General features: G+C 44.1%; 1 protein-coding gene across 1 annotated transcript; it reads left to right on the plus strand.

Moving 5' to 3' along the window:
* Window positions 1-57,144: 57,144 nt before the first annotated feature.
* Window positions 57,145-118,355, plus strand: LOC126106202 (cytochrome P450 4C1-like). Its single transcript, XM_049912436.1, has 3 exons — window positions 57,145-57,372; window positions 93,308-93,508; window positions 117,918-118,355. Exons 1-3 carry the CDS (start codon window positions 57,145-57,147, stop codon window positions 118,353-118,355), a joined length of 867 nt encoding a protein of 288 aa, XP_049768393.1.
* The last annotated feature ends 20,314 nt before the right edge of the window (window positions 118,356-138,669 follow it).

Consider the following 138,669-nt stretch of genomic DNA (forward strand, 5'->3'; position numbering starts at 1 on the left):
GCCACGGCCTTAACGGCCAACGCGCCGGCATTTCGATGCACAATAGGTTTAGCGCATCCGCAAAGGCCAAACTTCCCGTCAGGAGAGAACATAAAGGAAAAGGTGTGCCCAGAATAATCCAAGACCAACCTGGTTTTATTAATGAAATAACACCCATAAATTAGATCAACCGGCAATTTCTTAACCAAGGCTAAAGACATAGACCAGGAAAAATCGCCAACCGATATACTCCCCGGGACCCAACCATGCAGAGGCAACACTTGGCCATTGGCCACCCGACATCTCTGCAACGCCGAAGGGACAGACCGAAGTTTCATAGGATGCCCAAATTCCAAAAACCACTCGAAGCTCAATAATGGAAAGAAGCTACCAGAATCCAAAAGAGCACAGATCGGCTCGCCACCTACCCGATAACAAACGTAGGGCAAGAGCAGTGATGAGGGAGCGACTACACGAGTATGCCAAGGTCTGAATGCTCGATCCCGAGTTCGCGGCCCAGCCCGGCGTCCTCTATTGGCTCTGGGTGCACGAGGCTGAATACAAGAGAGCACCAAATGAGCCGTACTGCCGCACCTGAAAAAACACCGGGGTTCCCTTCTGATAGCTTCAGCGGATGTAGATACTCCGGAATCAGCGCCGACGACCTACGTTAACCTCGTGACGTACATTGTTCTCAATGCGGATGCTACTACGACCACGTCACGGAGCTCTTCCCAGGTTGAAGGCTGCTTACGGTAGACGAAATGCGACTTATCCGCCGCGCGCATTCCCCTACGAACGAGAGAGACCAACTCTTGTTCAGGTAAATCAATTAACAAGGCCAAAGAGGCTGTCTGAACTCTATCGACATACTGATACAACTGCTCCTCACCCCGCTGTATTTCCCAAATGTAACGACACTCAAGCTGTTTACGAACTCAGGTGGTCAACCTTTGCCTAATTACGGGCTCCCTTAATGTCTGCAAGGAAAACCCTTCCGCCATGGCTCGCGAGAGGAGGATCTGCAATTCACCTCTAACTAACAGGTATAACAACGACTAAATTACGTGGTGCGGAATGCAAAAGGCAGCCGCATGTTGTTGTAAGCGAACCAATAACCATAATAATTTTTCCACCTGATCAAGTCGCTCCACAACCAATTCAGTAATATCTCGGAATAAATAGGCCAGAGGATTAGGCAACTTGGTAAATACGGCATCTAACTTGACAGAGGATGTAACAGTACCACCCCGAGGTTGGCCCTCACCCTCTCCTCCCATCACACTCCGAACATGTAAGCTTAAACTGTAATACGCTCACCAAAGTTCCCAAGTTACCGGTTAATTTCCTGTGATGATCTTCCGAAGCTAACGTGCCTAAATCCGCTATCTGATTAGTTAAATGCATTAACTGTGCCCGCACCCTGTCCAGCTGACTGTCACCAGGTTGGGTTCCCACCAAAACACAAAGAGTGTGGTCAAGGCCTCTAGCAGCCTCAAACACAAGTTCAGTTGCCGCTCCTGTCTCACCCACCACCGCCGACGTGACGTCAACCGGATGAAGAACGGCAGTGCGCAAACGGGCTACTAATTCCCTCAATCGGCTGGCGCGTTATTGCCAACTCGTAAACAAGGTGGTCCTTTCAGAGCAGGCCAATCCCCGGACACTTGTCAGACTGCCATTACAATAAGCACCTGAAACAAGTAACAGCCAAACAGCCAAAGCAGTATGGTGCTACAGAACACAAAAGCAAAACAGGAGTGAAACTGACAGCACTGGAACGGCAAGCACAAGCGTAACCACGCTCTGCTACCAGTGATATCCCCTACTATACCCACGGGACATGGTTGATAGTTTAATTTGCGGAAAGGGGCCAAAATGATTGCCTGTCACTTGCACTCGAACGTACTAATTTATTCATTTGACATACATTACGACAGGAAAGAAAACATTAAAAACAGAGAAAGCCAAAACATTAATTTTCGAACTTCCGGTTAAATGAGCCATTCAATCTCGTGCCTAAAGGGCAAAATAACATTAATTTAAAATCGGCTGAAGGCCAGTCACTTAAGACTCAAAAACAAGAATTTGAATTTGAAAAGGCAGAAGGCTTCATCTTAAAACATTTCTCTAAATTAGGCTGAAGGTCGAAACAATCTCACGCCTTAAGGGCAAAACAACGTTAATTTAAAATCGGCTGAAGGCCAATAGCTTAAACTCGAAAACAGGAATTAGAATTTAAAACACATATCTCAATTAGGCTAAAGGCCCAAACAATCTCACGCCTTAAGGGCAAAACTAATTTAAAGTCGGCTAGAAGCCATACATAAACAAACAACAAGGACAAATAAGAAAAGGCAGCTCATCAAACGGCGCTCAGAAGTTTCCGAGGGTCGTTCTGGAATTCAAACACTAACGCTTGCTTAGGTGAGACGGGCAGTCGGCCAAATAATTCTTAATCCGACGGCAACCCCACTGACAGTCAACGGACCAAGCCACAGGATAACTTCCGGTCCACCTGACCAACACACAACAGGAGGTATCGGCACCCACAACGAATTACGCATTCAGCTGTCAAACTAGACGCCGTGCTGGACAGCCACAACACGATGAGGAAAATACACTGCCTGAATTTACGTCAACAGCCAGGGCAGGTTACCGGAACGTTAACGACTACAAGGCTGAAGATTCCGCTGGTGCACTTGAATTGAAAAACAATCAAGTTAAGTTATACTGCACAGGAGGGCAGCTAGAATTTCGCCATCTTCAAAACGCACGTTGTTGCTCGCGGGAATGTACCAGCAGCCGACAACGAAATTCAAACGTAACAATGTGAACATTTGGGGCTGGCTGGTAGATTAAGTGAAGACTCAACATTCGTGTCCGGGATCGGTGAGCCACGGACCTCATAGCAATGGGTACAGGCCCTCACACCGACTGAGCGTGGACGCCGAAAGCGGCCTCTGTTCAAATGGTTCAAATGAGCACTATAGGATATAACTTCTGAGGTCAGCAGCCAAAAAATTGTTCAAATGGCTCTGAGCACTATGGAACTTCTGAGGTCATCGCTCATAAAATGGTTCAAATGGCTCTGAGCACTGTAGGACTTAACTTCTGAGGTCACCAGTCAAAAAATGGTTCAAATGGCTCTGAGCACTATGGAACTTCTGAGGTCATCAGTCAAAAAATGGTTCAAATGGCTCTGAGTACTATCGGATTTAACTTCTGAGGTCATCAATCAAAAAATGGTTCAAATGGCTCTGAGCACTATGGGACTTAACTTCTGAGGTTATCAGTCAAAAAATGGTTCAAATGGCTCTGAGCACTATGGGACTTAACTTCTGAGGTCATCAGTCCCCTAGACTTTGAACTATTTAAACCTAACTAACCTAAGGACATCACACACTTCCATGACCGAGGCAGGATTCGAACCTGCGATTGTAGCAGCAGCGCGGTTCCGGACTGAAGCGCCTAGAACCGCTCGGCCACACCGGCCGGTACTGGCACTTGCCAGACACGCGCCACGGAGACTTCCTCGCTGCTCCATGCCAACCAACCAACTGCCCGGACATGGCACAGCTGCCGGCCGTTGTGGCCGTGAGGTTCTAGGCGCTTCAGTCCGGTATCGCGCTGCTGCTACGGTCGCAGGTTCGAATCCAGCCTCGGGCATGGATGTGTGTGCTGTCCTTAGGTTACTTAGGTTTAAGTAGTTCTAAGTTCTAGGGGACTGATGACCTCAGATGTTAAGTCCTTTAGTGTTCAGAGCCATTTGAACCATTTGAACGACACAGCCAGAAACTATAAGCGCGAGGGCAAAGATAGTATGAGGGTGCGAGTATCGATAAACGCTGCTGCTGCCGCTCACGGAGAGAGGATAACAGCATAATCTCGATAACTGTGGGAGACTAATCACAGAACAGCAAGCAAGGTTTAATGCAAAGCATTACACGAGTCAGCCACGGCTCACGTACTTGCAACAAAGCAGGCAATCCGGGAAGCCCCACATACAAGCAGTTACTTGAAAAACTGTTAGCTAACACCGACGTCAATTATCAAAATTGCTTACTGAGGTCAGGACGTGTCAAGAGCATCTTCAGTCCACATATCTTGACTACGCATACGAATATATGCCGGAAAGACAAGTCTCCTGCTACCTATGCTAGAGAGCCTGTATAGGGAGAGAGTGGCCAACCGGACGATAGGGCGGCCATTTTTCTGCCAAACTGCGGGCGGGACTTTTGAATGGCCAGTAGTGGAGTACACACTCACCGAATCAAAAGCACAAGACAATATGGCGAAATCATTCGTTAAATGCCTTTGTTTATGAGAATAATGTGTTATAATAATTTTCACACAGCCAATTTATAGGTCTGTTTTCAAATTTAACTATGTATATTGCAAGTTGTTTTATACGTAGTAAAAAGCAAAAACGACTTACTTCGCATAGGTAAGAGTACTTGGTTGGTTTCCACGAGGCTCCTGTTCGATTTATGTCAGCCCTGTTGACTGCGACTGCCCACTGCTTTCGTCTTTCTTCATTGCGTGGAAATGCTAACATGCCGGCCGCGGTGGTCTAGCGGTCCTGGCGCTGCAGTCCGGAACCGCAGGACTGCTACGGTCGCAGGTTCGAATCCTGCCTCGGGCATGGGTGTGTGTGATGTCCTTAGGTTAGTTAGGTTTAAGTAGTTCTAAGTTCTAGGGGACTTATGACCTAAGATGTTGAGTCCCATAGTGCTCAGAGCCATTTGAACAAAATGCTAACATGCGAAATCCACCTTCGCCTCTATTGGAACAACCAAATGCAGCACAACCTGGCATCGTTTACGAACGTCTGCAGAACGAATTACAGATGTCAAAAACAATGCTGTACAATTACTAACGTGTTTACTTCAAACATGTAGGTCTACCGACTTCATCACAAAACGCTTGCCGGCCGTTGTGTCCGAGCGGTTCTAGCAGCTTCAGTCCGGAACCGCGCTGCTGTTGCGGTCGCAGGTTCGAATCCTGCCTCGGGCTTGGATGTGTGTGTTGTTCTTAGGTTAGTTTAAGTAGCTCTAAGTGTAGGGGACTGATGACCTCAGATGTTAAGTCCCATAGTGGTTAGAGCCATTTGAACCATTTTTGAACAAAACGCTTCATTATTTTAACTCGTATTTAAAATCGAAAACGCTAATTACGTACTAAAAACAATACACAAGTAAATCGAACATGCATGCACAATGCATAAAAAGTCTCTCAATAATTCGAATACCTTTTAATCGTTTCCAAAAGTCCTCTGAACTTCAATTAAACTCAAAAGAACGGCGAACATAGGAAGCGCAAGAGACGTTTGGCGCCATTTTTCTGCCAAAGCTAATCAACCAATCACGGGCTACTTCACCTACGGCCACTCTCTCCCTATACAGGCTCTCTAACCTAGGCGAGCTGATGGCGCCGCGCAGTGACATGGCTGTAACAAATGGCCTTCCTCCAGGGGACGTTCTGTGATACTGAAACCCTCCCATCATTGGTTGCCAGCAACGCGGTTCAGCGACATAACAGACAACGGAACACATCGACCTGTTGTGCATGCAAGGTGTCATGGACTGTGAGGTAGCAATGCACCTAGAACGTAAATAAACCAATGCGCTACCAAGCAGGTATCTTTATTGTTAAGAATAGAGAAATAGGAAATAGAATTAGTCAGTAATGATTGTGGAAATCGTAGCCATCACAAACAAGAACAACACGAAATTAATGACGACATGTGCACCAACAACTACACAGCTCACGATACTTGTACAGACACCCAAGGATACACACAGAACACAGACATGGGAGAACGCACCGTGGCAGAACACAAGCATGACACAGTGAAACACAACAGCGAGCGCAACACCAAAAAGTGCTAAACCACACAAACCAGTGACGTTCATTTCAGGGTGGTTTAGAAACACAAATAACACAGCACACAATATCAAAACGCGTGATGGTAAACAGCATGGAAGAGAATAAAAGTGAAAACTTGAAGATTCCAAAAGAACACAGATAGACAGACAACCCAACACAACTTCAGCCAGAAAGCTCGAACGTAGACAAGAGTACGACACAAAACACGCCTTTCGAGACTAGAAAACAGAGACACCTTCCAAACAGCATTGCGACTTGTGACTATAATTGGCAACTCAAAAGGTGCCTCATTCTGCTATTCGATGACATAGCAGACGAAAAGGCTTTTCCTGAAATCAGCCAATATACGAACTGACATTAAAGAACTGACTGCGCTACTATACAAAACCTGCTCTAGAAGGGGCGACAATCTCATTCTAGAAAATGTATACAAAGACATAGCGAGGGGCCACGGACGAGTATACTTCGAGGGATCTAAAGGTCTTGTATATATCCGACATCCATGAAAGTCTTACAACTGAATGCAAACAGTCAGACACTAGTTAGTATGGAGCTACTTAAACTAATGAATGAAATACACTCAGACGTATTCTGCTTCTAGGAACGTTGCTCCAGGAAACTGCAAACTAGTAGCGGAATAGGCAAAACTAATACAGATGATTGATGCCTTCCCCCTGCATGGAGTTGAGGGGTCAGTGGATTATAAAGCATATATTTCGACTAACTCACTACAAAAAGCATAAAGGGCTGCTATTCCGATCGCTGACAGGACGGAAGTTAAACATTTCATGAAGACTAACAAGGTTGCGTAAAGAAGCAAGAAACATAAGGAAATGGTATGAAAGAGCAACAACGGGAAGGGACGGAGATGTCAGACTCATACAGGTCAGGGAAGCAAAACAAAGCTACAAAAAAGAGTTACAAAAAGCACGAGAAGAGCACTGGAACATTCACGTGCAGAAACAGCTCCAAGCCATTTGGGAGGAACCGTTCAAAATACAAAGGGAACGTCTGAAGACGCCACTAGTCTTAGCAAAGCTGGGAGGAATTGACGGCAACACAACATAGGGGTGGTGAAGTTCTGCGGAATTCCTGCTAAACAAACTCCTCCCCGATGACTAGCTACAGTCGGGAGAAAAGATTCATACTTGACAGCGAACCTTACTGAACTCTTGCTATGAAAATGGTACCGTCATTATTCCCTTTACATGTGAGGAGGTCGCGATTGCGATTGCCAAACTAAAGAAGAAAAAAGCCCTTGAGCCAGATGGTATCCATTGGGAGAAAATGAAAATGGTCGTTCCATAGATAGTTCAATACATGACGGATCTGCTCCAGGAAGAGCTACGGCTGGGACAGGTACCTGCGATGTGGAAAACAACAAGTGCTGTCATAAATAAAAAATCACAGGATAAGGATCACTCACTTCCAAAAAAACTTATATGCTTAGTCAATATCTTGGCCAAGTTCCAGGAACGACTTCTGTGCGATCGCAATCGCACAAGGACCTCCTTGGCCTTAGTCCGCGCCAATTCGGTTCCAGGGTCGGAAAATCTATAGGTGACGCACTAAATACGATACTAACTGATGTGTTGGCAGATGTGCCAACACCTTGTAGTTAGAGGAGGCCGAAATGCACGCTATAATCTAACGCAGACGGGCATGAGGTCTGGAACAGGATACGTAATGAATGCTATAAAGAAAAGTAGGTAACTGCTGGAATACTTAACTTTAATCCATCATTTGTATACAGCATTCTTAATGATACAAGTGAGACTCTCTCTAGAAATGGTTAATGGCGCCTTGCTAGGTCCTAGCCATGGACTTAGCTGAAGGCTATTCTAACTGTCTCTCGGCAAATGAGAGAAAGGCTTCGTCAGTGTAGTCGCTAGCAAAGTCGTCGTACAACTGGGGTGAGTCCTAGTACGTCTCTCTAGACCCGCCGTGTGGTGGCGCTCGGTCTGCAATTACTGACAGAGGCGACACGCGGGTCCGGCATGTACTAATGGACCGCGGCCGATTTAAAGCTACCACCTAGCAAGTGTGGTGTCTGGCGGTGACACCACACTAACTGCTGTTCATAACATACACTCCTGGAAATGGAAAAAAGAACACATTGACACCGGTGTGTCAGACCCACCATATTTGCTCCGGACACTGCGAGAGGGCTGTACAAGCAATGATCACACGCACGGCACAGCGGACACACCAGGAACCGCGGTGTCGGCCGTCGAATGGCGCTAGCTGCGCAGCATTTGTGCACCGCCGCCGTCAGTGTCAGCCAGTTTGCCGTGGCATACGGAGCTCCATCGCAGTCTTTAACACTGGTAGCATGCCGCGACAGCGTGGACGTGAACCGTATGTGCAGTTGACGGACTTTGAGCGAGGGCGTATAGTGGGCATGCGGGAGGCCGGGTGGACGTACCGCCGAATTGCTCAACACGTGGGGCGTGAGGTCTCCACAGTACATCGATGTTGTCGCCAGTGGTCGGCGGAAGGTGCACGTGCCCGTCGACCTGGGACCGGACCGCAGCGACGCACGGATGCACGCCAAGACCGTAGGATCCTACGCAGTGCTGTAGGGGACCGCACCGCCACTTCCCAGCAAATTAGGGACACTGTTGCTCCTGGGGTATCGGCAACCATTCGCAACCGTCTCCATGAAGCTGGACTACGATCGCGCACACCGTTAGGCCGTCTTCCGCTCACGCCCCAACATCGTGCAGCCCGCCTCCAGTGGTGTCGCGACAGGCGTGAATGGAGGGACGAATGGAGACGTGTCGTCTTCAGCGATGAGAGTCGCTTCTGCCTTGGTGCCAATGATGGTCGTATGCGTGTTTGGCGCCGTGCAGGTGAGCGCCACAATCAGGACTGCATACGACCGAGGCACACAGGGCCAGCACCCGGCATCATGGTGTGGGGAGCGATCTCCTGCACTGGCCGTACACCACTGGTGATCGTCGAGGGGACACTGAATAGTGCACGGTACATCCAAACCGTCATCGAACCCATCGTTCTACCATTCCTAGACCGACAAGGGAACTTGCTGTTCCAACAGAACAATGCACGTCCGCATGTATCCCGTGCCACCCAACGTGCTCTAGAAGGTGTAAGTCAACTACCCTGGCCAGCAAGATCTCCGGATCTGTCCCCCATTGAGCATGTTTGGGACTGGATGAAGCGTCGTCTCATGCGGTCTGCACGTCCAGCACGAACGCTGGTCCAACTGAGGCGCCAGGTGGAAATGGCATGGCAAGCCGTTCCACAGGACTACATCCAGCATCTCTACGATCGTCTCCATGGGAGAATAGCAGCCTGCATTGCTGCGAAAGGTGGATATACACTGTACTAGTGCCGACATTGTGCATGCTCTGTTGCCTGTGTCTATGTGCCTGTGGTTCTGTCAGTGTGATCATGTGATGTATCTGACCCCAGGAATGTGTCAATAAAGTTTCCCCTTCCTGGGACAATTAATTCACGGTGTTCTTATTTCAATTTCCAGGAGTGTAGAAAACAAATACGCAGAAGTCAGAAAGTTATTAAATGAGTCACCAAAGATCTCTCGCAAGTATCAATCTGTGGCCCCGTCTTTTGGGATATCACCTTTGAACCCCTCCTACATCAACTGGATGGGGCTAAACGTGGGAACTGGGTGACAGGTTACGCAGATGAACTGCTAGTGGTGGTATCCGAGGACTCAAGAGGGCAACTCGAACACTGGTCAACACAACAACGCACAAGCATCAGACAGTGATACAAACGTAATGAACTTGAGACAGCTCTCCACTAAGCAGTTCATCACAAAGGAACACTAAAAAGTAATTCAACCCTAAAACTACACGGCATTAGCATACGACGACAACGGATAACACGATACCTTGGTGTGCAACTCGACGAACAACTGTCCTTTGACGAACACATCAAAACAACGACTGTAGAGCTGCCAAGATCACGCACAAACTGGCCAGACTCAACATAACAAATTTCAGGTACCATTACACTGAGCTCTTTGAGTCTGTGGTCTGTTTTGCAGCCAGTGTGTGGGCTCACCGAGTACGTGATGCATAAGAACATGGTGCGCCGAGGGCATAGAAGTGCCCGGTGAGGCGGTCAGGAGCTCTCAACACCACATCAGCGGAATCACTCTGCGTGGTGGTTGGAACCTTCCCTATCGACATAACCATTAGGTTTCGGGTTACAATGTACTGGCTGAGGAGGGCGGGGGGGGGGGGGGGGCGGCATAGGGTAATCAATATTCATCGCCGAGACGCGCCGGTTCGTTAAATGTCAGGTGCATACCTGGCAATGGGATGGGAGGTAAGCGATAAGGGTCGTAGGGTATATCATTTCTTCCCAGATCAGGGAACGTCTGAGACAGCCATATCAATCCCATCCAGGGAATGGTTCACATTCTGACCTGTGCACTTGTGGTGTGTGTACTGTAGGACCTTCAGAAACACACACCATCATATTATTATTGGACTTGTCGCTCTAACGAAGTAGGCGAGTGTCAGCAATATGTCTCGTGGTCTTATCGTGGCGTGTTTAACTTACGATGGAAATGCCACTTGCACGCTTAGAATAGCAGATTGACGGTGACCAACTTTAAACGGGACTTGATTAATTTTCACACACATTTATTACAATAATAACAAGCATAAACATTACTTAACTTGGTTCTGGATGCTATTGACAATTGACAATCTGAAGTTCCTTTGGTATTGGTACGTTAATTTTATTCTCACATATATCTCTGATACTTGACAAAAGTGTCTATACATTTATCTTCATGGCTATGTACAGGAATATGGTAATCTTACTAGGCGCAGTCTGAAACTTGACTATAGACTGGTACGGACAAATGTAGAACTCGTACAGACTGGTACAGACTAATGCAGGCTGGTACAGGCTGGTGCAGACAAATGTAGACTGGCTAATCGGAGGTCTGTACACTCGTTATAATACCTCGCGCATTCATGTATCATTGCGCGAGTGTGATCTGTGTGGAGAAAAGGTTCTACGTTAGCAGCAATTTCATTGGCTGCGTTACATATTAATACGCGGATCGGCGGAAGCAGAATTTTGTCCGTCTCTATGGCAGCGCCATCTCGTAGTGCGGAGATGGACGAGCGCTGCGTCTGCGCTGTTATGCTTAGCGGGGCGCGCTGTAGTGGGAAAGTTGTGTACGCGCTGACTACGCAGAACTATGCACACAACAGCACTTACACTGCGTAGGTCGCAGCCACCGTACTACTTCTACATGTGGGGAACACGGATCCCCACAACTCATACTTCTTCACTGTCACCGATACAGAGCGGCACATCAGACACCAACGCAGTACGACAGTAACATGATACCGGCAACAAGAGACAAAGACACTCACTCAAACAGCAAACACTTTCAACAACGCGCGCTAGAATAATTAAAACTATATTAGAATAAACAGTGTAATGGAATCAATCCTACAAACGTGTTCTAGCTCAAGTATAAACATCAGACACATCCATCCCGTGGCCATTATACCACTGTTGGGATGTAACACGTGTAACTGAACACTTACTATACAAGCAACACAATAGGTAAAATTCAAGACACGTAATATAGAAACTGAAAGTTAATTAACAAGGAATAACGTACTTTACACTCACAGGCCACTGCGCTTTCCACAATATACATAATAGTTATTGTTTTTGTATATAGTGTTTAGAAATATTAATCCGTAAATTAAGCTGTGGCGAACCGTGACTGCAAGGCTCGAAGTAGTTCTGAGGCTTCACACCAGGCTGGCTCAGATAGGGTAACGTCTCTCTCTCTCTCTCCGTTTTTCTATCCAAGTCTTTGCTATCGTCTATCATCATATTTTCTTAAAATCTGAACATTTTTGTGTTCTATTCAGTTTCTAATGTATTTTTAATTTGTTGTTACTTCCATTCTAACTGTCGAAAACAATAATTGCTGTTTGTAATGGGGAATACGTTTTGTAATCTACACGAACAGCTGCAAAATGAACAACCTAGTGTAAAAGGTAAGGCAACAGGTCTTTAACTACCGTTAACGTCCAGACGCATTGTTGTGTGTTCCCTGGTCGATGGGTCGAACGAGGGGGCCAAGTTGCATAGCCTGCTCGTTCACTGGATCTCAAACTGTGCGATTTCTGGTTATGCGTCCATCTCAAAAGTATCCTGTATGCAGAGCCCATTCAAGATGTGAAGACATTATAGCAGCGTATTCATGGTGCCGTTGACACTGTGTGGATGGAGCCTGGACGATGTGAACGTGTGAGGCAGAACATGCTGCAGCAAGTACATGTGTGCATTGAGGCATATGAACACCATTTTCAACACATACTGTAACTGTGGCTGCATGGACCAGCACATATTAGACTGCAGTCGCTGTCACAATGTGTGACTGAATAAATGGTGTCTAGCATGGAAACCATGCATTTCCAGACATAAGCTTATGAGAAAGTCCACTGGACCTGACGGGATACCAATTCGATTCTACACAGAGTACGCGAAAGAACTTGCCCCCCTTCTAACAGCCGTGTACCGCAAGTCTCTAGAGGAACAGAAGGTTCCAAATGATTGGAAAAGAGCACAAGTAGTCCCAGTCTTCAAGAAGGGTCGTCGAGCAGATGCGCAAAACTATAGACCTATCTCTCTGACGTCGATCTGTTGTAGAATTTTAGAACATGTCTTTTGCTCGAGTATCATGTCGTTTTTGGAAACTCAGAATCTACTATGTAGGAATCAACATGGATTCCGGAAACAGCGATCGTGTGAAACCCAACTCGCTTTATTTGTTCATGAGACCCAGAAAATATTAGATACAGGCTCCCAGGTAGATGCCATTTTCCTTGACTTCCGGAAGGCGTTCGATACAGTTCCGCACTGTCACCTGATAAACAAAGTAAGAGCCTACGGAATATCAGACCAGCTGTGTGGCTGGATTGAAGAGTTTTTAGCAAACAGAACACAGCATGTTGTTCTCAATGGAGAGACATCTACAGACGTTAAAGTAACCTCTGGCGTGCCACAGGGGAGTGTTATGGGACCATTGCTTTTCACAATATATATAAATGACCTAGTAGATAGTGTCGGAAGTTCCATGCGGCTTTTCGCGGATGATGCTGTAGTATACAGAGAAGTTGCAGCATTAGAAAATTGTAGCGAAATGCAGGAAGATCTGCAGCGGATAGGCACTTGGTGCAGGGAGTGGCAACTGACCCTTAACATAGACAAATGTAATGTATTGCGAATACATAGAAAGAAGGATCCTTTATTGTATGATTATATGATAGCGGAACAAACACTGGTAGCAGTTACTTCTGTAAAATATCTGGGAGTATGCGTGCGGAACGATTTGAAGTGGAATGATCATATAAAATTAATTGTTGGTAAGGCGGGTACCAAGTTGAGATTCATTGGGAGAGTCCTTAGAAAATGTAGTCCATCAACAAAGGAGGTGGCTTACAAAACACTCGTTCGACCTATACTTGAGTATTGCTCATCAGTGTGGGATCCGTACCAGATCGGGTTGACGGAGGAGATAGAGAAGATCCAAAGAAGAGCGGCGCGTTTCGTCATAGGGTTATTTGGTAACCGTGATAGCGTTACGGAGATGTTTAACAAACTCAAGTGGCAGACTCTGCAAGAGAGGCGCTCTGCATCGCGGTGTAGCTTGCTCGCCAGGTTTCGAGAGGGTGCGTTTCTGGATGAGGTATCGAATATATTGCTTCCCCCTACTTATACCTCCCGAGGAGATCACGAATGTAAAATTAGAGAGATTAGAGCGCGCACGGAGGCTTTCAGACAGTCGCTCTTCCCGCGAACCATACGCGACTGGAACAGGAAAGGGAGATAATGACAGTGGCACGTAAAGTGCCCTCCGCCACACACCGTTGGGTGGCTTGCGGAGTATAAATGTAGATGTAGATGTAGATGTAGACCTTTTTTGTTCTGTATCCTCTCATCGATCAATCCCTAGAGTGTGCACATGGTGGAATAAATCACCCAATACAGAGCGGTCCCAAATTGGTCTTACGTGTTTTCGTGTTATCGATATGTATTGTCAGGGACGGTAAAACACGAAGAACAAACCAGTACTCCAGTGGAGACAGAGCAGCGCTGTATGGAGTTAGCAGCCAGCGTGGGCTAACGTGGTGCTGTCACTGTGGGAATACGGCTGGTTCAGATGGCTCTGAGCACTATGGGGCTTAACATCTGAGGTCATCAGTCAGAAAATGGTTCAAATGGCTCTGAGCACTATGGGACTTAACTTCTGAGGTCATCAGTCAGAAAATGGTTCAAATGGCTCTGAGCACTATGGGACTTCTGAGGTCATCAGTCAGAAAATGGTTCAAATGGCTCTGAGCACTATGGGACTTAACTTCTGAGGTCATCAGTCAGAAAATGGTTCAAATGGCTCTGAGCACTATGGGACTTGACTTCTGAGGTCATCAGTCAGAAAATGGTTCAAATGGCTCTGAGCACTATGGGACTTAACTTCTGAGGTCATCAGTCAGAAAATGGTTCAAATGGCTCTGAGCACTATGGGACTTAACTTCTGAGGTCATCAGCCAGAAAATGGTTCAAATGGCTCTGAGCACTATGGGACTTAACTTCTGAGGTCATCAATCAGAAAATGGTTCAAATGGCTCTGAGCACTATGGGACTTGACTTCTGAGGTCATCAGTCAGAAAATGGTTCAAATGGCTCTGAGCACTATGGGACTTAACTTCTGAGGTCATCAGTCAGAAAATGGTTCAAATGGCTCTGAGCACTATGGGACTTGACTTCTGAGGTCATCAGTCCCCTAGAACTTAGAACTACTTAAACCTAACTAACCTAAGGACATCACACACATCAATGCCCGAGGCCAGATTCGAACCTGCGACTGTAGTGGTCACGCGGCTCCAGACTGAAGCGGCTAGAAAAGGCTCGGCCATGCCGGCCAGCGTGGGAATACGGGTTTGTTCTTCGTGTCCTACCGTCCCTGTTAATACATAACGACACACGAATATCGCGTTAGACTAATTTAGAACCGCTCTATCGGAAGGGCACGTAGAATACCGCTCTTAAGAGCATTTTGCTTATCACAGGAAACAAACCGAAGTTCTCTGTTAACAATGGGAGTGGCGTGAAAGAGGTGATGATCAGTATTTGTTTGGGCTGACTCCATATGCACACGGCAAATACGAAATTGCAAATAACTGCCGAAACACCAGAGAAAATGCTCCTGACGATTCTTAGCAGAGACAGCCTGTGCATACGGGATTGGATCACCTGAAACTTGCACCGAAAATACACTCCTGGAAATTGAAATAAGAACACCGTGAATTCATTGTCCCAGGAAGGGGAAACTTTATTGACACATTCCTGGGGTCAGATACATCACATGATCACACTGACAGAACCACAGGCACATAGACACAGGCAACAGAGCATGCACAATGTCGGCACTAGTACAGTGTATATCCACCTTTCGCAGCAATGCAGGCTGCTATTCTCCCATGGAGACGATCGTAGAGATGCTGGATGTAGTCCTGTGGAACGGCTTGCCATGCCATTTCCACCTGGCGCCTCAGTTGGACCAGCGTTCGTGCTGGACGTGCAGACCGCGTGAGACGACGCTTCATCCAGTCCCAAACATGCTCAATGGGGGACAGATCCGGAGATCTTGCTGGCCAGGGTAGTTGACTTACACCTTCTAGAGCACGTTGGGTGGCACGGGATACATGCGGACGTGCATTGTCCTGTTGGAACAGCAAGTTCCCTTGCCGGTCTAGGAATGGTAGAACGATGGGTTCGATGACGGTTTGGATGTACCGTGCACTATTCAGTGTCCCCTCGACGATCACCAGTGGTGTACGGCCAGTGTAGGAGATTGCTCCCCACACCATGATGCCGGGTGTTGGCCCTGTGTGCCTCGGTCGTATGCAGTCCTGATTGTGGCGCTCACCTGCACGGCGCCAAACACGCATACGACCATCATTGGCACCAAGGCAGAAGCAACTCTCATCGCTGAAGACGACGCGTCTCCATTCGTCCCTCCATTCACGCCTGTCGCGACACAACTGGAGGCGGGCTGCACGATGTTGGGGCGTTAGCGGAAGACGGCCTAACGGTGTGCGGGACCGTAGCCCAGCTTCATGGAGACGGTTGCGAATGGTCCTCGCCGATACCCCAGGAGCAACAGTGTCCCTAATTTGCTGGGAAGTGGCGGTGCGGTCCCCTACAGCACTGCGTAGGATCCTACGGTCTTGGCGTGCATCCGTGCGTCGCTGCGGTCCGGTCCCAGGTCGACGGGCACGTGCACCTTCCGCCGACCACTGACGACAACATCGATGTACTGTGGAGACCTCACGCCCCACGTGTTGAGCAATTCGGCGGTACGTCCACCCGGCCCCACTATACGCCCTCGCTCAAAGTCCGTCAACTGCACATACGGTTCACGTCCACGCTGTCGCGGCATGCTACCAGTGTTAAAGACTGCGATGGAGCTCCGTATGCCACGGCAAACTGGCTGACACTGACGGCGGCGGTGCACAAATGCTGCGCAGCTAGCGCCATTCGACGGCCAACACCGCGGTTCCTGGTGTGTCCGCTGTGCCGTGCGTGTGATCATTGCTTGTACAGCCCTCTCGCAGTGTCCGGAGCAAGTATGGTGGGTCTGACACACCGGTGTCAATGTGTTCTTTTTTCCATTTCCAGGAGTGTATTTCGGATGGTGAAAGTGAAATCCTTGTGTGGTTTTCACAGAATGGATTGGTCGTCAGGGGCTCTCATTGTTAACCACTGAAAATATTGTAATAATACTTGTAAAGAATATTTTGGTGCAAACATTCGCTTTTTTAAATGGAACCATGACTGTTGACATTAACAAAAGAAAAGTAATGTAAATTAGAATGTCAATGATGTTTGTTGCAGCATTCTAGTGCGAGTCGTTTACGAGTATCGTATTTTGAAAAGTTCTGCCTCTTGGGTAGTACTTGTATAGCACACACTACAGAACAACACAAGTGCATACAGTAGTTACATTGATTCTGAACAGTAATGGGACAATTGCCCATCTCAGTTTGTGGTCAAAGTGACCACTGGCAGCAGTAATACACACTTACAGTATGGGATGACTGGTGTACATGTGCCAGCATTTCAGCAGAGATGTCTGAGAAGACTGCAATAATAAGCTGTTCTTGTAACAGCGTCTTTCAGCTTTTAGCACAGAAAAAGTCTATGGGCGTCAAATTCAGGGAATGGGCTGGCCAAGGTACAGGTCATCGACCTCCAGTCAACGATTTAGAAACAATTCATGGATACATGCTGTAGTGCTTCGCTCACCATGGGATGGACAGCCATCATATTGGTACCACTGGTTCTTCCAAATCTGTAGAGAAATGTCTTTTGGCGTTCGTGGAAGATGGTCTGTCAGGAGGCTGTGATGCTTGTGCACGTTCGGTGTTCTGTCTATGAAAAATGCAGCTACGAGTTGATGATTGACTATCCCACACCACATGTTTACACTCCGTGGACACTGACGTTCTACCAGGTGAAGCCAATGGGGATTGTCAATAGACCAACAGTGCATGCTTCGGCGGTTTACCTGGCCCTGTTTGGTAAATGTGGCTTCATCACCAAATAAGATACACCTGGACTACCCTGTTTTGATGCCCATGTACTGAAGTTAATACGATTCTCACAATCGCCTCCACGCAGCTCATGATGGAGATAGATGTGGTGCAGATGGGACCTACGTAGATGGAGAATGTGCAGGACACTTTCTTGACACTAATGTGCAGACTGACTGCAACAGCAGCAAGAACATTAATTTCCCCCCTCTTCTGTCGTTACTGGTTTCCTCCTGTCACGTTGTCTAGGTGTTATACTACCTCCTCCACGTAACTGGTTTAAGAGGTTGATAAATAACTGCCGAAATGGTTGACGTATATTGGGATATCTTGCCACATACACCCTACAACAACAAACTGCGTTCTTCCTACACTCTCCATAGATGATGAACATGTCGGTTTTTCTTCCATTGGTAGATCCCAGCGTCCACTCACGACCTACTGCCTGGACTGTTATACACTAACTGACCAGCGAGTAACAGTGTACTCGAAGGACACACAAGCACAATTTAAGCAAACATGACATCGTTATGAGTCCAATCAGAGGCATACCGACAATCTCTCTTTCCACGAACAATACGAGACTGGAATAGAAGGGAGAACCGATAGACGTACTCAAGGTACCCTCCGCCACACACCGTCATGTGGCTTGCGGAGTATGGATGCAGATGTAGATGTAGATCGTACCTAGCAACAACGCAGATTGATTGGCGCAAACAAGTGAAAACTTCACAGAATACAGTACACGCAGAGATGATAAATGTGATGGGATAGAGATATATCCAACATACCAATGACGGTAGTGTCGTGTACTCAAGGTATATTGGCGGAGCTGTCATTTGTACTCTGGTGATTTATGTGAAAAGCTCTCCGACGTGATTACGGCGGCAAGATGAGAACTAAGAGACTTTGAACGTGGAATGGTAGTTGGAGCTAGATGCATGGAACATTCCATTTCGGAAATCGTTAGGGAATTCAATATTCAGCAGTATCAAGAGTGTGATGAGGTTGCCAGATTTCAGTAATTACCTCTCGCCCTAGACAACGCAGTGCCCGATCAGCGGCGTTTGCGTAAAGTTGTCAGTGCTAACAGACACGCAAGACTGCGTGGAATAACCGCAGGAATCAATGTGGAACGTGTGGTGTCACCGCCAGACACCACACTAGCTAGGTGGTAGCCTTTAAATCGGCCGCGGTCCGCTAGTATACGACGGACCCGCGTGTCGCCACTGTCAGTGATGGCAGACCGAGCGCCGCCACACGGCAGGTCTAGAGAGACGTCCTAGCACTCGCCCCAGTTGTACGGACGACTTTGCTAGCGAAGCTACACTGACAAATACTCTCTCGTTTGCCGAGACGATAGTTAGCATAGCCTTCAGCTACATTTGCTACGACCTAGCAAGGCGCCATTTATCCTTTGGCTCAAATGGCTCTGAGCACTATAGGACTTAACATCTATGGTCATCAGTCCCCTAGAACTTAGAACTACTTAAACCTAACTAACCTAAGGACAGCACACAACACCCAGCCATCACGAGGCAGAGAAAATCATTTATCCTTTGCTATGTATCTAATGAAGCATGAACCATCAGACCGATGTACACCAATTATGGATTAAAGTTAAGTATTACATCAACTACGTACTTTATTTAGTAGACTCATCTCCTTTAACTGTTACAGACCTCACGCCATCCTGCGTGAGCTTATAGCGTGCATTTCGGCCTCCTCTAGCAACACGGTGTTGGCTCTTCTGCCAACACAATAGAACGTACGACGAACGGAACGTTAGGACAGTGCGGCGGTATTTTACGTTAAGCTCCTCTCCCAGTCTCGTGAGCATATTGATTGATCCTAGACGACTGGAAAAGCGTGACCTACTCAGATGAGTCCCGATTTCTGTTAGCAAGAGCTGATGGTAGGGTACGAGAGTGGCCGAGACCCCACGAACCATGGGCCCAAATTGTCAACAAAGCACTGTGCAAGTTGATGAAGGTTCCATTGTAGTGTGGGCTATGTTTACATGAAATGGACTGGGTTCTCTTGTCTAACTAAAGCGATTACTGACTAGAAATATCTATGTTCTGCTACTTGGAGACCATGTGCAGCCATTCGTGAACGTCACGTTTCCAAACAGCGGTGGAATTTGTATGGACGACAATGCGCCATACCACTGGGTCACAATAGTTCGAGACTGGCCTGAAGAACATTATGGACCGTTGAACTGAATGGTTTGAGAACCCGCACCACCCAGCATGAATCCCATTGATCATTTATGGGACACAATCGAGAGGTCAATTCGTTCATGAAATCCTGCACTGGTAACTCTTGCGCGATTATGGACAGCTACAGTGTTTTATAAGCTGTCTCCTTTAGAGATGAACCACATCTTCCCAAAATTCTACCCATGAACCGAAGACGACTATCCGCCTTCCCCACAACTGCCATTACATGCTTGTCCCACTTCATGTCGCTCTGCAATGTTACGCCCAAATATTTAATCGACGTGACTGTGTCAAACGCTACACTACTAATGGAGTAATCAAACATTACGGGATTCTTTTTCCTATTCATCTGCATTAATTTACATTTATCTATATTTAGAGCTAGCTGCCATTCTTTACACCAATCACAAATCCTGAAGAAGTCATCTCGTATCCTCCTACAGTCACTCAACGACGACACCTTCCCGTACACCACAGCATCATCAGCAAACAGCTGCAAAAGTGCAAACAGGTTCGACTTCAAAAATAGATTAAAAATAGTATGATTTGGCAAATGAAACTTTTTCAGCCTCGCCAATATCTACATGATGGGAACTATAAAATGCATGCAACGAAACGCACTTATAGGAACACACGAGTTTCGATAAGATTCGCGAGTACCCCCTATGACGAATTTCAAAACTTTGAAATTTTTTTCCCGAAAACCCAACTTCCTGTACATCAAACGAAGCGGAATTTCATCCTCTGTCGATTCTTGCAACCCGCAGCTCTCTGCGACAGTTTGGACTCTTTCTATGCCCGTCTGAAGACGCAAAAGTGCATAAATAGCTTCTACTTCAAAAATAGATTGAAAAAAGTAGGATTTGGCATATGGAACTTTTTTCACCCTGGTCAATATCTACATGATGGGAACTATAAAATGCATGCAACGAAACGCACTTCTAGGAACACCCGAGTTTCGATTAAACTTAAATTTCAAAATTTTGAGAAAAAAATTTGTTTCCGAAAACCAAACTTCCTATACATCAAACGAATATTCTGCAAAGAATATTTCTGCAAAGAACTTCGAACGATTCTTTGAGTCACTGCCACGTCGAGTTGCTGCACCACGTTAGCGATATAGAATATTAAGAGGATCCCAACGCCTTTTGTCACCTCATTGTGTAATCTCACCGGGCAAAATGTTTGTTACTGCTAGAGATATCAATATAGCCATAATTTAATTCCATTTAATCCCGCATCTTAACTTGATGACCGCCTGGATTCGGTTAGGAGGAGACTGCACAAGTTGGTGCAGGCACGTCACATCCAGGTCAAGCCACCCCATGAGGATTTCATCGCGTAATTCCTCCAAATTGCGGAGATGCTGATGTCGGCGTTTCAGCCGCTGTTCCAGCATCAGCAACAGATTCTCTATGGATTTCTTCTTTGTCGATTTTGCGGACTACTTGAGATGTAGTAGGGTTGGGGAGTGACCAGGAAACGAGCCGCATGTTCTTGCAAACCAGTGGACTTTGATATGTCGTTTTAATGTGCCTGTGTGTGCAATGGACTCTTGCAAGGCGACCGACTCCAAATGTTCGTTGCATGCGCTTCCAGTCCCAATGTTCTCTCACCAGTAGGTTGGGATGAACCCTGATTCACTGCCTGCAGCAATACCTGTCGGGTCTGGAAGACCTTTTGATTCACAAGCCGCGAAACGCATCTCCGACACACTCCGCCTTTGTGTTTCGTGGCCACGTGTGTTACGCCACTGTTTGCAAACACGTTCAACAGTCCGCCGCGAAATACCAACAAATCCAGCAACTTCACAGGCCGTACGGCAGTGGGCACCGTCAAACACGACTGCCCCTTTACTCCACTGTGCCACATCTTTACATTCACACATGTTTACGTACAATATCCGATTGATACATAAATGTCTTGCTTACCACTGCTTCCTTGTGGCCACATAGAAGCAGTATGCTCGCGGTTGACAGCTGCACCATATGTAAAGGATCGGCTATTCATCTGTGCGTTCTGACTGGGCTGAATATACAAGGTGGTCCATTGATAGTGACTGGGCCAAATATCTCACGAAATAATCGCCAAACGAAAAAACTACAAAGAACGAAACTTGTCTAGCTTGAAGGGGGAAACCAGACGGCGCTATGGTTGGCCCGCTAGATGGCGCTGCCATAGGTCAAACGGATATCAACTGCGTTTTTTAAAATAGGAACCCCCATTTTTATTACATATTCGTGTAGTACGTAAAGAAACATGAATCTTTTAGTTGGACCAGTTTTTTCGCTTTGTGATAGATGGCGCTGTAATAGTCACAAACATATGGCTCACAATTTTAGACGAACAGTTGGTAACAGGTATGTTTTTTTAAATTAAAATACAGAACGTAGGTACGTTTGAACATTTTATTTCGGTTGTTCCAATGTGATACATGTATCTTTGTGAACTTATCATTTCTGAGAACGCATGCTGTTACAGCGTGATTATCTGTAAATACCACATAAATGTAATAAATGTCAAAATGATGTTCGTCAACCACAATGCATTTGGCGATACGTGTAACGATATTCCTCTCACCAGCGAGAAGTTCGCCTTCCGTAATGTTCGCACATGCATAGACATGCGCTGACGCATGTTGTCAGGCGTTGTCGGTGGATCACGATAGAAAGTATCCTTCGACTCCCCACAGAGAGAAATCCGGGGACGTCAGATCCGGTGAACGTGCGAGCCATGGTGCTTCGACGACCAATCCACCTGTCATGCAATATGCTATTCAATACCGCTTCTACCGCACGCGAGCTATGTGCCGGACATCCATCATGTTAGATGTACATCGCTATTCTGTCATGCACTGAAACATCTTGTATTAACATCGGTAGAACATTACGTAGGAAATCAGCATACATTGCACTATTTAGATTGCCATCGATAAAATGGGGGCCAGTTATCCTTCCTCCCATAATGCCGCACCATACATTAACCCGCCAAGGTCACTGATGTTCCACTTGTCGCAGCCATCGTGGATTTTCCGTTGCTCAATAGTGCATATTATGCCAGTTTACGTTATCGCTGCTGGCGAATGACGCTTCGTCGCTAAATAGAACGCGTGCAAAAAATTTGTCATCGTCCCAAAGTTTCTCTTGTGCCCAGTGGCAGGACTGTACACGACGTTCGAAGTCGTCGCCATGGAATTCCTGGTGCATAGAAATATGGTACAGGTGCAGTCGATGTTGATGTAGCATTATCAACACCGCCGTTTTTGAGATTCCCGATTCTCGCGCAATTTGTCTGCTACTGATGTGCGGATTAGCCGCGACAGCAGCTAAAACACCTACTTGGGCATCATCATTTGTAGCAGGTCGCATTTGACGTTTCACATGTGGCTGAACACTTTATGTTTCCTTAAATAACGTAACTATCCGACAAACGGTCCGGAGACTTGGATGATGTCGTCCACGATCTATGACAAAGCGAAAAAAGTGGTCCAACTAAAACATTCATATTTCTTTAAGTACTACACGAATATTTAATAAAAAATGGTGGTTCTTATTTTAAAAAACGCAGCCGATATCCGTTTGACCTACGGCAGCGCCATCTAGCGGGCCAACCATATCGCCATTTGGTTTCCCCCTTCAAGCTAGACGAGTTTCAAACTTTGTAGTTTTTTCGTTTGATGCTTATTTCGTGAGATATTTGCCCCGGTCACTATCTATGGACCACCCTGTATACATATATATTTATGTGGCAGTAGGAGGATGAGTTGGTATGATTGATGGCACCTTGCTCCAAATGTAGATAAATCTTAGTTAATGCACACGAATAGGAAAAACAATCCGGTAATGAACAATGTGCGCTGCTTGACATGGTCATGCCTACTAAATATCGAGGTGCAAGTGTGCCAAGCAACATGAAGTGCATTGATCTAGTAAGGTCGGTTGTAGGGAGGGCGAACCCGTTGCTTCAGTTTGATGGGAGGATTCTTGGAAAATGTAGTTGGTCCAATAAAAAGACCGTAAAGAGAATATTGGGGCGACCCACTCTTGAGAACTGCTGGAGCATTTGAGATCCTCGCCATGTCGGAAAGAAGGAGCTCACTGAAACCTTACAAAAAAAAAAAAAAAGAAAAAAAAGTTAAATGGCTCTGAGCACTATGGGACTTAACATCTATGGTCATCAGTCCCCTAAAACTTAGAACTACTTAACCTAACCAACCTAAGGATATCACACAACACCCAGTCATCACGAGGCAGAGAAAATCCCTGACCCCGCCGGGAATCGAACCCGGGAACCCGGGCGCGGGAAGCGAGAACGCTACCTCACGACCACGAGCTGCGCACTGAAACCTTTCAGAGGTGTGCTATTCAATTTGTCACCGTTATTGCGGAATTGCTCAACGAACTCAAATGGGAATCCCTGTAGAGAGTAAGACGTTCTTTTAACGAAAGACTACTGAGAACTTAAGAGAAGCAGCATTTTTAACACACTGCAGAACGAGCCTATTGCCACCAAACTACACTACTGGCCATTAAAATTGCTACACCACGAAGATGACGTGCTACAGATGTGAAATTTAACAGACAGGAAGAAGGTGCTGTGATGTGCAAATGATTAGCTTTTCAGAGCATTCACACAAGGTTGGTGCCGGTGGCGACACCTACAACGCGCTGACATGAGGAAAGTTTCCAACCGATTTCTCATACACAAACAGCAGTCGATCGGCGTTGACTGGTGAAACGTTGTTGTGATGCCTCGTGTAAGGAGGAGAAATGTGTACCGTCACATTTCCGACTTTGATAAAGGTCGGATTGTAGCCTATCGCGATTGCGGTTTATCGTATTAGCAGAATATGGAATCGTTGGATTCAGGAGGGTAATACGGAACGCCATGCTGGATCCCAACGGCCTCGTATCACTAGCAGTCGAGATGACAGGCATCTTATCCGCATGGCTGTAACGGATCCCTGAGTCAACAGATGGGGATGTTTGCAAGACAACAACCACCTGCACGAACAATTCGACGAAGTTTGCAGCAGCATGGACTGTCAGCTCGGAGACCATGGCTGCGGTTACCCTTGACGCTGCATCACAGACAGGAGCGCCTGCGATGGTGTTCTAAACGACGAACCTGGGTGCACGAATGGCAAAACGTCATTTTTTCGGATGAATCCAGGTTCTGTTTACAGCATCATGATAGTCGCATCCGTGTTTGGCGACATCGCGGTGAACGCACATTGGAAGCGTGTATTCGTCATCGCCATACTGGCGTATCACCCGGCTTGATGTATTGGGTGCCATTGGTTACACGTCTCGGTCACCTCTTGTTCACCTTGACGGCACTTTGAACAGTGGACGTTACATTTGAGATGTGTTACGACCCGTGGCTCTACCCATTTTTCGATCCCTGCGTAACCCTACATTTCAGCAGGATAATGCACGACCGCATGTTGCAGGTCCTGTACGGGTGTTTCTGGATACAGAAAATGTTCGACTGCTGCCCTGGCCAGCACATTCTCCAGATCTCTCACCAATTGTAAACGTCTCGTCAATGGTGGCCGAGCAACCGGCTCTTCACAATACGCCAGTCACTACTCTTGATGAACTGTGGTATCGTGTTGAAGCTGCATGGGCACCTGTACCTGTACATGCCATCCAAGCTCCGTTTGACTCAATGCCCAGGCGTATCAAGGCCGTTATTTCGGCCAGAGGTGGTTGTTCTGGGTACTGATTTCTCAGGATCTATGCACCCAAATTGCGTGAAAATGTGATCATATGACAGTTCTAGTATAATATATTTGTCCAATGAATACCTGTTTATCATCTACATGTCTTCTTGGTGTAGCAATTTTAGTGGCCAGTAGTGTGCAACCATGAAGATAATGGCTCAAACAGAGGCATATAAATAAATCAGCTTTTTCCTCGCTCAGTTTGCGAGTAGACCAGGAAAGGGAATTACTAGCAGTGGACAAAGTAACCTGCACCGTACTCTGTTTGGTGGTCTGCAGAGTATAGAGTGCTGATGTAGCTTATAGACCTACCAAAATAACTTTCCACCCATTTCCATTCAGTCGATGGTGATTCTCAGTATGTAGATGGATCAATCCAAACATATCCAGTATGCAGTCATGTTAGGGGAGGTAATATAAAGTGTAAAAAAAATGCCATACTCAGCATCGACATCCGATTCCCCTTCCCATTTCAAGACAAAAGTGTGTCTAGCAAAGCCTAGTTCCGGCAATAGGTTTAATAGAAATGCGATTCTCTTTCAAAGTTTTACTGCGTGCAGCGTGGCCAAGCGGCGCTACAGTGTGAACCCTGCAGTGTGCAAGAGTTGCCCCACTAGCTCAGTAAGACGAAGCAACGCCGACGAGAACATATATGGAGACTCGCATATGTCCGAGACGCGTTTGCGCCAAACTCCTTTTTTAAGTCAAAGAATCAAATTGTATCCGATTGTGTGTATTTCTTTCTGTTACTGTTGTCTTTATTTAAATATTATTACGTAACATGAAGTTCTTACAGACTTTAACGACCACTTCCCTTCGTCTTTGACACACATAAGGTTCACAGAAAATAGTAGTGAACACATTAATATCGTCTGTATGCAATGACGCACAAAAAAATGCAATAGGCAGGATATATCATATTCCACAACATTGTCGCAAAGAAATGCCGAGTAGCACCTTGGTGTAGTGGGTATGATACTAAACTGTTGTATGACGGGTTGTGAGTTCAAAACCCACCTGGACTGTACAATTTGAAATTCTATATTCTGTTGGAGTACATTTTAGAAGTATCCACAAATGGAAAGAATAATTGTACTGGAATGTTCTGTAGCTGTATATATTTTGTATGTTTTCTGGCCGGAGGGAGTTCGCTCCGCGCTCTTGTATGTGCAAGTTCTGAATAAACCTTCGTTAAGTGGAGTTAGTATTCGTCATTCATCTAATTACACCATCTTCTACGTGACAATATGATACGCACAATAATTCCATTGTGTACATTTGATGTCCAAGTACCTTCACAGAGATGATACGTACTCGTACAAGCAATTTTCACTTCAGAGAAGATGTTCAAAGCAACCACTTCGTCACTCTCTGGATCATACTTTCCAGGAACCTTAGCAACACAACTGAATCCACCATTGCCAAAGCGTCATACACGCGATCTATTAGGTCAGGTAAATCTGCACGTGAAGTACTGTAAGCTTGTGACTTTCTGTCTGCACAAATAGAAATCTAGTGCATTAAGGTTCGGAGGATGTGGAAGCCAGAACATTGGAACTCCACGACAAGCCATCCCTGGAGACGCTTCATTTAAATGGTGACGCACATTCGTTCCAAAACGTAGCAGTGCACCATCATGATGAAACCATAGCTGTCGCCGAACGCCAAGCGGTACTTTTTCTACTGCATCAAGCAAAATATTGCAAGGAAATGTATGAAATAGTGGTGCATTCAACTTGTCCAGCAATAGGTAAGGACCCAAAAACACTCCTGCCACGATTCGAGCCCACACCTTTACCCCTTAATGAAAAGCCATGCTTACGGGCAACGTGGGTTGTGTTCTGACCAATAATGGCTGTTGTGGATGTTGAAAATACCTTGACGAGTGTAACTTGATTCGTCAGTCCTAAGTTATTTATAAAATGTTCATTATCTTCCACTTGGTGCAAAAACCATTCACAAAACTGTACTCGTCGAATTTGATCTTCTACCTGCTGGTGTTAAGTTAACGTGTAACGTGTAATGATATGTATACAGTTCCGCATCGTGCTACAACCAGTCTTTGAGATATGTGGAACTGCCCTGCAATATCACAAGCAGCTCGAATGCTGGAACGCTTTCACCATCCGCCGAGAAGCATCTGTGACACGTTTGCGCAGGACTGCAGCGGTGGAGCACATAAGGCGGTAAGGCGGTGCTTGATACCTTGCTAACAGTCTTTCGACTCACTCTGATGAGGGCCGGACGATACTCGGCCGAAATAGTAGTTGAAGAAGAAGTATTTCCAGATATGCATGCCAGAAATTTTGTGAAAATTTCTTTTGCGTTTTGGTCAATGTGTTCAGAGGATCAATTGTGCTGTGTCGCAAGATACGATGTATGAAGTAAGTCATAGTTAAGCTAATGAACAACTAGAGGTGTTGGTCCATTTTCTGACGTCCTAACCGAAAAATTATGGTCACGAATAAGATTAACAACAAAATTTGGATGACTGATGATATTCATGCGTGACGACTGCAGAACGGGCAGCCAGCCCCCAAGATGAAAGCCTTGTTCTAACTCGTGGATAACATTATAAAACTGCCTACCTCCCAATACAGCTCACCACTGTTTTAGTCCCAGAAGGCAGGGGGCAGGTTATTGTCTGGTACTGAACTACAGAGTACACAATGATAAGCCAATTTTAGAGTCACTTTTGCTACCAGAGCTACACAACTCTTTCACTTGATTTGTTGGGGCACGCTAGTTCGGATACAAACCAGGCGTATCGTCAAGTCTTCCTCACCAAAGACTGCAGACCATGTAAGTGCATTTTGCGCCCATTGGAATCTCTACGGATTTAATAGAGCTCCTTGCGCGCTATTCACAGGGGCAACCGTGTTGTCGCGACTTTCAGACATGGTACTGTTGTGTACATAGTTACGTGTAGTCAGTACGTGCACAACTTTCCCACAAGAGCGCGCCCCGCTAGGCTCAACAGCGCAGGCGCAGCGCTCGTCCGTCTCCGCACTACGAGATGGCGCTGCCATAGAGATGGACCAAATTGTGCTTCCATCGATCCGCGTATTAATATGTAACACAGGCAATGAGATTGCTGCTAACATAGAACCTTTTCTCCTCGCGGATCACACTCGCGCAGTGATACCTGAATGCGCGAGGTATTATAATGAGTGTACAGACCTCCCATTAGTCAGTCTGCATTTGTCTGCACCAGTCTGTACCAGTCTGCATTAGTATACCAGTCTGCACGAGTTCAACATTTGTCTGTACCAGTCTATAGTCAACTTTCAGTCTGCGCCTAATAAGATTACCATATTCCTGTACATAGCCATGAAGATAAATGTATAGACACTTTGTCAAGTATCAGAGATATGTGACAATAAGATTAACGTACCAAGACCAAAGGAACTTCAGATTGTCAATTGTAAATAGCATCCACACTCAAGTTACGTAAGGTTTATGCTTGTTACTATTTTAATAAATGTGTGTGAAAATTAATCAAGTTCTGTTTAAAGTTGGGCACCGTCAATCTGCTACTCTAACTGTGCAAGTGGCGTTTCTATTATCTGACCTAACGGCAGAAGATAAACACGCCACGATAAGACCACAAGACATATTGCTGACACTCGCCTACTTCGTTAGAGCGACAAGTCAAATTATCTGATAGCGTGTGTTCTGAAGGTCTTACAGTACGCTCACCACAGGTACTTTGTGAAGTAAAGTTCAAAAACACATACCACAAATTGGACGATATACTTGTGTACAGATCGATGTTTCAGGAGAACAAAAAAAATTGTTCAAATGGCTCTGAGCACTATGAGACTTAACATCTGAGGTCATCGGTCCCCTAGAACTTAGAACTACTTAAACCTAACTAACCTAAGGACATCACACACATCCATGCCCGGAGCAGGATTCGAACCTGCGACTGTAGCAGTCGCGCGGTTCCGGCCTGAAGCGCCTAGAACCGCTCGGCCACATTGGTCGGCTCAGGAGAACATCTGACATCTGAAACAGGCTCTGATCCACCACCAGGAGGCCGATTTGACTGCTAAGCCATCCGAGATCAGTCTTGCCAGCAAGCAGATTTCCTTTTTGTGGCATTTAATGTTGTCGCCTTATGGCATTAGTGCTAAAAAAAAAGCAAGTTTCATCAATTTCCCTCTTCAAGGAATAAAAAAGCAGTCATCCGTTTCGTCGACACGGCAAAATTCTTTAGGAAATTCGTGTCTAATTTTGTCCAATGGAAATTCAAAGGAGTGAGAAATTTTCCAATGGGGAGAGAGTCGGCAGTCCAGTTCGCCTCTGACGTCCTCAGCAGTCCACCAGCCTTTGACATTCGGAATTTCGAGTGCTCCTTGGATGCAAACTGACGCTTCGAATTGTGGAGTTGATGCTTTTCTTTTGCAATAACAAACTGGGAATTGTCGGCTGTGGCTTACTCCTCGAATGCCCTTTTCTCAGCTGAGCTGACGTAGTCTACGAACAGGAGGCCCTGGCGATGACGGTCCCCCTTGAAATTTTCAAGTTCTACACTCCTGGAAATTGAAATAAGAACACCGTGAATTCATTGTCCCAGGAAGGGGAAACTTTATTGACACATTCCTGGGGTCAGATACATCACATGATCACACTGACAGAACCACAGGCACATAGACACAGGCAACAGAGCATGCACAATGTCGGCACTAGTACAGTGTATATCCACCTTTCGCAGCAATGCAGGCTGCTATTCTCCCATGGAGACGATCGTAGAGATGCTAGATGTAGTCCTGTGGAACGGCTTGCCATGCCATTTCCACGTGGCGCCTCAGCTGGACCAGCGTTCGTGCTGGACGTGCAGACCGCGTGAGACGACGCTTCATCCAGTCCCAAACATGCTCAATGGGGGACAGATCCGGAGATCTTGCTGGCCAGGGTAGTTGACTTACACCTTCTAGAGCACGTTGGGTGGCACGGGATACATGCGGACGTGCATTGTCCTGTTGGAACAGCAAGTTCCCTTGCCGGTCTAGGAATGGTAGAACAATGAGTTCGATGACGGTTTCGATGTACCGTGCACTATTCAGTGTCCCCTCGACGATCACCAGTGGTGTACGGCCAGTGTAGGAGATCGCTCCCCCACCACGATGCCGGTTGTTGGCCCTGTGTGCCTCGGTCATATGCAGTCCTGATTGTGGCGCTCACCTGTACGGCGCCAAACACGCATACGACCATCATTGGCACCAAGGCAGAAGCGACTCTCATCGCTGAAGACGACACGTCTCCATTCGTCCCTCCATTCACGCCTGTCGCGACACCACTGGAGGCGGGCTGCACGATGTTGGGGCGTGAGCGGAAGACGGCCTAACGGTGTGCGGGACCGTAGCTCAGCTTCATGGGGACGGTTGCGAATGGTCCTCGCCGATACCCCAGGAGCAACAGTGTCCCTAATTTGCTGGGAAGTGGCGGTGCGGTCCCCTACGGCACTGCGTAGGATCCTACGGTCTTGGCGTGCATCCGTGCGTCGCTGTGGTCCGGTCCCAGGTCGACGGGCACGTGCACCTTCTGCCGACCACTGGCGACAACATCGATGTACTGTGGAGACCTCACGCCCCACGTGTTGAGCAATTCGGCGGTACGTCCACCCGGCCTCCCGCATGCCCACTATACGCCCTCGCTCAAAGTCCGTCAACTGCACATACGGTTCACGTCCACGCTGTCGCAGCATGCTACCAGTGTTAAAGACTGCGATGGAGCTCCGTATGCCACGGCAAACTGGCTGACACTGACGGCGACGGTGCACAAATGCTGCGCAGCTAGCGCCATTCGACGGCCAACACCGCGGTTCCTGGTGTGTCCGCTGTGCCGTGCGTGTGATCATTGCTTGTACAGCCCTCTCGCAGTGTCCGGAGCAAGTATGGTGGGTCTGACACGCCGGTGTCAATGTGTTCTTTTTTCCATTTCCAGGAGTGTATTTAGAACACCGCCAACTTACCCTTGAGACCGACAATCAAACCTTAAGTTCGGTTCTCATCCGTCACAGAAAAATGGGGACTGTTGCGCACTGGTGTGAACGCATTTACGCGTTTCGTTTCTCTGTGGAGCACATTAAGTGTTCAGACAAACAGATAGCTGATGCCTTTATTTGCATGTTTGAAGCGGGCGATAAGGAATTCCTAGGACATTATGGGATTGAAGATACTGAGATGTTGCGGTGTTCCGCCTGCACGTCTGGCAACCATCTGCCACAACAACGTCGCGGGTTGCCTATATGCAACGCAACCGCTCAGCACCAGAAAACAGTTTCGCAGCAGTTCCACTAGGTGGCCCTAGCAGCGTCACAAGAAGTCGCTGACTGCATAAGTGGGAACCTGTTTGGGTCAGTGACCCACGTGACCTAAAACGTCCTGCCGCGAGACATACCGCTCGCTGTACAGCGTCAGTTCGACCCAGAGCTACCACAGACATCCACTCCACTGCGACGCTGCTGGCCTCTGCCCACCAGCTGCCTCTTGCACAGACACCACCTCTGTGCTTGGATGTTATAACGTAGTTCACGAACTTAGGTAGAACACAGAATGTATTCTGTTTTCCCGATGATCCGTATCACTGTGCACGGCCTCAAAGTAAACTCCTGTTGAACATGATTTTCGAGTGCAGAAGTAGAACTTTCTAAATATTAATTTGTGGAAAACTCGACCAAGTTAGAGACTTTGAGTTATTGAAAAAGCCTTCAGCCTGTCAGTAATTTCTGAGTGTTAATTGTGTTTTGTTCATCAGAGCTGACGAGAACACTATTTTTTTCCAATAAACTACACTCATGTTCAAAAAGAACAGAACATCTTGAAAGACTAGAGACACGACGTTCATATTCACGGGACATGTACATTAGTATGTTCTGCACAAATGACTAGCATTTGAACCACGTCGACGTAAGGGTTCAGGGTCAACACCAGTATCGTGGTGCAACGCCACCTACCCGGAAAATATGCCTGAGGCTCTAGTCGTCGCTATAAACCGGAGGTAATGAATCAATGTGGCTTGAGCAGACGTTCAGGAGGCCTCCCAGATGTATGCGCGAACCGTACCGTCAAATCAGTGAGTTTGAAAGACGCATTATTGGCTTGAGAGGATGCGCTGCATCCATCCGGGAAACTGCTGCTTGTGTGTGACTAAGTTTCTGGCAGTGCAACGGGTGTGTGCAGAAGGGTTCACGTAAGGCCGTATTACACGACGAGATGGGTCAGGTCACACAACCCGTGGTATGTGCTGAAGCATTTCACAACAATACCATACTACCCCCAGTCCTCATTTGCAGAGAGGGTCAATCGTAACCTCAAACGTGCGTTGAAAATATTCCATGCCCACGCTCAGAAAAAATGGGATACATCCATACCCTGGTTGAACCTAGCATTTAACTCTGCTATCATGAATCCATCAGGGCAACGCCCCCATCTTTGAGTTTTAGGACACAGAATCCTCCCTTCACCAGTTGTTGTCCGTTAATAAGCTTCTTCCCGACATAATTATCCCTGAAATTGCCCAACAAACCGGTGAGGAGCTTGGAGTAATACTGATCTAAACGCACCAGAGACAGGTGTAGCGTCATAATAAGTGTCAGTGTGCATTTAAGTTAAATGTCGGTGATCAAGTCTTCATTCATAACCTCAGTGTAAGAGGGCAGAGTAATGTTGCCAATTCGCGCAAGATTTCGCTTCATGTTATGGGACCTTATGAGGTTATTAGTCAGCCTGTTGGTCAGAAATCTCATTACAGGCAAGACATCGAGGGTGCAAATCATCCAGGCGATAGGCAACGCTTAGTCATACTCGTTTCCAGGTCGAAAGGAGATTTACTAGCTGTATGTGGGGGAAGATGAGCAGTGCAGCCTCATGTCGGTCTCGTTTTTAGGCACGTGGCATGCGCGAAGAAACTGGGGTGAGTGGGGGTCCGAAGTCCCGGTGGGCTGTAGTGCTAGGACGGCCTGACCAGAGACCACGAAGTGAGGAGCGACATGAAGTGCAGACATGGTGAGCAGGTGTCAGCTGCTGTGACGTAGCTGCCTGGCGACGCGAAACAACTTGCCCCCCTTCTAACAGCCGTGTACCGCAAGTCTCTAGAGGAACAGAAGGTTCCAAATGATTGGAAAAGAGCGCAGGTAGTCCCAGTCTTCAAGAAGGGTCGTCGAGCAGATGCGCAAAACTATAGACCTATCTCTCTGACGTCGATCTGTTGTAGAATTATAGAACATGTCTTTTGCTCGAGTATCATGTCGTTTTTGGAAACTCAGAATCTACTATGTAGGAATCAACATGGATTCCGGAAACAGCGATCGTGTGAAACCCAACTCGCTTTATTTGTTCATGAAACCCAGAAAATATTAGATACAGGCTCCCAGGTAGATGCCATTTTCCTTGACTTCCGGAAGGCGTTCGATACAGTTCCGCACTGTCGCCTGATAAACAAAGTAAGAGCCTACGGAATATCAGACCAGCTGTGTGGCTGGATTGAAGAGTTTTTAGCAAACAGAACACAGCATGTTGTTCTCAATGGAGAGACATCTACAGACGTTAAAGTAACCTCTGGCGTGCCACAGGGGAGTGTTATGGGACCATTGCTTTTCACAATATATATAAATGACCTAGTTGATAGTGTCGGAAGTTCCATGCGGCTTTTCGCGGATGATGCTGTAGTATACAGAGAAGTTGCAGCATTAGCAAATTGTAGCGAAATGCAGGAAGATCTGCAGCGGATAGGCACTTGGTGCAGGGAGTGGCAACTGACCCTTAACATAGACAAATGTAATGTATTGCGAATACATAGAAAGAAGGATCCTTTATTGTATGATTATATGATAGCGGAACAAACACTGGTAGCAGTTACTTCTGTAAAATATCTGGGAGTATGCGTGCGGAACGATTTGAAGTGGAATGATCATATAAAATTAATTGTTGGTAAGGCGGGTACCAGGTTGAGATTCATTGGGAGAGTCCTTAGAAAATGTAGTCCATCAACAAAGGAGGTGGCTTACAAAACACTCGTTCGACCTATACTTGAGTATTGCTCATCAGTGTGGGATCCGTACCAGATCGGGTTGACGGAGGAGATAGAGAAGATCCAAAGAAGAGCGGCGCGTTTCGTCACAGGGTTATTTGGTAACCGTGATAGCGTTACGGAGATGTTTAACAAACTCAAGTGGCAGACTCTGCAAGAGAGGCGCTCTGCATCGCGGTGTAGCTTGCTCGCCAGGTTTCGAGAGGGTGCGTTTCTGGATGAGGTATCGAATATATTGCTTCCCCCTACTTATACCTCCCGAGGAGATCACGAATGTAAAATTAGAGAGATTAGAGCGCGCACAGAGGCTTTCAGACAGTCGTTCTTCCCGCGAACCATACGCGACTGGAACAGGAAAGGGAGATAATGACAGTGGCACGTAAAGTGCCCTCCGCCACACACCGTTGGGTGGCTTGCGGAGTATAAATGTAGATGTAGATGTAGATGACTGTCTGACGAGTGTTACACGCGTACCAGCTGTATCCATACCATTCACAGCGAGTGCAGGCATTATCAAGAGATGCTTGTCCTTCGTGGGTGCTCTTATGAGAATGGTTTATTCAACAAAGCATCAACCCTAATTTTAGGCAGTGATCTTGTTCGCAGACGCATCGTTTTAACGAGATAAGATTGAAAATTTTCACAGTCGGCATGTATGTGCGGACGTCAATCTTCATGCAACTGTTTAAGCAGGTCATCAACAAAGATTTTCTGTAGTTTCCAGTATGAGATTTTCACTTTGCAGCGGAGTGTGCTCTGATATGAAACTTCCTGGCAGATTAAAACGGCGTGCACCGACCGAGACTCGAACTCGGGACCTTTGCCCTTCGCGGGCAAGTGCTCTACCATCTGAGCTACCGAAGCACGACTCACGCCCGGTCCTCACAGCTTTACTTCTGGCAGTATCTCGTCTCCTACCTTACAAACTTTACAGAAGCTCTCCTGCGAACCTTGCAGAACTAGCACTCTTGAAAGAAAGGATACTGTGGAGATATGACTTAGCCACAGCACTTGCCCGCGAAAGGCAAAGGTCCCGAGTTCTAGTCTCGGTCGGTGCACGCAGTTTTAATCTGCCAGGAAGTTTCATTTTCTATAGTGTTTGAGCCGGCATAGTTAGTGACGTTTTGGTACAGCCTCGCTTTCTTTCACTGAGGCTCAACGACAGTGTTGTAGAGAATGTTCTACGAGCCTTCAGCTGTGCGAGAAAACATGTACTTCATGCACGATGGAGCACCTCCACATTTTAGTGTTTGTGTCCGTCGACTTCTAAATAACAGATTCGGTGACAGATTGATAGCTAGAGACGCACCAGTTGCCTGGCCTCCACGTTCTCCGGACCTAAACTCACTGGACTTTTATTTATGGGGGCACTCGAAGTCTCTTGACTATGGAACCCTTTCACAAGATGTTCACTCTCCGAGCCTGTATTATGGAAGGCCGCAAAAACCATACGGAATGCTGTAGGGGTACATCAGAGCATCGGACATTCACCACGACGGCAGTATGATGCATATATCAGTGCCCACAGAGGTTATGTTGAACATCTCTTGTGTATGTGCTAAAGTGGTCGGTTCGAGTATGTTTCCCATGATTAATGAGTAGGAGAAAATGAGTTGTTACATAAAACAAAGCCCATGTTCATGTAACATAATTTCTTAGTTTTCGTATGAGGAATGTGTCCTGTGATTTGTGCAGTACATTTTTTTACACACTGTATATAAAAGCATCTGACAGATACAATCTGTTGGGTACAGACTGCTTTCCGATGCCGTTGTACTGTACAGGAAAGCGTCGTCCTTTATGGAACTGTAGGAGGATAAACCTTAGTTAGTGCAGACGAAAAGATAAAACAATCCAGTGATATTCTAATACAGTATTATTGTGCGTTGATTGAAAGGGTGACGTTTACTACATATCTAGCCGTACCTTTGCAAAGCGATATGATGTGCAACAGTCTCGTAAGATCGGTTGTAGGGAAGGTGAATGCTAGGCTTCGGTTTGTTGGGATAATTCTGAGGAAATATATTTCATACTTTAAAGCGACAGTGTACGGAATACTTGCGCGACCCATTCTTGACAGCTGATCCAGTGTTTGAGATATGCACGATGTCGGGCTGAAGGAACACATTGAAACAACTCAGAGCTGTGCTCTTGTACTGGTCCGTGACTGGCAGTACCCAATATCGATTGACAATGACAAGGGATTGTACTGTACCAACGTCTCTATGCCGTTACTGCAGAGTATCCTGTTGCGCAAAGTACTTAGGCCACCGGTCGACCACCACACCTTTAATTAGGTACAGTTTCTTATTTTTAACTAGAGGTTAAGACGGCAGAACGCTATCTAATTGCAGAAGATTCCAGTTGGAGAGGAGCCTCTGATGACGACAAGAATCTAGCCCGCGCCGCAATCACACTGGCAATGAACTAATCGGACACGAAACCAGCCTTAGTACAATTAATATTGCAGCCATCTCAACCACTGACCATGCAAACAGCCTGTCTGCCAAATAATGGGAACAACACCCTGCCTAGACACGACGCCGAAATCGTACCAAGCCACGACAGAACTGCGAATAATCACTTAACAATATTCACACGCCAGTGATTACTGAAGTTAAGTAGTAGTGAATAAATCGGCCTATTTAATGAACCACTCTCGTTGTCTACGATACTGATCTCGTCAGAGCAACAAATTACTTTAATTTCAGTACCTGATTATCTTGTGTGATGATAAATGCGACATCCAACTAGTAGTTGTTATCTTTTGCAACGAGCTTTTCACAACGCAGTACGTACTCTCTGACATAAACTCGGAACTATTTCAGTACTTGTATTAAAATACCAGTCTACCGTCTTGAAATGATTCTTCTGTTTATGGACACTTCCATCTCTACTGTTAGGAATTAAAACATTTTTAATTCTCCCTTAAATATTTTCCCAACTCGACGCAGCGATAATATGTAAGTGATGAGACTTCGCATGCGTCACAGAATAACGAATCTTTGTTGGTAGCAAAATCTTTGGCCTTTCCGTAAATAATTCATTTGCTTCAGTTAAACTTATTCATCATTTATAAAACTTTTTCCCTTAATTGAAATCTTTTCTTTAATATTGAGAAGATCTACTTCCAGTAGCTTATTTATAATTTCATTCGTTCAAGAACCTTTTACCAAACACATTTAAAAACACCACATTATACGTGATATCGACTCCACTGTATCAATATCTCTAAATTACACTCTTTTATAATTCCGAAAATGATATAGATATATTCACACTAGATACCAATTGAATAGACTGGGAAGTTTCTTTTAACCCCAATAAAATTGGATTTATTTTCCTTCTAGGTATCTCAATACACGTTGGTTATCACCAGTGAACGAGTGCCAGCAAATATATTATCAGTCCCCACAATACGAAAACAAGTAATAAAAAAAATCAAACAAAAATCCTAAATGTCACCGCCAATTTTCAACTAACCTTAAGTTACAATTTAAAAGCAAATCTTGACCTCTTCAGGCGTTGACCACACGCGACCCGCTAAGTTCCCTAACATTTAAATCGGCCACTCGTCGCCTTGATGAATCAACTTTTGGTTTAGCTACGTGTAGCTCGTTAAATGGTTCCTTCAATTTACTATCGCTTGTCTGCTCAGTGATACGTGCACACCATCACCGTATAGTGAAACAGTTCGTCGTTCTATGAGCCAATTCGCTGTCTCTTGCAAGCTAGTGGTCTTGAAAATACAACTACCAACACGTGTTCGAGGCTTTCCCTTCTCGATACACACACGCACAATACCCAAACCATCTCAATAGAAACGACAAGCAACCCAATTACCTCTGGGCGCGTCGCGACCACTCAACATACAATGCAGACGGGATATCGGTCACACCGATCCCACAAAACTCAGCACCTAACAAAGCAATCTCTCAATTAGATCAGGCTCACGTGGGACTCACCCCAGCAAATGTTACGAACGAAACTGTTCCCAAAACTATAATCAACAAATTTCCGTGCACTCTCCCCAGACTTAGGTGTCAACTGAGTAGCCTCACTATACCACGCAGTGAAACGCTGTAAGATCAGACCTGGCATACACCACTACCAACACTTGGTCGGTGAGAGGTCTATCCGGGAACTAACTAACCCTTTTCGTTGTACAATGAGAACCACTTAAAACGAACAAACACGCAACGCCAATCCAACTTTTAACATTTAATGTAATAATCATCGATGCTGTCGATTCTTCGCAATAGCGGTCGGCTGCTGCGTGTCGGTCAGGCGGCATCTCTGGATGCAGCGAGGGCGATATGGAATATCGCTGCAGTCGCGCATGCTCGCATGTGATAGCCGCTCTCACATAATCTAGAACACACTTTGATTTTGGTTTTACCACATCATACACGTATATTATGGTGACCACCGGGTGTTGTCATTGATTTATAACGCAGGACGCTCAGCTCCAGTAAGGGCGAACGTACCCCGTGCGTTTTGACACAGCACACTGTTGCATTTGTCACCAGTACGTTGGCCCAAAATACTACTATTACAGCATTGCTCAACGAACTCAGATGGGAAATCGCGGAGACAAGAAGACGTTCTTTTAACGAAAGATTATTGAAAACGTTTAGAGAACCAGCATTTGCAACAGACTGCAGAACGAGCCTACTAACACCGAAATACATCTCGCTCAAGGACCGTAAAGAGAAGATGCGGTCTCATACAGAGGCATATAAGTAAATCCCCTTTTTCCTCACTCTGTTTGGGAGTGGGCCAGGAGAGGGAATTGCTATCAGTGGTACCTTCTGCCATTGCCTGCTTGTTGGCTTGTAGAGTATAGAGATGTAGGCGTAGTTTGTAGGTGTGCCGGGTCGATCAATGGTGACTGTCAGTGCTCATATGGACCAACCCAAATAACTGTAGAGTTTCGGATTGGAGTTTGTTAACCATATTCTGGAACTAGAGATTTGTTGGAGTCCTCTTCCGTTGTTGATCTCCACTTCTTAGATTCATGGTGATAAAACGCACTATCTCAGTATGGCAGTAGCTTCCTCTGTTGTATATTTAATTGGTCGTTGCGTCAAAATCACTCCAGACAGATACGCCTAATTAGGTAACTGTTATGACTCATACCAGAGACTGAATACCAATCGTGTTCTTAGACGTTAGGGGATCTCTACGACTAAACATTGCTTTTTGATTAGTGCGAGTTGACTTCCGCAAGGCGTTCGATACAGTTCCCCACAGTCGTTTAATGAACAAAGTAAGATCATATGGACTATCAGACCAATTGTGTGATTGGATTGAAGAGTTCCTAGATAACAGAACGCAGCATTCTCAATGGAGAGAAGGCTTCCGAAGTAAGAGTGATTTCAGGTGTGCCGCAGGGGAGTGTCGTAGGACCGTTGCTATTCAAAATATACATAAATGACCTTGTGGATGACATCGGAAGTTCACTGAGGCTTTTTGCGGATGATGCTGTGCTATATCGAGAGGTTTTAACAATGGAAAATTGTACTGAAATTCAGGAGGATATGCAGCGAATTGACGCATGGTGCAGGGAATGGCAATTGAATCTCAGTGTAGACAAGTGTAATGTGCTACGAATACATAGAAAGATAGATCCCTTATCATTTAGCTACAAAATAGCAGGTCAGCAACTGGAAGCAGTTAATTCCATAAATTGTCTGGGAGTACGCATTAGGAGTGATTTAAAATGGAATGATCATATAACGTTGATCGTCGGTAAAGCAGATGCCAGACTGAGATTCATTGGAAGAATCCTAAGGAAATGGAATCCGAAAACAAAGGAAGTAAGTTACAGTACGCTTGTTCGCCCACTGCTTGAATACTGCTCAGCAGTGTGGGATCCGTACCAGATAGGGTTGATAGAAGAGATAGAGAAGACCCAAAGGAGAGCAGCGCCCTTCGTTACAGGATCATTTAGTAATCGACAAAGCGTTACGGAGATGATAGATAAAATCCAGTGGAAGACTCTGCAGGAGAGACGCTCAGTAGCTTGGTACGGGCTTTTGTTGAAGTTTCGAGAACATACCTGCACCGAAGAGTCAAACAGTATATTGCTCCCTCCTACGTATATCTTGCGAAGAGACCATAAAGGATAAAATCAAAGAGACTAGAGCCCACACAGAGGCATACCGACAATCCTTCTTTCCACGAACAATACGAGACTGGAATAGAAGGGAGAACCGATAGAGGTACACAAGGTACCCTCCGCCACACACTGTCAGGTGGTGGTGGTGGTTAGTGTTTAACGTCCCGTCGACAACGAGGTCATTAGAGACGGAGCGCAAGCTCGGGGTAGGGAAGGATTGGGAAGGAAATCGGCCGTGCCCTTTCAAAGGAACCATCCTGGCATTTGCCTGAAACGATTTAGGGAAATCACGGAAAACCTAAATCTGGATGGCCGGAGACGGGATTGAACCGTCGTCCTCCCGAATGCGAGTCCAGTGTGCTAACCACTGCGCCACCTCGCTCGGTCTGTCAGGTGGCTTGCGGAGTATGGATGTAGATGTAAATGTAGTTGCCTGGTTTCGCACCAATTGCCAACATTCTTCGTTGTACACTGCTGTGCAGAACACAAGTGTCATTGCCCAGTAACATAGATCGATGATCTTGGTATGTACACAGAGCGAGGGGCAATGTTATTCGAAGCCAACAATTATACTGAAGTTCCCTCTACTAAAAAGAGTGGGCCACGGCCCATAACAGTGTGCGTGATCGGCAGTACGAGGTGCTCTCATGCTGGCCTAGAGGTTGGTAAGGAGCTCTTGTGGTAGAGCGTCCAGTTCCCGCACCAGCCTGCCTGAAGTGATGGATGGTCGTCGGTGCATCTCGACGCAACCTACACGAGGTCGAAGGGATTTAATACACGGGAAAGAGCACGCCATTATATTCGGTGTACATCTTCTCGCTCCCAGAGATCATTCGTCTACACCTTTCGGTGTAGTCGTGTATTCTCATCCACAAAAATTACATCAGGACGGAATGCACTCCTCAAAAGACACTCATGTGGATGAAGTACAGTGTCATAACAGCGTTGACCGTGAGCGTACTGCCTTCAAAGATTTGCGATGGAGCCAAGAGCATAGGGACAGGACCAACGAGGAGTAATGAGCGCGTATTCTTCCCAGATGGGATCAGACTCTGTCAGATTGATGCTTCCGGACGTAGCCTCATGCGGCCAGAGGTGAGAACACGTAATGCACTCAGTAACATTGTTGAACATCATTGTTTTGGTGTCGAGGTGTTGTGGTGTTTGGAGCTACAATGTTACACGGGAGTACTGACCTCAGCATCTTCGAACACGCCATACCCACCGATCAACGTTACTGCCCAAATGCGTCCTTTCAAGGGTGCACTCGCTCCCGACTTCGTTTTCATGAATGACGTCGAACAGCTAAAGTGCGTCTTTTCAGAGGTGCAATCGGCCGTGACGACACTTTTGTGGATAACCGTGCACGATCGCATCTACATGTACATCTGCATCTACATGGATACTGTGCAAATCACATTTAAGTACCTGGCAGAGGGTTCATCGAATCACCTTCGCCACGCGGGATTAACCGAGGCGCTGCAGTCATGGACCGTGCGACTGTTGCCGGCGGAGGTTCGAGTCCTCCCTCGGGCATGGGTGTGTGTGTACGTCCTTAGGATAATTTAGGTTAAGCAGTGTGTAAGCTTAGGGACTGATGACCTTAGCAGTTAAGTCGCATAAGATTTCACACACATTTGAACATTTTTGGATCACCTTCACAATTCTCTATTATTCCAATCTCGTATAGCGCGTGGAAAGAATCAACACCTATGTCTTTCCGTACGAGCTTTGATTTCCGTTATTTTATCGTGGTGATCGTTCCTCCCTATGTAGGTCGGTGTCAACAAAATATTTTCGCATTCGGAGGAGAAAGTTGGTGATTGGAATTTCGTAAGAAGATTCCGTCGCAACGAAAAACGCCTTTCTGTTAACGATGCCCAGCCCAAATCCTGTATCATTTCTGTAACACTCTCTCCCATATTTCGCGATAATACAAAACGTGCTGCCATTCTTTGGACTTTTTCGATGTACTCCGTCAGTCCTATCTGGTAAGGATCCCACACCGCGCAGCTGTATTCTAAAAGAGGACGGACAAGCGTAGTGTAGGCAGTCTCCTTGGTAGATCTGTTACATTTTCTAAGTGTCCTGTCAATAAAACGCAGTCTTTCGTTAGCCTTCCCCACAACATTTTCTATGTGTTCCTTCTAATTTAACTGGTTCGTAATTATAATACCTAAGTATTTAGTTGAAAATGGTTCAAATGGCTCTGAGCACTATGGGACTCAACTTCTGAGGTCACAAGTCCCCTATAACTTAGAACTTCTTAAACCTAACTAAACTAAGGACATCACACACATCCATGCCCGAGGCAGGATTCGAACCTGCTACCGTAGCGGTCGCGCGGTTCCAGACTGTTATTTAGTTGAATTTACGGCTTTCAGATTAGACTAATTTATCGTCTAACCGAAGTTTAACGAGTTCCTTTTAGCACTCATGTGGATGACCTCACACTTTTCGTAGTTTATGGTCAACTGCCACTGTTCGCACCATTCAGATATCTTTTCTAAATCGTTTTGCAGTTTGTTTTGATCTTCTGATGATTTTATTACTCGATAAACGACAGCGTCATCTGCAAACAACCCACGATGGCTGCGCAGATTGTCTCCCAAATGGTTTATATATATATAAGGAACAGCAAAGGGCTTATAACACTATCTTGGGAACGCCAGAAATCACTTCTGTTTTACTCGATGACTTTCCGTCAATTATCACGAACTGTGACCTCTGTCACAGGAAATCACAAATCCAGTCACATAACTGAGACGATATTCCATAAGCATGCAGTTTCATTACGAGCCGCTTGTGTTGTACAGTGTCAAAAGCCTTCCGGAAATCCACAAATACGGAATCTATGTGAAATCCCTTGTCAATAGCGCTCAACACTTCATGTGAATAAATAGCTAGTTGCGTTTCACAGTAACGATGTTTTCTAAACCCATATTGACTGTTTGTCAATAGACCGTTTTCTTCGAGGTAATTCGTAATGTTAGAACACAATATATGCTCCAAAACCCTGCTGCATATCGACGTTAACGATATGGGCCTGTAATTTAGTGGATTACTCCTACTAACTTTCTTGAATGTTGGTGTGACCAGTGCAACTTTCCAGTCTTAGGTTACGGATCTTTCGTCGAGCGAACGGTTGTATATCATTCTTAAGTATGGAGCTAATGCGTCAGCATACTCCGAAAGGAACCCAATTGGTTACATTAGATTAGATTAATTTTTCATTCCATAGATCCGTGCTGAGGAGATTCTCTTGGATGTGGAACGTGTCAATTTGTTTTATTCTTTTTTAAGCTGAAATAACAGTACTAATAGTATGAGTATATACATCATTTTTTAAGGTGAAATAACAATACTAATAGTATGAGTATATACATCATTTTTAAGCTGAAATAACAGTACTAATGGTATGAGTATATAAAATACATCATTTGTTCCTATTAAAAAATTCGTCAATGGAGTAGGAGTTGGCCACTAGTAAGTTTTTCAGACTCCTTTTAAACTGGTTTTTATTTGTAACTAAATTTTTTATGTGTGCTGGCAAATTATTGAAGATGAGTGTTCCTGAGTAGTGGACCCCTTTTTTAACTAAAGTAAGTGCTTTTAAGTACTTGTGTAGGTCATTTTTGTTCCTGGTATGATATGTATGAACTGAGCTGTTTGTTGGAAAAAGAGATATATTATTTAGGACAAATTTCATTAAGGAGTAAATATACTGAAAGGCAGTAGTTAGTATACCCAGTTCTTTGAAGAGGTTTCTACAGGACGTCCGTGAATTTACTCCACAAATAATACGTATTACACGCTTTTGGACTCTGAAAATTTTTGTTTGACTTGAAGAGTTAACCCAAAATCTTATACCATATGACATTATGGAATGAAAGTAGGCAAAGTATGTAAGCTTTTTCATTTTTATGTCGCCTGTGTCTACTAACACTCGAATTGCAAATACAGATTTGTTAAGGCGTTTCTGCAGTTCTGTTGTGTGCTCCTCCCAACTGAATTTATTATCAAGTTGTAATCCCAGGAATTTAAGACTGTCAACCTCTTCTATCTGCTCTTCTTCATACTTTATGCATATGCTCCGTGGAAACGTCTTACAGGTTCTGAATTGCATATAGTGAGTCTTTTCGAAGTTTAATGTCAGTGAGTTGGCTTTAAACCATTTATTAATATCCATGAAAATATCATTAGCAGATCTTTCTAGAACGACATTCGACATACTATTTATTTGCAATACTTGTGTCATCTGCAAACAAAACGAACTCTGCCTCTGGCAGTGTAACTGATGAGAGATCATTAATGTACACAAGAAAAAGCAATGGCCCTAAGATGGATCCTTATGGGACCAGAAGACTTGCTTTTTTTTTAAGTGATTTAAGTTGCTTCACTACTCCGAGGATATTTACTTCTACGTTACTCATATTGGCAAGTGTTCTCGATTCGAATTCTGGAATATTTACTTCGTCTTCTTTTGTGAAGGCCTTTCGGAAGGCTGTGTTTAGTAACTCTGCTTTGGCAGCACTTTCTTCGATGGCATCTCCATTGCTATCGCACAGAGAAGGCATTGATTGTTTCTTGCCGCTGACATATTTCACATACGAGCAGAATCTCTTTGGATTTTCTGCCGGGTTTCTAGACAAAGCATCGAAGAGCGCATGTGGAGTACCTCTTGGAAAGAGAGGGTATTCAGCAAATGGACTGGCCTCCCGAGCCCCCTCGACTTCAGCCCCATCTTGAACGTGTGGGATGATTTGGGACGACGTACCGCAGCATGCCCATATGCACCAGTGACCTTCCAGCATTTGTTAACCGTGGGCGTGGAGGAATGGAGCGCCTTGGCACAACATCTCATCACCAACCTTGTAGTCAACCTGGGAGCACTGAGACCTGGTAGTCAAGGGAAGGCAGGATTCGGTTACGATTGTGGACGGGGCCGTAATCAGGTACTATTAGTTGCCTTTTACAGTTACACACAACTTATTTTAAACCACTAATTCCAGACTCAACAATAAATAAAAAGTACTATACGTTATTAAGGAATAAACAACTGAGTAAATAATAGTGTTTTCAGTGCGTTACAATGTAACAAATCTCTATAAAATACAGATATAGACAATGTTTAAAAAAACCGAGCCCTTGTGATCACGGCTGAAGGCCTTACACGCCAAGAATGGCAATAAATTAAGAATATTTAAGAACTCGTTGCAATTACGACTTACAGGTATTGAAATATTAAAAAGTAAGTGGCCACAAACACAGCAGAAGGTATCAGACCTCAGGAACGGCTGTAAATAAGGTTTTAAGGCTTACTACTAAAATACAGATATCGAATTATTTTTCTTAAAGCAAATGACATAATCACGGCTGAAGGTCTTACACACCAGGAATGGTAATTATATAAAAAAATTTAGAAACCTGCTGTAAAACAGCAAATACAAGCAAAGGTTAATTAAAAGAAACAAGCAACTGACCATGAAACGGGTGAAATGAGATGATGGTAATCTTGTAACATAACCCTTACACTGCTAGATTTATTCCAAAAGGCGGCTGGAACTATTTACTGGAAATACTTAACCCTTAATGTAGGCATTACAAGGTATGGTAATAAATGGTTCAAATGGCTCTGAGCACTATGGGACTTAACTTCTGAGGTCATCAGTCCCCTAGAACTTAGAACTACTTAAACCTAACTAACCTAATGACAGCACGCACATCCATGCCCGAGGCAGGATTCGAACATGCGACCGTAGCGGTCGCGCGGTTCCAGACTGTATCGCCTAGAACCCCTCGGCCACTTCGGCCGACAGTATGGTAATAAATAATACAATAATAAAACACAAGGGCCATTCACAGACGGTGCTTCAGGAATCGACCTCTGAGAAGGTCCGACAGCAAACACTTTCGCGAGCGATGAGATAGGCAGCGGTGAGTTGCATTCATTTCACAAGATGGTAGCTCAGACTAGTGGCAGTCTAACGAATGACTAATGACAATCTTGCTGAAGATACCTGAGGTCCAATAAACCAAATGCAAGAATGGAACTACACGCCAAAGCCGGTACCGGCACACTGCACTACGCCCCCAGAATACTGTTCTTAGAGCGCCTGGAACGAGAAAGGAATCACTACCACCAGAGCAGAAGAATCACAAACGGCCTACAATCAAGAAAGGTGTCAAAACCACACGCCTTACCGGACAGCAGGAGCAATTCGAGGAAACGTACATTGCTGTTACATACACTAACCCCCAGGGCAGGTAACTGGAGCGTTAGTGCCAACCAGGCAGGAAAAATACCGCTGGTTGAACTTAACAAATTGTAACAAGCTGAACGCAGTAAACAGTAATAAGAAGTCGAGGAAAGTCAATCAGATCTGCTTTCCCCAAGCACTACACTCGCTGCTCTTCGCCTCGGCGACACTACGAGCAGCAACACGAACCCAAGTCACTGGAGAATCGCGAGACGTCACAATGGTGGAGGTTTCTCCACTTGAATTGAAAAGCACTCATCTTAAGGGGGATAGGACGTCAAACAGGTCGACTTGGAGCAGGAGAGGCACCACAGGACATTTTAATTTCTACTGTGTATACTTTTACAAATAAATTCATAAAACTTTAACAGCATGACCAGGAACGATTTTGGATTCATACTCATAGCAGTGGAAGCTCAAAAACGTGACAAAAAACAATTTATTTTACATGTGAAATTTCATCATTTTTTCACTTACTACTGGCTGCATTTGTTGCTCTTCCTAAGTAAGAGAGATTCTTCGATGACTTTTACACAGCATACAAACCATAGTTACAGGTGTATGAAACTCTAGAAGTTATTTAATTTATGAAAAAATGAATGAACTGTTCCACTTTGAACTTCATGTTTAGAAAAAACTCAAGTTTTATAGTTAATTATCTCAATTTTTTCCACAGTTTTTTAATAGATTTGGAAAATTCTAGAGTTTCATTCACCTGTAACTACTGTTTGTATGCTATAAAAAATTCGTTGAAAAATCTCTCTTACTTAGGAAGAAAAGTGTACCTATAGCAAGAAATGCAGCCAGTAATAAGTGAAGAAATGATGAAATTTCACACGTAAAAGGAAGGTATTTTGCTACGTTTTTGAACTTCCACTGCGATGAGTGTGAGTCCTCAATTCTTCCTGGTCATGGTGACAAAGTTTTATGAATTTATTTGTAAAAGTATAGACAGTAGAAAGTAAAAGTCCTGTGGTGACTCTCCTGCTCCAAGTCGGCCCGTTTGACGTCCTACCCCCCTTAAAGCTTGCTGGATCCGGTTTACGACGAGGTCGTGCACCCTCGTGACCACAGCCCTTCCATCCGACAGTCCATGCGTGCCGCCAGCAGTCCTGGCGTGTTTTCTCGCACTGTGCGGACCTGGCTCCTCCTGAGTCCCCAACCGAAATGCCACACTCACACGATACGGGAAAACAACGACGCCACCCCAAAGATAGGGCAACAGTTAAAAAAAATGGTTCAAACGGCTCTGAGCACTATGGGACGTAACATCAGAGGTCATCAGTCCCCTAGAACTACTTAAACCTAACTAACCTAAGGACATGCCGGCCGGGGTGGCTGAGCGGTTCTAGGCGCTACAGTCTGGAACCGCGCGACCGCTGCGGTCGCAGGTTCGAATCCTGCCTCGGGCATGGATGTGTGTGCTGTCCTTAGGTTAGTTAGGTTTAAGTAGTTCTAAGTTCTAAGGGACTGATGACCTCAGATGTTGAGTCCCGTAGTGCTCAGAGCCATTTGAACCTAAGGACATCACACATAACCATGCCAGAGGCAGGATTCGAACCTGCGACCGTAGCGGTCACGTGGTTTCAGACTGCAGCGCCTAGAACCGCACGGCCACTCCGGCCGGCCTAGGGCAACAGTTACTATATATCGACAATCGCCACTGCTGCCATCAGCGGACAGGCAACGCTTGCGAAACCGAGTGGCGCCAGTCAACACGAGAAGAAAACAAACAATCGCAACCATGCAAACTAAACGATAGCGTCTGGCCTGAAACACAGGGCGGAAACTTACAAACAGCACCAACGCAAGCCGCACCACGGCTCAAGCACTTTGCACAACGTGCACTGCCGTATGTGGTGACCACACATCCTACGAAGAACAGTGTCTCTCATTTTTTGATGTCCAATGGATCATTATAAATCGCGGAGACTTCAGTGTTATTACACTCCTGGAAATGGAAAAAAGAACACATTGACACCGGTGTGTCAGACGCACCATACTTGCTCCGGACACTGCGAGAGGGCTGTACAAGCAATGATCACACGCACGGCACAGCGGACACACCAGGAACCGCGGTGTTGGCCGTCGAATGGCGCTATCTGCGCAGCATTTGTGCACCGCCGCCGTCAGTGTCAGCCAGTTTGCCGTGGCATACGGAGCTCCATCGCAGTCTTTAACACTGGTAGCATGCCGCGACAGCGTGGACGTGAACCGTATGTGCAGTTGACGGACTTTGAGCGAGGGCGTATAGTGGGCATGCGGGAGGCCGGGTGGACGTACCGCCGAATTGCTCAACACGTGGGGCGTGAGGTCTCCACAGTACATCGATGTTGTCGCCAGTGGTCGGCGGAAGGTGCACGTGCCCGTCGACCTGGGACCGGACCACAGCGACGCACGGATGCACGCCAAGACCGTAGGATCCTACGCAGTGGCGTAGGGGACCGCACCGCCACTTCCCAGCAAATTAGGGACACTGTTGCTCCTGGGGTATCGGCGAGGACCATTCGCGACCGTCTCCATGAAGCTGGGCTACGGTCCCGCACACCGTTAGGCCGTCTTCCGCTCACGCCCCAACATCGTGCAGCCCGCCTCCAGTGGTGTCGCGACAGGCGTGAATGGAGGGACGAATGGAGACGTGTCGTCTTCAGCGATGAGGGTCGCTTCTGCCTTGGTGCCAGTGATGGTCGTATGCGTGTTTGGCGCCGTGCAGGTGAGCGCCACAATCAGGACTGCATACGACCGAGGCACACAGGGCCAACACGCGGCATCATGGTGTGGGGAGCGATCTCCTACACTGGCCGTACACCACTGGTGATCATCGAGGGGACACTGAATAGTGCACGGTACATCCAAACCGTCATCGAACCCATCGTTCTACCATTCCTAGACCGGCAAGGGAACTTGCTGTGCCAACAGGACAATGCACGTCCGCATGTATCCCGTGCCACCCAACGTGCTCTAGAAGGTGTAAGTCAACTACCCTGGCCAGCAAGATCTCCGGATGTTTGGGACTGGATGAAGCGTCGTCTCACGCGGTCTGCACGTCCAGCACGAACGCTGGTCCAACTGAGGCGCCAGGTGGAAATGGCATGGCAAGCCGTTCCACAGGACTACATCCAGCATCTCTACGATCGTCTCCATGGGAGAATAGCAGCCTGCATTGCTGCGAAAGGTGGATATACACTGTACTAGTGCCGACATTGTGCATGCTCTGTTGCCTGTGTCTATGTGCCTGTGGTTCTGTCAGTGTGATCATGTGATGTATCTGACCCCAGGAATGTGTCAATAAAGTTTCCCCTTCCTGGGACAATGAATTCACGGTGTTCTTATTTCAATTTCCACGAGTGTATTATCTTTGAATAAAAATCTCATTTTTGTTCGTATAATTGCATGTTCCTTTTACTTCTGTACTACAGATTTTTTTTTTTACCTAGGATCGTAGATCGAGTAACATGTGTGGTTATTTGGGGCGGATCATGCGGTCCTGATCGGTGGAAGTGGTTTCTCTGGCTTCCATGCACTTTTATGTCATCTACCTTTAGCGGGAGTGTGGGTGTATTAATTCACCTGCCTGTCCACTGACGAACCATCTGTTGTTTGTGTATGCACCGCTGTAGTTTGTATGTGCTTGCCGGTGTGTGACTCAAGTTTAGATTCGGGTCAAAACTTGGAGTAGGTGTTTGACCGGTTGTATTATAAGGAGAACCACATATTTAATCGGTGATTTGTTCCGCTCCTGCCTTTTTTTCGGTAGATATTGTTAGTCTGCTTGAACGCAACGAGAGGCATACGCACAGTAACCTTGCGTGTTTGTAATTCTCTAAATGACCTTCTGAACGTCAATCCAGAGCACATTTTGAATCCACCTTCTTCGTGTTTCTATCTAGGTTTCATAGTGCTTAATAGGAACAAATAAAATATGTTCCTTTGCGCTGCGGGAATAGCAAAGCGCTTTTGACTTGATAACCGTAGTCTTAAGATCATATAGCTTTTCATGCTGGGCAAATTCGTTATAACAGCCTTGCTGTTTACTAAAGGTTATGCATTTCTTAATTTGTAAAATTGCTGTGCAGTCTGAATCACGTTATGAAGTCATTACAGTGCCTTGTGCTGGAGGTTCAATGACCATCTCATTAAGGCAGTTTCATTCACAAATAACACTTGTCACTCAAAGGCTGTCGTAAGTCTACTTTTTTTAATGTTATCGCGCTTAACCAAGTTAGTGTAAATTCTACGTTTTAGTTGGCTGTGACAGCTCTAAAAGAATTTTTTTCATAAATTATTTTTATAATAAAAAATAATAATGATAACAAATGGTTCAAATGGCTCTGAGCACTATGGGGCTTAACATCTATGGTCATCAGTCCCCTAGAACTTAGAACTACTTAAACCTAACTAACCTAAGGACAGCACACAACACCCAGCCATCACGAGGCAGAGAAAATCCCTGACCCCGCCGGGAATCGAACCCGGGAACCCGGGCGTGGGAAGCGAGAACGCTACCGCACGACCACGAGATGCGGGCTAATGATAACAACCTCAAGCAAGTATCTGCTCTTAAGTTTGTAACTGTTAGTAATACATATCTTACGATCAGTGCTGCTGAAACAGAACGCCGCCTGGAAGCATGTTGCAGTTCTTTAAAGGCAAATATTGCAAGGTTTAAATAGTTTTTAGGGGAGGAGTCACTAAAGACGAGCATATGATCACGATATGGATTCTGAAAGTACATAATGCTTTGAAATTTGGCTAGGTTATATTTTACTGTTTACATGGCCTCTAAGACTGTACTATTATTTGGTTTGTGAGAAATGTTTCATGTTAGTAATTCACAAAAGTCTGTAGAGTATTATTCTTATGTGTTTTCTGGAGTCTGGGTCCATCGGGAAGTAAATATATTTTGATTCTAAATTTTTCAACATATTAGTTACTAACTGTATTAATTAGTGAGAGTTGTTTACTGATTTAGAATAGATAATGCAATAAAATTATTTTGTCAATGCTGAGAATCTTGCAGTCATTGAAGCAAAATGGGTGACTGAAATTTTGAAGATCCTAGCTTTCAGTGTCAATATTTCATAAGTTAATCAACGTCAGATGATTCCAAATACGTTCTCGAAACATTGGGAGCATCTGCTTCCGAATGAGGGTTAACAATATCTCCTCTGCTGCTTACTTGCTCACAATGTTTTCTCATAATACGATGTTGTAACTTTAATTAGATGTTACTTTTGATTATTCAGGCTTCCAGTGAAAGCAATTGCATCATTATACTCATGAACATAAGTGTTAACAACAGACATACATGTTTAATAGACATTTTGCCTAAATAAAGTTTTACACGTTCCTGTACCGTTCACGTATTTTGCGTGCAACTGCATCAGATACAGAATGAGAAGTGAAAATCGAAAAATTTTTAGCTATCCTTCGGACGAGGAAATATAACGAATAGATGAGATCTCCATTTGCTATGTCTCAAGTTGCTCCAGATAGTCATTCAGATTCTCGCTATGAGGCCAATCAACAACAGTATCGTCTAAATATGTGAAAATACACGCAGGTTTCAAAACCGCTGACGCCTGGAAATAACAGGTGACAAGGGGCTACCCGTCGCAACTCCATCTGTCTGCTAATAGTACTTGTCACTGAATAAAAAAAAGTGGATGTCAACACATGCCGAATTATGCACGTTAACACAGAAAACCTCACCTCAATTAACCGAAGCGAATCAGAGGAACACGAGTGAAGAGCGAGACCACATTAAAATTTACTAGAGTATCACATTCGTCCAGACTTATTCCCTCTGATCGACGTAAGCAATTAGACAAGTTGTTAATGTGATGCTCACACTGACTCACTAATGCGTTCAAGAGGACAGCAAAGTGTTTTGCTACACACTGTGTCGAAACCCCAATATTACTCAAAACCAGCCTAAGAGGGACCCTTCCTTATGACCTACAGCACAATAAGTATTATGACTCTTTATAGCCTCCTAGGACAACGAACTTTTCTTCAGGAAGCTGTTAATATTTTTTTCAACACTATAACTATTCGTTATAGTGAAAGAACTGGAAGCGAGGTGTAGCAAAGCTAATGCAGTGAGCGCTCAGCTACGATCTACTCTCTTCTGCAAGAAGGAAGTCAGTACCAAGACTAAGTTATCTGTGCACCGTTCAATCTTTCGACCAACTTTGTTGTATGGGAGCGAAAGCTGGGTGGATTCAGGTTACCTTATCAACAAGGTTGAGGTTACGGATATGAAAGTAGCTAGGATGATTGCAGGTACTAGTAGATGGGAACAATGGCAGGAGGGTGTCCACAATGAGGAAATCAAAGAAAAACTGGGAATGAACTCTATAGATGTAGCAGTCAGAGCGAACAGGCTTAGATGGTGGGGTCATGCTACACGCATGGGAGAAGCAAGGTTACCCAAGAGACTCACGGATTCAGCAGTAGAGGGTAGGAGGAGTCGGGGCAGACCATGGAGAAGGTACCTGGATTCGGTTAAGAATGATTTTGAAGTAATAGGTTTAACATCAGAAGAGGCACCAATGTTAGCACTGAATAGGGGATCATGGAGGAACTGTATAAGGGGGGCTATGCTCCAGACTAACCGCTGAAAGGCATAATCAGTCTTAAATGATGATGACGATGATGATGATGGTGGTGACACTATTTGTCAGCACCGATCCTGCGGCACCCTGAGTCAAACAGCAAACATTGCATCTTCTGGGCGTAATCCTGCTTTTCCAAAGCAACTACGGCATTACCCTTGCCCTAGGGTAAAATAACAGTATCCGGATCAACTGAAAGTGAACGTAAGGCAGCCCCCTCAGCCGCAGCCACATTACGCTCGGGTGGACGCTCCCCAGTCAGCACACGGCCTGGCTGCCTCCTTACCTCTTCTACACAGTCAAAAGGTAGTTTAAAAACAGCCTTTTCAATAGATCTAACAAAAATCAGCCTTTGGCAAACGCATAGGAGTCGTTGCGAAATTGAAACTATTCCATAACACTGTTAAATCTGCGTCGTCAAGATAATTAACGAAATGCGCAACTTTGGCCTTATTTGACCGTAAGTCCTCCAAAGCTCTTTTAAATTCCGATTCTAATACTGGATCCCCTATCTCTTCTAAATCGACTCCTGTTTCTTCTTCTATCACATCAGACAAATGTTCACCCTCATTGAGGCTTTCAATGTATTCTTTCCACCTATCTGCTCTCTCCTCTGCATTTAACAGTGGAATTCCCGTTGCGCTCTTAATGTTACCGCCGTTGCTTTTAATGTCACTAAAGGTTGTTTTGACTTTCCTGTATGCTGAGTCTGTCCTTCCGACAATCATATCTTTTTCAATGTCTTCACATTTTTCCTGCATCCATTTCGTCTTAGCTTCCCTGCACTTCCTATTTATTTCATTCCTCAGCGACTTGTATTTCTGTATTCCTAATTTTCCCGGAACATGTTTGTACTTCCTCCTTTCATCAATCAACTGAAGTATTTCTTCTGTTACCCATGGTTTCTTCGCAGCTACCTTCTTTGTACCTATGTTTTCCTTCCCAACTTCTGTGACGGCCCTTTTTAAAGATGTCCATTCCTCTTCAACGGTACTGCCTACTGCGCTATTCCTTATTGCTGTATCTATAGCGTTAGAGAACTTCAAACGTATCTCGTCATTCCTTAGTACTTCCGTGTCCCACTTCTTTGCGTATTCATCCTTCCTGACTAATGTCTTGAACTTCAGCCTACTCTTCATCACTACTGTATTGTGATCTGAGTCTATATCTGCTCCTGGGTACGCCTTACAATCCAGTATCTGATTTCGGAATCTCTGTCTGACCATGATGTAATCTAATTGAAATCTTCCCGTATCTCCCGGCCTTTTCCAAGTATACCTCCTCCTCTTGTGATTCTTGAACTGGGTATTCGCTATTACTAGCTGAAACTTGTTACAAAACTCAATTAGCCTTTCTCCTCTTTCATTCCTTGTCCCAAGCCCATTGTCTCCTGTAACCTTTTCTTCTACTCCTTCCCCTACAACTGCATTCCAGTCGCCCATGACTATTAGATTTTACCCTTTCAATATCCTCATACACTTTCTCTGTCTGTTCATCTTCAGCTTGCGACGTCGGCATGTATACCTGAACTATCGTTGTCGGTGTTAGTCTGCTGTCGATTCTGATTAGAACAATCCAGTCATTGAACTGTTCACAGTAACACACCCTCTGCCCTACCTTCCTATTCATAACGAATCCTGCACCTGTTATACCATTTTCTGCTGCTATTGATATTACCCGATACTCATCTGACCAGAAATCCTTGTCTTACTTCCACTTCACTTCACTGACCCCTACTATATCTAGATTGACCCTTTGCATTTCCCTTTTCAGATTTCTAGTTTCCCTACCACGTTCAAGCTTCTGACATTTCACGCCCCGACTCGTAGAACGTTATCCTTTCGTTGATTATTCAATCTTTTTCTCATGGTAACCTCCCCCTTGGCAGTCCCCTCCCGGAGATCCGAATGGGGGACTATTCTGGAATCTTTTGCCAATGGAGAGATCATCATGACACTTCTTCAATTACAGGCCACATGTCCTGTGGATACACGTTACGTGTCTTTAATGCAGTGGTTTCCATTGCCTTCTGCATCCTCATGTCGTTGATCATTGCTGATTCTTCCGCCTTTAGGGGCAATTTCCCACCCCTAGGACAAGAGAGTGCCCTGAACATCTATCCGCTCGTCCGCCATCTTTGACAAGGCCGTTGGCAGAATGAGGCTGACTTCTTATGCCGGAAGTCTTCGGCCGCCAATGCTATTATTTATCAAAATTTAGGCAGTGGCGGGGATCGAACCCAGGATCGAAGACGTTTCGATTATGAATCAAATACGCTACCCCAAGACCACGGGTACTAGAGCTTAAAGCTGCTAAAACCTAACTAAACTAAGGACACCACACACATCCATGCCCGAGGCAGGATTCGAACCTGCGACCGTAGCGGTCGCACGGTTCCAGACTGTAGCGCTTAGAACCGCTTGGCCAACAGGGCCCGCGGAGCGCCATCTACGCAGGCTGGTGGAAGCAGTATTATGCTATGGGAAATATTCTACTGTTCTTGCACTGGACTTGTGGCAGTAATCGAGGACACGATGACGGCTGTAAACCACCTGCATCGTTTCATACTTGACTTGCTCGAAGGAGGCGATCTCATCTCTCAGCAACATGATTGTCCTTGCCTCGGAGCCAGAACCGCGCTACAGTGGCTTGAGGAGCATTACAGTGAACTCACATCGATGTCTCGGCGACGAGATTCACGCGATGTTAATCCTACTGAACTCACCTGCGTCATTATTGGGCGCCACCACTTCGCATACATACCAGTGTTCCGTTATTTACGCGAGTTATATGACCTATCTAATGAACTATACCTCCACAAACCTGCCAACAAACAGTCGGATCCATGATACTCGGAATCAGTGCTCTATTGTGTTCTAAAGACGGATAAACAAGCTAGTAAGCAGATGGTCATACTAGTTTTGCCTCATCAGTATAGGCACTTCATTCGACCACGTCCGGGCAATGTTTATAGTAGGTACTGAAAGGTGCTTATTTCTCTCAATCATCTGACAAGTTTCTTTACTGGGTTTCCTTTGGGAATCAGTCGCTTCTGAAAACAGGAGGGTCGAGCCAGACAAGCATCTGTTAGCAAGATGAAGAAATGCTGATCCGTTGTCTCCAGGCTGGAGAATAGTATCCATTTCCCTGAATCTGGATTACCGACATGAGTGTTCACGATAGCGACTGCCACTAACCGGTAGGAGGAGCCAGGAACAGATGTGTAATAGTTTACACGTTCAAACAACGTTTTAATTTCTGCCATGAATTAAATTTTTGCTCTTATATTCTTGATTTTATTTAGGGAGTTTCACACGTATTCGTAAGTTGTGCGATTTGATTTGATTAACAGAGAACAGTGTGTCATGGCCTATTGGTTCAAATGGTTCAAATGGCTCTGAGCACTATGGGACTTAACTGCTGTGGTCATCAGTCCCCTAGAACTTAGAACTACTTAAACCTAACTAACCTAAGGACATCACACACATCCATGCCCGAGGCAGGATTCGAACCTGCGACCGTAGCGGTCGTGCGGTTCCAGACTGTAGCGCCTTTAACCGCTCCGCCACTCCGGCCGGCCGTCATGGCCTATTGTCCCCCCGCTCCCTCCCCACTCTTCCCCCAGGTGGAGACTAGCACTGACGTGTGCCACATGGTTTTTACAGAAGATGGTACTGCGGCCATGGATGCATAACAAGTTTCTGCTGCGGCTGACGTCCAAAGGACGTGGTGTGTTAAAGTGCGTGAAAATGCTGGAGAATTGGGCCATGCAGTGCATCGCCATAAGGTCGGCAGCCACACAGGACGCACCTACCAAGACACGGCAGCGCCTGCTGGAAGCTCTGGTCAAGCCAGGCGGTCAGACTGCGATACCACTCGACGAGGTTCAGGGCGAGGTGAGACAGAGTCCTGCTGTATCTCATTGTTTTCCTCTTCGTGTTAATTCTCCACTACGATGTTTCTTTCCACTTCATCCACATCTGCAGCCTCCTCCTCGTCCTCATTCCTCTTCTTCTCGTTCCACCTGCTAGTTTTTCCCACTTCTTTCCATCTACTTCTTCTTCTCCTTCTACTATACTTACACCTCCTTTTCCTCATGTGCACTTCTCTTCCTCCTCTTTCACTTTAACGTCATCATTGCATTATTTCTATTTCTCCTTCATTCTTCCTCCACTACAACTCTTCCGCTTCCTGTTCATCTTTCACTGTCTCATTCTCCTCCTACTCCTGCTCAACTCCCATCTCACTTTTTTCATTTTCAATTCTCTTTCTCCACCCTTACAGTATCCTTATTCCTCTCCTAGTTTTACTCCTCTTCAATTTTTCCTTGTGTAGTTAATCCAAATCTTCCCCCACCTGCCCACCCACCTCCACCTTCTTTCACTTCTGTTTCCATCCCGTCTTCTTCTTTCGCTCCTTTGTTTCTTCTTCCCCTTCTTTTCAATCTTTGGTTCAGTATCATCTTTATTTGCCTCTTCTCATATCTTTTTCTTTCAGCCTGCCGTCACCTAATACTGCCTGCTTTGAGTACTTTCCCATCCTTTTTTACTTCATTTTCGTCCCTTTCCCACATTCTCCTTCCTCTTCTCCTCTTTCTCTTCCCTCTCCCAGTTCTCTCCTCCCTCTTCTTCTCCCCCTCCTTCCCTTTATTCCCATAGTTATATTTCTCTGCTGTCTGTTACCCATTTTGTTCTACTTTCTTCTCCCGCTTCTTTCCTTTTTTTCTTCATCATCTTCTTCTTATGTCTACAGTTTACACCTTTATGTCCTTATCTACATCTATGTTCCCCCTCCCTGTATCTTTAGACTTCTCCTGGTTTTTCCTCTGATCTTTCGCTCCCCCTCCTATACCTTCTCTCTTTGTTGTCCTACTCGCCCTCTCCATCCTTCTTTCCCTCCCTCCTTTTCTCCCTTATAACTCTTTATCTTGCCATTATTGTCCATTTTTTGTATCCAAAAAAATATGTCTTAAGAAACTAAATGGACACGTTGAAAAATTCTCAGCTTGACAATTTATGAGTGTCTGTTTTTAAAGTAAAAAAAAAAAAAAACATATTTATTTCTTTTTGTTGCTCGCATAATTATTTTACTCAGAAGATTCCATTAGTAAAGCGCAGTTTATTACAGACTGTAAATAAAATCATCTTTCCACTTTCATCAGCACTGTCCGTGCAATGTGAGAAATTTTCTCTTTGATCTAGTAACATAGAGTTTATTAATGAAATACTTGGAATAAGAAGAACCAGCATAGAAGCAGAAAAACACTTCCTTTTGTTGATTATAGCGAACTTGTTAGTGATCATAAAAAGTTTATTCACTGGAAGGTACAGGAAAAGACAAACCTCAGGTGCACGTTGGTTGTCAGTTCTTCTACTCTACCAACAATACTGTGATCTTCAAGTCTTTCCAGTGCTTGACTTTTGCCCATTTATACAGTTTTCTCATGTAGAACGCGCAAATTAAAATCCGAACTAATGAATAAGCAGCTCCTGATCGTGGCCTACATAAGAACATATTACTGTATTCACGAAAGAGATAATTTTTTTTAGAAACAGTTTCCGTTCTGAACTAGCGATTCACCATAATTTTACTGCTGCTGGCAGCCTTCTTGCAGACTTAACTGCTTACCCTTTCACAGGAACACTCTTATAACGACCCTCCCCTGTTATTAAGAGAAATCATGTATATTGTCAGAATTTCAGAACGTCTAGTGAAATGAAATTTTTTAGCTGTTGAAACGTTACTAAAGCGCAGCTAATAAATCACTAAGAAGAAATATAGTGCTATGATAAACTATATTTTACTCATCTGTTTCTTGTGGCTCCTCACTGACAACGTGTCTCACTGAAAAATATGGCTCACTGTAACTTTGTCTCCATGAAGTATGAACCAGTTTTGATTATTTCGATTAGAACACTGAGTATGCTTTAGTTGATATGTTCATATCATTTTAATTAACTTTTACGTGCAAAATGTCCACCTAAAGACTATTTAGGAACATGCAACAACTACAACCACAACGCTTCTAACAGACCAGAACAGGCTCTACAATAGATTCCAGCTATCATGTTACAGCTGCACAAATCAGGCTCGAATTATTAACGCATACCAACACATGTTAGGTTAAGAAGAACAAGAATATGAAAGCGACGAAAAACACTAATTTTACAATACACAGAAGTTGTTGTTTACATATCGGCGTTTCTCAGTCCTAGAAAGTCAGATATAGGAAAGAAACTACTTTAAAAAAAGTGTCCATGGGTGTACTGTTCGAGTACCTTACAAATGTTTTCAAATTATTATCCATACTAAATTATAGAAATGAATGTGGTGGCAATAATGTTTATTAGTTTAAAATATATTTCTAAACTTCAAAAAAATGTAATTACTATAAATCGGAAAAGTGTGTACATCGTGCGATCTGGTTATCGTAGCATACTTTATACTCACAGGACTTGGAACCGCTGAGTACTCCAACTGTTTGTGTGCTTCGTTAAGTAAAAAACATAACTAACATGATCCATTGATCAAATCCATTGAACATCAAGACTGCTTGCATTGCCCTTGTGATATTTTCATTACATCAAAATGATGCAGGGAATTTAATTCTGCGAGGCAAACTGTTAAGTCTGCTGACAAGCACAAAATCAAATATGAAATAAGGCAGTTTACTGTGGAGACTCGGTGGCAAAATTCTTCTTTGGCAAATGATATCGCAACAAAAGCCTATACCTGACACCATATCGGAAAGAACCGATAAAGAAAGCCATAGAATCAGAACATCCCTTCCTTTAAGCTTTCTACTAGAAGTTATGAGTTTTATGGAAATTTTATCTTGATATAACACGAGAGCTTAACCCCTGTGAATTGTAATAATCAAACCATATGAGTTAAGCCATTAATTGCAACTTTTTAATGACATCATCTAACTATGTACCTGTTGTATTCATAGCATTGAGAGTGGCTAGTTTCTAGCTGAAATATAGATCTGCCAATAAAATGTCAAGACGACGACTGATAGCTGAAATCTACACTCCTGGAAATGGAAAAAAGAACACATTGACACCGGTGTGTCAGACCCACCATACTTGCTCCGGACACTGCGAGAGGGCTGTACAAGCAATGATCACACGCACGGCACAGCGGACACACCAGGAACCGCGGTGTTGGCCGTCGAATGGCGCTAGCTGCGCAGCATTTGTGCACCGCCGCCGTCAGCGTCAGCCAGTTTGCCGTGGCATACGGAGCTCCATCGCAGTCTTTAACACTGGTAGCATGCCGCGACAGCGTGGACGTGAACCGTATGTGCAGTTGACGGACTTTGAGCGACGGCGTATAGTGTGCATGCGGGAGGCCGGGTGGACGTACCGCCGAATTGCTCAACACGTGGGGCGTGAGGTCTCCACAGTACATCGATGTTGTCGCCAGTGGTCGGCGGAAGGTGCACGTGCCCGTCGACATGGGACCGGACCGCAGCGACGCACGGATGCACGCCAAGACCGTAGGATCCTACGCAGTGCCGTAGGGAACCGCACCGCCACTTCCCAGCAAATTAGGGACACTGTTGCTCCTGGGGTATTGGCGAGGACCATTCGCAACCGTCTCCACGAAGCTGGGCTACGGTCCCGCACACCGTTAGGCCGTCTTCCGCTCACGCCCCAACATCGTGCAGCCCGCCTCCTGTGGTGTCGCGACAGGCGTGAATGGAGGGACGAATGAAGACGTGTCGTCTTCAGCGATGAGAGTCGCTTCTGCCTTGGTGCCAATGATGGTCGTATGCGTGTTTGGCGCCGTGCAGGTGAGCGCCACAATCAGGACTGTATACGACCGAGGCACACAGGGCCAACACCCGGCATCATGGTGTGGGGAGCGATCTCCTACACTGGCCGTACACTACTGGTGATCGTCGAGGGGACACTGAATAGTGCACGGTACATCCAAACCGTCATCGAACCCATCGTTCTACCATTCCTAGACCGGCAAGGGAACTTGCTGTTCCAACAGGAAAATGCACGTCCGCATGTATCCCGTGCCACCCAACGTGCTCTAGAAGGTGTAAGTCAACTACCCTGGCCAGCAAGATCTCCGGATCTGTCCCCCATTGAGCATGTTTGGGACTGGATGAAGCGTCGTCTCACGCGGTCTGCACGTCCAGCACGAACGCTGGTCCAACTGAGGCGCCAGGTGGAAATGGCATGGCAAGCCGTTCCACAGGACTACATCCAGCATCTGTACGATCGTCTCCATGGGAGAATAGCAGCCTGCATTGCTGCGAAAGGTGGATATACACTGTACTAGTGCCGACATTGTGCATGCTCTGTTGCGTGTGTCTATGTGCCTGTGGTTCTGTCAGTGTGATCATGTGATGTATCTGACCCCAGGAATGTGTCAATAAAGTTTCCCCTTCCTGGGACAATGAATTCACGGTGTTCTTATTTAAATTTCCAGGAGTGTATTATTTACAAGTCTATATAACAGTCGCTGCGTGCAACAGCCTCTCAATGGAGGGTAACCTGACAATAACAACATCCGATGTCATAACACTTGTCCTGTCACCTGGTTGCTTCTTGTTGTCAGTTTTTGCCTTATACTCCTTCCTGTTGTTTTTAGCAAATGATTCTGCAAGACAGGTGTCTGACATCACTCTCAGGCGAGAAGGCACAGCAAGGTGGGCTCTTTATGCTGTGAAGTAATCAGAGCAGCACAGGGCACAGCCCATACGTTACAGTTACAACAGCGCCTAGGGCCCTCTGTGTAGGGGCCGAAGCGGGCTGAGGAAAACTGACGTTGTAATTATTAAAGAGCACTCCACTTGTCCCGCCGGCCGCTGTGGCCGAGCGGTTCTAGGCGCTTTAGTCCGGAACCGCGCTTCTGCTACGGTCGCAGGTTGGAATCCTGCCTCGAGCATGTCTGTGTGTGACGTTCTTAGGTTAGTTAGGTTTAAGTAGTTCCAAGTCTAGGGGACTGATGACCTCAGATGTTAAGTCCCACAGTGCTTAAAGCCATTTGATTCCACTTGTCCCCTCCAGAGGAAATACATCAGAGGTGTAGGGAAAACGATTAATATGCGGTCCCGGAGGCTTAAAGCGAGCAGAACCGGAGAGAATGACGATTGTTTAAGTTGCGTGCCAACCACGACGATGGATATCAGTAGACAAGTGGCCCGCTGAAACAACCACCAACCTCCAATGCTTGGACACGCTATAATTGGGGCAGGGCGGGCTTTACAGGCGTCAGGAGCGAGAGGGCTGCTAGCCTCCGCTCTGTGGGTGACATCGGCCGGCAAACTGCAAGCTACCATCCATAGGGGCCCTAGGTGATGGCCCCCAAGGTGCAGAGCTGTCACCGACCGAGCTGCACTGGGTGGACGGCCGGAGCTGTCAAGACTCACTACAACGATGGTGGTCGGCTGTTTCCCTTCGGTGCTCTGCTTGAGGGAGCAGCCAACTGTGTACCGGGCTACCGGCACATCTGAGTAGGAGCGCCACGTCTACAGGGGTGGGCGGCCGGGCTCTGGCACTAGCGTTCAATCACGCACGCATGCCGTGCGGCACCATCAAAACGGTCAGTGGAAGGCAGCTGTATACCTTCTACGCAACAGAAGTCAGTGTCAAACTTGCTGGTGTTTCCTTGCCCGCCTGAGCTCAGGGGGTTTGTAATAATTTGGAGTCAGGAAGTGGTCATTCTGCTTTCCAACACAATACTGAGCCGTGGTGCTCGTTACTGGCGCGCCAGTCTCTTGGATGTCCATTATCGATCCTTCGATGTTCCTTATCTTTGCTTGCCTGGTTGTATTCCGCATTCGCGGGGCGAGTGGCAGTTGACGTTTGCTCGGGCTACCTGCTGAGATGTCGCGAGGTACGAGGTGGGAAGCAACCACGTATATGTGGAGTTGGTTGTACGCGGTCTGCCGGTTCAGGATGGAGGATATGTGTTGGCTGCCTGCCTGTCTGCTCTCCTGATTTTGCTCGCCGTGCCTTGCGACCGCCTAGCTTGTGTTGCTGCTTGGTGTATCCTACACGAGCCATACCGGACGTCCAGCAGAAGTTAAGCAGCCTTGTGTTTCTTTTAAAGAAATGGAGCAAATGTGTAAAACTTTCGTAACCAATTTTGGTGGCCTCTTAAGTGTGGCCTTCGCGTTTACACTGCCTTTGGGGAGAGCTAATTCTTTTGAATTTAAATAATTGGGGTTCCCTGTCCTTTATAATCTTTTGGGGGTTTTATTTGAATTTTCTCTTTGGGGTTCATTACTTGTGCTTGGTTAAATGTTTACTTGTATAGGAAGAGAAGGTGTTTGATGTTACTGCCGCTTCCGGCATTTGTCTTTTCAATTAAGTGTTTTCATTCCTTCGAGGGACCTGGTGTCATTCCTCGTTAATTGTTGCTGGTTTATGTGTACTTAATTTTGAATTGGCCATTTGAATAAATATTTTGGAGCGCAGTATAGCACTAAGGCAACCTCATTGTACACCACCTTGTGTCCCGGTCTAGTACCTTAATTTTCAGTGGCACGAGTTAGCTCCACTACCGGTTTTACTGATGTGCTCCCTTCAAAATCGCTTATAAGTTTGCCCCATGTGTGTCTGGGAACACAGAGATGAGCTTTAGTGTGAATTCAGTGCTAGTCAGTTAATGGAATCTTCATTTTGGCTTGGCTTCCACTGAAGAGTTGGAGTGGAGCGTAGTGTGTTTGATTTGTTATTCATTTAATTACTGTAAGTTTGTTTATTTAATGGGGAGCAAGACATTTAAAGGCTGTTGGTATTAACTCCCCTAGTTGCGGGGTATTGCTAATTCGTTCCAACTGGCCTACTACTTATTCAATGGCAACGCTGTTGATTAGTTGGTTACTGTGAGTACAAATTCACGATATTTATTTGTTAACGAAATTGTTGAAGTGTCTGTATCGTGATTCAATCAGTAGCTACGTGTTTGAGCTAAATTGATATAAGCCTTACATAGCCTCCTTAAAATTTGTTGCCAGCAGAAATCCTTAAGACAACGAATTTTTGTCACTACTTATGTTAACCATCACTGGGAGCAATATTTCATGTAGTTAAATTTTGTCCTAAAATGTGTATTACTCTGATGTAATAAACGAGTGATAAAAGAAAAAAGCAAAGGGGCCTGGTCCTTCCCATTCTGTCCGGTTTGTAACACGTATCAAATACGTTATGTCCATCTCAGACTTTGTTGTTTGAGCTAGGGTACACGTTCAGAGTTACCTTCCAGAAGCCACAGGAATCCGTAGACCTAGCATTGTTCAGAGATTTTGGTGGAGGTGTCACTGACATGTCCATTTTGTAGTTTATCTGGGCAAGAGTTACCGTTTACCGGAACTGTAGCAGATGGACGGATGATTCGCCAAAGAAATTCTTTGGGTAGGATTAATTACGACTACGTGTTAGTCTTTTTTTTTTTAAATAAAATCAGTTGAGTTAAGGTGCTAGTAGGGTAATGTAAATGGTGGAAGCACATGCTAGTACGTCCGAGGTAGTTTCTGCTTTAACTCAGCAAGTGCCAGGCACTAACAGAGCACTGTGAGAGCGTAAAACGGAGAAATATCCTTAGTCGTGAGTGAGAGGCTCGTTATGACAATCATGATCTGTCGCAATCGGAGTCCTCGGGAAGCAAGTCTGGACTGAGAGTGTCTTCTGTTCCCTATGACCCGTCAGTGGTCGAACTGATTAATCCATTCTCGGGAAAGGCAACGGAGGACGTGACAGTTTTCATTCAGCATGTTAGGGACAGGTGAAGTTACCCTGTATATTGCCAAGATGCGTTTGGTAGGGGACGCCAAAGTATATGTCGTCTATCACGAGACATTTAGTAAAGCACATACGTTCCAGGAATGGGCCGCTGGATTGTGACACCAGTATCGGAAGCAGATCTGTCCGCGGTTTTTTCTGGAGAAATTAAGTACGTTGTCGATGCAGCGCAACGAGTCTGTGGAAGCATTCTCGGATAGAATCCATTAGCTAAATGCAAAGACATGTGTACAGTCTAGTACCTTCCGCCGTGGAAGTCGAACACGCGGCAGAACAAATGGACGTGGTCAGCCCACAGAGGGCTCCGCCTCCGCGGCGGCTATTCCGCGCAGCGCCTCTCACGCAGCGAGGGCGCCACCGCTAAGCCACGTGCAGACAGCGGCCAATAGCCGCTCCCTCTGATTTCGTATATAGGGACCCGCTCTGCCCTAGTCCATCCTCTGTTATGCCAGCGTTGCCTGGATCTCCGCCCCCACCCGCTTTTACAAGGCCCTCCAAATCCTTGAACGCCATGCGCTCCGCCTTGCCTTCCGTATTCGCCTTCCTTCCCCCACACGGCTCCTGTATGAACTGATCCCCTTCCCCCACCTCCTCCTGTTCCTCCAACATCTCCGCATCTTTTACATTGTTCGCAGGCTTGATCCCCCCCACCCTCTGGTTTCCTCCTTCCTCTCCACCCCCCGCCCGTTGCCGCGCCTCTATCGCTGTATCCCTCCCTCTCTCCACCTCCACACCCTCCATCCCCTTCATCAGGGCAATTTCCAACGCCTCCCCCTCCCAGATGACGAACTTCGCCGTGACATCTACCCTTCCTTCCAACTGTAACCTGGCCTTGTCCCCCCCCCCTCCCCAGGGCCCTCTTTCCTCTTTCCTCCTTCTCCCAGAGCGGATTTGCCTCCGTCCCCCCACTCCTGAGACCCTGCACCCCATACTTGCCTCTCTCCTTCCCACCCTACCTGGCCCTCTCCCGTGCGCCCCCTGCTCACCTCCCCCATCTCTTCCCCTCCCTCCCTTCTTCAGGTCTCCCTCATCTCCTAGCGCCTGGCAGATCCTCTGTATTGCTCATCATCAGTGTGCCACATCAGTGTTGTGTTTAGTGCTGTTACTCGTGTGCGTCAAGAGCTTTGATTTTAATTGTGTCCTGCCTTGAGGTTCGCCGTCAGTGTTACGTTATGTGCTATGCCATCCGTCGCTACCTTTCTGCTCCAGTCATACTGTGCCTTGTGTTCTTTTAACCGTCGCAGTGTGTGGCTTTTTATATGTGCTACTTTTAAACAGTTTTTTATCTCCATTTTACAGTCACCCCGTTTTTTTGTCTTCCATGCTGTTCCCCCTTTTTTATCTCTATGTTCACCTTATTCTCTCCTTTGCTGTTTTTAAATGTCTTCTATATTTTTGTTCTGTCTTTCGGCTGAAGAGCAGCGCCTATGCTGCTGCCAACCCGCTCCGATGGGGAATTGAAACACAATAAAGGAAAAAAAAAAACCTAGTCCAACCACCACCTCAAACACTGCCCTCCCTCCTTCCTTTCAATCCTTGCCACCCTCTACAATATCATCCTTGCCACTGGCTTCTATCCCGACCTGTGGAAAACCTCCCATATCCTGATGTTCTCCAAACCCAACAAGCCTCCATCTGATGCCTCTTCCTATCATCCTATCTGTCTGACATCGGTGTTCAGCAAGCTCTTGGAATCCATCCTTTCCCGGCGCATCCATCACCACCTCCGCCAAAACCACCTCCTCCCAAACACCCAATGTGGCTTTCGACCTTCCTTCTCTGCTGATGACCAACTCCTCCGCCTCGCTCATCTCCTCTCCCTCCAGCTTAACTCCCGTCGCTCCGCCATTTTTGTCTCCCTTGACCACGAAAAGGCCTACGACCGTGTCTGGCATCCCGGTCTCCTGTTTAAACTCCAAACCTACGCCCTTCCTATCAACTACATCCGTCTGGTGGCCTCCTTCCTCTCCCACCGCCCCTCCTGTGATACCATCCATAATGCCATTTCCCACACCTTCTACCCCTCTGCAGGTGTGCCCCAGGGCTCTGTCCTCTCCCCTCTCCTCTATCTCCTGTACACGGCAGATATGCCCCCCCCCCTCCCGTACATATGCAATATGCTGATGACACCGCATTCCTCGCTCCTATCCTCCAACGGTCCTAACGTCTTTTCCAGAATCACCTTGACCTTTTTGCTGCATGGTGTAACCAGTGGCTCCTGAAACTCAACCGTTCCAAGACCCAGGCAATCATCGTGGGTTGTACCACTCGCTCCTTCCGGCTCCTGGATTTCTCCCTTACTGTCTGCACCTGTCATGTCCGCCTCACCCCCACCCTCACCTACCTTGGCCTCACCATTGACCGTCACCTCACCTGGATCCCTCATCTCTGCTCCATCCAATCCAAAGCCCACAACCGCCTCCGACTCCTCAAACTCCTCTCTGGCCGGACATGGGGGTTGCCCCCCTCTACCATCCTCCACACCTACAAATCCTTAATCCGTCCCATCCTCTGTTATGCCAGTCCTGCCTGGATATCTGCCCCCCCCACCACAAATTCTACAAGTCTCTCCAGATCCTTGAGCGTCATGCACTCCGCCTCGCCTTCCATATATGCCTCCCGTCCCCCAGGCGGATCCTCTATGATCTCATTCCTTTCCCCCATCTGCTCCTATTCCTCGAACATATCCGCATCCTCTACACCTCCCGCCGTCTTGAACCCCCTCACCCTCTGGTTGCTCCTCTCCTCTCCCATCCCCACCCCCTGCCACGTCTTCACCGTTGTGTCCCCCCTACTCCATCTCTACACCCTACATCTCCTTTCCCAAGGTGGCTTCCATGATCTCCCCCTCCTGGATGATGCCCTCTCTCCCTCCATTTATCCCTCCTATCAACTCTGATCCTCACTCCCCCTCCTTTCCTCTGTCCTTTCCCTGGGCTCCCTCTTCCCCCCTTCCGTCATGTTTTCTCCCCACTAAACCTCTCCCTACCTCCCTTCTCCCCCCCCCTAGTCCTTTTGTATTCCCCTCCTCTGCCTACCCCACTCCCTGTCGCGTCTGCCCAGCGCCCCCCACCCCTCTTATGGGTCCTCATCCTCCATCAGCTCCTTTCCCGGCTCCCCCCCTTTTTTATTTTCCCATCATCTGTCCAGTTTCCCCCCACCTGCTCTCGGCTGTGGTATGTCACATTTGCGTACTTTTTAGTGCAGTGTTCCAGTGACTGTTCAGTGTTGTTCGTCTTTCTCGTGTTGCGAACAGAAACTGTGCTGTCGCTGGGTGTGAATTTTATGTCTTTTGCGAACAGAAACCAGACTGTCGCCGTGTTTTTTCAAATTGCCTGTCTATTGTTTTACCTGTCTGTTTTGTATGTATTTTCTTAGCGTCATCATCCCTCTGTTCTTTGTTTTAAGTTCCACGATCTCATTTCGCCATGTTACTCTTTAAGTCTTCAATTTTATCGCCTGTTTTTATTATTTATTATCTTCATCTTTCTAACAAAGTCTGTAGGCTGAAGAGCGGCATACTAAGCTGCTGCCAGTCCGCCCCCTTCGGGGGGAATTGAAATTCAATAAAGGAAAAGAAAACCCTAGTCCAGCCAGTCTGGTACTTGCTCTGGATTTCGTCTCTATCTCGGCGGTACTGCGTTCTGGTCGTTGCTCGTTGTTGACATTTGCCTGGCTCTTTTTCCGAGTGGATTTACGTTTGGTGTTGTGGTTTCCACAAGCCTCCGTTGTTTATCTCTCCCTTGTTGTGTCGCTCATAGTCTGTCGTGGTCGGTTGTCGTCAGTTGTCGTTGGTCTGTCGTCCGACTCGTCCTTGTGTCCACCCGGTGGTGCGGGCTCCACCGCCGGCGGCTTCCTCGCCTGGCGGCTCCGATCCGCAGCCCAAGGCGTTCCCGCTGTTGGTTGTGGTTACTACATACAGAACGAGAATGCAGACGCTAATAGAGTACTGTTACAGTAGGCAGAAGATAGTGCGGTGGCCGGCTTTCAGCGTGGTATACACGCCGAAATGCCACAGAGGGTGCTGATGGAGAACTTAGATTCAGCTCTTAGGATCGCAACAGTTATAGAGGAGGTGGATATGGTGAAAAGGCAAGGAGTGGGCCACTGCGTGTTTGCTTCTGAAGTCAAGTGTTATAGATGTGGTCGGGAGAGGCATGTAAGAAAGCAGAGTAAGCGATTAGAGTGTTATGTATGTGGCGTAGTGGGCCACCGAGCATTTGAGTGTAGAAGTAGGAAGGGTGGAAGGCACCGGCAAGGGAAGCAGCCATTAAACGCAAATGGGATTGCTTCAACCGTGGGGAGGTAGTTCCTATAGAGTGTAATGTTGCACAAGTTGGCGCACATACGGAATGCGGCATAGTAGGAATGTAGGGTTGCAGAAAACAGATATTTTGGTGGACACAGGTGCGAATGTGTCCATTATGAGTGTGGATCTGTTGGGAAACAGGAGTCTTGGGCCTACATGGTATAGGTTATAGGGGTCGGCGATAATAGAGTGGAATCGTTTGGTGCAGCAGTTTTTGGTCGGGAAAACTAAGTTCAGCCAACGCCTGGAAGTGTTGCCATGCGTAGGCGAAGGTTATTCAGTGATTCTTGGGCTAGACTTTCTTGGAAAACATCAAACTGAGATTGGTCTTCCCATTGGAACTCAGTGGGACTTTGTTTCAGCGCGGGGAACAGTTGCAACTGAGACAATGGCGCAAGGTTCACCTATTATGGGGATGAGAGACCAACTAAACTGCGTACGTTTTCTGTAAAGATCGATCAGCAGGATAAAATACCCGCAGGTACAGGAAAGGTAGCGTGGGTTTCAGTGGATACCGATTTGTCGAGGGAAACATTATACAGGGTGAAGGGAAATTCACGCCCTCGGGCTTCCCAGCACAACTCCTCACATGCCAACGATAAAAAAATGTCTCTCACAAAATTTCGTCTTGCGAGTACATCCAGCAGAAAAATGACGTTAAAGAGTGGCAACACTGTGACCCACATTAGTTACGCTGCGCAGTTGGTGCAGTGGATAGCGTTTTGGGTTAGTATCCAGGAATGCAGGAGGTCGTGGGTTCGATAATTTTTTTTAATGATTTCCTTTACTATGTGCTCTATAAAATTTATATTGTTTACTCACACTTTCCTCTCTGCTTCTCTTATATAATATAACTTTTCTCTCTTCTTCAATTTATGTATAATCTGTAGTATATGTAAAAAAGTTTTCTTCCACTTCTGCTCCATCTGTCATGCTGATGTTTTCCCTCATACTGTCCCACCTAACCGTGCAAACTAGAGGGAGAGCTCATACCAGCTTGCACAGTGTGCCTGTGGCATCACAAGTGCATGACACACAAAAATTTGAACTCAAACTCAGTGTGTCGGTACTACATATAAATTATTATGCCTGTCCTGCAATGTTTTACCCAAAAAAAAAAAGACGATAAATGGCCATGTAAAAGGGTTCAAGGAACAACAATTAGAGAAAAACGAAAAAGAAAAGAATATACAAACGAAAACCTATAAAATGACAGTAGTGTTAACCAAAACTAGGAATATAAGCGGTTAAGGGAATGAAATGTTTTTTTAATGTATCGTTGTTAATATATTTAAATAAATGTATATGGTTCCAAAAAAAACAGATTCGGGTGCATTTTTTCAATTGCTAATTTCATTCTGATATTTCATACTGTAATATACACCGTTTCTTAGATCACAACATTCTGTAGTGCTGAACATAACAGATACGTGGTTGCACAAGTAAGAAATAGACAGATGAAACAAATGACCTGTCATAGGACAGAATAACTACAAAAACAATATCAATTTCGAGATGCTAAAGATGATAGCACAGTACAATAACACATCTACTTGTCAGTTGTACTACATGTAGTATGAGCGTTCAGATGTCGCACATTAGCAACCAGTGACGGTAATAATGTCCATATTAATGATCGCATTACCTTCACAACAGAACACGTTGTCCTCAGAACAGCAGAGGAGGCTCAAAGAGTCCTCGCTGCACGTCCAAACATTGCGAAACCTGCTGGATCATACAGCTCCGTACTCTTGACAGCAAAGCTGCGTCCACAGTAACAAGAGCAGCATGAACAAGCACTAACCGATTCTTCCACATTCGTCGGTGGAGTAGAGTACACGTGCTCCTTCAGGTGTTCCCACAGTAATAAAATCAGGGGTTTTAGGTCAGATGAACGCGGTTGCCCTACAACTGGACCTCCACGTCCGAGCCATTTCCCTGGAAATGTTCTGTCCAAATACTGACGCACATTAATTCCAGAGCGTGCAGGTGCACCATTATGTTGGAACTATATCCTCTGCTAAACATGTAGTGGGACATCTTCCAGGGCACCAGGCAGATACCTCGAGAGAAATGTATCATACCTATTGGCAGTCAACCGGGCAGCACCATGTAGGGGCCCTACATCTGTCGCCGAATATTCCGGCCAAGGCGTTGATACCAAAGTGAACTTGATATCCACGGTCGCGGGTTAACCCCACACCAATGGTGGGGATTGTGCATATTGAAGAGACCCTCACGAGAGAATGCTACTTCATCCGACCAAATTATGGTGTTCACAAAGTCATCGTTGGCTTTCTGTTGTTGGAACCGTTCACAGAGTTGCATCCGCTGATGGCGATCTGCAGGATGCAGGTGTTGCGTGAAAGCATAGTGATAGGGGTGCAGGCCATGCTCGTGCAGCTCGTTAAAGACCCTGTGTTCCGAGACACGCAGCTGCCTTGCTATGTTACTTCGCTGAGGTTTTTGGTGTATGACCTCCAGAATAGCTTCCTCAGTAGCTGGAGAACGGCGACGCCATGAACGACCTCTGTCACGCGATGCTGATAGGAGAGAACCTGACTCCCGAAGGCTCAGCTCCAGACGACGGAACACATTTTTATCTGGATGGCGGTGACTAGGATAGCTAGAAGTCTATTTACGGGCGGCAACACAACAGATGTACCAAGGACCAGAAGCATATCCACATATTCATCGTTTGTGTATGCCGTATGTCTGCCACACTGGTTTACAATGAGAAAATTCGACTCGTGTTTGCCTGTACATTGGAGCCTGTCACGGGCACGTTACTCCGCTCGCAAGTAGTCCTACCTAACGCACATTACCCCTCTGACAGATATTGTTCTGCATGATTCATCCCGACACCGCTAATTATGAAACGTTCGGTTTAAAATTACATTGTTTCCCAAACAGTAATAGATGTGATGTTTCCACAATCCCATCGATAGAATAATAATAATAATAATAATAATAATGCATTGAGGTACGTACTAAACAGCATGCTGTTACCAGACTCAGTGTTGAAATGCATAATTATTGAGGCAATGGTGATAACACACACAAATAGTAACCAAATTTAGACATTATTCGCAAAGCACGTTGCTGGTCCTACTGGTAACGTAAGGCTCTAACGAAGTGTAATGGATCTGAACAAGAAGGTAATAATAGTTGGCACTAATTTATTGGGCCATTGGAGGAGGTTACAAAGGAAACAGGTTTCTCATCTAGTAGATGAAGTGGGAAGGGCTTCCATTTCCCTGGAAATGTTCTGTCCAAATACTGACGCACATTAATTCCAGAGCGTGCAGGTGCACCATTATGTTTTTCGAGAGTCTTTCAGTCAGAGTTTTTTTGTTGTTTCTTGCACCGTTTATTGTTGTACTTTAGCAATTTAGCTTTTCTGAGTCTTTGTACGCTACATTTGTACGTATGGCAGAGTGAATTTGGAATAAGCATTGATTGTACGAACTAGTTATTTACAGAGAATAATTGATATATAAGAAAAAGTTATCTTATGGAATTTTACTTATTACTAATTATGGTATTATTATTGTTATTATTTTTGTAGATATTTTGAGTTGTGGATGTGCTCTATTCATTTTAAAATAATGTCGAGTTATTACTATCTTCTTATTAAATCTTGTGTTAGAAAACAAGGGGGAGGCATTTTACGTTGGGTCTTGGAAAACGAGACCTTAGTGGGACATGCACTAGGCATGAAATCAGTTTGATAGAAATATTAACGAGTGTATCAGTTGTCAGCTCTTGTTTGATGAGTAAAGTGGTATCCAAAGGAGAAACACTCATGAAAAACTATCTTAACATATTAATCAATCCATGACAAAAGAAAAAGGACATTACTATTTTAGCGAATTATTAAACCTATTTTTTTCGATTGAGCAAAGAGCAATACACTAGGAAGCATTATATAGTGCAATTTTAGAGGTAGTTTATTATAGGTGGTGCGTGAGAGTAAGGAAGACTGAAAGGAGGAAACTATTCGTGGTGGAAAGACAGACATATATAAGCATGTGAATCACTAGTTTGTTGTACTGATAGACCTGTAATAGTTGTGTGGTACTCACAGTTACGCACACCTCTCGATTGCACACGATGGAGGGTAGAAAACAAAAAAAAAAGCACAAAAGACAAAAGGACACTCGGAGCTATGGTTATATTGACACTATATTGGAAACTTTTACGTTTTCGATCACTTTTCACAGTAAAAAAAATAAAATAAATTAAAAAATAAAACAACTTTAGCACTTTAACACACGTATCACTGTTGGTGCTTTTGGGATGTGGGGAGGACATCTGCGACTGCGACATGGGCGTGGGGGGGTTTGTGGCGGTGGGCGGCGGCGATGGCAGCGGCAGCGGCGGCGGCGGCGGCGGCGACGGCAACGGCGGTGGCGGACACGTCACGTGGCGGCAGACAGGGCGTCCCTGAAGGCGGCGGTCAGCGGGATCTCCAAGAAGTTGTGGAAAGTCTGACGATATGTAGCGCGTTGTTTTGCCTTCTTGTGCTCTTCCCACAAGTCCGTGCCCAAGTGTACAGCAGAACATAGAGCTGCTGACAGAGGTAGTTACAATACATGTGGTTACAGTGTTGCCACATTGCCACTCTTTAACGTCTTTTCTCTGCCGGATGTACTCGGCTGACGAAATTTTGTGACAGACATTTTTTTATCGCTGGCATGTGGGAAGTCGCGCTGCGAAGCCCGAGTGTGCCAATTTCGCTTCACCCTGTACGAAGTTCAGCCGCTTTTAACCCTGTGGCGCATAGCGTCCACTAGTGGCGCATAGCGTCCACTACAGGGGACGGCTGTTAATGGTCGCTTCTTTGGCATTTTCAATCAGCCCTGAGGCTCCAAATGCCCACAGTTCACTGCAGTGGGCCCTCCCTACTGGTGTTGTGTCCTGCATTTTGCAGCCTCATGTCTGATTGAAAACACCAGAAAATTGACCATTATAAGTTGTCCATTGTAGTGAAATTCATGCACCACAGGGTTAAGTAATGAAGAGTTGATTGCTCACGTTTTATCCGAAAGAGTTGGCGCATTGGAGCGACATTAATGGGTCACAGATGATTCCGGTTAGTGTAGATAAAGTTGGCAGAGGGGAGGTAACATTGTCAAAAGGTGCAATGATAGCCACTCTGAAGATCTTGGAACATGATGATTTCGATAGGTGGAGCCTAGAGGCAAGCTACAAGGAGACCGTCGATACAGAAATAGGTCAATTGAAGGGCAGTGACCGAATAGAAATGAAGAACTTGTTTTTGACGTTTAGCGATTTATTTTGTGCTAACGGAGGGTTACTGGCAACCTCGCTGATGCAAGATGGCACAATGACAGTGGACAGTGCACAAATTTACACGAGGCCGTACTGTATAGCACAGCACAGCATTGATAGAAGAATTTATTGAACAACAACTACGGATTGGGCTAGTAGAACCGTGTGATAGTCCCTGTAGCACAAACAATCTCGTGTCCAAAAATTCGACGGACGGGTCACGGAAATACTGATTTTTCTGTGACTACAGATATCTAAATGCGCGAACCATTTCGGATGCTTACCCAAACACCGTTTACCGTCCCAGCAGGACATTTTCGTCTCAAACGCGTGCCATTTGGACTAAAGAACGCGCCGGCAAATTGTTTGGTCTACCTCGATGACAAAATTGTCTATTCAAAGGATTTATCAGACACATGAGGCGGTCGGAGGATGTCTTTTGTAGACTACGATCGGCACGTTTGACGTTAAGTGTGAACAAGTGGCAATTTGTGAAAACACAGGTAAGCTATCAGGGGCACGTGATTAGTGAGCGTGATTAGTGAGCGTGACGTTCACACCGATCCTCATCTCACAGATACTGTTCAAAATTATCAAATATCACGAACAACGGAGCAGTGCAGTCGTTCGTCGGGCTCTGCAATTACAACAGATAGTTCGCGAAGGATTTTGTGGAAAGAGGCGGACCACTGAACAAACTTCTGAAGAAGGGGTGAAAATCAGTTTATCACAGGAACGTTAGGAGGCTTTTGAAAAATTGAAAGTAGTATTACACTTCTGGAAATTGAAATAAGAACACCGTGAATTCATTGTCCCAGGAAGGGGAAACTTTATTGACACATTCCTGGGGTCAGATACATCACATGATCACACGGACAGAACCACAGGCACATAGACACAAGCAACAGAGCATGCACAATGTCGGCACTAGTACAGTGTATATCCACCTTTCGCAGCAATGCAGGCTGCTATTCTCCCATGGAGACGATCGTAGAGATGCTGGATGTAGTCCTGTGGAACGGCTTGCCATGCCATTTCCACCTGGCGCCTCAGTTGGACCAGCGTTCGTGCTGGACGTGCAGACCGCGTGAGACGACGCTTCATCCAGTCCCAAACATGCTCAATGGGGGACAGATCCGGAGATCTTGCTGGCCAGGGTAGTTGACTTACACCTTCTAGAGCACGTTGGGTGGCACGGGATACATGCGGACGTGCATTGTCCTGTTGGAACAGCAAGTTCCCTTGTCGGTCTAGGAATGGTAGAACGATGGGTTCGATGACGGTTTGGATGTACCGTGCACTATTCAGTGTCCCCTCGACGATCACCAGTGGTGTACGGCCAGTGTAGGAGATCGCTCCCCACACCATGATGCCGGGTGTTGGCCCTGTGTGCCTCGGTCGTATGCAGTCCTGATTGTGGCGCTCACCTGCACGGCGCCAAACACGCATACGACCTCACGCCCCACGTGTTGAGCAATTCGGCGGTACGTCCACCCGGCCTCCCGCATGCCCACTATACGCCCTCGCTCAAAGTCCGTCAACTGCACATACGGTTCACGTCCACGCTGTCGCGGCATGCTACCAGTGTTAAAGACTGCGATGGAGCTCCGTATGCCACGGCAAACTGGCTGACACTGACGGCGGCGGTGCACAAATGCTGCGCAGATAGCCCCATTCGACGGCCAACACCGCGGTTCCTGGTGTGTCCGCTGTGCCGTGCTTGTGATCATTGCTTGTACAGCCCTCTCGCAGTGTCCGGAGCAAGTATGGTGCGTCTGACACACCGGTGTCAATGTGTTCTTTTTTCCATTTCCAGGAGTGTATTTTCTTTTTCTGGATTTCGAGAAAGAGTTTATCCTTGCGTGTGATGCTTCAAATGAGGCAGTCGGTTGTGTTCTGGGTCTGATGATACATGGTCAAGAACATCCGGTAGCTTACACTTCAAGGAAGTTAAAGAAGATGGAGTATAACTACTCAAGAACGGACAAAGAGATGTTAACAGTCACATTTGGTATTAGGAGAAGGAAGGGCAAGACGGGGAGGTGGGGTAAGACGGGAAAGGGCTATAAGCTACAGTTAGAGTGCTGCCACCTCTGGATAGCTACGTCAACATCATCAGTACACAGCTAACAGTGTGTTGACATTGCTGAACCTTAGTTATGTGGCGGTTTCTATGAGCTTTGCAAGGTACGTACAACTGTTATACTGATTTGCAATGTTTTACACCTTTCGAGGTCCTAAAACATGTGTTTCATGAACATTTGTCTAGACTGTATATGTAGCACTGAATAGTATGTCTTATTAACAGTAAACTGCTGTGTCAGTAGTCAATGTTCACTAAATGGTGTTCGTGTAGGCGTAACATAACCTGACAGCATATTAGGGGGCAAGACGGAGTGGGGCAGGATGGGGAGCTTCCCCGTCTTGCCCCTACTATTTGTCCAACCATTACGTTCTTATCGTCTCATGTGTTTACCTCGCTGCGAGTTTTGAACACGTACGTTATACGTTGAATACAATTGTAAATAGCCTCTGAAGAAGGCTGGATATCGTGTATTAGCTGCGGTCGCTGGGCCCACGACACTTGTGCCGGGATAGAAAGTGATGATGACGAGGCTCTCCACACTTGTGTACTGTGTGAAAGTAAGAGGCATAAATAAAACGTAATACCTGATTCTACAATTCGCAGAACCATGTTTCGAAACCTTATCGTCACATGATTTCATTATTCCAGTCCTTATTTAAGATTTAGAGATGAATTCATGCTAGTTCCCCATCTTACCCCGCATATGGGGCAAGACGGGGAATTGGTAGTTTATGTTTCAAATAGAGACGTTTCTAACTAAATGTAACAAGTTTTCAGGTTTCTTTACGTGCTATTGTAATTCAGTGGTTAAGTAAACAAATGATAATCAAACCTACTTGAATTTGTTTATTTTTATCCCTTTTGTAAGGGTTTAAAGTTAGCTTCCCCATCTTGCCCCGCCTTCCCCTACATATTTTCGATGTTACTGGCATGGTAGGAAGTTTAACGTCGTGACAGCTCATCCCTCATTCAAATGGTCGCTTGGTTGCAAAGATCCAGCTACTATATTGTTTTGTAAATAAAACTGCCTTTTCTTGCTGCAAATTAGCTTATTTTTCCCAGACGCGTTTCGCCCTTTTCTTACTCTAAGGCTTCTTCAGTGGGATCTATAACTATATAGTTCTGTTGTTTTTAGATTATTAAATTGTTCACTTCGCGTTTTTTGTGTAGAACAGTAGTTACTAACAGTTTGCTGTGATCTGCGTTTCCTCTCATCTGGTCTGCAGCAATAAAAGGCGGTTTTATTTGCAAAACAAGTATGTCTGTGCTTGCTGCGGAAGATGGCCACACAAAAAGAATTGTTATCCATCTAGTAGATTAACTTGGAGCGCACTTATGCTTAGTGAATTCGAGTATGAGGTAATCCATAAACCAGGGAGATCACACGCAAATGCAGATTCGTTAAGACATGGAGTAACGATGGTAAATGCGCTAGGGTAGAGCATTAAACAATGATAGAGGGCACAGGCAAGGGATCTGGAGTATCAGGCATTTAAGTCCCAGCAACATTTTGTTATGCACGAGGGTATGTTGTGAAGAACGACGGGGTGTGGACCACATTTGGCGATTCCAGAGGGTTTTTGAAAGGAAGTTTTACCGCAAGCTCACGACCATACGTTGTCAGGTCAGGGTGGTGGGCCATAGAGGAATACATTGAGGACTACGTGCCATGCACGCGGAGGGCTATTACACATCAGAGAGTGCCGTTGCAAAGGTTACTTGAGTCCATTTTCTGTGTTAGAGAAGATGTACTCGTGCCTTTTAATAAAACATCTGTAGGAAATAGGCACATTCTCACGATCATCGATCTTTTCCTCGATTTTTGGCAATGCCACCGATGTCGGGCCAACCGCCTAGTACTGTAGTGTAGGCGTTAGTAAACAAAAAAAAAGTGGTTCAAACGGCTCTGAGCACTATGGGACTCAACATCTGAGGTCATCAGAACCCTAGAACTTAGAACTACTTAAACCCAACTAACCTAAGGACATCACACACAGCCATGCCCGAGGCAGGATTCGAACCTGCGACCGTAGCAGTCACGCGGTTCCGGACTGAAGTGCCTAGAACAGCACGGCCACCGCGGCCGGCGTTAGTAAACAACTCGAATAAAAAATTTGGGATGTCTGAGGCCATAATTTTGTGTCGGTTTTAATGAACCAAATTTGCCGTTTGTTGCGTATATGGACATTATGAACGGGGCCATTTCATCTGCAGAGCAGACTATTATAAAGATGTTAAACTATTACGCAGGTTTCCGGCACGACGATTGGGACGCCTATTTACCTTACGTACAGCGTGCCTGTAATTTGAAGGCTCATACTGCCCTTCCACGTCCTAAATCAGGACACGATGGTGAGTCGTTGAGGAAGTTGAGGAAGTTTCAAAGAAGAATTCGGGAAGTTTGGAGGAATGTACAAAAGTCAAACGCAAAGGCGTTAGAACGCCAGGAACACATCAGCAGATTACCACAGCACTGCGAGGGACAATGGGTAATGGTTACTAGACCACGTATGTCAAAGAGGAAAGGAAAGAAATTTTTAACAAAATGTAAGGGGCCGTACCATGTCGTGGAAATTACCCCACCAGAATTAACTGAATGTGTTGGCAACGAATTGAATGTAGTGACGTTGTTCCGTGGGCTAGCGGACTAACTTGGGGGTCTAGGAGTGAAGTGGCGATATTACAGGAGGCAATGTTTCATGCTGTGGATGGACAACTTAGTTCCGTAGTGGTTACACTGAGGGAATTCACGATGGGACTGTGGTGGGCAGAAAGGCTGTCTCTCGCAGAGTTGCAGCATGTAGCCAAAGGAGAATCTGTCGCTGTTCTTCCATATAGCTAGGGCGTACGTGGAGACAGGTGAGGCCAGGGTGCATGTACCTGCTGCAGGGAAAAACTTAGAGTTCACCCATATTTAGTTAAATGAGGGATACTGTGGAGGTGGGTGCAGGTAAGAACACGTCACACGTAGAGTTGGAAACTGCCTATAAGGGAAGGTTGTGATCTGTCCGGGTGGCCAAGAATGGACTAGCACTTTCTGGAAACACTGTCGCGGAATATGTCGTATTGGCCAGAAAGTTCTCTAAGGGTGTTACCCGTTTAAAGTTTCACGTATTTAAATGACACACTCAGTCCAGAGCTTTTGAAGTTCTTCTACAGATTAACAGAACTTAGTATGGGGGAGTTTCGGTGGAATACATATGGTAGCATGTATGCCATTTCCAGGAGGAACAAGAACACGAGTTATTACTGGTGAGCACATCGGCCACCAGTTGTGACTTGTTTCTAGCAGGCTTCTGCGTACTGTGTTGCTCGATAAGACTCGAGAGAGTACTGGCTGTGGACATCCTAACACAACTGTTACCAGTAGAATGGTTGACCGGCATTGGGCAGGCTAACAATTAGTTTCAAAGTCCTAATTAGTATATAAGTATGGCAAGGGTACATCGTAATAGCGTAGTGTAAGCAGAAGTCCTGTATGGTGAATGCGAGAGATTGTCCTCAAGACGTAAATTATTAGAGATAAGGTAGATGAGTGGAAGCCCGATGTTAGAGATTCGGGATGGACTTCTAGGAAGGGAGGAAGTGTGTTGTGCCACGAGTAATACAGGCGTGGTATTGGGGAATTCTTGTAAATTTTGCACAGGCATGGGTACAAGGTAAGTAGTTAAGGGACCGATTGTCGCATACGATGGCAGGCACGGTCAAATTTGTTAGCTAAGCAAACGAGTCTGCTACGCAGGGTTACGACACCGCTGGCACCCTAGAAGGCACAGTCCAGTGGGCACTATATACACGTGTAAAAAATCATCAGGGCAGCTCAGGGCACTGATGTGCTGTGAAGAACCCGTATACAGCAGCTACGACAGTATTTCGTGAGATGTTGTAGGAGCTGAAGTGAGCCGAGGAAGACTGACGTTGCAATTATTAAAGAACATACCATTTGTCTGCTCCAGAGGAACTAAGAGGCGTACAGAAAAGACGTATAAATAAGCGAGCCTGGACGCTCAAACGGGCAGTCGTGTTGCAATAAGTCGACAACCGGAGAGAATGAGGATTTTTTAAGTTGCAGGCAGCCACGAAGACCTTCTGGTGATGAATACTGGGGGCCAACCGGCCCGCTGAAACCACCTCCTACCTCCTCTGCACGGTCGCGTCATAGCTGTGGAGGGGCAGGCCACACCGTGGAGCTGTACAGGCGCGAAGACCGAGAGGGCTGTTAGCCTCCGCTCTCTGGGTGACAGCGGCCGGCAGACTACAAGCTCCCATCCACAGGGGTGGGGCCAGGGCAGGAACTCAAGACCTCCAAGGTGCAGGGCTGCCCTGGACAGACGGCCCTAGCTGCTGAGGCTCACTACATCTACATCTACATCTACATGATTACTCTGCAATTCACATTTAAGTGCTTGGCAGAGGGTTCATCGAACCACAATCATACCATCTACCATTCCACTCCCGAACAGCGCGCGGGAGCTGTTCGAGCTCCGATTTCTCTTATTTTATTTTGATGATCATTCCTACCAATGTAGGTTGGCCTCAACAAAATATTTTCGCATTCGGAAGAGAAAGTTGGTGACTGAAATTTCGTAAATAGATCTCGCCGCGACGAAAAACGTCTTTGCTTTAGTGACTTCCATCCCAACTCGCGTAACATATCTGCCACACTCTCTCCCCTATTACGTGATAATACAAAACGAGCTGCCCTTTTTTGCACCCTTTCGATGTCCTCTGTCAATCCCACCTGGTAAGGATCCCACACCGCGCAAGAATATTCTAACAAAGGACGAACGAGTGTAGTTTAAGCTATCTCTTTAGTGGACTTGTTGCATCTTCTAAGTGTCCTGCCAATGAAACGCAACCTTTGGCTCGCCTTCCCCACAATATTATCTATGTGGTCTTTCCAACTGGTTGTTGGTAATTTTAACACCCAGATACTTACTTGAATTGACAGCCTTGAGAATTGTACTATTTATCGAGTAATTGAATGCCAACGGATTTCTTTTGAAACTCATGTGGATAACCTCACACTTTTCGTTACTTAGCGTCAACTGCCACCTGCCACACCATACAGCAATCTTTTCTAAATCGCTTTGCAACTGATACTGGTCTCCGGATGACCTTACTAGACGGTAAGTTACAGCATCATCTGCTAACAACGTAAGAGAACTGCTCAGATTGTCACCCAGGTCATTTATATAGATCAGGAACAGCCAAGGTCCCAGGACGCTTCCCTGGGGAACATCTGAAATCACTTCAATTTTACTCGATGATTTGCCGTCTATTACTACGAACTGCGACCTTCCTGACAGGAAATCACGAATCCAGTCGCACAACTTAGACGATACCCCATAGGCCCGCAGCTTGATTAGAAGTCTCTTGTGAGGAACGGTGTCAAAAGCTTTCTGGAAATCTAGAAATACGGAATCAACTTGAGATCCCCTGCCGACAGCGGCTATTACTTCGTGCGAATAAAGAGCTAGCTGCGTTGCACAAGAACGATGCTTTCTGAAACCATGCTGATTACGTATCAATAGATCGTTCCCTTCGAGGTGATTCATAATGATTCAATACAGTATATGCTCCAAAACCCTACAGCAAACCGATGTCAATGATACAGGTCTGTAGTTCGATGGATTACTCCTACTACCCTTCTTAAACACTGGTGCGACCTGCGCAATTTTCCAATCTGTAGGTACAGATCTATCGGTGAGCGAGCGGTTGTATATGATTGCTAAGGAGGGAGCTATTGTATCAGCGTAATCTGAAAATAACTTAATCGGTATACAATCTGGACCTGAAGAATTGCCCGTATGAAGCGATAAGGTATCTACAGGGTTATTACAAATGATTGAATCGATTTCACAACTCTACAATAACTTTATTATTTGAGATATTTTCACAATGCTTTGCACACACATACAAAAACTCAAAAAGTTTTTTTAGGCATTCACAAATGTTCGATATGTGCCCCTTTAGTGATTCGGCTGACATAAAGCCGATAATCAAGTTCCTCCCACACCCGGCGCTCACTGCAGGCCGACCCGTTGATTTCCCCTTTCAGAGGCATCCAGAAGCTTTAAACTGTGCATACCATCGACGAATGGAGTTAGCAGTTGGTGGATCTTTGTTGAACTTCGTCCTGAAGTGTCGTTGCACTGTTATGACTGACTGATGTGAGTGCATTTCAAGCACGACATACGCTTTCTCGGCTCCTGACGCCATTTTGTCTCACTGCGCTCTCGAGCGCTCTGGCGGCAGAAACCTGAAGTGCGGTTTCAGCCGAACAAAACTTTATGAGTTTTTCAACGTACCTGTAGTGTCTCGTGACCATATGTCAATGAATGGAGCTACAGTACATTTATGAAATCGCTTCAATCATTTGTAATAGCCCTGTACTTCTAAGAAACTCATGCTAGCAGCTGTTCGTGTTTCAAATTCAGGAATATTCCATTCGTCTTCCCTGGTGAAGGAATTTCGGAAAACTGCGATCCATAACTCCGCTTTAGCGGCACAGTCTTCGGTAACAGTACCATCGGCACTGCGCAGCGAAGGTATTGACTGCGTCTTGCCGCTTGTGTACTACAAAGATGGCGGCCGGCTGTTTCCCTTTACGCTTTAAGGAGCAGCCAAGCGTGTCCCATACTACTGGGGCAGCCAACACGCTCGGCGGTCACTTAGCCGCGGCATGAGTAGCAGCGCCACGTGTGCAAGTACGGGCTGCCGGACTCTGGCATTGGAGCTGACCCACACACGCATGCCGTGCGGCTCCATCAACAGGGTCAGTGGAAGGCTACTGTGTACCTTCGATGCAACTGAAGTCAATGCCAACCTTGCTGGTGTTTCTCTGCATACTGCAGTGCGAGTCACCCCTCTATCCCAAGCCACATCTCTCGGGCGTTCTGACAAACTGCAGCTCCTGAGTTTCTGGGGTTGTAACACATTACTCCTTTTTCCCTCGGAATGTCGGGAGATATTGCGCCTATTCAACTGTCAAACGGTTTTTATATTTTCGACAAATGCTATGGAGGTAACTTGATTTTTATAAGTCTTGCTTCCATTATCAGTCGCTACATCAGATCTGTCCCTCTGTTGCATTTCCGACTGCCATACTGATCGTTATCTGACACTTCCTTTTTTACTGTGTATTTTTCTCGGCAACTAGGATGCATGATTCGACAATAATTCTGGCCCTTTAATATTCCAGATTGTGTGGCTGATATATTTCCGATCGGCTTATTGTATATCTCACTTCTCAGAGAGTATACACACCAACCTACATAGTCGGTTTGTTGCCACATCTCCAACCGTATTAGAAACTCCGAATAAATTTTATCTGTTCCTTCTATCATAACACTTTAGGCAGCAGTAACCTCCAGGAAAGTTGGTCTTGAGGCTGTCAGTATGGTTCACATCTCTCCTATTGTAGGAAGCTGCTTGATATTGTGCTGGTTGATACCAGACGATTCCCAAGTCAAAGAACGGCACTGAATGTCAAATTTGTGGTGCATCCGAGTGTAGAGGGACTGCTTCCAAACGCCGTTATTGTGGCACTAAGTTGTGAGCTTTTAAAAAAGCGCTACAATTACAGACACAAAGGTGACAACATGAATCACAGTTTATGGGTGAAATGCGCTTTTTATAATCAGTTTTGAAGGATATAATTATTTGAACCAAGGACAATTCTTTTATGACCCACAGCTTTTTCTGACAACATTTTCATTCATAAGAGTTAGAATTTGGTGATAGATCAGTCAACATTTCTTTTCTATGTACTATTATGTTCTAGAGGGTCTCTGCCATGTTCTATGGACTTACGTTAGTGGCACGTAATAGCGTGTATCCCCTATCGGTAAATGCTCTTGTCTTGTGCTCATACTCATATTTCCACTGCGTGAATTACACTCTCACCATCTTCAAAATGTATGACTTGTAGAGAATTCTTAAGTAGCCGAAAGAGGCGGAAGTCCCACGTCAAAAACTGCGCATGTGCTCACAGGTTATGACACTTGGGTATGGGCGTGCACTATGTGTTGGAGTAAGATTTCCTTTAGATTTCTGTAAGACCTAAAACGTCGTAAACGATCTTGAGTTTTTAGACTCTCAACACAGACCTTTGAATTAATCACAATAGCGAAAGAGAGGGGGGGGGGGGGAAGGATTAAATACTTTAATGTAGTCACATAACACACATTTTAAAACTTTGAAGAAAATATTTATTCTTTTCAATGAATTACTCCAACGGATCTTCAACTGCTTTAGTTTTTATAAGTTAAACTTAGTGCAGAAACGGCACTCTAATTGATGTAACAGTAGGTGCAAGTTTTCACAAGAAATGTCATACTCGATATTTTCAGGTCTGGGCGCTACTTCGACATAGGTATTTATGTCAAGTTAGAAAAAGTCAACAACAGTTAAGAAAATTTGCAATTTTTTGTAGTACTAGTTAGGGGGGTAGTAGTAGTCATAGTAGATTGTGCCACTGAAAATACTGAAGTTCATAGCGTTATTCGATAAGGTTAATAAGCTCAAGAGATACACATAACTGAGACATTAGTCACCAATAATATGTTCCCACTGGCTATTTACTACAGGCTAATAGTGGAATAAGACTGGCATGAGTGAATTTGTTAGTGCAGATTGCCTACATCAGGGAAGAGCATACATTCAGGGGAAAACCCATTGTCCTCTTTTGCTTGGCAGGTCCTTAACCCATTGTTGTGCTAAGTGGATTATGACCCCTGGGGAAAATCCATCTTTCTAAGAAATCCCCCTACTCTCCACCTCTCTTCCCTCTTCTCACCCCCCCCCCCAATCCCTCTGGCAATTCCCCTCACCAACAGAAGTACTCTCTCTATTACATTAATTGACTAATTAATTAAATCGATCAGTTAATTAACCTGCCTACTCTGGGAGATCGCCCAGCTCTTCCTCTCATCTCCCCCAGCTGGAAATTTGAGGGAAGAAGGTTCAGTTGATTGGCTATTAGGTGGGAAATTGAGAGAAATAGACGGAATATTATTCAAACAATTTGTGGTAGACAACGCATTTTGTGGAATATTGCTTATTTAAACAATTTGTTAGATACAAGGCAGTGTTTGAGATATGCTTTATTTACTTTTTTAAAGAATCTGGTGGGTAGTCGATTGCAGTACATGGAATATTGTTTAAAAAGTTTCTGGTAGACAATGAAATATGTGGAATATTGTTTATTTAAACCATTTATTGGATACAAGGTAATTTCTGGGACATAGTTTGTTTATTTATCAAAGAATTTGTCAGGAAACTGAATGCAGTATATGGAATACTGTTTATTTCAACAGTTTATAGTTGGCAAGGTAGTATGGAATTGCGGAGATTTTTTTATTCCGATCGCACAAGGAACGCTGTGAAAATAACGTACCAGATATAACTGCACTGTTAAAAATCTTTCAGTCATGAAGCACGAACCGTCTGCTGCCCGCCAGCACGCACACGGCTCTGGCTCACACCACCGCAGCAGTCGCCAGACCGCGCTAATCCCTTGAACAAAAGCTTCAGGTGGTGGCAAGCCTCAGCTATTGATACCTGGGAAACCACCCCTGCTGTCCCTCAAGTGGCCACATCCCACCACGTGCCACTGCCGGGCCTGCACGCTCCGTCAGTCGCGGTCGGACCGAGCTACAAATGAAGCACTGCTTAACTATTAAACGCCCAGCTGTGCATGTCTTAGAAATATTTCCTCACTGCATCAAATTGATTGATAAATTAATGAAATTGATACCCTACATCTACATCTACATGATTACTCTGCAATTCACATTTAAGTTCTTGGCAGAGGGTTCATCGAACCACAATCATACTGTCTCTCTACCATTCTACTCCCGAACAGCGCGCGGGAAAAACGAACACCTAAACCTTTCTGTTCGAGCTCTGATTTCTCTTATTTTATTTCGATGATCATTCCTACCTATGTAGGTTGGGCTCAACAAAATATTTTCGCATTCGGAAGAGAAAGTTGGTGACTGAAATTTCGTAAATAGATCTCGCCGCGACGAAAAACACCTTTGCTTTAATGACTTCCGTCCCAACTCGCGTATCATATCTGCCACGCTGTCTCCCCTATTACGTGATAATACAAAACGAGCTGCCCTTTTTTGCACCCTTTCGATGTCCTCCGTCAATCCCACCTGGTAAGGATCCCACACCGCGCAGCAATATTCTAACAGAGGACGAACGAGTGTAGTGTAAGCTGTCTCTTTAATGGACTTGTTGCGTCTTCTAAGTGCCCTGCCAATGAAACGCAACCTTTGGCTCGCCTTCCCCACAATATTATCTATGTGGTCTTTCCAACTGAAGTTGTTCGTAATTTTAACACCCAGATACTTAGTTGAATTGACAGACTTGAGAATTGTACTATTTATCGAGTAATCAAATGCCAACGGATTTCTTTTGGAACTCATGTGGATCACCTCACACTTTTCGTTATTTAGCGTCAACTGCCACCTGCCACACCATACAGCAATCTTTTCTAAATCGCTTTGCAACTGATACTGGTCTTCGGATGACCTTACTAGACGGTAAATAACAACATCATCTGCGAACTACCTAAGAGAACTGCTCAGATTGTCACCCAGGTCATTTATATAGATCAGGAACAGCAGAGGTCCCAAGACGCTTCCCTGGGGAACACCTGAAATGACTTCAGTTTTACTCGATGATTTCCCGTCTGTTACTACTAACCGTGGCCTTCCTGACAGGAAATCACGAATCCAGTCGCACAGCTGAGACGATACCCTGTAGGCCCGCAGCTTGATTAGAAGTCGCTTGTGCGGAACGGTGTCAAAAGCTTTCCGGAAATCTAGAAATACGGAATCAACTTGAGATCCCCTGTCGATAGTGGCCATTACTTCGTGCGAGACAGTTTTTCTGTGGATCCTATTGGTGGACACTAAGTTTGGAATATTTGTTGGGATTCGATCTGCATTAACTTGGATTTAGAAACCCTACTGGATTGTTTCCTTTGCCTCCTGATGGTGGTTACTGGGACAGTTAGGTCATCTGCTAGGAAGAAACTGAAAATTTCAAATATCAGCTCATTTACATGCTACGTCCTTAAACAATTTGCGGGAGGGGCTGGACAAATATGTACTCGCGATACAACTAACAGAAACAATAAATTGATCAATCGTAAATTTGATGTTGTGACTGGATTTTTACAGCACTGTATAACCGCTAAGTTTGTTCTATCAGCTACACCAGAACGAGGAAAGAGCAGGAAGAGGAGAAGGAGGAGGAGGAGGAGGAGGAGGAGCAAGGTTCTTCCGTGTGATAGGATTGAGACAACAACAACAAATACCGCTGCAAGATGAAGTCCACTGAGATGTATTGAGAATCACCATACACGTACACTTAAACCAAGATCCAGTCCATAGTATGTCATGGCTAGATGTCGGAGATCGCTGAAACATTCGTACATCCCGCACCTCATGGTGCCGCAGGTCAGGGGATTGTGCAGCATCAGTTACTGCAGTGCACACATAGGTATGCCCGAATGAATCACCCTGAGCCAAAGGCGGTATATAGGGAGGATTGGAGCGGTAGGAATTCGGATGTTATCAATATGTCCAGCGCCAACACTTATCAGAGATCGATATTGAGTAGCTCACTTTTCCAATGAGAATGCGTGCGACACATGCAGTCGCTGAGCCAGCCCAACGCATCCTGAGTATTATTAGTTGGCTATTCAGCTTACCAGCGACCGCCAGAGAACAAAATTAGAAGAATATGTTTGAAGTACTCCTATATCTGCACTTAGCACTCCATTTTCTAGCATCCACAGTTCCACCCACTATCTCCAAATGACTATATTCAAAATTAAATAGCAATAGAGAACTAAAACTAAAAAATGACAGTCGATAAATAAACCCATAGTAACCGGAATACCAACATGAAATGCTATGAACCTATGCACCACCATGTTTGTTTTGTTAAGACAGTACTATGAGATATTTTCATACTCTGGACCCTACTTATACAGCAGTAAACGTTTAAAAAAGTATGTTGTTAATAAAATTGCAAAACAGTTTGTGTTTTTTTAGGTTTGGTAGTTGATGCTTTAGGAACAAATGCACGTGAATGACATCAACACTATCCCAAAACATTGCCATGATTTTTGTCAGCAGAGGGAACTGTGTTGATTTTGTCTTCTTTCGTGAACGCAGGTGGTGCCAGTTCAGTGACTGCAATTCGTTTCTAGCTCATTGTGATGCAGTGAAGTTGCATCATCTGTAATGATCCGTTACAGAAACGCCTCTCCTTTCCCCTCAGACTGCTCCAATAATTCAGATGAAGAGGCTTTTTTGTCTTGTGGTTTCTTGTGAACGAGAACTGCGAATATACAAGAGTCTCAGTCACTGGGCACACTCTTATACTACGCTCACTGACAGCCGTAGTCCCTGTTGTCGAGCTGCCATGCGCCAGTCTGCACGAATAATGGCATCTGCCTGATTCGCCATACCGCACACGTTCTGATAAGATCAAATTTGAAGCACGTAAAGTAACATTCTCCATATACTACGTTGCTGGTGCGTAAATTCGCAGTATTTTTGTTTTGTATGTTGGTATTCCGGTTGCTGTGAGTTCACTTACGGAATGTAATTTTTTATTTGTAGTTCACTCTGTAAGTAGGCCGTTTAGGTTTTCTTATTGGTAACGCCACGTAGCGCTCGGTATGAAAATCACTGGCTGTGCTGTGTGCAGTCTGTGGCTAGTTTGCATTGTTGTCTGCCATTGTAGTGTTGGGCAGCGGCAGCTGGATGTGAACAGCGCGTAGCGTTGCGCAGTTGGAGGTGGGCCGCCAGCAGTGATGGATGTAGGGAGAGAAATGGCGGAGATTTGAAATTTGTAAGACTGGATGCCATATATATTATGACTTTTGATGACTATTAAGGTAAATACATTGTTTGTTCTCTATTAAAATCTTTCATTTGCTAACTATGCCTATCAGTAGTTAGTGCCTTCCGTAGTTTGAATCTTTTATTTAGCTGGCAGTAGTGGCCCTCGCTGTATTGCAGTAGTTCGAGCAATGAAGATTTTTGTGAGGTAAGTGATTTGTGAAAGGTATAGTTTAATGTTAGTCAGGGCCATTATTTTGTAGGGATTTTTGATAGTCAGATTGCGTTGCGCTAAAAATATTGTGTGTCAGTTTAAGCACAGTCATGTATAATGGTTGAAAGGGGACGTTTCAACTTTTGCTGTTTGAATTTACATATTGCCACTTTGTCAGTTAGTGGGGTTGTGAACGCTATAAAATGGAGTCCCAAGTGGAGAAATCGGAACATTTGCCACATATTCTTCTGCTCGAATTCAGTGGAGTGATGACAGAAGCGAAAGCAGCCAGAAAGACGTACACTGCATATGGGGATAATGCAACTGGGCAGAGCACAGCAGGAAAACGGTTTTCTCGTTTTTAGGAGGATCGTTTTGATATTAGTGGCGCTCCACGTTCCGGAACACCTTCAGGGTTTGATGCAGATTGTTTAAACGTATTAGTCCACAATGACCCACTTCCGTGTACTCGGGAACTGGCAGATATGATGAACTGTGATCATTCCACCTTTTTGCAGCATTTGCTTAGAGAGTGGGAGATTCAAAACTCGAGTGTATGGGTACTGCTTGTTTTATGCCAAAATTACACAAAGCAGTGGGTGGACATATGTGCATCTCTGCTCGTCATCTACTGTCTCGCGAACACAACCGACCACTCCTATCCTGTATCGTTACTGGAGACGGGAAGTGGTGTCTTTATGTTTACACAAGGAAGAGACATGAATAACTGAGCCCAAACAAAGCTGCAACCCTCCTATACGAAGACCCGTGTACATCCACAAAAGATGAGTTATGCCACGTTTGTTTGTGTGGCCATCTTCCGCAGCAAGTATATAAATACTTGTTTTGCAGATGAAACTGCATTTTCCTGCTGTTATTTATTTTATTTAATCCATACGCGTTTCGCCTTCTACTGTTTTAAGGCATCATCATTGGGATGTATAATGATACCGTTTTGTTAGTTCTAGATCATCAAACAGTTCACTTCGCGATTTTTTGTAAAAAAATGTAATTACTTACGATTTGCTGATTTGCGTTTCCTCACATCTGGCCTGGAGGTCGCACTACCACTTTTATGACTGTTCTGTATTCACCTCCTCGTGTTTTCGCCATCCACACACTGTTGAGCATGTTTGTCGCTCTTTTTTGTGGTGGACTATCGTTCTTCTGTCGCTCGATACAACTATTTCGTCGTACACTTCTTTTCACAGCGTAAATATTGCGACTCCATTACGTGTTTCATCGTCTTTGGTATGTTTACCTATGTGTCGCCAACCTAACGAAGTATATGTTCGTTACTAACTTCTGTTTATGCTGTTTATACCGTCTGTGTGCGTATGAGTGAGAGAGAGAGAGAGGGGGGATAGAACCCTTTTTTTGTGGGGGGGGGGGGAGTGGTGGCGGTTGTGCTAGCTGTTTGCGAGTGGCTGAAACTTTGGTGACAGCTGTTTTGACTTTCCGTTTCAATATTCTGGGGAGGGGTCATGGATGAGTTAGTGTAAAGATGTTGGGATCTATTATTATTACATTGAACACTGTTTTTATATTTATCCTTTTTGCGAACATTATTCTATTATTTTATCTATTAGTGTAATTAATGAATTTTTTGGCATGTGTACTTGGACATTCAACAGGACTTTTCCCTCTTCTTTGGTTTTATGTGTGTGGTAATTTTCTTGCATGGTCAGAGGGTGCTTTTTATTGTTGATTCTAATTATTTTCATATCACCTTCTCTAGTGGTTAGCTTGTGGTCATTTTCTCTTAGGTGTTCTGCAAATGTGGAGTGGTTTGTCCCATATTTCCATGCCCTCATGTGTTCCTTGTATCTGACATCAAACGTTCTCCCTGTTTGCCCTATGTATGTGCCTTCACAAGTGTTGCATTGTAACTGGTATATACCTGCTTTCTGGTATATGTCTCTGTTTTTTGTCAGTTTTGGGGTGTATTTTTGTATAGATTTTTCTGTTGTGTATGCTATGTTTATTCCCTGTCTTTTGAAAATGTTGGTCATTTTATAGGTGAGTTTGTGTTTGTACGTCATTGTGAGTTTTGGTAGAACAGCGACGGTGTGGTGTAGTGTGAGTTACTCCCCCCGAGGTGTAACCATCGCTGATGACGTGTATTGTCAACGACTGAGACGTCTTGCAGGCGCAATCCAAGAACAACGACCAGGAAGACTGCGTGAAGTGACGCCTCGCCCCCCCCCCCCCCTCCCCCAAATCCGTCACCCACTGTGCTGAACTGACATTGCAGATATGTAAAGCACAGTGAAAAAAAACTGTATGATTATTTATTGAATAACACTCGTACAACAGCACTTCCAAACTCGTAGCTAACAAATAAACCTTGAACATGTGATTCTTCGCGATTATTCAGTGTCTCCCGTCCCGGCGTATTTGTTGGTCTAACGCTCCACGGGTGTACACTGTTGGAGATCCTTGCCGAGAACGCCACAGGCACACTGGCATAATGTATCCCAACTAGTCAGTGTTCGCAGAGCTCTGCTCGTCCGAGAATCATGCGGTGGAGTACGAACATAGCAGCATCTTGGCACAGGCGTCCAAGTACTAGGACAGAGGCCATAGAAATTCGGACGAGGGACGATCTCGTGAACCGAGATTGTGCCTATATTTTTAGGAAGACTTGGGAACCAACACTGAGTTTAATTAAGAAGACTTTCGGCAAACAAAACGATCTGGTGACCAGGGTACTTACATCAACGCTGCGACCACCGCCAACGTTAGCGCCTCCGCGACGAGCGGCTGCGGGCTCGGACCGCGGACGGAGCAGCCGGGCCCGCATCTCGTGGTCGTGCGGTAGCGTTCTCGCTTCCCACGCCCGGGTTCCCGGGTTCGATTCCCGGCGGGGTCATGGATTTTCTCTGCCTCGTGATGGTTGGGTGTTGTGTGCTGTCCTTAGGTTAGTTAGGTTTGAGTGGTTCTAAGTTCTAGGGGACTGATGACCATAGATGTTAAGTCCAATAGTGCTCAGAGCCATTTGAACCATTTTTTTGGAGCAGCCCGCGGCGGCAGGGGATACTGGTCGGCAGCCCGCCCTCAGGAGCTCAGGTCGCCAACGCACCTGACGACGGCGAGGTGTCCGAGCGCCGACGATCTGTGCCCGTACAACACTATGAACTGGCAGTATACCCGTTCCTCTGTTCCTGTGTGTGGGTAGTTTTAGGGTAATAGTGTGTTCTGGATTTCCCACATTCTCCAACATTTTTTGATGTGGACCTATAGAATAAACGGAACATACAAGCTAATCTAATTGACATGCCTTACAGGTTATGAATCTGCTGGTAGCCGGCACAGAGACAGTGTCCGTGACCGTCAGCTATGCACTGACACTGTTGGCCCTCCATCCTGAGTGGCAGGATGCAGCCCACCAGGAGCTGAAGGACGTCTTCGGCGAGGGTGACGACTACCTGCGGGCCCCCAGCCTTGCAGACCTAGGCAGACTCAGGGTGCTGGAGAGCATCATCAAGGTGAGCCACTGTCTACTGGCTGCCCTTCTGTTTGTAAGGCATGCTACTTTTCTATATGTCGACCAACATAATAGGACCTCATATTCTGTACATGTATGTATGTATGTATGTACGTTAACCGGGAACGATGGAAAGTCTCCGTCCCCGCCGCAGCCGCAGTGGTCCACAACCCGACGACTACCGCAGTCCACTTCACCCCTCCGCCGCCCCACACCGAACCCAGGGTTACTGTGCGGTTCGGCCCCCAGTGGATCCCCCAGGGAACGTCTCACACTAGACGAGTGTAACCCCTATGTTTGCGTACGTGGATGGTTGGTTGGTTGTTTGGGGAAGGGGACCAGACAGCGTGGTCATCGGTCTCATCGGATTAGGGAAGGATGGGGAAGGAAGTCGGCCGTGCCCTTTCAGAGGAACCATCCCGGCATTTGCCTGGAGTGATTTAGGGAAATCACGGAAAACCTAAATCAGGATGGCCGGACGCGGGATTGAACCGTCGTCCTCCCGAATGCGAGTCCAGTGTTGCGTACGTGGAGAACTTGTTTGTGCAGCGATCGCCGACATAGTGTAACTGAGGTGGAGTAAGCGGAACCAGCCCGCATTCGCCGAAGCAGATGGAAAACCGCCTAAAAACCATCCACAGACTGGCCGGTTCACCGGACCTCGACACAAATCCGCTGGGCGGATTCGTGCCGGGGGCCAGGCGCTCCTTCCCGCCCGGGATGCCATGCGTTAGACTGCACGGCCAATCAGGCGGGCTATTCTGTACATACTGGCGGTTGGAAAACCAGCCAGTACACTTTAGAAATAATGTGTGTTTCAGTCTACAACAGCAATTTTTTATTTTGACAACTGGCTACCAGTTTCCATAAAATGTGTCATCTTTGGACCATCCCCTGGCATAGTCAGAGCGCTCGCTTCCAAAGTAGAGGCGTCAAATACTGCTATACACTAACGTGACACTCGGACACATACACGTGGCGGTAGTATCACGTACATATGACGAAAATTAACGGGCTTTGAACACAGAATGGTAGTTGGAGTTAGATACACTGAACATTCCATTTCGGTATACGTTAGGGAATTCATTAATCCGAGATTCATCGTGTAAAGAGTGTCCAGAGAATACCAAATTTCAGGCATTACCTCTAATCTTTGATAAAAAAAGGGCCCAACAGCCTTCACTTAACGACCGACAGCAGCGACGTTTGCATAGAGTCGTCAGTGCTAACAGACAAGTAACGCAGTTCGAAATAACCGCAAAAATCTATGTGGGACGTACGATGAATGTATCCTCTGCGACAGAATGGCGAAACGTGGCGCTAATGGGCTGTGACAGCAGACGACCGACGCAAGTCCCTTTACTGATAGCGTGTCATTGCCTGCAGTGCCCGCCTGGGCTCATATTATTATCAGTTGGACGCAAGACTACAGGAAAACAGTGGCCTTGTTTGATGAGTCCCGAATTCAATGCCAGCGACGGTGGTGCCCAGCAGTACTGTGACTATAGCGCCGACTAGTGGCGAAAACTTGATCTGTGGCCTGGAGTCCCCATAAATATAGTACTCCTCGTGTTGCAGTTTTCAGTTCATCGAACTACAAGATTGGCTTCGGATCTCAATTACTTTTCTGTGCAAATAAAAGTTATCGTAACTAAAATTTTTTGTGTAAAGACTATGATTCATTCCACTTTAATAAAATATATCTTTTCTGTTAAAAGTCCTTAAAATGTTGCCTAGAAATAACGTCAATTGTCACTCTAGATTTCGGTGCATTGTTATATATTACTAGTATACTTTAACGTGTGAGCATTACAGAACCGCTACTGTTTGCAGCACATATAAACGATTTTTGTAGATAGTATTGCAAGCCCCATGACGCTGTGGATGATGGTGCTCTAGATAGAGAAGTCGCTATGCTAGAAAACTGTAGGGGACAGCAAGAAGATCGACACTATCAAAAGACATGAGATTCCCCGCACAGGACCAGTGCACCTTGCCATTCGTGGGGAGACTATCGTGCCTTAGCGATAGAGATAGCCATGGGGTAGGTGTAACTACAATGGAGGCGAATCTGTTGAGAGGCCAGACAAAGGTGTGGTTCCTGAAGCGGGGCAGCAGCCTTTTCAGTAGTTGCGGGGGCAACTGGGTGACTGATATGGCCTTGAAACATAGCCAAAACGGCTTTGCTGTGCTGGTACTGGGAACGCCTGAAAGCAACCGGGAACTACAGTGGAGGGCAGCTTTACTGCATGGTTCAATGATGATGGCGTTCTCTTCGGTAAAATATTCCAGAGGTAAAATTGTCCCCTACTTGGATCTCTGGGTGGGGACTACTCAGGAGGACACTGTAATCAGAAGAAAGAAAATGGATAGGTTAAAGTCAGATATAGCGGTAATTATTGAAATTTGGAGACAGCAGAACAAGACTTCTGATGAGGTGAATGTAGGGTTATAAATACAAAGACAAATAAGAGTAATGCAGAAGTAGGTTTAATCATAAAAAAACAGGAGCGCTGATAAGCTACTACGAACAGCATAGTGAACGCATTATTGTAGCCAAGATAGACACGAGGCCCACACTTACCATAGTAGTATAAGTTTATATGCCAACTAATTCCGCAGCTGATGAAGAGATTGAAGAAATGTATGATGTGATAAAATAAATTATTCAGATAGTTAAGGGAGACGAAAATTTAATAATCGGGGCGGGGGGGGGGGAGACTGGAATTAGATAGCAGGAAAAGGAATAGAAGGATAAGTAGTCGGTGAATATGGACTGTGGGGTAAGGAGTGAAAGAGGAAGCCGCCTGGTAGAATTTTGCACAGAGCATAACTTAATCATAGTTAATACTTGGTTTAAGAGTCATGAAAGAAAGTTGTATACGTGGAAAAGGCCTGGAGACACTAGAAGGATTCAGATAGATTATATAATGGTAAGAGAGATTTAGGAACCAGGTTTTAAATTGTAAGACATTTCCAGGTCCAGATGTCGACTCCGAGCACAATTTATTGGTTATGAACTGTTGATTAAAACTGAAGAAACTGCAAGATGGTACGAATTTAAGGAGATGGGAGCTGATGAAAGAACCGGAGGATGTAGAGAGTTTCAGAGAGTGCATTAGGGAACGACTGACAAGAACGGGGGAAAGAAATACAGTAGACGAATGATGGGTAGCTTTGAGATATGAAACAGTGAAGGTAGCAGAGGATCAAGTAGATAAAAAACGAGGGGTAGAAGAAATTGTTGGGTGCAAGAAGACATATTGAATTTAACTGATGAAAGGAGAAAATATAAAAACGCACTAAACGAAGCAGATGAAAAGGTATAGAAACGTCTCAAAATGAGATCGAAAGGAAGTGTAAAGTGGCTAAGCAGGGATGGCTGGAAGGCAAATGTAAGGATGTAGAAGCATATTTTACTAGGGTTAAGATGGATACTGCCTACAGAAAAACTGAAAACACTTTTGGAGAAAAGAAACCACCTGTATGAATATCAAGAGCTCAGATGGAAAACCAGTCCTAAGCTAAGAAGGGAAAGTAGAAAAGCGGAAGGAGTATATAGAGCGTTATACAAAGGAGATGTACTTGAGGACAATATTGTGGAAATGGAAGAGGACATAGATGAAAATGAAATGGTTGATACAATACGGTGTGAAGAATTTGACAGCCCACTGAAAGATCTAAGTCGAAATTAGGCCCCGGGAGTCGAAAACATTCCTTTAGAACTACTGATAGCCTTGGGACAAAACTCTTCCATCTGGTGAGCAAGATGAATGAGACAGGCGATATGTCCTAAGACTTTAAGAAGAATATAATAACTCCAATCCCAAAGAAAGCAAATGTTGACAGGTGTGAAAATTACCGAACTATCAGTTTAATAAGTCACAGTTGCAAAAAATTAATACGAATTCTTCAGGAACGAATGGAAAAATTGTTAGAAGCCGACCTTGGGGAAGATCAGTTTGGATTCCGTAGAAATGTTGGAACACGTGAGGCAGTACTGACACTACGGCTTTTAAAACATAGGTCAAGGAAAGGCAAATCTAAGTTTCTAGCTCCTATAGACTTTGAGAAAGATTTTGACAATGTTGACTGGGACACTCTCTTTGAAATTCCTAGGTGGCAGGAGCAAAGGAGCAAAAGGGTATCCAAAATTTGTACAGAAACGAGATGGCAGTTATAAGAATCGAGGGGCACGAAAGGGAAGCAGTGGTTCAGGAGGGAGTGAGAAAGGGTTGTAGCCTATCTATTATGTTATTCAATCTGTACATTGAGCAAGCAGCAAGGGAAACAAAAGTATTTGTATGTAGTGTAGCCATGTATGGAAGTGAAACACGTACGACAAATAATTTAGAAAAGACGAGAATAGGAATTTCGAAATGCGGTGCTACAGAAATATGGTCAAGGTTACATGGCTAGATCAGGTAACTAATGAGATGGGACTGAATACAAGTGAGGAGAAAAGAATTTTGTGGCACAACTTGACTAGAAGAAGAGATCTGTTGGTACGACACATTCTGAAGCATCAAGGGATCACTAGTTTAGTATTGGAGGGAAGCGTGGAGGGTAAAAATCGTAGAGGGAGACAAAGAGAGTAACAGACTGAATCGAGTCAGAAGGCTGTAGGTTGCAGTAGTTACACAGAGATGGAGAGGCCTGCACAGGATTGAGTAGGATGGTGAGCTGCATTAAACCAGGCCCTGGAATGAAGACCACAACAGCAACGCATGTGGGTCAGAAGGCGGTAGATACTACAGCCTAGGCAGTGCCATGTACTACCACTTCCCGAAAGTGTGCGATACTGTTCGGCACCATTGTTTCATAAACAAAATACGATTGTACGAAATATCAGGTACTCTTTGTCGTGATCTGAAAAGTTCCTAGCAAACAGAACACAGTGAAATGAAATGAGCGTACGGCATTGTGGGCAGGGAGTCACCCAGTCGTGGAAGTTCGGCCACCGAGGACAGGTACTTGCATTTGACGACACATTGGGTGACTTACGCGTCGCAGGTGGGGATGAAATGATGATGAGGACAACACAACACCTAGTCCCTGAGCGGAGAAAATCTCCTGCCCAACCCGGGAATCGGCATGGCATTCCACCGTGTTGACCACGAAGCTAACGGGGGCCGACAGGGAACACAGTGTATTATTCGTAACCGAGAGAAATCTAGAGACACGAAAGACTTCAGGCTTACGACAAGAGAGCATTATCGAACCGGTGTACAGAATGCGCTTAATCTTCATCAGCGACATCACTGAATCCAGATATAGTAACTTTTGCTTGTTGGAACAACTCACAACCTCACAGAACTAGCCTGAACATGTTTAGTTGACATCATGATTAGAGTTGCTGACATCTGCATATGTACACTGATGCAATCTTCCAGTATGTCATATTTCGAAAAGTTGAGATACGTGCATATGCAAGATATTGACAGTCACCTTGTCGGCTGACCATCATTGCCCTATCTAATACTATCTAGGGTAATAGTGGCAGTCACTTCGTCAAATGGTCATCATTGCCCCCTCACAATAAAATTTGGGGGAGTTGCAATCACTTAGAATTTTGCTGCACTGTGACAATGTGACTTGTTGGAAACAGAAATAGTTAGAGCTATTTGGAACATTTAGAAACTTATCTGGGGTAATGGTAGTGAGCCTTTAGAATACTATGTCAGTTCAGAATGCTTATTCGTCTGTGTTAACTATCACTGCCTTTCCTGCTTAGCATCATCAGCATCAGGTGTCGAACGTCAGCATCAGGTGTCGAACGTTTTGTAGTGGAGGATAAAATTAATACTCTAGCATGGAAGCACTATAATGTTGGGTGGCTTTGAGGGCATATCAACTTTCTTTTCTTACTTATATGAAAGTGTTAACTATGCTATTGCATGTAGTTTCCAATTTGTAACACCAAAAGATGACATACAATCTGAACCAAAAAAGAGGAAATCACTACCATAGAATGGGGTCACTGACTGACTTGTAAATGTCTATGCATAATACATTCCGTGAAAAGTAAAGGTTGAGAATGAGGCTTTCGTTAAATGTGTATTTTCTTTTGTGTATTCCTGAATTTTGTGTTTAGTATGTTATTAAATCTATTGTCGCTATGTACTGTGTGTTATACTCCAACCTGGTGAACGGTAATATTCTTAGGGTGCTTTATAGTTAATGTGATTTGGGTCTGTACCTAATGATGAGGTGAAATGAAATGGTGATGTGCCTGTTTTGTTGTAGTTTCATTTTTTTTTTTAATGATAGATGTGATGGATGGCGTGTTTTTGTCTTGGTCTATGTGTACATTGAGAATGAACCAGGGTTCATCTCTAATGATTGCAAGCGCTTTGTTTTGAAGCACTTGTAGCTTGTGCAGATATCAGCAGCTGTGTCCAAGACCTCACAGCAATACAGTTTAGTTCGAAGTATTATGGTCTTCTACATCTACATCTACATTTATACTCCGCAAGCCACCCAACGGTGTGTGGCGGAGGGCACTTTACGTGCCACTGTCATTACCTCCCTTTCCTGTTCCAGTCGCGTATGGTTCGCGGGAAGAACGACTGTCTGAAAGCCTCTGTGCGCGCTCTAATCTCTCTAATTTTACATTCGTGATCTCCTCGGGAGGTGTAAGTAGGGGGAAGCAATATATTCGATACCTCATCCAGAAACGCACCCTCTCGAAACCTGGCGAGCAAGCTACACCACGATGCAGAGCGCCTCTCTTGCAGAGTCTGCCACTTGAGTTTGTTAAACATCTCCGTAACGCTATCACGGTTACCAAATAACCCTGTGACGAAACACGCCGCTCTTCTTTGGATCTTCTCTATCTCCTCCGTCAACCCGATCTGGTACGGATCCCACACTGATGAGCAATACTCAAGTATAGGTCGAACGAGTGTTTTGTAAGCCACCTCCTTTGTTGATGGACTACATTTTCTAAGGACTCTCCCAATGAATCTCAACCTGGTACCCGCCTTACCAACAATTAATTTTATATGATCATTCCACTTCAAATCGTTCCGCACGCATACTCCCAGATATTTTACAGAAGTAACTGCTACCAGTGTTTGTTCCGCTATCATATAATCATACAATAAAGGATCCTTCTTTCTATGTATTCGCTATACATTACATTTGTCTATGTTAAGGGTCAGTTGCCACTCCCTGCACCAAGTGCCTATCCGCTGCAGATCTTCCTGCATTTCGCTACAATTTTCTAATGCTGCAACTTCTCTGTATACTACAGCATCATCCGCGAAAAGCCGCATGGAACTTCCGACACTATCTACTAGGTCATTTATATATATTGTGAAAAGCAATGGTCCCATAACACTCCCCTGTGGCACGCCAGAGGTTACTTTAATGTCTGTAGACGTCTCTCAGTTGATAACAACATGCTGTGTTCTGTTTGCTAAAAACTCTTCAATCCAGCCACACAGCTGGTCTGATATTCCGTAGGCTCTTACTTTGTTTATCAGGCGACAGTGCGGAACTGTATCGAACGCCTTCCGGAAGTCAAGAAAAATAGCATCTACCTTGGAGCCTGTATCTAATATTTTCTGGGTCTCATGAACAAATAAAGCGAGTTGGGTCTCACACGATCGCTGTTTCCGGAATCCATGTTGATTCCTACATAGTAGATTCTGAGTTTCCAAAAACGACATGATACTTGAGCAAAACACATGTTCTAAAATTCTACAACAGGTCGACGTCAGAGATATAGGTCTATAGTTTTCCGCATCTGCTCGACGACCTTTCTTGAAGACTGGGACTACCTGTGCTCTTTTCCAATCATTTGGAACCTTCTGTTCCTCTAGAGACTTGCGGTACACGGCTGTTAGAAGGGTGGCAAGTTCTTTCGCGTACTCTGTGTAGAATCGAATTGGTATCCCGTCAGGTCCAGTGGACTTTCCTCTGTTGAGTGATTCCAGTTGCTTTTCTATTCCTTGGACACTTATTTCCATGTCAGCCATTTTTTCGTTGGTGCGAGGATTTAGAGAAGGAACTGCAGTGCGGTCTTCCCCTGTGAAACAGCTTTGGAAAAAGGTGTTTAGTATTTCAGCTTTACGCTTGTCATCCTCTGTTTCAATGCCATCATAATCCCGGAGTGTCTGGACATGATGTTTCGAGCCACTTACTGATTTAACGTAAGACCAGAACTTCCTAGGATTTTCTGTCAAGTCGGTACCTAGTATTTTACTTTCGAATTCACTGAACGCTTCACGCATAGCCCTCCTTACGCTAACTTTGACATCGTTTAGCTTCTGTTTGTCTGAGAGGTTTTGGCTGCGTTTAAACTTGGAGTGAAGCTCTCTTTGCTTTCGCAGTAGTTTCCTAACTTTGTTGTTGTACCACGGTGGGTTTTTCCCGTCCATCACAGTTTTACTCGGCACGTACCTGTCTAAAACGCATTTTACGATTGCCTTGAACTTTTTCCATAAACGCTCAACATTGTCAGTGTCGGAACAGAAATTTTCGTTTTGATCTGTTAGGTAGTCTGAAATCTGCCTTCTATTACTCTTGCTAAACAGATAAACCTTCCTCCCTTTTTTTATATTCCTATTAACTTCCATATTCAGGGATGCTGCAACGGCCTTATGATCACTGATTCCCTGTTCTGCACTTACAGAGTCGAAAAGTTCGGGTCTGTTTGTTATCAGTAGGTCCAAGATGTTATCTCCACGAGTCGGTTCTCTGTTTAATTGCTCGAGGTAATTTTCGGATAGTGCACTCAGTATAATGTCACTCGATGCTCTGTCCCTACCACCCGTCCTAAACATCTGAGTGTCCCAGTCTATATCTGGTAAATTGAAATCTCCACCTAAGACCATAACATGCTGAGAAAATTTATGTGAAATGTATTCCAAATTTTCTCTCAGTTGTTCTGCCACTAATGCTGCTGAGTCGGGGGGTCGGTAAAAGGAGCCAATTATTAACCTAGCTCGGTTGTTGAGTGTAACCTCCACCCATAATAATTCACAGGAACTATCCACTTCTACTTCACTACAGGATAAACTACTACTAACAGCGACGAACACTCCACCACCGGTTGCATGCAATCTATCCTTTCTAAACACCGTCTGTGCCTTTGTAAAAATTTCGGCAGAATTTATCTCTGGCTTCAGCCAGCTTTCTGTACCTATAACGATTTCAGCTTAGGTGCTTTCTATCAGCGCTTGAAGTTCCGGTACTTTACCAACGCAGCTTCGACAGTTTACAATTACAGTACCGATTGCTGCTTGGTCCCCGCATGTCCTGACTTTGCCCCGCACCCGTTGAGGCTGTCGCCCTTTCTGCACTTGCCCGAGGCCATCTAACCTAAAAAACCGCCCAGCCCACGCCACACAACCCGTGCTACCCGTGTAGCCGCTTGTTGCGTGTAGTGGACTCCTGACCTATCCAGCGGAACCCGAAACCCCACCACCCTATGGCGCAAGTCGAGGAATCTGCAGCCCACACGGTCGCAGAACCGTCTCAGCCTCTGATTCAGACCCTCCACTCGGCTCTGTACCAAAGGTCCGCAGTCAGTCCTGTCGACGATGCTGCAGATGGTAAGCTCTGCTTTCATCCCGCTAGCGAGACTGGCAGTCTTCACCAAATCAGATAGCCGCCGGAAGCCAGAGAGGATTTCCTCCGATCCATAGCGACACACATCATTGGTGCCGACATGAGCGACCACCTGCAGATGGGTGCACCCTGTACCCTTCATGGCATCCGGAAGGACCCTTTCCACATCTGGAATGACTCCCCCCGGTATGCACACGGAGTGCACTTTGGTTTTCTTCCCCTCCCTTGTTGCCATATCCCTAAGGGGCCCCATTACGCGCCTGACGTTGGAGCTCCCAATTACCAGTAAGCCCACCCTTTGCGACTGCCCGGATCTTGCAGAGTGAGGGGCAGCCTCTGGAACAGGACAAGCAGCCATGTCAGGCCGAAGATCAGTATCAGCCTGAGACAGAGCCTGAAACCGGTTCGTCAGACAAACTGGAGAAGCCTTCCGTTCAGCCCTCCGGAATGTCTTTCGCCCCCTGCCACACCTTGAGACGACCTCCCACTCTACCACAGGTGAGGGATCAGCCTCAATGCGGGCAGTATCCCGGGCAACCACAGTCGTAGTCCGATCGGGGGATGCGTGGGACGAGCTGGCCGTCCCCGACAAACTCCCATCCGGACCCCCACAGTGATGCCCATTGGCAACAGCCTCAAGCTGTGTGACCGAAGCCAACACTGCCTGAAGCTGGGAGCGAAGGGATGCCAACTCAGCCTGCATCCGAACACAGCAGTTGCAGTCCCTATCCATGCTAAAAACTGTTGTGCAAAGAACGTCTGAACTAATCTACAGAGAGCGCAAACAAAACGACACAAAATTGAAACGGTTATTAAAATACAAGATTGCCTAGTAAATGCAGTAATGCTGCCACTTGTGCACTGCTGACACACTGCTCGGCGGCGGAAGGAGACTACGCGATTTAACACTATTCGAGTACTAAAACGCGATGCTACAACTCTCAAATACTATAATACGCCCGAAATTTATGAATTAAACAATGCAAGTACCAAAAACACGCAAAGAAATTAAGAATTAAACTATGTAACAAATGAGTGAGCTAGGAGTATACGACTTGCTGCTGCAGCTGCTTATCCAACGGCGGCAGGGAGCACACTGACTGTGACCAACCGACACTGGCCGTTCAAAACAAAAACAGATGACAGACGACTACGCGAATTTACACTATTCAGGTACTAAAACGCGATGCTACAACTCTCAAATACTATAATACGCCCGAAATTTATGAATTAAACAATGCAAGTACCAAAAACACGCAAAGAAATTAAGAATTAAACTATGTAACAAATGAGTGAGCTAGGAGTATACGACTTGCTGCTGCAGCTGCTTATCCAACGGCGGCAGGGAGCACACTGACTGTGACCAACCGACACTGGCCGTTCAAAACAAAAACAGATGACAAATGGTTCAAATGGCTCTGAGCACTATGGGACTCAACTGCTGTGGTCATAAGTCCGCTAGAACTTAGAACTATATAAACCTAACTAACCTAAGGGCAGCACACAACACCCAGCCATCACGAGGCAGAGAAAATCCCTGACCCCGCCGGGAATGGAACCCGGGAACCCGGGCGTGGGAAGCGAGAACGCTACCGCACGACCACGAGATGCGGGCAAAAAAGCGATGACAGACGACTACGCGAATTTACACTATTCAGGTACTAAAACGCGATGCTACAACTCTCAAATACTATAATACGCCCGAAATTTATGAATTAAACAATGCAAGTACCAAAAACACGCAAAGAAATTAAGAATTAAACTATGTAACAAATGAATGAGCTAGGAGTATACGACTTGCTGCTGCAGCTGCTTATCCAACGGCGGCAGGGAGCAAATTAACAGTTTGGCTTTTGTTGTCAACCCATTGCTGTTGAGCATCGAGTAAAACTGATGAAACCTACCTGAAACCCCAGTTACATGTATCAGTAATGTGTAAGCTCCAAAGTTGTTTGTGATCAATATTTTAACGACTCACACCATGGGAAATCCCGCCTGTCTAGAGAGAGCTGATGACTGGATGGTCTCCTCCTAGTTGTGAACATTATGACGCTGCATTTTTTAGAGATTAGTCTTGATCTTCAAGAAGTTGCACATTTAAGTAATTTGCTCAAGGTGCCGCTACAGATGACTGACGATGTAAGTGGTGTTCGCGTGACTGCCATAGACAGCTGTATCATCTGCAAAGAGTGTGAGATGACTGTTGTCTTGTGTGGAGATATCATTAATATAGATACTATGTAGTATGGGGCCCAGGACAGAACCCTGGGGTATTCCTGCATCTGTGTCTTTATGTTGCTTTTGCACTTGTCTAAGCTAATAAAAATTTTTCTATTGCTTCAGAAAGATGCCAGAATTTTGATTATGTGGAGGAGACACTCGATTTCATTAGGTTTTGGTATTAACCCATTGTGCTAAACATGGTCGAAGGCCTTCTCGGTGTCCAAGAAGACCAATGCCGTGCTGTGCCCTTCTGCCGTAGCCTAGCACATTTCTTTGTCCATCCGGTTGGCCTGGGTTGTTGTACCATGCCCTGCATGAAAGCCACAGTGTTAGGAGATGGTGATTTGCCTGTCGTTGAGGAAGGTTTGCGATTATGTGATAATTAAACGTTTACGGTCTTTTCTGAGAAAGTTTAGGAGGGATATGGGTCTGTGGTTTTGTGGAAAGAGGGGATTTTTGTTTCGTTCCGGGAGGTTGTAGGAAAATAATGGAGTCTAGACAGGAGTTGTAGATGGAGGTGAGGTAAACGATGGCTAAGAGTGGAGGATTTTTGAGTTGATGTGGACTAACGCCATCGGTACCAGTAGGTTTCGAGTTACGAATGCTTTGCTGGTTGAGCTGAATGTTTCACAACTGACTGGCTGAACTGAGGTTTGTGATACTCTTCTATGTGTTCTTCTGACTAATCACCCGACTTCCTCTTCATGGTTTTCGGTGTCATCGTCGAAAATTTGTTCTCGGAACTGGCGCTGGAAATTATTTGCCATTGCCTCAGCTTTGTAATGGGCTGCGTAGCCTGTGCCATGGAGTGATTTAATGGTCTTTAGTGCTTCTCACTGGGATTTTATAATCCTCCAGAATTTTCATGGATTATTCTCAGTTATGGTTGGGAGCTCCAATGTTAGGCGCGTTATGGGGCCCCTTAGCGACATGGCTGCCAAGAAGAGGAAGAAAGCCAATGTGTACTCTGTTTCCAGAGTCATTCCAGACGTGGAACGGGTCCTTCAGGATGCCATGATGTGCATAGGGTGCAGCCAACAGCAGGTGGTGGCTCACGTCAGCACCACTGGTATGTGTCACTTTGGATCTCTCTGGTTTCGTGCTGCTAACAGAAGTGAGAAAGGCTGCCAGTCTTTCTAGTGAGATAAGAGCAGAGCTCACCATTTGCAGCATAGTCGACAGGACCGATTGTGGTCATCTGGTACAGAGCCGAGTGGAGAGTCTGAATCAGAGGCTCAGAAGGTTCTGCAGCCGTGTAGGCTGTAGATTCCTCGACTTGCGCCGTAGGGTGGTTGAGTTTCGGGTTCCGCTGAATAGGTCAGGTGTCCACTATACGCAGGAGGTGGCTTTCGGTTATCAGGGGCTGTGTGGCGTGGAATGGGCGGTTTTTTAGGTTAGACGGTCTCGGAAAAACACAAGAAGTGCTTCAGTCAAGTGGAGGCTGAACACAGGAAGAACATAGATACAGGAACCGTTGGTATAACAGTTGTAAATTGTCGTAGCTGTGTTGGGAAGTACCAGAGTTCCAAGCGCTAATAGAAATCATTGATGCTCAAATCGTTATAGGCACTGTAAGCTGGCTAAAGCCAGCGATAAGTTCCCCCCCCAAATTTCTGCGAAGAAGCTGAATGTGTTTCGAAAGAATAGGCTAAAAAGAGTTGGCGGTGGCGTGCTTGTCGCTTTAGAAGTAGTTTACCTCTACACGAAATTGAAGTAGATCGTTCCTGTGAGTTAGTGTTGGCAGACGTCATTCTCGCCATCTGCAGTAAATTAATAATTGGACCCTTTTACCGACTTTCCAGTTCAGATGATATAATTGCTGAAAATTTCAAAGAAAACTTGAATTTAATTGCAAATACCTACCTGACTCATACAATTATACTTGGTGGTGACTTTAATTTACCCTTTATACGTTGGCGAAAATACATGTTTAATTCTGGAGGTACGCGTAAAACTTTATCCGAAATTGTGGTAAACACATTCTCTTGAAATTATTCCGAGCAGTTAGCTCATGAGCCTACATGAATAGTAAACGGTTATGACATCTTAGCAACAAATAATCCTGAGGTAATAACGAGCATCAAAGTGGATATAGGGATTAGTGAACACAAGCTTGTCGTAGCGATACTGAATATTATAACACCAAGTCCTTCAAAAATAAACGAAAAATATACCTATTCAAAAAAGCAGATAGAAATTCACTTGACGGCTTCCTGAGAGACAACCTCCACCCCTTCGAAATTTACAATGTGAGTCTAGATCAGGTGTGGCTTGAATTCAAGGAAATAGCATGGGCAGCAATTGAGAGATTTATATGAAATAAATTAACAAACGACGGAGCTAATCCACCTCGGTTCACAAAACAGGTCGAAACGCTGTTGCAGAGGGAACGAAAGAAACATGCCAAATTTAAACGGACGCAAAATCTTCAAGATTGGCGACTTTCACAGATGTTCGAAATGTAGCGCGGACTTCAGTGAGAGATGCTTATAATAATTTCCACAACGAAAGTTTGTCTCGACAGCTGGCAGAAAATCCAAGGTCATTCTGGTCGTATGTGAAGTACTCTATCGGAAAGACACAGTCAATGCCTTCTCTGCGAGATAGTAATGAAGATGCTATCGACGACAGTGCTGCCAAACTGAGTTACTAAACACATCCTCCTGAAATTCCTTTATCCAATAAAACGAAGTAAGTGTTCCAGAATTCGAATCAAGTACAGCTGCCAACATGAGTAACGTAGACGTAGATATCCCCAGATTGGTGAAGCAACTTAAATCACTTAACAAAAGCAAGACCTGAGGTCCATACTGTATACCAGTTCGGTTCCTTTCAGAGTATGCTAGTACAGTAGCTCCATACTTAACAATCACATACAACCGTTCGCTCGACGACAGATCCATACCCAAAGCCTGGAAAGTTGCACAGATCGCACCAATTTCCAAGAAGGGCAGAAAACGTTGTGGGGAAGGCTAACCAAAGACTGCGTTTGATTGGCAGGACACTTAGAAAATTTAAAAAATCTACTAAATAGAGTGCCTACACTACGCTTGTCCGTTCTTTTCTGGAATACTGGTGCACAGTGTGGGATCCTTAACAGATAGGATTGACAGAGTACATCGAAAAAGTTCAAAGAAGGGCAGCACGTTTTGTATTATCGCAAATAGGCGAGAGAAGGTCACTTAGACGATACAGGATTTTGGGGTGGAGGTAATTAAAACAAATTCTTCACGGTAAATGATAACAGCCAAACAGTTGCAGGATAAAGATTTATTAAAATTCTTGACCACAGTTTCGGTATATCTAAATATACCTTCATCAGAAGTAAAATACACTAAAATCACATCCTGCACTGGAGATACATAAAAACAATTGTGCCAAAGGCGTTAGTTAAAACATCATCTCCATTTATACAACTTAATTATGGACAGAGGGTTGATGCAAACACAGCATAGCATCATTATCTCGCCTGTGAAATAGGTGAGATAATGATGATATGCTGTGTTCACATCAACCCTCTGTCCATAATTAAGTTGTATAAATGGAGATGATGTTTTAACCACTGACGACGCCTTTGGCACAATCGCTTTTATGTATCTCCTGTGCAGGATGTGATTTTAGTGTATTTCACTTCTGATGAAGGTATATTTAGATATACAGAAACCGTGGTCAAGAATTTTAATAAATCTTTATCTTGCAACTGTTTGGCTGTTAATACCATGAAGAATTTCACCAGTTGTTGTTTCAGCTATGTTTAAAATCTTGAAATTAAAACAAAGACATTTTTGTTGCGACGGAAACTTCCCACGAAATTTCAATCACCAACTTTCTCCTCCGAATGCGAAAATATTCTGTTGGCATCGCCCTACACAGGGGGAAACGATCACCATAATAAAATAAGGAAAATCAGAGCTCGCAGAGAAAGGTATAGGTTTTCGTTTCCTTCACGGGCTACACGAGACTGGAATAATAGAGAATTGTGAAGGTGTTTCGACGAAACTCTGCTAGGCACGTAAATGTGATTTGCAGAGAATCCATGTAGATGTAGATGTGAAGGGTGTGTTTAGTTAGTTGGACCTTGACTTCTTGGGCGAGACTGGTGGTGATCCTCCTGTCAGCTGGTGCTATGATGTTAGCATCATTAATTTCCTCTACCAAGATATCACTGACGTTTCCAGTACTACAACCTCATGCCGTATTTTTCGAGTTTAAGCCCCTCCAATAATCACTCTTTTACCTAAGACTAATAGTGTTTCTAAATCTACTTGGGGAATTGTCCCACCAGGAGGACGATAGGCTGCCACTAGAGTGACAGTCGTCGTATGTACTCCTGTTTCTATCCGTGGCCTCGATCCTCCCTAGGTGGGGGATGTCTACCTGCCTATGGGATAAGCTATTATTAACTGAGACTAGCTTTCCCCCTTTGAAATGATTTGATATATCATTTCTGTACGTGGTATAGTTTCTAATCCTAAGGTTGTTATGAGGTTAAAGATGATTCTCGTTTACTAGTGCAGTCTCGATCGCATGGTTGGCTATGAATAATTCTGGTGCTGAATGCCATTTACAATGGTGAGGTATGACTTAGGATCAAGATCCACTAAAGAATGGCATCACTGCTGTGCAAATAATCATAAACTTTAACAGATTGTCTGGGGCAGTCATGAGCTGCTCCATCTTAGTTTCCATAATTGTAACTATTTTGCCAATGTTGAAATTGTTTGGCAGATAGGCAATGTGATTGTGTTGGGAGAGTGTGGGCGTTCCACCTGTAGGGCTGGTTGTGGTTCTCACCGGCAGGCTGTGAGCTGACTGAGGCGGCACAGTGTCGTCCTCTATGGTGGGCGCAGTGGTGAGAGTGGAAGGGAGAGCAGTGGTGGGGGTAGGAGCGGTGGGTGCAGCAGCAGGCTGCGCTGCAGTCGCCACTTGCTGTTGCTCATTTCTGTTTCCCAGCAGAGGAAAATTTCACCTGTTGAGAGCAGGGGCTGCTTTGGGACCGGCTTGATCTCTCGGTCTCTCTTTGGACTTCATGGATTTTGACATTTCGATCCAAGATGAGTATTCTCTATAACTTTCTGGGTGCGACTCTTTACAGTTTACGCTCTACTGTCACTTTCGAACAGTGATTGGTGAAGTAGCTGCCTCTGCATTTTAGACAGAGTGGGTCTGTGTGGCACTTGCATGAAAAGTGGTTGAACCTTTAGCATCTGTAGCGCTGGGTGTGTCTACCTCTCTCTGTGTGATACAGTAGGTGCATGATTATTTAGACATTTGAGAAATTGTCGGCCTTCACGACTTCTGCAACGAATACAGGTGTTTTACCCTTGTTGTCTTGTCTCTTTTTCACAGTCTCAGGTTCGTGCATGCTGACTACAATTTATGTGTTAAATCCTAGTTCCTTTAGTTCATGTTGGAGGTTTTTATAAAGCTCAAGGTCGTAAGTGTGGTGTTGCATGTCTCTGTTGACTTTTGAGAACCAATCGAAAATCCTCATACTTGTACAGCTGGTACTTCACTGTGTCGCCATTGGAGATGGAGACAACTTTCCATTTCATGGAATGCCTAATGTCTTTGAGAAAATTTACTTATCCCTTCGTTAGATAGCTCATTATTCGAGGAATGTGATTTGCTTTTTGCTTTGTGTTGACCCTGGAGAGGGAGCATTGGCAGCACCGTGTGTGAGTCCTGTTGTGCTCATGGGATAATCCATGAGAATATCTTCTCTGTCAGTAAGAGCCACGAGCAAGACAGTTACCCCTTCTTTGGTGGCCATTCCCATTGATGTGCTTGCAGATGATTCACCTGGTTCACCTCCAGTGCTTCATACTTTGCGGTTCTGTGTCTGTTGTTTAATCTCATCTGTATCACTGTGGCAGCCCAGAAGGCTGCCACAACTGGGTGGGGTGGGAAACCACTCAGGCGCAGTTTGCTTAGACGTCAGTCAAAAGGGTAGTCCACCAGACACAACGCTGGGAATGTCATACAACACCTTGGTCAAGACTGCAGTGTAGCTGGGAGAGCCATGCACTGCACCACATCTACAAGCCCGAGCCAAGCTGCAGCTGGCTGCTCCTGTTGCCTCCACCGCCGGTAGTTGAGCTCAGCTGTACCAGCTGATGAAGTTATTGCACTACGAGTTTCTTACTCGAACGCGACGGTCGCAGGTTCGAATCCTGCCTCGGGCATGGATGTGTGTGATGTCCTTAGGTTAGTTAGGTTTAAGTAGTTCTAAGTTCTAGGGGACTGATGACCTCAGATGTTAAGTTCCATAGTGCTCAGAGCCATTTTTTGAAAGTATCTTACACTGTTCTGTTAATCATAAAGTTTTCATTATGGAACTGACTGGCTCAGCCCATCCTTGGAATTCGATGAGAAGGATACATCAACTTTGCAGTTGACATAATTTTGAAATCAGGAGCCACGGAAGGAAAGACAGTTTCAAATGACTTTCAGTGTCAAGTTTATTTCTGGATTTATTTTTATGTGCATGTAAGAAGGAAAAGAACGTTCACACAGATACGTGTACGAGACAGGTAATAAACTTATTACTGCCCCATTCAGCAGCATTGGAATTTCTGTCTTTAAGCGTAACCAGAAACATACCAGCGACGGAGATTTATTTTCTGCAACTTAGTCATTGTAAGTTACGAGTAACTGCTCATTTCAGTTTACAATTCATGTGGATTTCAAAGCTATTGTCTTTTCCTAGATAGTGCAGGGAAATATTGTTTGAAATTTTACCAAGACCCTTAAAACCTGTCTTAGTATTATTCCTGGCGTTTTCGTCCAAAGTAAGACGTGTTTGTACCAGGAAATCTCGAATGGTACCGAAGTCCTTAATTTGATTGGGATTAGATTTCCCAACCTGCAAGCCTTTTGATGAACGATTCACATGGTCTTCCACATTACACAGGCTTGTGTTTGATCTATGAAGTAGTAAATTTCTACTGCCTTCTTTTTATCAAAATTTCTTCAAATGAACTACAGTTGGAAGGCAGACATTGCCTAAGGAAGAGTGTACTGTCACACCATATGAGATCAGTTCTGCTGTGATATAACCATCTTACACATGTGTTAGTCAATAAAAACTTTTAAATACTTTGGTGCACCCGTGTTAGTCATAAAGACTTTTAAATACTCTGATCAGCATTACAAAACTTTGCTGATGAGTAGTATGACCATTAATAAAATTAAATGTATCCACAGCATCATAATATTTTTCACATGCATCTAACAACAAGTTGATTTAATAATTACAAGAAACAGTGGTAATTTCAATAACCATATTATTGCTTGTGTTACAGCCATCAGTTATTTTAACATAATACCGTAGATGAAATAATGTGTCTGTAAATAACATGAGAAGTAGAAAACTGCCTGCTAATGGGCAATGGAGGTTTCATTTCATGCCCGCAACAGTGCTACTGCTGGCGGGCGCGCGACTTAACGAACAGTGGAGCAACAGAGGTTCTGGCTCTGGCTACGAGCGACCTTGCTGGTGGTTCATATAACAAACAGTCGTTATCCAGTGTTTTTACAAGTTCTTAAGTAATGTTTCACCTTAGTAAGTACCATTTGGAAGGAGGGGGGGCAAAAGAGATAATGATGCATCATATTGTACACTAGAAAATATAATCAGTGTTATTACCTGCCTGATATTGCTTTTTATTTGCATTTGCACTAAAAGATTAAGTGAAATCGGACTTTGTGTAGTTCATGTTAAGCCCATTAGTGCCTTAATTTTTTCCAAAATGATCAGTGCACAGAAACACTCACTCTCTCTCTCTCTCTCTCTCTCTCTCTCTCTCTCTCTCGCACACACACACACACACACAGGTATACATTTTACGCCAACAAGCCACCTCACAGCCTCAGCTCTGCCTCAGCTGACTACTTTCTAGCAGCGAGGCGATGGTAAGTAACATTATGACTCTTGACATTAAGATTGTGTTTTGTATGTTGATGACGTATTTTTGAAGATATTTTAGAAACTGAAACTTCCTGGCAGATTAAAACTGTGTGCCCGACCGAGACTCGAACTCGGGACCTTTGCCTTTCGCGGGCAAGGCAAAGGTCCCGAGTTCGAGTCTCGGTCGAGCACACAGTTTTAATCTGCCAGGAAGTTTCATATCAGCGCACACTCCGTTGCAGAGTGAAAATCTCATTCTGAAATTTTAGAAACTGTAATAACATTGTGAAACTGAACACGTTTCATAGCCAACTCTCACTGAATTGTATTTACTCTTTTAATTTATAGGAGTGGGTCAAAAACAAAGGAGTATGAGTACACTTCTTCTTGTTTAGAAAGAACTTCAGTTAAAGGTCACAAGGTTTCAGAATTTTGTTGAGATTGCAAAATGGAAGTTCTATTTTTTGTGTGTATTAGACACAAAAATACTTTCTAGCATGTTGGAGTAACAGGTTAACATAAAACATCAGTTTTGGATCATAAATTGTAAAAGTTTATATGTACTTGTATCCCATTGCTTCCAGAACATTGTGATTTAAGAAGAAAGTGATTGACGTTTTCTCTATAATGCTTTATCATAGGTTTTTATCGATTCAGTTATCATAAAATTACTTTTTAGAGTTATAACAAAACGTTTTAGTAATGCTATGTGAATACCATGCCTTTTGTGGCTTACTGTAGTGAAACAGAATAAGAAAGAGTACTGTTTACTGCGTTATCCCATTACTGAATATATTTCTCATCATCTGGGTCACTTCCATCTCTCATGTATCATAGAAAGATTATTTGAATCACGTGCCACATCGAAAATCAGTATAGGCCTATATCAACGTAGCTCTTTCGTGATATCTTGTAACTAGTTTCCTTTTTGATCACCAGTGAGCGGCAAAGAGTGGTATTTCACTTGTATCCCTTTGTCACAACAATTTTAGATGCCTTACTTTGCTGTAGATGCACTTATCTCATTTTTATGGGAAATCTCACTTGCACCTCGTTGTTTCTGGTATACTCATGGTAATCGTTTCTTACGAACAGTCTTTCCAGAAAAGTATTGTTTCATCTGTATGATAATTTCTTATCATTATTTGTTCTTTTTGCATCATTACTTTCAAATCATAAATCAAGAGTTTAAAAGGGCACCGTGACACCCTGACCCAAGCACCAGCCGATTTTCTTGTGGAAGCAAACGAAACACCATCTTTTAGGCCAGGAGTATCAACAATACGCAATAACGCGATATGTGAAGCAAAATTCTAAAATTATTTAAGATAAGAGAGAAAACTACAACACTACGCGTTATACAGGTATCTCAAAAAGAATGACCTGCTTTCAAAACTCCATATCTATTGATAATATCACAATACAAATATGATGATGATGAAGTCCCATACTTGTCAGAGCATAGGAGAACGATGTGGGAGACCCACAGCGCCATACTAGGCAAGGTCCTAGTGGAAGTGGTTTGCCATTGCCTTCCTCCGACCGTAATGGGGATGAATGATGATAATGAAGACGACAAAACAACACCAGTCATCACGAGGCAGGTGAAAATCCCCGACCCAGTAGGGAATCGAACCCGGGACCCCGTGCTGGGGAAGCGAGAACGCTACCGGGAGACCACGAGCTGCGGACAATACAAACATCGGATGAATTTCAAAATATTCACAAAATCTTTATCTTTTACCTATGCTGTAACAAATGGTCTATTTATCTACCGGCAGGAGCACCAACATCTAGAGGGAACACCGAGCCACTGTTCAGTGTTCTTGGCATCAAGGTACCAAACGTGATCTCATGATATTGTCTTGTGGGGATATGTGACGAAAAGCGTGTTCATCTTCCCTTTAGCTCGTTCCAAAGAAGAAGTAATGAACAGAATAACATCTACCACGACTTCTGTAGAAAACAGATAAAGTTTATGTCGAATTTAGCTCTCGTCTAGGTGTTGTTAATGCTACTGCTGATTCACACGTGCAGCGTTTGTAATAGGATAGCTGTAACTTCAATCTTTTTTGAGTATTTTACAATTCATCCCATGTTGAGAGTATGTTTTTGTCAATAAATATGGAGTATTGAAATCAAGTCGTTCTTTCTGAAACACCGTGTACTTGCAGCACCTATTTTCGCGTGCAGCCACGAATATTGATCACAATATGAAACTGATGATAATGAATAGTGCCCACTGCCGAGAGGTATCCGTGCAACAGTAATGCAGCAGAGACTCGGTTGTATTTATCGATGCACTCTAGTGCTGATTAATACACATTACTACAGAAAGTTTCTCATTTAGTCAACATTGTAAATCTGTTGATGAGATTCGAGTGATGTAAATACACTATATTACTACAGGCTTACAGCGTACTGACTCTTCACGAATAATATAGATTATGTTCATCATTTGTGTGACTGTGGTTTCAGGATCTGCCACACGTATGGGCTATTACTATTGATACCATGTGTGAAACATCTGAAATGTGTTTATTATTTTTTGCTTTAAAACATTGTCAGCGGCAGGGGTTTCCAGATTTCTTCATGTTTATTAACGAGACATTAAGTCTGAATTCGTGTTTCACAAGAATTTCCCCCTTTGGAACTGAAGTTGTAAATAAAAGACAAATGGAGACTGGCAACCACACACACACACACACACACAGCGTGGCACAGAATTGTACTAGGAGGGAAGTGATACAGATAGCCAACAACACACCATGGGCAGCTCTGGAACAGAAGGGAGCAGGGAGAAAGGTGAAGGACGGTCCACCCCCACACCTCCTCCCGTCGCATCGCACTGCTCACAGGCAGTCGTCTCAGCTGCTGCTACAGTAAGCTTCTGCCCTGTAGTCGGCAGCGGTATTGGACGTTTGTGCCCACAGAACATCGTCGTAACTGCACGACATAATCTAGCGACTAACTGTATACTCGTATTTAACGCACTTGCAGCCAAAGACTTGTATTCCATCCAAAACTAAGGAATTTCTTTATCTGTCCATCTGATGGTGGGAACACGGTGTAAGACGTGATACCCTACAATGATGGAAAAAAAAACTGCAGCTCGAAGAAGGAGTTATGCGACATAAACGAAAGTTGGTACGCGTGATTCCACATGTCAAATACACTCCTGGAAATGGAAAAAAGAACACATTGACACCGGTGTGTCAAACCAACCATACTTGCTCCGGACACTGCGAGAGGGCTGTACAAGCAATGATCACACGCACGGCACAGCGGACACACCAGGAACCGCGGTGTTGGCCGTCGAATGGCGCTAGCTGTGCAGCATTTGTGCACCGCCGCCGTCAGTGTCAGCCAGTTTGCCGTGGCATACGGAGCTCCATCGCAGTCTTTAACACTGGTAGCATGCCGCGACAGCGTGGACGTGAACCGTATGTGCAGTTGACGGACTTTGAGCGAGGGCGTATAGTGGGCATGCGGGAGGCCGGGTGGACGTACCGCCGAATTGCTCAACACGTGGGGCGTGAGGTTTCTACAGTACATCGATGTTGTCGCCAGTGGTCGGCGGAAGGTGCACGTGCCCGTCGACCTTGGACCGGACCGCAGCGACGCACGGATGCACGCCAAGACCGTAGGATCCTACGCAGTGCCGTAGGGGACCGCACCTCCACTTCCCAGCAAATTAGGGACACTGTTGCTCCTGGGGTATCGGCGAGGACCATTCGCAACCGTCTCCATGAAGCTGGGCTACGGTTCCGCACACCGTTAGGCCATCTTCCGCTCACGCCCCAACATCGTGCAGCCCGCCTCCAGTGGTGTCGCGACAGGCGTGAATGGAGGGACGAATGGAGACGTGTCGTCTTCAGCGATGTCGCTTCTGCCTGGGTGCCAATGATGGTCGTATGCGTGTTTGGCGCCGTGCAGGTGAGCGCCACAATCAGGACTGCATACGACCGAGGCACGCAGGGCCAACACCCGGCATCATGGTGTGGGGAGCGATCTCCTACACTGGCCGTACACCACTGGTGATGGTCGAGGGGACACTGAATAGTGCACGGTACATCCAAACCGTCATCGAACCCATCGTTCTACCATTCCTAGACCGGCAAGGGAACTTGCTGTTCCAACAGGACAATGCACGTCCGCATGTATCCCGTGCCACCCAACGTGCTCTAGAAGGTGTAAGTCAACTACCCTGGCCAGCAAGATCTCCGGATCTGTCCCCCATTGATCATGTTTGGGACTGGATGAAGCGTCGTCTCACGCGGTCTGCACGTCCAGCACGAACGCTGGTCCAACTGAGGCGCCAGGTGGAAATGGCATGGCAAGCCGTTCCACAGGACTACATCCAGCATCTCTACGATCGTCTCCATGGGAGAATAGCAGCCTGCATTGCTGCGAAAGGTGGATATACACTGTACTAGTGCCGACATTGTGCATGCTCTGTTGCCTGTGTCTATGTGCCTGTGGTTCTGTCAGTGTGATCATGTGATGTATCTGACCCCAGGAATGTGTCAATAAAGTTTCCCCTTCCTGGGACAATGAATTCACGGTGTTCTTATTTCAATTTCCAGGAGTGTATTAGCTAGACAAATGTATTCCCTAAATTTTATTACTCTACGTTAATACTTTCTGCATTGCGACTTTTTTGGATCAGTGTATCTTCACTCTTCTCTGGTATAACCTACAGGAGACACTGCGGCTGTTTCCAACGGTCCCGATACTCCCTCGGGTGGCCACAGAGGACCTCTGGCTATCTGGAGGGTCTCCAGGGAGTGTGTTGGTTCCTAAAGGTGCACTGCTTTTCGTGATGCCCTTCCTCACACACCGCCTGCCGCAGTTCTTTCCGGACCCACATCGGTTCGACCCATCACGCTTCTTGGAGGACCGTGTTGGCAAAGAGCATACATGCAGCTACCTGCCATTTGGACTGGGCGCGCGCAACTGTGTGGGCTCCCAGTATAGCCGACTGCAGCTCAAAGTCTACCTGGCAGACATACTGAGGCGCTTCCGCTTCCTGCCATGTAGCCGGCGGGAGGACCTGGAGAACAGCTCGCTCTCCTTGAGCCTAAGCCCCATCAAGCCAATCAGAGTGTCGTGTATGCCTCTGGATGACCCTAGCACATAGGACCACTCTCAGCATTGCTGATCGTCATACTGTCCAATGTCTGAGACGCCTCCTGGCACAAAGCTCCTGAGAATGACAACACTCACTCTGTCAGTGAACACGCTGTCAAGTAAGTATAACGTAGTCTCCTTTAAGCCTCTGCATGGTTCCAGCACATTTGGGCACCCACCTGATTACTGAAAATTAAGATCTCCAGGCCATTATCCTGAGACACTTCGACTTCCTGCTGCACAGCCACTGGCATGACACAGAGGTCAATATGCTCTCCACCAGGCTACCGACCTCTACATCTAAACAGCTTAATTGTCTGTAGCTTCATTGATATCTGCCATGCTATAGTGCATCTGTCTACAAATGCTTCTGAAACTCCTAAATCTGCAGCCAACCTACAACTATCACCACAGTCATTCACCTCGAAAAACTGAACTTATATTAACATTAAAATCAAAATGACACTCTAAATACATTGGGACCTCTAATGACTTATTATTTATTGGGCGTTCCACTAAATTTAGTCGTAACTACTTCCAAGATCGTGTATAAAGTGAAGTATGGTCGACGACATGTCTGTTGGCTTTGCAAAGGTCCTTTAACTTGAGAACATTTTCATTTTTCTGTTTCCGTAAGTTCAAATTTTGTGGAGATATTTGCCGGCAGCGTGTATTTTTTTTCTTTTTTTTGAGATGTAATGTTGTCTTATAGCAAAAATAGATATTTAATTAAAAGTATTGCATTGATCTTAACAAAAGCCAAGGGCCCCTGTTGGATCCACACTCCTGGATCTGGAGGACTTCCTCAACACTGTTCTGTGCTGCTTCCACTTTTTCCCCAGATTGCTGCTGCGAGAACGTGGAAAGCAGTGCAGTCTCTATCAGCCACACACCATCCAGATTTTTAGGTCTCCTAAGTGCCTCTGCGCAGGATTCCAGAATATAGAACCACTCTCTGTAGTACTGAAGGACTCCAAAGTGGTTCTGATGTCTCCCGTGCCGCTCTGCACAGGTCCAGCACGTAAGAACTACCCTTCACATTGATGAAGCTGAATGACTTTCTAGCCAATATACTGAGGAGTTTATTCTTGCTGCTGCACAACTCCTGGGAGGACCTTGAGGACAATGGCCTCACCACCAGCCTTTATACCACTCAGATGATCAGTCTCCTGCATGCCTCTGCAGGGCCACAGCACTGCTGACCAATAACGCCCTCCTGGCCAACGTCCTGAGTTGTCTGGGAGCCCCTGGAGGACAGTCCACTGTCCACCACCCTACATATCATCAAGCTGGAAATGGTTTTTTTGTGCCTGTTCATGACCTCAGCACATAGGACCACCCTCCAGACTGCTGAAACTGAAGGTGCTCTACGTGAACATCGTGAGGGTGTTTCTGCACAGCGCAGATGCTGGATGTCGTTGAGGGACAAGACAAATCCTCCAGTTTCATATCCTACATTTTCCCCACTTTCTCCCACATAGCTTCTGAGAGGACCTGGAGAACAAGCTCCCCACAACCAACATACCACCCAGCTGATCAGGGTTTCTTTGTGGTTGCACGACATCCCAGCACATGGGATCTCCCTCCACACTTTTGGAGTTAGTAGGTCTAGTATCCTGAGGTTTCCTCACTTCGCTCTACATACCAGGTGTTTATAATAGAAGTACAGCTACTCATGGATGGTCCAGTGTGGGCTACGGTTATCTTATGGCAGCGAAACGTCGTAGATATACTAACGCGTTAATGCAGAACCAACTTACGCTGGAGAACAAATTATTTTCGATTATGGGCACCAGGTGCAGATATGGCGAAGTACACTGTTTGTATAACGTCATGGCGTGTCATTTGACGTGCCATAACGTGAGTGAACAGTACAGCTGTAGAAGAGAGAGACTGTGTACTGTTAGTGAAAGTGTGTTATGTGAATGGCAGTAATTACAGTACTTCATTGAGAGAGTATTGCCGAATGAAAGGACTGAGGAAAGGTCCGATGTCATTAAAAAGTTAAAGATTATAATACTGAAATTCGGAAACATGGGTGTGTTTTGTGTGGCACCTGGAAGAGAAAGGCTATCTATTCCGGTGGAAGATATTGATGAGGTTGTTGTTACTGTAATTGAGCATGCAGCAAGTGCCCTGGGTAGTGCTAGTGTTCGCGCAGTGTCACGAGAATTATCTACCCCATGATCAACAATATGGAAACTTTCGCGATGTATTTTACATTGTTACCTGTACAAGATAGAGATGGTGCAACCACTGAAACCTCATGGACTGTAGCAATGTTTTCAATTTGCTGTTCAGTTTCTGGCATGGATCGAAGTTAATGTGTTGTAGCCAGACAATGTTCTATGGAGTCGTCACGTACATCTTACACTACAGGGTACAGCAAATACAAGTTGCCAAAGTTTTAGTTGTAGCACTGTACTATGCTTATTGTGCCAAAGACGAAGTTAATGTGGAGTGATGAATGTTATTTTTCCTTCTCGCGTTGTAATTGCATACATGTTTGTTCCTTTTAAAGTGCAGTTTATGGTTTACAACACACTTCATGAGGGAATAAATATAGTGCAAAGCAGTAGTCAGACTGCACAACTCCTTACAAAGATGTCAACAAGATTGTCGTGGGTGAGCACCGCATGTCACTCTTACAGCACGTTTTTGAGTAATGAACACTTTCTTTCTTAAAGATGAGGTACTCCAGAACACGGTTTCACATGACAATGTAAAAAATATGTCAGCTTACTGATTTGTCTCTCTCAAAGATTTGCAGCAATTGTGGCTGAACTAAAATGTTTTAGCCGTTGCCACATGTGATTTTTGAAGTTCAAATTCTGATCAACGGTATCACTTAAGAATTTGTATCCATCCTATTAATTATTTCTTTACCATGTGTTACTCTTATCATTTGTGTAGCACCCATAGACGTGCAGAAATAAATATGTTCTGACTTTTTAAAATTAAGGGTGGTACTTTTAGTAACATTGTTTACCATTTATTTGGTTTCTGTACGTATGCTTGGGTTGATTCCAATGTTATGCGCAAAAAGAACTAACTCTGCACTTTGTGTAATAGATGGAAGAAACTTTAAGTATGAGTCTTTGCTTTAATTTGGCTAAATATGATATTATCGATTGGTTGGCTGTACAAGAATCCCACAAAACTTAAATCTGTTTAGGAGAATACTGTGAGTCACACTGTCAAATTCCGTAGATAGGTCGCAGAAAAAAATATCCGACGCTGTTTCATTACTTAATGCCTGTACTACTAATTGCTTGCAGTGGAATACCCGTTTACTATCATGATATGCTTTCTATACCTTCCGATCTTCTGCCTGCGACGTCGGCATATATATGTAAACTATTTGTGTCAGCGTTGATAGCTGTTGTCAAGAGAATCAACAGTAGACCAGCACCGACAACAATGGATGCTGAAGTCGTAAGCACAGAATGAAGATATAGCGAAAGTATATGAGGATACTGAATGGGTAATTCAGTAGGTGAAGGGAGATGAAAACCCAATAGTCATGGGGGATTGGAATGCAATTGTCTGGGAGGGAGAAGAAGGAAAGATTATGAGAGAAAGAATCACTGAACAAAGAAGTGGGGTATGGACATACTAAGGAATGAAAAAAATATGCTTAGAGTGCACTGACGCTCTAGACACTGCGATACTGAATAGCTAAGTAGGCAAATTAGTTGAACAGGAATGGGTATCTCTGAAAAGTTTGATCAGAGAAGTAGGAAAGAAAACCACATGGACAAAGAAGATAACTGCGAAGAAATCATGGGTAACAGAAGAAATACCTCAGTTGTTAGATGAAAAAGAAAATAGAAAAATGTTCACAGAAATTATGGTATACTGAAATACAAGTCACTTAGGAATGAAATGAACTGCTGGGAAACTAAGGCGAAATCGCTGCATGAGAAATGTCAATAAATCGAAAAAGAAGTGATTGTAGGAAGGGCTGTCTCAGCATATAGAAAAGTCAAAACAACCTTCGTTAAAATTAAAAGGAAGGATGGTAATATTAAGAGTGCAATGGGAATTCTTCCATTAAATGCAGAGGAGAGAGTGGATTGGGGGGAAGATCACACTGAATGCCTCTGCAGACGATAACGTTTGAAAAATTAACAACTAACACCTAAATCACAGTTGCTTCTGCTCCTCCAGTGAGGGACATTTACTTACATTTGCATGAAACTGGGAAACAAGAGGATCGAAGGAACAGATACGTAATGGGAAGATGCTGGAACAATTTTCAGCGTTCACATGTAAACAAACATTTGTTCTTATAAGACAAGAAATGAAGAGATTCTGTGCAGAATCGATGAAGCCAGGAGTGTGACGAAAACATTACTTTTCAAATGGGACAGGTAATAGAATATGTATTCAGAAAGAAGAGAATGTAAAACGTTAAAATTGTAGCTGAACACAAAGACTAGAATATTGAATTAGGTGCATCTCTGAGATGAAGATAAGGAAATCCCGGTGGGCCACATCATACTGATCATAGTTTTCCACAACTGCCCTTCTTCCTCCAAATAAAAAACTGAAACTAACGGTGCTGAGCTGCATACAAATACAGACTGTAATTACTTGAGTTACTTAGCATCCGCAGTACTTCCACCTTCCTTTCGATGATCACTACATTAGTTTGCATGAATACCTTTAATTGTAGAAATGAGAATAACACTATCATTTGTCATCTTCAGGAAAGTTTTTCAGTTTGTACCTGTAAAAGCAAAACACAAAAAATTAAAGCTTTGCATATTAAAACAATGATAGCATACATCATTCGTTGTAACATATCGGATACACACTGATTATATTGCTGTCACGTCAGTGTCTTTGATGCCTGATGAGCACCAGATCACAGAAGGTAAACAAACACAGATCAGTTTTATGGAAGTCAGGCTAGATCATATGAATGCAAAATGGCTAAATTAAACCATAACCTTTAAATAGGAACAATTGCGCTACTACCCATTTCTCCAGAGTATCAATTCCTTCAAGAATGGTACTTCCTCTGGTTTCGTAAGGCACCAGAAGAGATACTGGCGGAAGTAAAGCTGTGATGATGGCTTCTCAGTAGAGCTTGGATAGCACAGTGGTTAGAGCATTTGATCACAAAATGCAGACGTCTCCAGTCCTACATCCAGTCTGGCACTCAATTTTAATTTTGAGCTATGACTGCGTTATAATCGACACCTACCACTCATTAAGTCTTGCTGTTCTTGGTATTCTAGCGACTGTATCACAAGCATTCTGAGAGAGGACATGCGTCTGCTGGCCAAAAACATACATCCCCTCCTGGTCTCAGTGAGTGCCAACTGTTCGCACAAAAACTTGGGTTGATCAACGACCACTGAGAGCTGTTTTGTTGTGTTCTGGATGGCTGTGGAAAGTGTGCCTGCTAAATATGTAAAATTACTGTTTTCTTCTGGCCTCAAATAGTGGATTTCTCTCTCCAGAATGGGTACATTTCTTGTTCCAATTTTTTTGGTTTGAGGTTGCTGAGTTGCCAATATTTAGTATTCAGCCTAGAACTGGAATGGAAATAAAAACGGTGAGTACATTTTGTTATGTGTGAATAAGGTGTATATTGCGCTTTGACTGACTCTTGCTACAGAAACAGTTTTTTTTCTCGCCTGCAACCCTGACTGGCTTTCAGTAACATCAGTTATTTTGATAATCATCCCTCAGTGTGCATCAGCATTCCAGGCTACCAAGGTTGAGTAATTTAAACTTGCTTTTAAAGGCAAACAGAATCTAAATTTTAGTGTATGTAGTTTTGTGAAAGTTTCATTTCAGTGTTTATTTGGCAACAAGAAATTAATGTTTTAAATTTTCGTTTAAAGACCTATATGTTAAAATTTTAAAGAAGTTAATCTCTGAAGGAATTCCTCTTTGAAAAATTACATGTTGAACTTCAAAGGACTTTATGAGATTTATTGTCGTGCATATTACAGTTAATTTCTGTTATCGTTTTAGATATCTCTGTGTATTCAAGAGAATCGAGAGACTCTGGTCTAATTTCAGGTTGGGCACCTTGTCTTCACGTCTGTTTAATGACTAGATGTATGTGTCTCAAGCCTTAATTACCGTTTCTTTTCCTGTTTCAAATTTTGTCAAAATTGATTTATCATTTGTAAAAAAAAGCGACAAACTTCTAATATTTCCTTGTAGTATCTGTTAAATATTATATAGTGCTTCTTAATAGTTAATACAGTCAGTGTTAAAATGCTGTTGAGAAAAATATATATTCTTGATTGTCCTGTTGTTGGCTGTGCTCCTTATCACTTCCAGTTCCATGACCTTTGCCATTCAGTAGCTAGTATAGAGTGGTTCTTTTAGTAGATGGTGTTACTGTAAATGAAAAAAGTTGATAGGGAAAGAGATTGTTTTGGTGTTTGTAGTGTTTGTTCCCCATGGACAAGGGAGCTGTGCATGGAATGTCATATTTAAAGAAAAAACAACTCCAGTACATTCTAATAATATGCTGTTGATCCAGAGAAGGCAACATGACTTTGTTAAGCAGTGTTCGCACAGTGCATTGGACTACCAACTCTGCTGTATGCAGTGTTTTAGATTATGCAGTGCAAGCAAATATTAAACTGTTGCAGGGAACTTCCCCTGTGTGTTTCCAGATCTTAGAAGTTCAGTCACATTTAAATCATTTCTGTAACCATATTCAGGACTTACAGGTTTTGAATGCAGACTCCATTTAAGCCTGTGTTACTCAACAGATGCACAATAAATCCATAAAGCTGAAAGTTAGTATAGTTTACTAAATTGGCTAGATAACACTGTTCAAGATAGAGTGCACTGTTTTCTTCCTGACCAAGCTGCTCAGGTGGAGACAGTTCAAGAAATCACCTAATCCATTTTTGCCAATATTGCAAAACATCAACAGCCTTGCCAGTGGAATCAAGTTGTGAGATTATGGATCTTTTATGGTTAACTGCTCAGTAACAGAAGTGTGTGGAAATGGGTAACTTAAATATGCTACTAATTTCTGGTGTGGCTAAACATTCATTAGCATCGATACATTAGCTCTGAACAATTCACATTATCTCTCTCCCTAACCACCCTATCATATATGTAATAAATTTCTATTCTAATGTCCTGAATCCTACTTCTCATTAATTTATGATTTATTTTAATTCTTCATTTATCATTTTTATTCCATGTTCACAGACGTCCATTTATTAAATTTAAAATATATCGATATTTATAATTATCTGTTATTAGTTGTAGCAAGTCCATATGAAGACCAAAATGAATTCAACAGGATTTTCTTTCCTTCCAACATTACAATGTTAATAATTTTTCCCTCTTAATTCTTAATTATTTGGTGTATTTCCCACAAGCGAATCAAAAACTATTTTTTTTATTATTTCTTTTATAGTAACAAATATATTATCAAAAATATCTGCATTTAATACACCATATACAAATTTTTTTGATATATTTGTTAATCAATCAATCATAAAAAGCCTATAAAATGTTTAATTTTTAGTTCTTTAGCAAAATTTCCTTTAACAAAATTTGATGAAATGATCATTATTTATTTATTTTTTATTTGTTTTAGTTACTTCAGCTCCAGTTCATTTGTTTTCCATTGTTAAATTATGTCTTTTTTCCTTCAAATTCATTAGCGTTTTGCTTTTCTTTATTTAATATTGTGTCTGATACTGTACTAGCTAGTGTACTAGCAGCAGCTAAATAATGTTAAAAATCCACACCCAAATGTTTTATTTCCAGAGTCTATTTTAATTTTTTTAGGATGTTCAATCATTTTATCACAACTGGAATACCTAATGTTATAAGTAAATGTCCAACAGTTTTCAACTCGGTTTTTCTCTTTTGCAGCAGTTGAAAAATTATCATTACTGTGATGAAAAATGAGATAAACATATTACTGAATATAAATAACGTTAAGAAATTTTCATTAAAACTTATAAAAAAGTTTTAATTGATCTAATTTAAATGTTTCAATTTCGCTTCAAAATTTTTAAAAGCATTGAATTGAATATAATTAAAGAATTTATAATTTCCCAACCATTGTCATGGGGCCCATTTTTAAGTTTTGTTTCCCATACACTTTTCCACTTCTACTGTTGCTGCTAATTTTTCGCCAAATTAAGCATCTTCCACATACATTCTTAACTGAAGTTCCTTACCTGGTTCACAACCTTTATCTAAATCTTCATTATTTCTGTATAATATTTCATGTTTTTTACAATCTTTATCTATTGGATTTGTTACTTTACCATTTCCTGGACCACAATAATTATAACCAGGAAGTTCCATTTCAAAAGCTATTTTATTAATTTAATACTTTTTATTAATTTAATACTTTTACATATTTTTCTGACTTACAATGAGTGTGAAGTAAATTGTTCCAAAAACTAATTAAATAAGGAATACCATTTGTATTATTAATAATAGAACCATTAAATTTGTTTCTTACATTCTTGACATTCCAACTGTATCAATATAATATTTTTTTCCACCTAATTCCTCTCCATGATTTCAAGATTTTACTAATATATTGATTAATTAATGAACATCAATCATACAGATATGTTCGATTGGTGTTTCTGTAAATTTTTAATTTAATCTTAGCCAATTTTTTCATTTAAGCCTCATGCAGATTTACATCTGGTTGTAATTTTTTTAAAAAATGAACTTCAGTGGTTTCCTTAATGAAATATTTGTATTTATAGCCTCTATTTCATTTTATTTTATTTGAATTATTATCATAATATAAGTATGTAAAATGTCCACATAATATGATAAATCAACAAAATCCAGTTACGGGTAATTTAGCAACAAATTTGAATGTACTGTCAGGTCATAATCCACAAACTGTGACTTTATTATAGTTGATATTTTCTTGCATACTTTCACTTACTTTTATTTTTTATGTTTGATTCTTGTCCTTTTGACATTTTTATCTTTGATCTCTTCTTCATAATTGTTCAATAAAAGGTATTTTTTATTCACTTTCAGGGTAATCCCTATCACATTTTCAATGTTGTTAGTATATCATTAAACAGTTTTAAAGAATGTTGTCATTGTTCATGGTAATTAAGTATTTCTTTTTTAGATTCTCTATTATATTTTATATAATGTTCTAGCTTGTTTTTCCATTTTTAAATTCCTCTCACAGTTGTTCTTCTATCTTCCCGTTTTGTCTTTTCTTAAAGAAACTCTATGTCATACTTTTTGAACCTTTATTAAGGATAAAAATTAATTAATTAGTTAATGATTTACTTGTAACATTTCTTGGTTGATGATAATGTTGTTAAGAAACTTCAAATTTTTGTTCTGCTTATGTTGTTACAAAACCATTGTTTAATGATTATGTTGTTAAAATAATTTCAACATTTGATTTGTTTATATTGTTAAAACGTTGTTTAACGATTGTGTTGTTAAAAATCTTTAATATCCTTGGTTTTGTTGATGTTGTCAAAAGGATTGTTTATTGTTGAGAAGGTTTTTTTATTTGTTTATGTTGTTTCAAAAGTTCTTTAACGTTTAGTTAGTTAGAAAAATCTTTAATTTTTGTGTTTATGCTGTTCAAAAATTTTTCATTCAATATCTGTACTTTCCTTTATTAGTTTTTATGGTCATATCTCATTACTCCAACATTTAGTACACATTTCCTTTCAATCATTAAATTTTAAATCGCCACCAGCAAATATATGAAATTTATGTTTTAATTCACGTCACCTTAAAAAATTGAAATTTTCTCTAATTGTTTTGGTATTTTAAATACATTTTCGTTGAATAAAAAGATCTACTTCTTTATGTCTTCCTTTAGTAAAATATTGCAGACTGTATTCTGATTTTCAATAGTAAAATCATGAAATAAAAAACCTGATCTATCTTCAGATTTATTCACAGTGGGTTATACAAAAATATATTAAAATATAAATTCAAACTTAAGAATGAAAAACAAATAGTATAGATTTACAATTAAATGTTGACACATATGGCACATAGTATCAAAAACCAGAGGTGAGTGTTTTTTGTTATTATACTAAATATATACATGTGGCCTGTACAGAGCCAGTTATGTGTAGAGGCCAAAACTGAAATAAGATCCAGTGAATGTATGAAAAAGGACGTTGAAAAAATTGGTGAAAAGTACTCTGAAACTGAAGAAATGAAACCATTGATAAGGAAAGAACAATATCGATGTAATAAATCAAAAATTTGTCTTTTATATGAAAAATAGCATACAAAAAATATGGAAGTTCAACATAATGATCATTTGACTGGAAAATACAAATCTCTGATATATCATATCTGATATATCTAGAACTAATAAATCCTAAATTGGTACAGTTTATTTGCATTATATATCAAGGTATGATCCTTAATAATTTGTGAAAGATCTTTGTTATGATGAAAAGGTAGTGTAGTTATACTATATAATTAATCTAAGCTTATTAGTTTGGGTCAACAAAGAAAAAACTTTGAATATATGATTTACTGATACATTCAGATTTTTGCCTTTTATCGTTGATATACTTTCTTCAGATTTAAGAAAGTATCAACTGGTAAATATTCAATTTAAAAAAAATGAATTTAGTTACCAAAAAGACAGTGTATCCAAATGATGAAATGGATAATTGGGAAAAACTTAAGGAAACGAATCTGATATTAGTGAAGAAGATGATAAACATGCCCAATTAGTTTGGGAAAAGTTTTACATCTAAAATCTTGGTGAATATCATGAATTATATTTTAAAACCAATATTTTATTATGAGTTGACAATTTTGAAAATTTTAGGAAAACTTTATAAGAACTTATGATTTAGATCTATCTTAGTATTACAAAGCACCTTCTTTTTCTTTTGTCACAGTTCAATCATTACGTGATTATGAAGTGATTTTAACAACTGAAAAAGGAATAGGAGGTGGTATATTCCAATGTTGCAAAGATACATTAATGTAAATAATTTAGACATGAAAAAGTTTGTAAAAATAAAGTTAATGATAAGGAAGAGAGAAACTCGCAAGAGTAAAGAATTGAATAGTAACTGTTTACCATATTTACAAACAAATAGTTTATGTGGTTATGCAATGAGCTGGTATTTAACATGTTGTTGTTGTTGTGGTCTTCAGTCCTGAGACTGGTTTGATGCAGCTCTCCATGCTACTCTATCCTGTGCAAGCCTCTTCATCTCCCAGTACCTACTGCAACGTACATCCTTCTGAATCTGCTTAGTGTATTCATCTCTTGGTGTCCCCCTACGATTTTTACCCTCCACACTGCCCTCCAATACTAAATTGGTGATCCCTTGATGTCTCAGAACATGTCCTACTAACCGATCCCGTCTTCTGGTCAAGTTGTGCCACAAACTTCTCTTCTCCCCAATCCTATTCAATACTTCCTCATTAGTTATGTGATCTACCCATCTAATCTTCAGCATTCTTCTGTAGCACCACATTTCGAAAGCTTCTATTCTCTTCTTGTCCAAACTATTTATCGTCCATGTTTCACTTCCATACATGGCTACACTCCATACAAATACTTTCAGAAATGACTTCCTGACACTTAAATCTATACTCGATGTTAACAAATTTCTCTTCTTCAGAAACGCTTTCCTTGCCATTGCCAGTCTACATTTTATATCCTCTCTACTTCGACCATCATCAGTTATTTTGCTCCCCAAATAGCAAAACTCCTTTACTACTTTAAGTGTCTCATTTCCTAATCTAATTCCCTCAACATCACCCGACTTAATTTGACTGCATTCCATTATCCTTGTTTTGCTTTTGTTGATGTTCATCTTATATCCTCCCTTCAAGACACTATCCATTCCGTTCAACTGCTCTTCCAAGTCCTTTGCTGTCTCTGACAGAATTACAATGTCATCGGCGAACCTCAACGTTTTTATTTCTTCTCCATGGATTTTAATACCTACTCCGAATTTTTCTTTTGTTTCCTTTACTGCTTGCTCGATATACAGATTGAATAACATCTGGGAGAGGCTACAACCCTGTCTTACTCCCTTCCCAACCACTGCTTCCCTTTTATGTCCCTCGACTCTTATAACTGCCATCTGGTTTCTGTACAAATTGTAAATAGCCTTTCGCTGCCTGTATTTTACCCCTGCCACCTTTAGAATTTGAAAGAGAGTATTCCAGTCAACATTGTCAAAAGCTTTCTCTAAGTCTACAAATGCTAGAAATGTAGGTTTGCCTTTCCTTAATCTTTCTTCTAAGATAAGTCGTAAGGTCAGTATTGCCTCACGTGTTCCAGTATTTCTACGGAATTCAAACTGATCTTCCCCGAGGTCGGCTTCTACTAGTTTTTCCATTCGTCTGTAAAGAATTCGTGTTAGTATTTTGCAGCTGTGACTTATTAAACTGATTGTTCGGTAATTTTCACATCTGTCAACACCTGCTTTCTTTGGGATTGGAATTATTATATTTTTCTTGAAGTCTGAGGGTATTTCGCCTGTTTCGTACATCTTGCTCACCAGATGGTAGAGTTTTGTCAGGACTGGCTCTCCCAAAGCCATGAGTAGTTCCAATGGAATGTTGTCTACTCCGGGGGCCTTGTTTCGACTCAGGTCTTTCAGTGCTCTGTCAAACTCTTCACGCAGTATCATATCTCCCATTTCATCTTCATCTACATCCTCTTACATTTCCATATTATTGTCCTCAAGTACATCGCCCTTGTATAGACTCTCTATATACTCCTTCCACCTTTCTGCTCTAAAATGCATTCCTTAACAACTATGACCATTTGCTCATGCTTGCTGCTGTGAGACAGTTCTCACTTTCGATTCCAAAAAAGAAGTTAAATCTCAACCACTTCCAAAGTAGTTATACTGTTGAAGCAGATTAACAATATCCAAATAAATTTACGAGAAGATGTACCTTTGGTCCCCAAAAATAAAACTGAGTGAGGAACTACTGGAAAAGTTATAAATTACTATAGGTATCAATATAATTAGTCTGCTCATTATAGAAATCATAAATGGTGTCTGTCTTTACCAATGAAAATTAAAAAAATTATAAAATTTCAAATTTTAAACCATCTGACTGGTATGTATTTACAAGTAACAATCAATGAAAAAGTAGCCAACCAAAGTCATTCTGGGCATTGAATAAAGTATTCCATATTTTGAGAGGTGGTAATATGGGCAAAAACAAGACAAAAAAGTCCAATAAATATGGGCTCTAAAATGCATTCCTTAACAACTATGACCATTTGCTCATGCTTGCTGCTGTGAGACAGTTCTCTTCCAGCAGGTCTCTGCTATTACCAAAAACCTACAGAATGCAGTAAATAAATAAAGACTCATTTTTCTGTTACTGTCCGTGGGTACAGCATGTAGTAAAAATCTATTAGTGCAGCTACTGTAAATAGTATTTACAGTTTGGGATAAATACAGAGCATACATTAATTCCAATGGAACCAGTTTGTGTTTTGATAAGTTTGCGAAATGCTTTTTCAGAAGTGCTTAAGTCCCTAAGACATTAGATGGTAACATGCCTTCATATTAATGGACACCGTACTACGCACATGTCTTTAGCAATGGCTCACAAATGCAGGTTCAGTGTAATAGCAAGTAAATTAGATTAGAATCTCTGAAGTTTCAGAAGGGCAGAATCATGTGTTCTCATTTGTTAGCTGGAATCTGTAGGTAGTTTGTAACAGCACACAGCATGTACTAAAAGAGATGTATTTCACACCATGGAATAATTTTTAACACAATGTATAAGTACTAAAACTGACTCTTCAATCTAATGGCTGTTACAATCTGTTTCTCTCCTTTACACTTGCACCAGTAAGGCATATGAACAACACTGAATCTCTCGTTTGCACCATGCACTATGTATTGTAAATAACCACTGTTACATTTCAACATTCACTTTTATGGAATATGTTTGGGCAAACAAATTAGTTGAGTCGCACAAAGGAAATTTTGAGTCAGAGAAATGGAATGATAATGGGGTTGAAACAAATCTTTTTTGGTAAGAACTGTTTGTGTACATGTGTTAATGTTGGAAAAGTAACATATTTTATTGAAAAAATTCAATTTCTATGAAATTACAAATGTTTATTAACGTTACATATATATAATGTGGTCATACAAACTACATTTTTACTATACAAATAATAAGAACTTTATTTCTGTGTTCCATCAGTCAATCAGTATTAATCAAGAATTTCGCTTCTTGTCAAGAAAAGTAGGTAGTTCGAAAATATAAATTACGGTTTGGGAAGTGTATTATTACTATTTTTAATCTATTTCGCTCATACACTGAGCATAACCCATTTATTTGTAACAAAGGGGAAAAAATATACATGAAGTGCATGCATTGGTTGTACATAGTATCTTGTAAAACATTATTACATGTTTTGTATAACGGATACTCTATGTACAATGCATTTGAACAAGATGAAAAATGTTTTGTGACATCTATGCACAGTCAGTGTATGTACATTATGTGTGAGAGGCATTCAAATGATAACAAGACACATGGAAAAATATATGCCAACTGTTTATTATTTCAAACGTAATCACTCTAACTGTTAATACATTTATCCCACTGTGAGAAAAAATGGTCAATGCCTTAATTGAAAAATGTTTTCAGTTGTGTATGGAAACATGATTTTACCCAGACATGTACCTCTTCATCCAAAGCAAACTGATGGCCACAAATATATTTCTCGAGGGCTCCTAAAATATGGGAATCACATGAGGACAGATCGGGGCTATGTGGAGGATGTCTAAGGGCTTCTCAGGAATACTTCTGCAGCATACTCACAACAATTGTGGGGACATCTGGGCAGGTTCATTAACAGCTGTGGCGATTTCTTTTGAAATAATGAACAGCTTACTTACTTTTTTTCTATCTGTCTCATTTTGATCTGACTGCTCCTTATGTAGTTATTCTCCTCTGGTAGAAATGTGTCGAGCGTGATTGATACTGACTAAAAAAAATAGTGCTACATACTGTATGACACTGTCCCTATCCTTTCTGAAAGCTGTTCATTAATGCCTGTACAAAATATATAAAAGTGTTTGAATGTATCAAATCACTGAGTTGTTATCAGTTTTGTACAATTAAAATGAATCTATATCCATTTCCATACACCACCACACTTTTCTCATAGTACAACCATGTATACACACGCCACATGAGCAAATCATTTCTCATAATTGAAGCAAATCAGATGAATGATTTAGCTGTGACACTTGTACATTTTCTGTGTCTTTGAGACTTACCTGTTCTGCTTATTGTCTGATAAGAAGTTCATGTTAAGGGTAGTACCCCGTATACCCAGAAAGCTTTATCACAGACAGCGAAAGAAAGCAGTCAGGCGAAGAAACAGTCTTCATCTTTGTGTGCAATGTGGAACAGATATAGTGTAATTAACATGTTATATTGAGTGGTACACTGCCCAGAGCAAGCACATATACACAATTATATCAGATATAGTAAACGATATACTGTCAGAACACGACTATTAGTTAAGTGGAAAATTTTCCAAACACACATACATGAGATGACATGCCTGTTGTGCATGTACATTTGTACCACATCATGCAGTGCCATTCATTAAAAACTTGTTTTAAGTTTCCTTTGAGGAGTAATGTACCTTCTTGACAACAAGTATGCTACTGTAAATGCTACTGGACAAACTTCGTAGTCATGGTTCTGCATTATTTAGGAAGACAGTAACGCCGAAATGTAGGCATGTTGTTGTGTTATGAGAAGTAAGCCAGTTTACCAAGACATGCATCATGGGTAGTGTTCATTGTATAATTTACAGCCCAACAAAACTCCATTTAAAAACACTCATTTTAGTGTCTTCCATCTGAATAGTTTCAGCCCAAAATGTTTGAAACATTTGTAATATCAGCTTTCACCAACGACTGTCTGTAGCGAAAGTAGTTGCAGGTACGCTGCAGAAATTATAAAAGTGAACACAATCACCTTTGATTTTGACAAGTATGACAATTTGTACCTCTGAAGTGGACGACATCGTCACCCACCTCGACCACTTCAGCACCCTGCAGCAGGAGCCATGTCACACAATACACGTTCCCTTCCTCCTGCACCACTAGCTGGGCTGTCTTTCCTGCTCTGACCTGCTCCCCTACAGGTGCACCTGCTCAGAGTAGAAGGGTGATGACATCAGCATGACTTTTACCAGCCGCCTGGTGCAGAGAGATGTCACCATTTATGGTCTGAGCCTGCACGTCCGCACCCTCCATATTGCCGCTCAGTGCAGAAAAGTGCCGTGCGTGTAGCTGTCTGAGTCCCGTGCACAGATGAGTGACCCAGCAGCCACCAGCAGGGCGGCGCACTCTACGTTCCCATTGGCTGCTCCACAGTGCAGCTGCGTGCAGCCTTCGCCATCCAGTATTGCTGGACTGGCGCCAGCGTTCAACAGGAGGCAGATGCAGTCGACATTGCCAGCACTCAGTGCTGTGTAGTGCAAAGGAGTCGATCCATCAGCACTCTGAGACAGCTCAGAGCTGCCATCTATAAGAAGTTTCACACACTCAGTATGGCGACTTTCTGCTGTAAAGTGCAATGGAATGCAGCCGTCATTACTCCCCTGCCTTCACATCAGACCCATCATCTATGAGACGTCTTATGCAATTAGCGTGAACCTCTTCTGCCGCACAACGCTACCGAGTGGCCTTGTCACAGTTCTGCTTGTGCACACTGGTACCCAACTCGATCAATAGCCTGACACAGTCAGTGTTTCCCATAGCAACGGAAAAGAAGAGAGGAGGGGTTGCCTGCATTGTCCTCTACTTGGACACTTGCACCAGTATCTGTCAGCAACTTGACACACTCCCCACTCCCCGCCACAGCTGCAGTGCTGACCAGTGCATAACCCCCGTGTCCCGTACATTGACTTCTGCACCTACAGCTACCAACAGCGCAACACATTATGCATCGCCAACATCCACTGCAACACAGAGAGCGGTATCACCATGGATATTAGTCGTGCACACGTCTGCGCCAGCATCTAACAGTATTCTCATACACTCGAAGTGCCACTCCCTGCCACACGGATCAGAGGAGTATCCCAATTTCAGTTCTGCCCTTTGATGTCTGAACCACTCCTGACTAGCAGTGTCATACTGTCTGCATAGCTACTCCTCGATGCCAAGTGCAGGGCTATAGAGCCGTCATCAGATTTTGCCACTACGTCCGCACATGCTTCTAAGAGGAGTGAGACACACTCTACACACGCAGAGGTGACAGGCTAGTGCAGTGCTGCATTGCCATACTCATCTGTTTTGTTCAAATTTGTAACGATATTTATAAGTGTGAAGAAAATAGGCTTTGCTGACTGCTGCGTCATAGTGTAGTAATGAGTCTGCAAGATGCTGCTCGAGTTGACCCTGTGTGGTAACTACTTAAAGCTTTATTCCTTGAATGCCCATTGTTACGGGCAAACACAATAGATTCTGCAAGCGTTCTCTGACATTTATCACCTGCAACCACTGTTACTCGTTGCACTATTGTGCCCCCATCCACAAACAATGTGGAGCATCCATCGTTATCTACAAGGTAATGTTGTACAGCCCTGTCCATCCATTTCCACAGGCGTCTGCTCCAGATTCCACATAGAGCATCCCCATCTGGAATCTCTACAATAAAGCCGGGGCTAGCATTACCGCCCAGTTCCTGCCCTCCCACTTTTTGTTGCTGGTCAGTATCCTGAATGTTTCTCAACCGGTCTGCACGATTATCTTTGGCTCTCAGTTTTGCCACTGTGTCACCAGTTTCTTCTTCCACTGTGTTGACATTTGTATGTAAATTCTGAACCTGAAAAAGAGCATGAGCATTTGGAAGACAACCATGTCAGATTATTAGTTTAATTAGGGCTAAAGGTATCGCAACGTCACATTCTTCTTATGTAAAAAAGATTGTTATAATATAGGTTCTCATTCTACCAGCTGAAGGTGTTAGTGGATGGAACAGCTCACAGAAATACTGTCGGTTCTTAGTATCTACCGGATACAGTAGAGATTGTATCAGAAAGAACTTTACAGTTTAGGATACTCATATATACTTATTAATACGACTTGATATCATTTGGAAGGGAAATAGATAATATTTTGACTCTCATGGTCCGCTAGAACAGTCTTGCATCACTGCAAGCGCTAGTGGCAATTGAAGCAAAGATGGCTGTCTTCACTGGTCCCCAGCAAGCTCGCTGAATGTTTTGGTTTGAAGAGTCGATATCTGAGATAGCTGTGATAGGTAATTTTCATACTTAGTACGGTAAAGGTCCTGCCAGCATCCCTACTGTTTAAGAGTGACGTGATTGTTCTACTGAATCTGAATATTCAGTAAGACATAAAAAATCCTCAGGTTATCCATGTGTATCTGACGATGTTGTAGAATGACCCAGACAAAGCTTCATGAACAGTCCTACAAAATCGAACTGGCTTGCTCCTCAAGAGACGGGCGGCTCACATAACTATTTGGTGGGTGTTAAGAAAACGATGTCATCTCAAACTGTACAAGTCGATAATGGTGCAAGAATAAGAAGACACTTATAGGATTTCCCATAAGGACTTTGGGTGGAAACGTTGCGTTGGTTGAATGAAGATTAAGGTTTCACGGGAAAGATTACCTTTGGTGATGACTTTTCACTTGAGTGCTAAAGTTAATAAACACAGCTGTAGAATTTGGGGGCATTAAAAATCGATGAAAAGTCTTGGATCATGAATGTGATGTCCAAAATTGAATACGTTTTGTGCACTGAGGAAGAACAAAGTTTATAGGACTTTCTCTCCAAGAGAAAACTATCAGTGAGCTAGTGTACTTAGATACATGGGAAATCTTTTTAATCCCCAAGTTTGACGTTGATACCGAAGAGCGCCATATAGAGTTATGCAAAATGGCACACCGCCACACTACCTTCCTGATGTTCAGGCTTTCCTAAACGTCAGCTTCCCAGGTAAAAGAATGGGCTGAGGTTCACCAACTGCATTGCTGCGACGGTCACTGGACCTGACATCTACTGATTTTTTCTTACTAGGTCCTCCACCAGAGCTCAGAGCTATAATGTACCTCATAAGTGAGCAAGTCACACCTGACATGCTGCAGCAAGTTTGGAAAGAAACCCACTTCAGATGGTATGTGTGCGACATAACAAATGGAACTTGCATTGAACGTGTGTAGGTATAAGGTCAAAAATCAGGTTTGCTGTAAAATTACCTCAAAACCTTGTCTTTAAGCTGAATGAATGACTACTAGTTTCCAAAACTTGTAAAGTACTTTTTGATGGAAATGATATTTCGGCCATCAGATACATAATCATCGTCAGCAGCACTGATGAACTGATTTCCATGACGTGCGCGACCGTTGCGAGGAGGGAGGGTAAAAGATGTCGGTGTGTCTGCAGTAGGTCAGTTAGTTAGTGCCGTTCATGATGGCGACGTGCCTGATGGTATCCGCTGGACAGTATGAACCAGCTCTATACCCATCGACTGTCCTTTCGATACATACATGTTTACCAGCAATAACTATCACGAATAGTATGTATATTTTTCCGTAAATGTTTCTTGGCGCTCTTGTCGCAACACATTTGTTTGTATATCAAGTTATCAATACCTCTTTTCGTCATAATAAGGGGTTCACCGTTGTACTAGTAGGCCAAATTTTACTCTCATATGTAATTGCCCCAATTGCGTCATGGGGACTTTATGACGTCATTCAGCTTCCATATGCTGTCAAGGATTATGCCGATTCTTAGGTGCACCGCCTTTAAGCCGAGAAACTGAGACCTGGTAATATTTAGGGCTTTACAGACATCATATTTAGCTGCAAGCTCCTTATTGCTTTAATCTTTCTTCGAGTTACTGATTAGACTGTTCATTCCATGCAACAGATCGTGTGTGTCTTGTCCGCTTGCACTGAGTATAGGAAAGTCATCATCGAATTTTATCACAGATATTCTCTCACATTGAATTTTAATCCCATTCTTGAACCGTCCTTTTATTCCTGCCATTGCTTCTTCCTTGCATAGATTGAACAGTAGGAGCGAAAGACTACATCCCTGCCTTACAGCCTTTTTAATCCGAGCGCTTCCTTAATGTTCCCTCTTGTTTGTTGTACATATTGTACTACATATAACTTTGCCGTATTTTTCTCAGAATTTCGAATACTTTGCATCATTTTAGATTGTCGAATGCTTTTTCCAGGTCGACAAATCCTATGGGTTTATCCTGATTTCTATTCAGGGGTGCTTCCATTATCAACACTAAAGTCAGAACTGCTTCTGTGGTGCCTTTACCTTCCTTAAAGCTAAA

The sequence above is a fragment of the Schistocerca cancellata genome, chromosome 10, assembly GCF_023864275.1.
Source record: "Schistocerca cancellata isolate TAMUIC-IGC-003103 chromosome 10, iqSchCanc2.1, whole genome shotgun sequence".
Lineage (NCBI taxonomy): Eukaryota > Metazoa > Arthropoda > Insecta > Orthoptera > Acrididae > Schistocerca > Schistocerca cancellata.

What these genes read in the sequence shown, in the direction of transcription:
- LOC126106202 (XM_049912436.1), top strand. Translation starts at nt 57,145, where the DNA reads ATGGTACTGCGGCCATGGATGCATAACAAGTTTCTGCTGCGGCTGACG. An exon ending in TCGACGAGGTTCAGGGCGAG is followed by an intron (nt 57,373 to 93,307) that starts GTGAGACAGAGT and finishes CATGCCTTACAG; the next exon opens with GTTATGAATCTGCTGGTAGC. An exon ending in TGCTGGAGAGCATCATCAAG is followed by an intron (nt 93,509 to 117,917) that starts GTGAGCCACTGT and finishes TATAACCTACAG; the next exon opens with GAGACACTGCGGCTGTTTCC.